Source organism: Leptodactylus fuscus, chromosome 6 (assembly GCF_031893055.1).
Source record: "Leptodactylus fuscus isolate aLepFus1 chromosome 6, aLepFus1.hap2, whole genome shotgun sequence".
In the NCBI taxonomy this organism is placed as follows: domain Eukaryota; kingdom Metazoa; phylum Chordata; class Amphibia; order Anura; family Leptodactylidae; genus Leptodactylus; species Leptodactylus fuscus.
Window position 1 is genome coordinate 14,341,706 of NC_134270.1, and position 144,179 is coordinate 14,485,884.

The 144,179-nt window shown below is 45.7% G+C and overlaps 4 protein-coding genes across 5 annotated transcripts; 2 read left to right on the forward strand and 2 right to left on the reverse strand.

Moving 5' to 3' along the window:
• Nucleotides 1-11,668: 11,668 nt before the first annotated feature.
• LOC142209073 (nicotinamide N-methyltransferase-like) lies at nucleotides 11,669-15,361 on the reverse strand. Its single transcript, XM_075278017.1, has 3 exons — nucleotides 15,214-15,361; nucleotides 12,483-12,690; nucleotides 11,669-12,104 (listed from the first exon to the last, which is right to left on the reverse strand). The coding sequence occupies exons 1-3, from the start codon at nucleotides 15,359-15,361 to the stop codon at nucleotides 11,669-11,671; spliced, it is 792 nt and encodes a 263-aa protein (XP_075134118.1).
• Nucleotides 15,362-20,254: 4,893 nt separating this feature from the next.
• Nucleotides 20,255-41,997, forward strand: CSNK1D (casein kinase 1 delta). 2 transcript variants are annotated; one of them, XM_075279385.1, is made up of 10 exons: nucleotides 20,255-20,600; nucleotides 22,997-23,107; nucleotides 23,210-23,358; nucleotides 27,240-27,468; nucleotides 28,760-28,930; nucleotides 31,520-31,668; nucleotides 34,023-34,194; nucleotides 35,356-35,495; nucleotides 37,757-37,825; nucleotides 41,868-41,997. In XM_075279385.1, the coding sequence occupies exons 1-9, from the start codon at nucleotides 20,525-20,527 to the stop codon at nucleotides 37,787-37,789; spliced, it is 1,230 nt and encodes a 409-aa protein (XP_075135486.1). In that variant the 5' UTR covers nucleotides 20,255-20,524; the 3' UTR covers nucleotides 37,790-37,825; nucleotides 41,868-41,997. The 2 variants fall into 2 exon arrangements, with proteins under 2 accessions (XP_075135486.1, XP_075135485.1); XM_075279384.1 differs by lacking the exon at nucleotides 37,757-37,825.
• An 8,357-nt stretch (nucleotides 41,998-50,354) lies between these two features.
• Nucleotides 50,355-73,502, reverse strand: SLC16A3 (solute carrier family 16 member 3). Its single transcript, XM_075279386.1, has 5 exons — nucleotides 73,385-73,502; nucleotides 60,438-60,679; nucleotides 55,613-55,756; nucleotides 52,671-53,438; nucleotides 50,355-50,768 (listed from the first exon to the last, which is right to left on the reverse strand). The coding sequence occupies exons 2-5, from the start codon at nucleotides 60,658-60,660 to the stop codon at nucleotides 50,479-50,481; spliced, it is 1,425 nt and encodes a 474-aa protein (XP_075135487.1). The 5' UTR covers nucleotides 60,661-60,679; nucleotides 73,385-73,502; the 3' UTR covers nucleotides 50,355-50,478.
• Nucleotides 73,503-96,533: 23,031 nt separating this feature from the next.
• On the forward strand, nucleotides 96,534-141,424 carry CCDC57 (coiled-coil domain containing 57). The gene is made up of 20 exons (XM_075278207.1): nucleotides 96,534-96,614; nucleotides 100,216-100,643; nucleotides 101,685-101,793; nucleotides 106,495-106,596; nucleotides 107,267-107,424; nucleotides 112,823-112,897; nucleotides 115,951-116,151; nucleotides 117,997-118,155; nucleotides 120,730-120,892; nucleotides 121,331-121,450; nucleotides 122,714-122,903; nucleotides 122,989-123,171; nucleotides 125,094-125,194; nucleotides 127,148-127,348; nucleotides 128,207-128,266; nucleotides 128,457-128,667; nucleotides 132,451-132,572; nucleotides 133,361-133,468; nucleotides 134,122-134,308; nucleotides 141,276-141,424. The coding sequence occupies exons 2-20, from the start codon at nucleotides 100,243-100,245 to the stop codon at nucleotides 141,422-141,424; spliced, it is 3,000 nt and encodes a 999-aa protein (XP_075134308.1). The 5' UTR covers nucleotides 96,534-96,614; nucleotides 100,216-100,242.
• Nucleotides 141,425-144,179: the final 2,755 nt, after the last annotated feature.

The following is a 144,179-nucleotide window of genomic DNA, read 5'->3' on the forward strand; positions in this document are numbered from 1 at the left end:
GGTAGCCCTAACCCCACTCCATCACATTTACATGTATTTCCACACCTTACACACTCACATAACCCCGCCAATTAAAATTAACCTGTATACAGTATAGCCAGTATATACAGCATGACCTGTATACAGTATGACCTGTATACAGTATGACCTGTATACAGCCCTGAGATTACATAGAAATGATCAACTTTAACTTATCCCCAGCATGGTCAGTATTAGCAGAGCTGGAGGCCTATACAGGGAGTATCAGTGCGGCCTCCATCACCCTCACCACACCGTACCAGGCTGTCCCTCTCTCACCACAGGACCTCCATTACATGTGTCCTCTCAGCTCCACCATAGACAGACCCTCAGTCCCCAGGAACAGTCTATTATATAGTAGTATATAGGAGATATCAGCCATGTCTGCAGTGTGAGGTAAATACATGAGAGGACTGACTGTATATAACCTGAGGTAATACTGCAGTACATATGATATATCAGCCATGCCTGCTTTGTGTGGTAAATACATGAGGGGACTCAGCCATGTCTGCAGTGTCTATGGCAAATACATGAGAGGACTCTGTGGCTGTATATATCCTGAGGTAATATTGCAGTAAATCCTACTAATATAATCACGCTAAAACGGCTGGACGGATTTCCCTAAAATTTTCCAGAAACATAGTTATTCCTTGCGATTTAAACCTAGGCTACTTTTCGTGCCGTTAAACAACATGGCTCCTTAGCAGGACAGTCCCAAAAGTAGGACTCCTAGCCCCCCACACACACTTCCTTGCATTTCCGGCCCCAAAATACCTCCTCACTGCATACTGTTGCCTCTACGGTAGCCCTAACCCCACTCCATCACATTTACATGCATTTCCACACTCACATAACCCCAAAAACAAAGGTCCCGCTCTGCCACCGCCATCTTCCCTCATCAGCCGCGTGCCACCGCCATCTTCTCTTATCAGCCGCGCGCCACCGCTTGGCCACTCACACCAACTGCACTCCACTGATTCACTGATGACGCCACACGCACAGTTCCCGTGCAGAGCCCTCACACAGTCTGGCTCGAACGGCACACATCAGACCGCAGAGCGCACACACAGTCTGGCCTGCACGGCACACATCAGACCGCACCGCACACTCAGCCCCGACCCGGCAACTTTCCTTCACTGTCTGCACACTCACCGGTAAGTTCGCAGTACACACATAAGCCATACTCTGTGGCTCAGCCACCAAACTCAGACAACTCTTTGCCATTTTAGTCAGCACTTGCGGACTCTCAAACCCTTTCCAACTGTGGAATACATATAAAGAGCTACTCTCAGAAGATATCATACATAGGCTTCAATCCACGCCTAACGAATACATCTTTAATGAAGCTCTAAAATTAATTGAAGACAAAATTCTTCAGTTATCTGGCAAAAACATGACCATTTTGGTTTGCCCACGCCACAACGCACTGCCGAAATGTCAAGTGAAGTTGGGCGAGAACTAAATTACGATACCATGGCCTTAAAAACTTTTGTCACTGACATGGCCCCACGTTTACTACCCGAGCAACGACATGTCTATGATTCAATCCTACTGCGCATACATAGTGGTGAGGGAGGACTGTACTTTCTTGATGCCCCGGGCGGTACTGGAAAAACTTTTGTACTCAACCTACTACTGGCCCACCTTCGCAAGGACCGTAACATTGCCCTAGCAGTGGCTTCCTCCGAAATTGCTGCTACCTTGCTCACCAGTGGACGAACTGCACATTCCACTTTCAAACTACCACTAAATCTTACCAGTGAAGAAACTCCAACATGCAACATCACCAAAAATAGCAGCCGCGGCGCTCTGTTGCAACAGTGTAAGCTAATAGTCTGGGATGAGTGCACTATGTCGCATAAACGCGCAATAGAGGCGTTGAACCGCACTCTACAAGATATCCGTTGCGACCAAGCTGTAATGGGAGGTGTTGTCGTTTTACTCGCTGGTGATTTCCGCCAGACACTGCCTGTCATTGAAAGAGGTACACCAGCGGATGAGATTAATGCCTGTCTAAAAGCATCGGCACTGTGGCCCAAGGTCCAAAAGCTCCACCTAACATGCAACATGCGTGTCCAACTTTACAATGATTTTCAAGCAGGTGCCTATGCCTCAAAGTTGCTGCAGATTGGAGAGGGACGACTCCCAACAGACTTAGGTGGGCTTATTGAATATTCACCGGATTTTTGCCATCCAGTCACCACAGAAGACCAACTAATATCACACTTCTTCCCACACTTACAAGACACTATCAACAACGAACAATGGTTATGCGAAAGAGCAGTGCCATCACCGAAAAATGACTGTCAATAAAATGAACCACAAGATATTACAACAGTTACTCGGTGACTCAAAAGTATACAAATCAATAGACACAGTCATGACCACTGACGAAAGCACAAATTACCCTGTCGAATTACTTAACACCTTGGAATTACCAGGCGTGCCTTCCCATACACTCGAGCTAAAGCTTGGCGTCCCAATTCTGCTCATGCGCAATCTTGATGCGCCCAGATTATGCAATGGCACAAGGCTACGTGTCACACAGCTGGGGAAAAAAATGTCATTGAAGCCACTATACTTACAGGAGCAGCTAAAGGTGAAAGCGTCTTGATCCCCCGAATACCAATTATACCAACTAATTTGCCATTTCAATTTAAAAGACTCCAATTTCCACTCAGGTTGGCATTTACAATGACTATTAATAAGTCCCAAGGACAAACACTAAAAGTGGCAGGAATACATTTAGCCACACCGTGCTTCTCTCATGGTCAGCTTTATGTCGCTTGCTCCCGCGTATCCAGCCCTGAAAACTTACATGTCTTGGCAGAAAATAACAAATCCTACAATGTGGTATATAGAAGTATATTAACTTGAAAATATACGCTCACAAATACAGTATGTACGTTTCAAGTTTACCATCTACCACCTGACCTAAAAATAAAAAATATCCACAAATACAAAGATTTCTATAGCAAGATTTCTCAAATGCTCTGACAGTTTCACACGTCTGTCTCCACCCAATTCTCCAAACACTGCTGACGAAGTCGCGGGTAAAAGCTAGTAAAATATAAGACCCTCCTCAGCATGCAATAAGTCAGCCATGCCTTGCTTCTCCTGAACGGCTTTCTAGACTCCTGCAAGTCACCTGATGCCCCCTGCAGGCAATGAAGGAACATGGACATTCTGCTACTTGCTGAAGCATTTCCAGAGAGGTGGAGAGCACAGCAAATAGGAAAGACTATTAGGGTAAATTCACACAGGGTTTTTTTTGACCGGAAAACTGAGGCCGCCTCAGGTTCCGGTCCAAAAAACGGGTAGCCGCGACTGAATGCCGGTGCACTGTACAAGCATTCAGTCGCGTGCTCCGGATTAGGCCCAATGAATGGGCCTAGTCGGACAGAGGGAGTGTCTTCAGGCCATATCGGCCTGAAGAACGAGCATGTCGCTTCTTTTTCCGGGAGCCGGAACAAACAGACTCCTAGAAGAAAAAAAAAAAAAAAAAAAAAAAAAAAAAAACACAGCTCACCGGCTCCCATTGATTTCAATGGGAGCCATCTTTTTGGTCAGGATTCTGAGGCAAATACGGCCCCAAAATCCTGACCAAAAATCCCTGTGTGAACTTACCCTTAATGTGTGTTCACATGGATTTTTTTTGGCAGCAGATTTTGACATGGAATCTGCCTCAAAATCTGCCGCCAAAAACGGCTCCCTTTGACTTCAATGGGAGCCGCTTGCTTCTTTTTTCCAGCAGCGAAAAAAAAAAAAAAAAAAAAAAAAAAAAAAAAAGCAGCGAGATGCCCTATCTTGCCACGGATTCCACGTCTGACTCAGTCACGGCATGAGACTCCCTCCTATTTAGGCCCATTCATTCGGGCCTAATCCAAAGTAGAATGCTGGTACACTCCACCAGCATGGAGTCGTGGCTACCTGCACGGTATGTTCACACCATGTGAACATACCCTAAGACTTCTCTAGCATTTTGTTTGGAAAAAACTGCTTTGCACCACAAGCTTCCTGTCTGATCCATGGAGGAGGCCCCATCTTGTAGTAATGGCAGTAATAGGTCATCCAAAATAATAAAGTCCCAGGAAACCCCTTTAGGTCAGGGCCCATGAGGCATAGCAGAGAAAACAACAAGTGTAACAATCCCAGTTTTCTGTGACTACATAAAGCCAGATATGCATCATAGTTCCTATAGTCTATCATAGCAATAAATATACTGACATTATATACTATCCCTAACTTGTATTCCTATGTAACACCAAAGGCATATACAGACTTATAAGCCCACATCTTACCCTACTGGCACCAACAAACTTCTCCCACCACACATCAAGCAGACTCCATCAGGGGTAACATCCCTCCATAGGCAATCCCTGGCCTTATATAATTCCCCCAATAGTCAGCAGCTGGAGCCAGGTATTAGCTGTGCCTGTGGAGCACCATTAGTATTACCAGTCCACAGCTGAGTAGGTATCTGCACCATGACGCAACAGGATACATAACGTTAGAATGTTCCATTATAAAGAGTCTCCATAAGATTATCATACGGGCCACCATAAGAGATTTGCACCAGGAGATCGGACAGCAAAGGGTTATATCCAATACACAACCATGTATAAGTGCCCCCTTTGTATTCAGGACATCAATAGGTAGCCAGATGGAATATGCATGAGAGAGAAAAAATTCAAGTTGTCAGTAAGAAATGACAGCTCACTGAGTGCTTGTCGTGTGCCCCACTGCCTTGGCGGAATTGGGTAAAAAATATATGGCTAGGCGAAGGAAGAGGGAATTTGGGTGGCTCCAGGTAAAAGCCATTGAGTTATAAGTGAGGATATCTGCCAATCACCTTATAAACCCCGAACATGGAATCCCATACTATACATGAACCTGGGGCAACACGGTGGCTCAGTGGTTAGCACTGCAGCATTGGAGTCCTGGGTTCGAATCCTACCAAGGACAACATCTCCAAGGAGTTTATATGTTCTCCCCATGTTTGTGTGGATATCCGCCCATATTCCAAAGACATACTGATAGGAAAAAATGTACAATGTGAGCTCTATGTGGGGGCGCACAATCTACGAAAAGAAAATACATAAACCTTAAATGCAACTACATATTAATTTTGCTAAATAATTGAGTCGGCACTTTGATGGCAGACAAAATTTGGCCAAAAAAATGGGGTCTTAACCAAAGGATAGCAGTAATGGGTCACCATGGGTCACCTTCCTAAGGGTCCAGGGTCCCACATTGCACATGAGGGTGAATGTCTGCAACTAGGACTTCGTAGGTTCATACTGTGAAATTTACACCGGCACCTGCCATGCAAAATCTGTTTTGGAAATTTTCTTTCCGGTGGCAGAAAAATTTCTTATTCCCAATCACCGCACTGGGAATCCGCCATCAGGGACTTATTTTTTTCTGCCAGCTGATTTTTTTTCCGGCTAGCAGTGAAATAAGCGCATTTAGGCTGAAGCTCCTGCGAAAACACAGCGATTTTACCACAGCAAAAAAACACCGCAACGTCTGGTTAATCCCAGTCACACATTGCAAATAAAAATACTTAGCGGAAAAGTTGTGTCTTTGAAAATCGCAGCATGAGACGCCGCTACACTCCATATAGGTATAATAGGGGCAGAAAGTCCACAGAGGAAAAGCCTGCAAAGATGCAAAGAAAAAGGCTGCAGAATAAAAGGTGATGTGTTTCTTCCCCAGTTTTTCCCACATAGGCTGCGTTTCTCTAGGTGGGGCCTTAGTTTTAAAGGGGTTGTCCCATTATTGACACTTATCCCCTATTCACGGGACAGGAGATAAATGTCTGATTGCTGGGGACTCAAATACTGTGACCTGAAGTCCCCCTAAGGCCCCCTTATGTATAGACTATAAAATCCATCAACGCCCACAGTCCCATAGAAGAGAATAGAGCAGGGGTAGGCAACCTTTTTTGTTCGGCATGCCGATTTAAATTAAAAAAATCAAAGATGAGGTCCTTGGAGTGCCGGGCAATAATTGTAAAGCCGACGACACCTACACTAAAGTCATATAGCATAGGGGTGCTGTCATACTGTGATCCAAGCCAGATGTGCTTACTACTATTTGCCTGGACACACATGTGCTTTTCCTTTAGAAGCAATGTAAGTACATGTGTAACCCACAATTAGTGGTAATCTATGTGACTGGAAACAGAGTGAGGTCATACCTGTAAAGAGCTGACACACAATGTACCTGTATGCTCCATCCAGTCCCCGGCCGTTAGTAACTTCAGTATTCTGTAAGGGAGCGTTCACACTACCGCCGGTGTCTGACAGCTAGTGTCCGCTGCTAATGTCCGCACAAGATTTTGAATGGACATTAGCAGTGTACACTAGCTGTTGGACACCGACGGTAGTGTGAACGCTCTCTAAGTGAAACGCAGATTAATTTCAGTCACTTTTAGTTCCTGGCGGTGCAGTAACAGCAAAACCCCAGCCAGGAATTAATCAGTGTCACCCTTACACCAAAGTGGCCGCACTGGTGCCCAGGAACTGGATTTGGCTATAATTGCATCTAGTTACAGTGTCACCACCCAATAGAATCACACTAAGGCTGAGGCCCCACATTATAAAAATGCAGCTTTTTTATTGCAGATTTAGCTGCGTTTTTTTTCCGTCAAAGCCAAGAATGGCTAGAAAAGGAACGGGAAATATATAGGAAGCTTCTTATATGCCTCCCTTCTGCTCAATCTACTCCTGGCTTCGGCTAAAAAACCCAGCAAAATCTGCAACGAAAAAAAGCTGTTTCTGCAACGTGGGGCTTTAGCCGAAGGCTGAGGCACAGGGAACACAGCTTTTTTTGTTACATATTTTGCTGAGTTTTTCTGAGCCTAAGCCAGGAGTGGATTGAGCGGAAGGGAGACGTATAAGAAGCTCCCTATATATTTCCCATTCCTTCTGTAGCCATTTTTAGCTTTGGTTGAAATAAACCGCATGAAAATCTGCAACAAAAACGCTGCGTTTCTGCAACGTGGGGCCTCAGCCTTAGGCCTCCTGCATACAAGTGGCACGCATGTGGTTTTCACTGACCTATATGTTAAAAATGAATTGACAGGGCTGCAAATGCAGACAGATATAGGGGATGTATAGGACACATATAGGGGATGTATAGGACAGATATAGGGGATGTATAGGACAGATATAGGGGATGTATAGGACAGATATAGGGGATGTATAGGACAGATATAGGGGATGTATAGGACAGATATAGGGGACGTATAGGACAGATATAGGACCGCCACCTGCTCCATAGTTTTCAGCTCTTCAATTTGGCCCAGATACACAGGCACAAAAAGAATGGCTGTATATATGGGTCCATAGAAATATATAGGTCTGTACTTTTATCCACAGTTGTAGATAAAGAGTCTGGTCATGTGCATTGCAGGTTACAACTCAATGTGCCTCATATTAATAGCAGTTAACCCCATCATGTCCCTCACATTAACCCCCTGTGTGCTTTACATAATTGACACTGATATGTGAGACATATGGAGGTAATAAGTGAACATCTTCACATGTAGCAGCAGGTCCAGGTAGCCCTTATCCTGTGCAGTGAGAGGCTCACCTCTGATTGGTGGCAGGGAGAGAAGGGGGCGTGTCCTACACCTCAGCTCTGCAGAGCACTGAAGGGACGCTCTCGCTCTCAATTTAGTGTATGAAAGTTGCAGGCTGGCTGCCATGCCAGCAAAATATGCCTCGCGTGCCAGGGGTTGCCGACCCCTGGAATAGAGCAACGGTCACACAAGTGCCCTGCACTCCATTCACAAGGAGGCCTAAGGTTAGGTTGTACATTTGGGGTTTCCGAATCCACAAGAAGGACTTTTGTCTCTGCTTTTTTCGTGCTACAACCTAGCAGGCCCCATTGTGGTCAATGCCAATTATAGGTGGAATGTAGGATAGAATCTAATATGGAGAGCCAAACGCTAGTGTGAGCCTAAAATTACACACACTGAGCGTCAGGAAGCTGCAGACTCCTCTCTGAGCAGTGCAGGACTCCTCTCTGTGCAGTGTAGGACTCCTCTCTGAGCAGTGTAGGACTCCTCTCTGTGCAGTGTAAGATTCCTCTCTGTGCAGTGCAGGACTCCTCTCTGTGAAGTGTAGGACTCCTCTCTGTGCAGTGCAGGACTCCTCTCTGTGCAGTGTAGGACTCCTCTCTGAGCAGTGTAGGACTCCTCTCTGAGCAGTGTAGGACTCCTCTCTGAGCAGTGTAGGACTCCTCTCTGAGCAGTGTAGGACTCCTCTCTGTGTAGTGTAGGACTCCTCTCTGTGCAGTGTAGGACTCCTCTCTGTGCAGTGCAGGACTCCTCTCTGTGCAGTGTAGGATTCCTCTCTGTGCAGTGTAGGACTCCTCTCTGTGCAGTGCAGGACTCCTCTCTGTGCAGTGTAGGACTCCTCTCTGAGCAGTGTAGGACTCCTCTCTGTGCAGTGTAGGACTCCTCTCTGTGCAGTATAGGACTCCTCTCTGTGCAGTGCAGGATTCCTCTCTGAGCAGTGTAGGACTCCTCTCTGTGCAGTGTAGGACTCCTCTCTGTACAGTGTAGGACTCCTCTCTGTGCAGTGTAGGACTCCTCTCTGTGCAGTGTAGGATTCCTCTCTGTGCAGTGTAGGACTCCTCTCTGTGCAGTGTAGGACTCCTCTCTGAACAGCGTACAGTCAGGGAAAGCTGTTTGTAAACATGCAAGGCATGTGAAGCAAGACCTGCCCCCAGGGGTGAACCATGGGTTTCTGCTGCCTGAGGCGGACGTCAGAAAGTCGCCCCCTCCCCCAAGGAGGGGGGCGTAGCGGGCGTGGCCGAGCAGAAAGGGGCGGGACCGAGTGGAGCGATCGTCTTTAGCAGGCAGAGAGCAGGCAAGGAGAGAACCTGCTCTCTGCCTGAGCGTGAGGGGCGGCCGCTGGAGCAGCGCTGCTCCAGCGGCCTCCCCAATCCACCGCTCAGTGACGGTGACCCTAAGCCAGTCCAGAACAGCTTGTCCTGGACTGGCTTAGGTTAGCAAAAATGCTGCCTTCCCCGGGGCCCTGGCATAGCGCCGCCTGAAGCGCTCGCTTCAGGTCGCCTCATGGGAGGTGCGGCGCTGCCTGCCCCTCTCCTTCTACTTAGTTTCTGTTTTAAGTCTGTGAGATCTTCCCTCATAACAGGCCTCACCCAGTTGAGAAATCAACACAAGCTCCTTCCCTGCTCATTTGGAGTTATGCTGTCATTTACGTCACATCCAAAGTGGCAAAAATAATACTGTAAGACGTATTCCCAGAAATGTCCTAAGAACAGATTAGGTCAGAATTCTGCTAGTAAACTGCTACTAGTTGCCCAACACCATTTTGGAGTGTGGAATCTGAGGCCTGGTTGACATCTGCGTTCGCTATTCCATTCTGGGACCCCCTGAACAGAATACCAAAGGCCTCTTCCCGCCGATGGCATTTTTTGATTTTCGTGATTCATTTTGGACTCCCCCCGCCCTTCCAAACCCCATAACATTTATTTCTCCGCTCTCAGAGCCATATGAGGTCTTAATGTTTGTGGGACAAATTTTTCTTCATGATATTACCATTAATTGTTCTGTACAATGTACTGGGAAGCAGGAAAAAAATTCAGAATGGGGTGGATTTGAAGAAAAAAGTGCATTTGTGCCGCGTTCTTACAGGCTTCATTTTTACAGCGTTCACTGTGCGGCCAAAGTGACACGTCACCTGTATTCTATGTTTCGGTACGGTTCCAGGGATACCAAATTTATATGGTTTTATTTACATTTTAATGCCTTAACAAAAATCCAAAACTGTTAAAATGTTTTTTTCTAAAAGTCGCCATAACTTTTTTATACTTCCGTGTACGGGAATTTATAAGGTGTCTTTTTTTGTGGTGTCCGGTGTGCTTTTCAGTTATACCATTTTGGGGAATGTTTATTGCTTTGATCGCTTTTTAATCAAATTTTTATCACAGGCAAAAAAGTTTGGGAAAAATATTTTTATAGATTTGTAGAGCGAGTGATTTCGGACACAGGGATACCTACATGTATGTGTTTCACAGTATTTAAGTACTTTTATATGTGTTCTAGGGGAAGGGGGGGGTGACTTGAACTTTTAATATTTTTTTACACTTTTTTTTTGCGTTTCTTAGACCCGTTGGGGGTCTGATCACTAATACAATGCATTGCAAAATCCCGGCTCTTCTATTGCAGGCTAGCGTAGCCTGCAATAGAATGACAGGCCAGGGAGCCTTGTAAATGCTCCTGGCTGTCATGGCAATGTGAAACCAGCCTCGGAGATTACTCTGGGAGCAGTGGCGTAACTACCGCCATTGCAGCAGAGGCAGCTGCCACAGGGCCCGGGACATTAGGGGCCCGGTGACAGCCACTACCATTATACTCGGGGGTCTTTTCGGACCCCCGAGTATAATGATTGGCGGACCGGGAGAGGTAAGAAACATAAAAAACACTGTTACTTACCTCTGCCAGGCCTCCTTCCTAGTTGTCTGACGTCACATGAACCCGGCCTGCGTCCTGGGTCGCGTGACGTCAGACGTCATTGAAAAAGGACAGCAGCAGAGGCCGACAGCGTAGGAGCCGGGGGACAGGTAAGAAACTGTAGTTTTTTTATTCCCCTGGGTCTCTGATTATTATACTCTGGGGTCTGAAAATACCCCAGAGTATAATAATTGTTTATGGGTGTCCACAGTGGGACATTATACTGTGTGAAGGGGCCACTATGGGGGATAATACTGTGTGCAGGGGCCACTATGGGGGATAATACTGTGTGCAGGGGCCACTATGGGGGATAATACTGTGTGCAGGGGCCACTATGGGGGATAATACTGTGTGCAGGGGCCACTATGGGGGATAATACTGTGTACAGGGGACACTATGGGGGATAATACTGTGTGCAGGGGCCACTATGGGGGATAATACTGTGTACAGGGGACACTATGGGGGATAATACTATGTGCAGGGGCCACTATGGGGCATAATACTGTGTGCAGGGACCACTAGGGACATAATAGAGCGCGCAGGAGGGGGTTGGTCGAGGTCTTCGGCGTCGGTCGAGAGGGGGGGGGGGGGGGGGCCCATGTCAAAAGTTCGCCACGGGGCCCCGCCCTTCCTAGTTACGCCACTGTCTGGGAGCCAGCGATCACACAAAAAATGGTAAGCACCGATCGTACACAGTAGCGCTGGGTGTCTACTGTATAAAACCCTTAAAGTTATAGACTGTTCATGTCTTTGTTAGTGGGAAAACTTACAAAAATCAGAAAGGGATCAATTACTTATCTCCTTCACTAAATTTTTTTTTTTTTTTTTTTTTCTTAAATCCTGGAGGCGGCAATAAACAGCAGCTAATATACTTCTTTTTATAAATAGATTTTTTATTGTTTTTACTTTATTAATACTGTATTGAAGTAATACACAAAGAACATCATCTCTATTTGGTCTAACGTCACCTGGGATAGGGTGAGATAATATTTCCTACAGGTCCTCGCACACACTTAAAAAAGTTTTCCGATAGGTTTCCCCATATAGGATTTATTAATGTCCAAAAGAGGCAAAGATAAGTTTGCTTCCCGCGCCCTCTCCGATACCAGGCAGTCTCCAATGACTCTGAACTCTCCGGCAAAGACGGGAAGGGACATCTTAGCTATTTATTTCCTTCCGAGCAACAACAACATAATAAGCAGTGAAATCTTGTTGTTCTCCCACAGAAGTTTCAGTCTTCTTGTAGAGCTGGAAATTTTCGATAACGTATCCAGCTCCAGTTATGGCTTCCCTGAGAAAGTCTTCATTGAGATCTAGGCTTGAGAACTTCACTTCGCCCACCGTGTAGAAAGAGCTTCCCATAATACCGCCAAGCACCAAGTAACCGCCCGGCTTTAGTAATGTGGTCATGTTCTTTACAGCAGTGACATATGCTTCATAGTCTTTACATGCTGCCTCCAGACACAGGCAACTAAGGACACAATCCGCCTGGGGAAGAGTAACCGGATCTAGCGGATTTGTTTTCTGGACGTCGCACTTCAGGACTTGTGTTATGGATTTTCTTAGTCGTTCTTCCTTTTCTTGGCAAGATATGCTGTAGAAGAAGGGTTATCTTTAAAAATTGTAGAGCTAAAGATACTGTGCTTAATAAGAAAAGATGCAAAAAAAAAAAAATCCAACGGATCTTATATTAGTCATCTAGCACCTCTACTGATCAGCTGTTTATGACAGCTTGTGCACAGTGAATGGAGCAGGAAGCAGACAGTGCTGTTCTCTGTGTAGAGGTGGAACAGAGTCATTACAGCTTAGCTCTCATTCAAGTGAATATAAACGGACCTGCAGTTCCTCTTCTGGCCACTACACAGAGCAGGAAGCAGTCAGCGCTGTTCTCTGCTTTGTATCCGCTGCCACCCACTGAGCCAGTTATATCTGATAGGGCAGATAGTTTGGTATGCTATCTTTCACACTGTACCTGTCTCCTTCCAGATGGCAGACATGTTTCACCACAGAGCTCCAGTCAAATGCTCCAGGCTGGTTCTTGAGCCATACATTAAACTCCTCTCTGTTTCTTTCTGTAAAGTCGGAGACAATGATGTTTTTGAAGACTTCACAAGCTGACAGGAGCTGGTATATGGTGGGCCCCGTCCCGATGTCGATCAGCGTATCGCCCTTCACTTTACCTGATATGAAAGACATTAACATTACAATTATGTATGACAGCCGTCTGCACCTACTGGTGTACTACTACTCCCAGCAGGCGCAGCTACCTGGTTACCTTTACTATACACCATGCAGTCCTTGCTCCTCCACACAGTTCTATTACTTATGGGACATTGTACACCTGCAATCCTTTCCCAGCCTATCCGTCAGTCTGAGTATCACTAGCCCCACCATGTGTGAGCAAAGGTTCCTAGTATGTGCCATAAGGTATTCTTGTTCCTCACCGACATCGCTGTATAAAACCTTGTTTCCTAGTTTATTACATTACAAACACTACTTGTCCTCTCATTGCTGACCTGTTCTGCTCTTGACAACTGAACCTTTGCCATGTAGTCTAAAAATCCTTATGTCTCTTATTAGGATTAATCTCTGCACAGTCTGATTTTTGGCCTGTACCTGAACATGCTGTTGGACAACTCTTCAGTGCAGTACACTGATGCCACCTCTGGACCTTTGCTAGACTTTACCTTTATGCTGTTGACAAACAATTATACACATCTTCCCGTGACATCACCCCTGCACTCATACAGAACACCAGTGACTGTCTTTCTGCTGTCTCTAATATCATGTCCTCGCTCTATCTGAAACTAAATCTCTCCAAGACTGAACTACTACTGTTTCCACCATCTAATAGATCTGTCCCTGATATATCCATTGCAGTCTCAGGCCTTACTATAACTCCTAGGTAGCAGGCCCACTGCCTCGGGGTTATGTTTGACTCAGACCTTTCCTTCACCCCTCATATTGAATCACTCATTCATGTCACTTCCACCTCAAAAACATCTCCAGAATACGCCCTTTCTTTACCAGAGTTACACTAAAGACACTTATTGTCTCTGATTCATTCTCGCCTTGACTACTGTAACTCCTTACTAATCGGTCTTCCCCTCACTAAACTCTCCCCTCTACAATCTATTCTGAATGCAGCGGCCAGGCTCATCTATCAGGCGAGACGCTACAGCGATGCCTCTGGTCTGTGCCAGTCACTACATTGGCTGCCTATTCATTATAGAATAAAATATAAAGTTATCACTCTCATCCACAAGGCTCTCCATAATGCCGCACCTCCATACATTTCCTCCCTCATCTCTGTCTACCGCCCAACCCGTGCTCTCCGCTCACTCAATGACCTAACACTTACATCCTCTATTATCAGAACCTCCCACGCTCGTATACAAGACTTCTCCCGAGCTGCACCACTTCTCTGGAATGCTCTACCCCGGACAATCAGATCAACTCCCAATGTAGTGCAAACTAAAGACACATCTTATGAGACATGTGCTAATGTAAACCCTTCCATTCCGTAATTATAATCTCCTCTGTTCACGCTCCCACATTACCCTACACGAAGTGATGCAGTTTCAGGCTAACTTTATATGTCCAGGCATTAGTGGGATAACTAGGAATGGCAGGGCCCCATGGCAAACTTTTGACATGGGCCCTCCCCCCGACTGACCCCAAAGGCCCAGACTGACCCCCCTCCCCTGCATTCCTGCACGCTCCATTATGCCCCATAGTGACCCCTGCACACACTATTATGAAAAGTCCCTGCACATACTATTAGGCTGAATTCACACGGAGTAAACTGGCGCGCAATCTGGCACGTATACGCGTGTCAGAGTTTGCGCGCTCAAAAAAAAAGACCCCATTGATTTCAATGGGGATTACGATCGTATAATGCGCGTTATTTTGCGCCCACAGAATTAAGGGCGCAAAATTACGCCCTGTATACGATCGTAACCCCCATTGAAATCAATGGGATCTTTTTTTGAGCACGCAAACTCTGACACGCGTATACGTGCCAGATTGCGCGCCAGTTTACTCCGTGTGAACTGCCCCTTCTAGTATAATAATCATAGACCGAGAGGGGATACAAACATAAAAAAAAAAAAAAACAAAAAAAAAAAAAAAAACACTGTTACTAACCTATCCCTGGCTCTGCTGCACTCGGTGGTGCCGGCCATATTCAATAACGCCCGGGACATTACATGACCTGGGACGCAGGCCCCGCTCATGTGATGTCACAGAAGTAGGCCTGAAGCCTGTCTGGAACCTGGAGAGGTAAGTAACACTGTTTTTATGTTACCTTACCTTGCCCGGGCCCGCGGCGTCACTTACCGATCCCAGCTCCTGCCAGGATCGGTAAGTATATAGGGCCCGTCACTGGCTGGAATATGTATTATTTTTATTATTTCCCCCAGGACCACTGTAAGGAGGTAGCATCCCGATTGCTTCTCTGCAGCGAAGACCAGATCTCAAATCCCAGTAAAAGCCTTTTTTTTTTATTGGCCCCTGATGCCCGAGGCTGTCTGTTTACAGGGAGACCGTTCTTTTGAACTGCCGCCATACAAAAGCAGCGGCTCAGAAGACTCAATGGCTGCCATAAACATTTCTTAATACAAAAAATAAATAAATGGCTCTATAATTCATATCTTATCGGTCAAATGAAATGTTTGGAAAAAGTGACCACCAGTAGGATGTACCTGATGTAAACGTGTCCACCAGTTCTTTGAGTACAAAGTATAAGTATTTATCTGCCCTAGACCCCGACCCCAGATGATAAAAGGACTCCAGATAGACCTTGGGGTTGAATAATTCCTGGTATTCCTCCTTCCCCGTGAAGTCAGACATAGCTTCTCTTGTTTCGATGCTTGTGGGGATGTCCTCAGGTCACCGATAGTCTTCAGTCTATAGTGTGCAAACAATATATTCAGCCAAGTTACTGTGGAACCAAGTCAAAGTTTATGACCTCAAGGTCCAAAGGTAAAAAAATTGCTCTGACCTTATAACATGCATGCGAAAAACAGAGTTTAACATAAACTTCACTTTCTATATGGGTCACAGAGCTTATAGGGTCTGGTTTTATAGGAAATGGGACTAAATAAAAACTAGACTTTTTGCACTTTTGGACTCTTCCACACGGTATAAAGGCCCCTTACTACCTCATGCATGATGCCACAGACCAGATGGCGGGAAAAGTGATGGTGGTAGCTGTGCCACTGGATTGGTTGAGGGCATTCTGCCCATCTCACCAGTTCAGCTCCTAGCTGCGACTGGATGCCGGTGCAGTGCACCAGCATCCAGTCGCACACTCCACTCCGGATTAGGCCCAAATTAATGGGCCTAGTCAGGAGGAGGGAGTGTCTTCAGGCGGATGTCACGAGGAGAATCCACCTGAAAGTATGAGCATGTCGCTTTTTTTCCGGGAGCCAGAACAAACGGTTCCTGGAAAAAAGAACTGACCGGCTCCCATTGACTTCAATGGGAGCCGGGTTTTTTTAGGTCAGGATTTTGAGGCAGATACAGCCTCAAAATCCTGACCAAAAAACCCTGTGTGAACTTACCCTTATTCATCTAGTGTCTTTTTGCCCGCTCCATAAGAACCTCCCAGCTTGGACTATAAGGGACTGTCAGTAATGCAAGAACCAACCATCCATATACTGAGTTATAAGCCCATGACTTACCCTACTGGCACCAACAAACTCCCACCACACATCAAGCAGTCTTCATCAGGGGTAACATCCCTCCATAGGGGACTCCTGTCCTTTTATAATTCTCCAATAGTCAGCAGCTGGAGCCAGGTATTAGCTGTGCCTGTGGAGCACCATTAGTATTTACCAGTCTACAGCAGCACATGCGCAGACATTCTGCTATATGATCACAAAAGTGTCTCCAATATCAAATGCGCATGCGCTGAGTAGGTATTTGTACCATGACGCAACACGATACATAAAGTAATAATGTGCGCGTGTTATCTATATGCCCTGATACTGGGTGTCAAAAAAGACCTACATCTTAGAAAGATGACCGATTACTGCTATCCCTGGGTACCTTCGTAAGGTAAAAATCATTTTAGGCTAATGCCCCACGTAGCAGGCTGCAGAAAAAAAGCTCTGGGGGAAAACGCACCCACAGCTGTCTGTGATCTGAATTAGACTGAGGCCCCACGGTGCGGAAATGCAGGGGTTTTTTTGCAGATTGTGTTGGGGGTTTTTGAGCCTAAGTCAAGAATGGCTACAAAAGGAATAGGAAATATTTAGGAAGTTCTTATACTTCTTCCTTCTACTCAATCCACTCCTGGCTTTGGCTCAAAAACTGCAACAAAATCTGCAACAAAAAAAAGCTGCCTTTGGGGCAACACGACGGTCAGTGGTCAGCCTTGCAGTGCTGGAGTCCTGAGTTAAAATCCCACCAGGAACAACATCTGCAAGGAGTTTGTATGTTCTCCCTGTGTTTGTGTGAATTTTCTCCCATTCTACAAAGACATACTGATAGGGGGAAAAAAATGCACATTGTGATCCCTATATGGGGTGCACAATCTACATTAAAGGGATCCTATCATTCAGATGGCTTTTTTTCTAAGTACCACGTCGGAATAGCCTTAAGAAAGGCTAGTCTTCTCCGTGCTGCCGTTCGCCTACAATCCCGGTTCTTGTCGGTATGTAAATTAACTCTCTCGCAGCACTCAGGTCGGGCCCCAACGCTCAGACAGCACTGCGGGCGTCCCCAATTCTGCGAGAGAACTCTATCCAGTGCTGCCTCCATCTTCGTCAGGAACAGACTCTTCATTCTCTTCTTCCGGCGGTGTCTTCTTACTTCTAGGCCTCGGGCAGAGCAGACTGCGCATGCCTACAGGCCCCGAGAAAATGGACGTTTACAATACTATGCAAGCGGCCATTTTCTCGTGGCTTATGGGCATGCGCAGCCTGTTCTGCCCAAGGCCGGAGGCCTTAGAAGTTACAAACCACCGCCGGAAGAAGAGGCTGAAGATGATGCTGCTGAAGAAGAGGAGGCGGCAATGGAGAAAGTTCTCTTGCAGCATTGGGGATGCCATACCTCCCAACCGTCCCGATTTCCGCGGGACAGTCACGATTTGGGTGACATGTCCCGCGGTCCCGGTTGGAGGGAGGTATGTCCCGATTTCAACTCAGATCTGCGTCCAGAGGACGCAGATCTGAGTTGAACACATATGCGGCTGAAGCAAGGAGCTGACACAGGTCAGCTCCTCGCTTCGCCGCTGCCCGCCTCTCTCCCTGACACATGCGGCTGAAGCTGCTCGCGTGCTCGCTTCGCCGCTGCGTCTCTCTCTCGCTGACACATGCGGCTGAAGCGAGGAGCTGACCTGTGTCAGCTCCTCGCTTCGCTGCTGCCGCCGGCTCCTGGCTTGTAGACGCGATGTACAAGCCAGGAGCCGGCGGCAGCGGCGAAGCGAGGAGCTGACACAGGTCAGCTCCTCGCTTCAGCCGCATGTGTCAGCGAGAGAGAGGCGAAGCGAGCACGCGAGCAGCTTCAGCCGCATGTGTCAGGGAGAGAGGCGGGCAGCGGCGAAGCGAGGAGCTGACCTGTGTCAGCTCCTTCCTTCAGCCGCATGTGTCAGTGAGAGAGGCGGGCAGAGAGCGGCGAGGGAGCGGAGGAGAAGGTAAGTTTAATGTGGAGGTGGAACGTGAATCTGGGGGCAGATGAAGGAGAGGACGGCATGATACTGGGGGCAGAGATGGAGAGGACGGCATGACACTGGGGGCAGAGATGGAGAGGACATGAATCTGGGGGCAGAGATGGGGGACATGAATCTGGGGCAGATATGGAGGGACATGAATCTGGGGGCAGAGATGGAGTGGACATGAAACTGGGGGCAGAGATGGGGGACATGAATCTGGGGGCAGAGATGGAGAGGACCTGAATCTGAGGGCAGAGATGGGGGACATGAATCTGGGGGCAGAGATGGGGGACATGAATCTGGGGGCAGAGATGGAGAGGACATGAATTTGGAGGCAGAGATGGAGGGACATGAATCTGGGGGCAGACATGGAGGGACATGAATCTGGGGGCAGAGATGTGGGACATGAATCTGGGGAAGAGATGTGGGGACATGAATCTGGGGGCAGAGATGGAGAGGACATGAATCTGAGGGCAGAGATGGGGGACATGAATCTGGGGGCAGAGATGGAGTGGACATGAAACTGGGGGCAGAGATGGGGGACATGAATCTGGGGGCAGAGATGGAGAGGACATGAATCTGAGGGCAGAGATGGGGGACATGAATCTGGGGGCAGAGATGGGGGACATGAATCTGGGGGCAGAGATGGAGGGACATGAATCTGAGGGCAGAGATGTGGGACATGAATCTGGGGGCAGAGATGTGGGGACATGAATCTGGGGGGCAGAGATGGAGGGACATGAATCTGGGGGCAGAGATGGAAGAGGGACATGAATCTGGGGGCAGATGAAGGGTGTATATGAAACTGGGGGAGAGATAGAGGGGGGGACATATAATTTACGGGTGACTGTAGGAGGATTATACTGTGTGTGGGCACATGAAAAATTAACGAGTGGGCGGAGTCAACACAAAAGTGGGCGGGGCTAAATTTGCCGCGGCGCGATACGCGCGCCGCACATTTTGTCCCTCTTTTGGTTCTTCAAAAGTTGGGAGGTATGGGATGCCCCCAGTGCTGTCTGAGCACTGGTGCCCGCCCCCAGTGCTGCGAGAGAGCTAATTTACATACCGACAAGAACCGGGATTGTAGGTGAACGGCGGCACGGAGAAGACAACAAAAGGTGGGAGAAGAAAAGCCTTTCTTAAGGCTGCCTTTCTGCAACATGGGGCTTTAGTCTTAGGCCGGGGCCCCACGGGCCATAAACACTGCGATTTGCCCCCGGTGGAAACGGTGGACCACATTATAATCTATGGGGTCTGTGGGTTTCTGCGGGTAACCCCTTTTTAAGTGGATTAGTTACTGTTCCTTGGGTCCCCAGGCACAGGTGTGAACCTAGAGTTATGGGTTAGGGTTGAGCGATCAGGATCCCGATTGGCGATCGAGCAAATTTCACGATCGCGATCAGCTGGAAAATGATCAAAAATCAGATTTTAAAAACGATCCTGAAATCTCAAGATCGGCTCAACCCTATTAGGGGGGCTTTTGGTCCTGATCACTCGGGAACCTGGCGGACGGCCACTACCCATCGCACACATCATAGGTAGAGATGAGCGAGTACTGTTCGGATCAGCCGATCCGAACAGCACGCACGCATTGAAATGAATGGACGTAGCCGGCACGCAGGGGGTTAAGCGGCCGGCCGGCGTCAAAGCGGAAGTACCAGGTGCTTCCATTTATTTCAATGCGTGCGTGCTGTTCGGATTGGCTGATCCGAACAGTACTTGCTCATCTCTAATCATAGGTATCTATAACAGGACAACCCCTTTAAATGAATGTCAACAATTTGACGGTGGATTCTGCCACAAATATTCCACCATGTGAGCCTATAAGCTAAACTATTGCCTATAGAAACCAATCACAGTGCAGCTCTTATTTCATACCCTGCTTTTGCTAAAGGAAGCTGCGCTGTGATTGGTTGCTCTATCGTCCATATTGTCACTGGCTCACTGACATTGCAGTACCACCCACGGACCGCCTGATGGCAGCAGCTGAATCCAGCGCCAGCCTACGTGATCGCTACTTTGTGATAAAAGTCATGTGACTCGCTAAGCACCGCCCACTGTTAAATCGTCGCTTGTTGCTAGGTGGGGTGACGTCACGGGCACGGAGTGACAGCCTCTCGCTGGGTTTCTTTTTCCGGAACGGGAACAGGGGGGTCCGTGTAATCCGCCGTAATCCACGGTCACCGGGCGGAGGGGCAGTACGTCAGCGACCGGGACACTCGGTGCACCCCTTGCCCTCTCACTACAGCTTGCTATTAGGCGTCTTCGTAGCCGATGGCCACCGGGAACCGATGGTGAAAAGTGAGCCGGAGGTCAGAGGCTGATTGCGGGGAGGAGGAGCGGGTCTGAGCCGTGTCATGGAGCTGAGAGTCGGGAACCGGTACCGGCTGGGCCGGAAGATCGGCAGCGGTTCTTTTGGAGACATTTATTTAGGTAAGAAACAAAATGGAGGAAGAAGAAATGGAGAAGGGGGGGGAGGGGGTGTCGGGGCGCCATTGTGACTAGTGGGGGCGCCATTGTGACTAGTGGGGGGTCTGAGAGCTTGTATATTAGTGTTTGTCAGGCCCAGACTGTATAACCGGGAGGGGAAGGGTCTCCACCCATCCCCCAGCCTAGGATAATGGAGCCCGGGGCCCCTCCTGTCACTTCAGGATGAAGCTCTAGTCCTTTATGCTGCCAATAGGACGGTGAGCAGTGGACATCCCCTTTAAATCTTTACCCGGGGCCCCCCTGTACCCCATAATTCTGCCTGGGGTTCACTACTTGGCCTCCTCTCCCTTTCATTGGGGTCTGTGACCCCGTAAATCTTATATTGGGGTGCGGCAGCCATGACCTATCGACGTCCGGATGTGACACCTCCATACAGGACGGGATGGGGCGCGCTGTCCTATCGTTTTGGAAACACGCCCTTTATGAGCCAACGGCTGACATGTCTCATCCGGTCGTCAGGGGTGAAGGGAGGCCCGAGAAGGATAAGGGACGGTGGTGGGAGTGGGTCGAGCCTGTGGGGTTGTAGTGGGGAATCGGTAGGGTGGTGGTGGTCTCCGTTCCAATAGGAAGGCGACTTCTGGATCCCAAACGCTTCTTCGGAAGAGTCACCCGGCAGGATACGGCCGAGCATCTCTGAGGAGAAGGTCAATATGGCGGCCATGGCGGAGTTGGGACGGGCCGGTGGTCCCCTATGTGTAAGACCCTCCACTGGCCCAACTGAAAATTTTTGAGTCCATCCAACATCCGTCTTTTGACCCTGAGGACGGTGCATCGAAATTCGGCAAGTCCGATCCCCTATCAGGAGGGGCAGACAAGCCAACTATCCAATAGGTATGGGGGCGGACAGAAATGTTCATCCACCAATTTTTCAGCCCCATGAATACAGTGGGGGCTGCATTTTTTTTTTTTTTACTATTGCCTCAAAATGGGGTGCAAAACAGCCCCGTCCTCTTGATTGGTGGGGCTGCGCAGTGGTCAGATGTAGGGGGGGGGGGGTAACTTATCGTGAAGGGGTTATTTGGGGTCCAATACATTCAGACTAGGCCATCAGTATCTTATTGTAGGGGTCCGACACCTGGACCCCGCACAGATTAGCAGACATGGATGGGAAGTGTAACACTGAAGTAAGCGCAGCTGTATCTCCGTATACTGGGGGTACTACAGCGCCCCCCTCCTATTACTTGAATAAGAGAGTCCACTACAGCTGCTTTGTCAGACCATATACTGTAGTTGTCATGGTTAGGGGCCCCCTTTATATTCTAGGTGCGCTCTAACCCCCATTCTGCGTACCTTGATGTTTGTCACTGTCCAGCGATGTCTCTCGATGGGTTACGGGGGGGGGGTTGTCACTTTCCAGGAAGCTGCAGAAATATTTTTGTTTTTGCACAAGCAACACCTTGTTCTGCGAGAACTTCCTTCAGGCAGACACTTGTGGTGTCGCAATGTACCAGGGAACTCCTTGTAATAACCCAATTCCAGGAGGAAGGAAGGGGAGGGCGGTGCGATGTCTCACCTGCGGGGGGTGTGGGTGAGGCCTCTCCACAACCGACCGAGGGTTAATCTGTCCACCCGACAATCGCCTTGTACGGTCAGGTTTAGGGTATGTCAGCATGGGGCACACTCTCCTGGATTGGTGGGCGAGATATCCACTGCACAGAAGCCAGTAAAGTAGGTGAGATTTTAAAGGGGGTGTCCAAGACCCCCCCCCCCATTTGTATTGGATGCTGATGACCTATCCGCCTGAAATCCCAAACAGGTCGGCTGGAGGCGGCTCTGCGTCTATTCTGTAGTTCCTGGCACCACCACTAGGGCTTATAGAGTTCTGTACACTGTATACAGCTTCAGCTGACCTGTGCAAGTAGATCAGCATACAATACATGGGAAATCTGGAGCAACATGTAACTCAATTTCATCTATACAACGCTCAAATTGACCCCTGGTTTGGGCCTAGTTGTCACCACCAATTTGCAGATGAAAGCAGCGATTAATTTGTGAATTTTCTCGATGCGTCTTCACCAAAATTTAGGCAAATCCACTGCAGCAGAAAATCCCCATCAGACCCTCCCGGTGTGGACGTTACTCTGATGGGTGCTGTCGGCCTAGTTCTGGTTCGGCCCGCTGTGGGTTAGAGGAGCGTTGCCCCTTGTACAGGAGGTAGAAGATCCATTTTAGGGGCCGATGTAAGAGCCGCTCTTGTAGTATTCCATCCCCCGCCCTCCTGGATTCACACTAGGACACAAGACCACTATGGGGGATGTGCGCGCACTATCTGGTCCTATCAGGACCCACTGGATGGAGGATGAGGTCGTGTTTGGCTAATAACGCCCTCTATGTTTCAGGCACTGACATTGCAGCCGCCGAGGAAGTTGCCATCAAATTGGAATGTGTGAAAACAAAGCACCCCCAGCTCCACATCGAGAGCAAGATCTATAAGATGATGCAAGGAGGAGGTGAGTGAGATGTGGAAGCAAACACAGGCCGCCTAATAGTGGGGGCAGCAGGCGTCCATCTAAGTGCGTACAGGAGTGTAATCCTCTCGTTTTGCTTTGCAGTGGGAATCCCGACTATCAAATGGTGCGGAGCGGAGGGCGACTACAATGTCATGGTCATGGAGTTGTTGGGGCCGAGCCTCGAAGACCTCTTTAACTTTTGTTCCAGGAAATTTAGCTTGAAAACTGTGCTGCTACTTGCTGACCAGATGGTAAGTCGGGGAGAGGCCAGATTAATAGGGGTTTTCACAGAACAGATCAGTAGCACCCCGGTCCCTGCACAGATCAGCTGTACCGGCAGCGTATAGAAACAAGTGCAGTGGACAGGGAGCGCATTCAGCACGGAGCTTATACAGTACACAGGGCTGCTATGTCCTATACTCCTATTACATGAATAGAAGCCGCTGTAAGAACTCCCTGTCCAGCTGATCTGTGCAGGGCCCAGGGGTTGGATTTCGCTAAATCACAGGTGACTTGTCTTGTGGATAGGATATCAATAGGAAAAATCCATCTTGGACTGAAGAACCCCTTTAAGAAGTTATCCGACGACAAGTATACATTTACCCTCTATTATGGCCATGGTGGGGGGCTAGTGGGACCCCTCAGTATATTGGGGGACCCAAGCCCTCCGCGTCATAGGCATTTAGATGTAATGGTGGTCAGATGTGTGCTGTGCTAGAGCCCTCTAGTCGTCTCTCGTCCATCCCATAGACTGTAGAGAGCGCATGCTTGCCGAAGAGGAGGTAGGGGGCAGTATTTCTGACAGTCACACCTCTGTGATGCACACTGTCCTCACTATAAGGGTACATTCACATATTTTGGATCTCATGAGTATTTTGTTCCCTATCTCTGTAGTTAGCAGACGGGTTTGTTCCCTGTGCAGTGTCTGTGCTGAGTTACCGCAGCTCCGGTCCCTCTCTGTCATGTCGGTGCTAAATTGCAGTAACTTAACACGGCCACTACATGGCGCAAACATCTCTCTGCTTCTGAGTCTGTTCACCTGCTGGTCCCAGCTCCCGCCCATCTGTCCTAAGGATATGTCCTCAATATCATTGGCCTACAATCCCTTTAATGGTGCTGACTTTCCTGTAGCTCCGCCCCCTACTCCATGTCCACAGCAGTCTTTCACAGTCACCACGGATCCTATTGCACATTTGCCTTAGACAAATCTCTGCCATGTGCCAATCCCTTCATTGTCCTGTGTTCTCCTGAGCGCACACTTAGAAGGGTCGGGCCCTCTGTGATCCTCCATATTCCAGATCGGTGCGTCCCGTCAGGGTTCCTCCGCCCCATCATGAGACTTGCAGACTCTGACATCTGTGCTATGACCTGTACGAGCGTACACTAGGTATACCGTATCAGGACCTGTAAGCATTAGCCAAAAAAAAAAAAAACCTCGCGATGTTCTGGGAGACGAAAAAAATTCATAAAACACGGTGATGGTAACCCTATACGTGAAGGGGTTAAACTTGGCCAGGGAATGGCCTAAAATAACAAGGGAGCTTCTACTTTCTGGTTATGTCGACTGCCGTTTTGGCGTTCACCATTTTTCTTTCTTTACCTGACCTCCCCGTGTACATACATGACGGCAGCCATCGCCATACTCTTGCCGTATCGCAGCGGTTACCTGGGTAGACGAGGACGTTGCTGTGACCAAATGAGCACTGACCAATGGGGAGCCATTATTATATTTACGTAAAGATGACCGTTCATTTCCTCGGAGATGTGCGATGGTGTTTTCCACTAGAATATAATACACACACGTAGTAGGCGCGCGGGTTCCGCAGATTTTTCCTGGCTATTAGGGTAAGTTCACATGGGGTTTTTTTGGTCAGGGTTTTGAGGCCGTATCCACCTCAAAAACCTGACCAAAAAGACGTCTCCCATTGAAATCAATGGGAGAAAAAGAAGCGATGTGCGCATTCTTTCCGGCGTATTCACCTCGCGATTCTGCCTGGAGACACACCCATCCACTTGGCCGAATCCGGAGCGGAGTGTGCGGCGGGATGCCATTGCAGTGCATCGGTTTTTGGAGGCCGCCATGTGAACTTACCCTTACAACTCAGCGTCTTCACTGGACTAGGTGGAATAGTACAAGGCTTTGGGAAGAGTACCAGAGTCCAGTGATGACGCTGAGCTGTAAGGCCTGCCTTTCTGAAGGGGGGGGGTATCTGCCGAAACGAACAGCACAGATGGGACGGGGTCCATCTGCCATTAAAAGGGGCCGCCACCTCTCCTGACTTGTAGGTTTAAGGCTGCATTGATATCACAGTCAGAAATCTGAGATCTCCTTGTCCGGCGAGGTCTGCGAAAAAAATAAGGCGCCCGACAGACCCCATTCTAGTCAGTGAGGGCTCTCGGGATCCGTTGTCGTCCATCGGTAGACCGGTTTTCCTTCTTTACAACTTTTCCTCCTAGAAACGCGTTAATGACTCCATTGCCGAGCGATATACAGTAATTCATCTGTGTCCCCGATTAGATGGCGTCAGTGTGTCCAAGTTTATCTATTCTTAAATTTCCAGGAGGAATAACAGAGGATCAGCTCAATACAGACTTATAAGAAAGTTTCTGCGGAATTGAGATATCCTGAGGAATACGTGTATTTTCTTGTTAGGCGAGGTCTCGTATAATTCCGGCCCCGCCGCCGCGCGCTTGTACTTTCACTTGCACACGATCGTTCACGCAACAGGAATTTAAGCCGAAAAAATAATAAATGACTTGTCCCGGAGGGCTAAAATGATGAGGACGGCTCAGTAGCACGGAGAGAATTTCTTCCGCATGCTGCACCCAAACAGCAGGATAGGACGACTGCCAAGAGTAGAGACAGCTGTGTCTGAACACGACGCTTGTGGTTTATAGCCTTAAAGGGAACCTGAACACAGATACCAATCAGGGGAAACTGTTATGATGGGGACGCGGGTAAGGCAGCCGATCGGCATAGGGTGTGGGGATGCCTGAGGGGTCATTGCCCTGAGGACCAAAGAATCGGGCGTGTCGAAATCGGACTGTTCCATCCTCATCAGATGTTGGGGGAGTCCATCCACATTAGATGGTCAGCTTAAAGGGATTGTCATGAGCAAAGTAATCTCTCGTTTAACCATTTCAGTGCCAGACCATTTTTCAGGGAGTTTTTTGGTACATGTGGAGGGGGCTATAACATCTTATATAAATTATGGGTTTATGTTTATCTTTTATTTTTGCGATTTTTTTTAAAAAAAAATTTTTTTTTTTTTTTTTTTAATTCTTTATTTTATTTTTATTGATTGTTTGGTTGTTTTTTTTATTATTTGGTTGTTTATTCTTTTAGTATTTTTATTGATTTTTTTTTGTTTGCTTGTTCGTTTTTTGTTTGGTTTTTATTTTTATTGATTTTTTTATTGTATTTTTGTTTGTTTTTTTTATTTGGTTATTTTTTATTCTTTATTTTTATTGATTTTTTATTTTTTTTTTTTATTTTTTTTTATTGCTTTTGTTTGGTTGTTTTTGTTCCCCTTCTCCCCTTTTGGGGATTTTTATTTTATTTTTATTTTTTTAACAAGTTTTCCTTCTAGTAACTTAGATGTCACATTCTTGTCACCAGGGACGGTAGCAGCGTTTGTTATTACTTTTCTATATTGTGCCCCCTATGAGGTCTTAATGGACATTTTAACGTTACCTTTCTTTTTTGTTGTTGTTTTTGCTGCTTTTCCCTGTAGCTGATACATTAGGGTTATCCCCGTTACAGGAGACCTACAGTCCCCAGAGATACTCTGGAGAGCACACGTGGGTCCTCTAGGACCCTAAAGCCCATACAGTTCCCCGACCCCAGAAGATCACATGACCGCCAGGCTAAAAGGGTAACCAACTTCGTGTCTTATTTACATAATAGCTGTGATCATTAATGTGCTGTAAGTGAGGTGACTGCTGCAAAAAAACATCTCCTACGGATAGCGGCTCTGCGCACAGGATTGGTCTAGATTTCGGGCCCCCCTACTGATCATATGGCCCAAGGGTAGGCCAATGGGGGGTGTAAACTAATGTGTATCCAAAAATGGAGAAATCCGAGAAACGGTTGACATGAATCTGACTTGTTCCCGCCATCTTGTTTCCCCAGATCAGTCGCATTGAATACATTCATTCCAAGAACTTCATCCATCGTGACGTGAAGCCCGATAATTTCCTCATGGGTCTTGGTAAAAAAGGAAACCTGGTCTACATCATTGACTTTGGACTGGCAAAGAAGTATCGAGATGCCAGAACTCACCAGCATATCCCGTACCGCGAAAACAAGAACCTGACCGGCACCGCCCGATACGCGTCCATAAACACCCACCTTGGCATAGGTATGGATTGCGAGCGGAAACGGGAAAGCAAATAATCCTAAGGCGTATTGGGAAAGAGTTCATCCACTGGCTACCCTTAAAGGACCAGATGTATATGGGGGGCTTTGGTGGGCCGCTGACCCTCTTAAAGGGGATGTGGACACTTATCCCCTGTCCTTTGGATGGGGGATGGGTGCTTGATGGCCCAGTCCCCCAGTAATCGGGAGGACAGGGGACTGAAAGTCCTTGTGAATGAGGAATCGCTACTCTCGGATGACTGGCACTCCTTCTATGAGGCTTCTGGAGCTGTAATCTCTTATCGGTGCCCGCAGCCCCATAGAAGTGAATCCAGCGTCGGTCACCCAAGCGTGCAGGTGCTCCATTCACAAGAAGGCCTTTGGGGGTCTTTCGGACCCCCAGCCTTTCATGCGGATAAGTCTCCATTTCAGGACAAATCTGCAAGCAAAATTGACCACATGTTGAAGCAACTTAGACACAGGATAGATGTTCAGTATCTGATCTGCAGAGGTCCAGTGTGCAAACCCCGCACAGATCTGCTGATCCGGCTGCCATAAGATACTGCAGTGCATAGGGAATGGAAGCGACCCCTATACAGGTAATGAGCGGAGCTCTGCGTCTTGGACTTGAACACGAGCAGAGATGCTTCTCTTCCCCCGTCCACTGCAGAAGCTTCCTGTCGCTGGGTCAGCAGATCTGGACAGGGTTCCTAGTGTCCAACCTCCTGAGAATAGGTACTCATGGCCTGTCCTATAGATTGACCAGTCCGTATCAAAAATGTATTCGGGACAGTATGTATGGTGCAGGGCAACAATGCTTCGTACTTGTCAGCATCCTCCATTACGTTCCCATCACCGCTCTGTATACAGAGCAACTAGTGTCATGTCAACAGGACTGCCACTATATGGTATAGGGACGAGAGCGATGATAGACTGCAGCCGTCCAGTTGATGTGATGTCACTGCTGCAGCATCATAGATGACTATACTACTAGGATTCCCGCTCGTGGTATGGAGGTCAAGCTGGTAAATCCGGCAAACACACGGACCTAGCCCAAAAAAAAAGAGAAATGTAGGATACATGTCCTATAATACTCCATGTGAAGACACACGGCCGCCTATCGTAAATTATGCGAAAGATTAAATGCACTTTACGTATCAAATTAGGAGTCAAATGTGAATGATTTTTGGGTGTCCAGCCCTATAGACACCCGGGTGAGGTTTTTATACAATACTATGAAGTTTTATCTGGCAGTCGTGCGGTTTTCTAGTCACACAAAACCTTTATCTCCACAGAGCAATCTCGCAGGGATGATCTGGAGTCGTTGGGTTACGTGCTGATGTATTTCAATCTGGGTTCACTCCCGTGGCAAGGACTAAAAGCCGCCACCAAACGACAAAAATACGAGCGCATCAGTGAAAAAAAGATGTCTACACCCATAGAGGTCCTATGTAAAAGCTATCCCTGTAAGTTACCGGGCCTGGTGCACTTCACTTCTCTCTTATTCTACTGTTGTGGGTTTGTTGTTCTGATCTGTCAGACGGATAGTCACCCATTTCCGTCATCCAGCGTAATATGGCGCATGTTGGATAGTTAAAGAGGACCTTTCACCATCTGGGGCACATGTAATACACCGCTATAAAGCTGACAGTTCATGAATTCAGTGCACTATCGGCTTTCCCGTTCTGTGCCCGGTGAAGAGCCATCGGTGCCAGTACTGTAGCTCTTCACCGTCAGAAGGGCGTTTCTGACAGTCATTCAGGAACGCCCCTCCTCACAGCAGTGCCTATAGCGCTGAGGAAGACCCCACCACCACCCATAGACGAATACTGTGGGGGCGTTCCTCACCGCTCAGCGTCATCACTGGGCGGTAAGTAATCCCCCTCACACAGGAAAGTACAGTTTTTTGGGATTTCTTATACATTAAATATAAATTTGCTATTGCTGCAATCACACCGACCTATAGAATACATACAACATTTTGGCTGCACAAATGAGCACCAATAAAACAATTCCCGTAAGAAAATCGCGCGCACACAATTTTTCTCCAATTTCACTCCATTCTGATTTTTTTTTTTTTTTTTTTCTAGTATCCCAGTACATCGTAGGGAATATGCAAATATTAAAGGGAATTTTCCCATCCCCTCTCAGTAGCTTTGCCTTTTGTCTCTTCTGCTCGCTTCCTGTATTCTTCCACAGTTTGGGTGGCAGTGGCTTTGACTGTTTGATGGACAGGACGTTAAGGAGCATCGCAATATAGACATTGCTTTTATCATGGGATTATTTATCGTTACTAGCTATCTAATCTAAGTACAGGTGAAGTCATATGCACAGTAAATGTATATTACATTACACGGGTTGTATAGGCTAAGTTCTCATGTGTGCTGGAATCTTGCATGGGGGGAGTGTTTCTCTCTGCAGTATAAAAATAGCAGAGACCCTGCGGACCTCCTTCTACCCAATAGGGTCCAGTGGTGTTCAGTGGCGCTCTCAGTCATTCAGAGAACCTGGTGCAGATGTGAACCTAGCCTTAGGCTACCACTGATGTATAATTTGATGGTTCATTTTGAGGAGAGGCCATGAGTCGGGAACCCATTAGGCCAGAGCTGGTCTATTATTGCTGCAGTTTTAGCCTTTGCAGTGGTTGACATAACATGAGTTCTCGGGTAGTGCCATCCCATCCATTGGTTACGTGACTCGGTCCTATTCAGTGAGTTGCAGTACCAAGTCCAGCCACTACACAAATACGGCGCTCTGCTTACTATTTATCATAGCACCTCACATTGTATGATAGATTCTAGTGCATCTCATTGGACATGTGACTTTGACAGAAACCTTGCGTTGTCAGGGTGCTGGCTGATTTTCATGGTTTGCACCCTGACCCGTTAAATACTTCCCCTGTTTATTATCTCATACCCTTTTATTGAGCTGTGAGCCCGGGGCAAAGTTCAGGCCGGGTCCTATACCAGTTTGTTTTGCGGTTTGTGCCCAGTGAAGGATATTACAGGGTGTGTGGAGGCGCGAACGACACGCAGTCATGTGCATGTAGCCTCCCGCACCGCTTGCTTGGTTTACTTTGCACCACAATCTTGCTTCAAATTTGGCGATGGATTAGTCACTTTATTGTACTAGACACTATAAAGCAGTTGGTGTGTATGCTGTGCATTGGGAGAAGTGGCCACTAGGTGGCTCCCTTCCCTATTTTTCCACCAAAAGGGGCTGGTCACATTTTTATTTTATTTTTTAATTTTTAGTAGATTTTTTTTTTTTTAAATGTATATTTCATTTTATAGTTATATATTTTATTTATATTATTATACATACAGTGTATGTATATACACACACACTAGCATTTCCTGCGACTTCGTCTGTGGCCCACCCCCTCACGCCCCGTCCCGTGAACAGTCCCGCCTCCCCCCCCGTGCTGTCCCTCGTCCTCTAGTCCCCCCACCCCTGTGCCCCCAACGCCATGCGGCCCCTACTTCCGCATGGCTCAGGCGACCCCCTCCCCTGCAGAGGCCGAACACTGCAGTTCCTCAGCATGCACACACAGCAGGCGCAGGCGAACCAGTTCTTGGAGCCCACACCACGGGCACGTAGTCTGGATGCTCCAGTACCACCGCCCACACAATCCCGTGGCCCTATTAGAAAGTGACTGAAGCAGAGTGGATTACGTCATCGCGGCTCTGTTAGTCTTGCGGTACGGCGAATTCGGGGCTAGCGGTCGCGAGGTGCGGGCTTGTACCTGCAGAATACGTAGCCTATGTTTCATTCCAGGTTCCAAGATATGTATGTGCCAAATCTGAGCAGAATCCATGCAGCCTTTTTGCGTGATTTAGGAACAAACATCCAAACACACAAACGTTCACATTTATAATATTAGTAGGATTTATTTTTTTTTAAGTTTACAAAAAATTTGTTCAGGTAACCTCTAATATTAATGCCCTTATAAGTCTGATTATTGGTGAAATAAGTTAGCACGTACGGTCTATCAGGACCGGGCCATGTTATTCTCGTATATTCTACACCTCTTTTCTTTCCGTTTTTACATCTAGCGGAGTTCGCCACCTACCTGAACTTCTGCCGGTCTCTTCGCTTTGACGACAAGCCGGACTACTCCTACTTAAGGCAGCTATTCAGGAATCTCTTCCACCGTCAGGGATTCTCCTACGATTACGTGTTCGATTGGAACATGCTAAAGTTTGTGAGTATAATGCAAGAAACTAAAGAGTCCTAACTGGCGATTTCTACCGTGGAGGGGGGGGGGGGGATCGAGAGAGAAGAAAGGAAAAGAGAGGGGGGGGGGGCCGGGTCCAGACCTCAAGATTGACCCATTAGGTCCCTGTACAGCTGGGAACCCTGGAACAGAATCCACGGGGTCCAGGCCCTCAAGAAGTCCTCATACTTGTCTCGAAGACGCCGTGAGATCCTCCATTGATTGGATGTCTTCCACCTTACGGAGCCAATGGCGCAGAGAAGGAGGGCTAGGAGATTTTCAAAGGGCCGGGATACAAGCTCTGGCAGCGTTAATCAAGTGGCGAATCGCCGAACGGCGGTAGGCCCGGCGGGGAATATTAGAGAGGTGTAGTAGCAAGCAGGCCGGAGTATTGGGAAGGGAAGTCTGGAAGATTTGGGAAGTCAAACGATGAACACCATCCCAAAAGTCCCTCAGGGCCAAACAACTCCAGAAGACATGTAGGAGGGTCCCCTCCTCCAAACCACAGTGCCAGCAAAGTGAAGAGGTAGCGGGGAAGAACTTATGCAGTAGGGACGGAACATGATACCATCTGGTGAGAATCTTGTAGCCCGCCTGCTGAAACTTACAGGCAACCGAACTTTTGTGGGCGAGCTCCAGAATCCTGACACAGTCCGCATCTGAAAAAGAGAGGCCAAGGTCAGACTCCCATTTAGCTAGAAAGGGGGGTCTGTGGCCAGGAGGAGGGGAGACCAATAACAGATAGAGCTCCGAAAGAGAGTGGCGTAGGAGACCTGAACCAGTACAGGCCTTCTCAAAGCCCGTGAGGGGCCTGTCAAAGGCCTCCGAACCAGTCAGAGAGGAAAGGAAATGGGAAAGCTGCATCTTCCTCCAGGGGCCAAGAGGTGGGAGGTCACGAGCAGTATGCACGTCCCCGAGAGAGCACCAGGAACCATCAGATCGGAAATGGAGGACCCTTTGCATACCCGCATCAAACCAGGAACGGACCGAGGGAGAGGCCCGCCGGGAAGGCCGGGTTGCCTAGGACAGGGAAGAGAGGAGAGGGAGAGAGGCAGTCTTTCCGAAAAAGCGACCTGCATATTCTAAGGGTGGGGCCAATAGTTGGATGTGTAGAGACAGAAGGAGGGGCAACCGAGTCCAACCAAGGGAGCAAGTGCAGCGGGAGACGCGAGAAAGAGCACTCCAGGGAGATCCATTGTTTGAAGGGGGAGTGGCGACACCAGTCTATTACTCTTTGTAAGAGGGAGGCCTCATAATAGCGGCGAGGCTCAGGAAGGCCCAGCCCCCCCCACACACACACACACACACTGTTTCGGAAGAGTCGAGAGGGAACGGGCCAACCTGGCTCGCTTACCCTGCCAGACAAAACGGACAAGGTCCGTGTAAAGTAACCTGAAAAAACTAGGAGGGATGTGAATTGGTAGAGTCTGTAGCAGGTAGAGGAGTCTAGGCATCACATTCATCTTATAAATGGCACAACGGCCAAACCAGGTGTAAGTACCTCTGGACCATCGTTTCAAATCTAGTCGGACAGTTGAGAAGAGGAAGGTAGTTCTTAGTGAAGAGGTCACTCAGATCACCAGGGATCCAAACCCCCAGGTAATTAATCGCCGAACAAGACCAGCGGAAGGGGAAAGTAAGAGCTAAAGAAGACCCTAGCCCCGGCGGTAGGGAAACGTCAAGCGCCTCAGATTTCTGGTAGTTGATTTTAAAGTTAGCTAGGCGGTGGAACTCGTCTAGTTCTGACAACAGGACAGGAAGGGAGGTGACCGGGTCTCATAAGAAAAACAAGAGGTCGTCTGCATAGGCCGCAATCTTAAGGTGATGTCTCCCCATTTCAAGACCCAGTAAAGCGGTGTTTGCCCTAAGCCTCCGGAGGAGAGGTTCGAGAGTGAGAACAAAGATTAAAAGGGAGAGGGGACATCCCTGACGCGTGCCATTACCTATTGGGAAGGGGGAGGACATGAAAATTATTCTATAGTCTTGTGGGGTAAGATTTGGTATAACTCGTCTCTGCTTATCCCGGCTTTAGGAGTCCTGGAGGCGGTCCGAATCAGTGATAGCTCGGAAGGAACGCCCACTGGACTCCTATCATTTACTTGGATAAATGGTACCTTATACTGAATCTCATCCCATAAAACTATATATGGGACGAGATTCAACCACGAGGCAGCTCATAGGAAATGTGTATAAAGCCCTCATGTTACCCATCCCTAGGTATAATGTGCACGTATAGAAGAATGTAGCGGCTTCTCTCTGCACCAGATTTAATAATACTGATAATATTACGTTCTGTATATTATTTAGCTTTAGTGACCTCGCCTATTTCTTCCCTCCGACAGGGTGCAAGTCGCGCTGCTGAAGACGCGGAGCGCGAGAGAAGAGAGCGAGAAGAGCGCCTGAGACACACAAGGAATCCCGCAGCCCGGGGCTTGCCCTCTACGGCTTCAGGGAGACTAAGAGGGACGCAGGAAGTAACGCCCCCCACTCCACTCACACCCACCTCCCACACAGGTGCGAGCACGCTACACGCCTCATGGGTGTAGTTTGGTGCACAAAATGTATTGAACGATTAGGGGCAACTCAGTGGTTAGCACTGTAGTCTTGCAGCGCTGGAGTCCTGGGTTCGAATCCTGCTAGGAACGACATCTGCAAGGAGTTTGTATGTTCTCCCTGTGTTTGCGTGGATTTCCTTCCATTCTACAAAGACAAACTGATAGGGAAATAAATGTACATTGTGAGACCTATATGGGGCTCATAATCTACCTAAAAAAAAATGTATTGAATGATCGGAAAGATTTATCTTTTACTATTATTCTTTTCTATTATCATACTGTCTTCCAGCTCTGTTCTCTATATAGCGGCTGCTGAGAGCAGCTGATCGGGGGGAGGGGCGTGAAGGATAGGTCATCAATGTCATTTGCCTGTAAAACCCCTTTAATAACATATATTCCCTAACCACCGGATAAGGGGGAAATGTCTGATAGCTGGTTGTCTGGCCTTTGTACTAGTCACTACTGTGGGGCTGCTGGGGATGGATGTCCCATCGAAGTAAATGAACAGTGGCTGAGCATGCCCACTATTCCTGTAGTCCCATGGGGCATAGGTCATCAATGTCATTTGCCTGTAAAACCCCTTTAATAACATATATTCCCTAACCACTGGATAGGGGGTAAATGTCTACTGGAGATGGCTGTCCCAGATGTCCCATTAAAGTAAATGAGCAGTGGCTGAGCATGCCCACTACTCCTCCAGTCACATGGGGCACTTGGGAGAGACACATTTGCAAACCCCCTTATAATCTAGCACAGAAGTCCCCAACCAGCGAGCCACAGACCAGTATGGGGCTGGTATTGGACTGTAGGCTGTTCTTTTAGGTGCTGGTATCAGTTCCCAGTACTGTGCCATTGCCCAGTGAGCGCTGCATGTGTGCGGGGGAGGCGCGCCCTAGCCAGGAATACACGAACCGGTGCTGCCCATAACTTTAGAGCCAAGCGCTGAGACTATGGTCCCAGACACCCTATACCCCTCCTCCACAGCCATCATCTCTAGCTCAGCGCTGTACCAGCTCTTTCGAACTACAATTGGCCGATACAGATCGTAGTTCCAAGCAAGACGATTTTCCCATGGGTACCCCCCGTGATAGGTCCTAATGTTTCCTCTTAACTTCAACAGCCAACACCTCCCCCAGACCCGTGTCCGGTATGGAACGTGAGCGGAAAGTGAGTATGAGACTGCATCGTGGTGCTCCTGTTAATGTCTCTTCATCTGACCTAACCGGTCGACAAGATACCTCTCGCATGTCAACTTCACAGGTATGAGTTAAACTGCTAAGGCTCATGGGTATAAAGAGTGGCTTTTGCTTCTGAGCTTGCTACCTGGCAGGGGTGCGATTCATACCTTCATCTCCGCAATGCTGTCTGTCTGAATTGCCAAGGGTTAAGGGAAATCTTAGCCCCCTTTTGGGCAGTTCCCCCTTAATCCGGCAGTGCTTGCATTCAGAGTTTATTTTGCTCCCATTGCTACAGCGATGTCCCTGCGGGTTCTGGAGAGCCGACGTTAGGATCCATCATCACATTTGGGACGCTCTCCCTAAATCCGCAGCGCCATCACCGTAGGACTGTCATGTCTGTGCCGCTCATCACATGTTGTGCATAATCCATCTGGTTGTGACGAAATATTAACACATCTAATGTAGTAATACCGACCGAGTGTGACTGTTCCTTCCTCCTTTTTCACAATTTACTGTCCTTTCCCATAGCGATTCCTTGTATCTAGCAGAGATGCTCACGATTACTTACATAGATTGTCAGTCAAATAGTAAAGAGAGTGAGGTCACCACTGGGGGGCGCCACTGATCACTACAACTGAGGCTCCCATGCCCTGTATTCCTCCTCGAGCTCGATGGGAGTAGCGGTCACGTATGCAGGCTGAGCACTTCGTAGACTCGGCCCTAGAGTCCAGCCACTGCGGACCTGTAATACAGATTTGTCACTGCAAACGTTACGATACGTATGGCTGAGGGTTTCAAAACCCCTTCCACGTGTCCCTGATGACTTATGTATGGAAACCAGAGTTTCTGCAGGTTCTCCGATCCACAACTTGATGCCGATTCCACTCTTGGTAATGCAAATGGTGAAATCCGCAACATAATACAGGGTCTGCCATGCTGATCTGTCGCAGACTTGTCATGTCTGGGCCAGACTAGCCTGGCGTGAGAGAATAGAAGCCGGATGGACGGGTCAGAAGAGTCATCGGAGTCTGTCGTTTTGGGGTTATCCAGGCAAAATAATTGATGACCTGTCCTTGGGGTAGGTCAACAATTAAAGATTGGTATGGTCCAGACACCCCGGGCCCCCAGCCAATCAATCTGTATTGAGAGTGCTAACTCGAATACTGTGGCCCCTTAAGTACTTGGCAAGCAGCCGCACAGCTCAGCGCATTCACTCGACTGGGACTGAGCCGTGAGCGGACCGTGTGACTGATAAACGTGACGTCCTGTGACGCGGTAGCAGCGCTCTCAGAGCTTTGTGACTGATCCATAAAGGTCCTGGCTGTCAAAACCTTTACGGATCGATTACTAAGCTGGTTATCAATTAAAAAGTCCCGTAAAAAACAATTATAGGGGTTGTCTTGACAGGGAAAAGGTTTTAGTAGAGGAATGGGTTAAAAAAAAAAAAGGAAGAGACAATGCACACCTTACTGTTCGAGGCTGCAGCAGGTCCTCCATTGGCCTTCACGGTCCCTCTCGACACACAGGAAGTCCTGGAATCTCTCAACCAATCACTGGCCCTCTTGTGCCTGCTTGTGATTGGCGGACTGGTCACTTCCTGTTTGTCCAGAGGGACCGGGGCGTAGTGACTAGTGAGCAACCTGGGATGGTTGGAACAGGAACGGTAGGCAATCTTTTCTTTTCAATTGAAACCAGTCCAAGCCCAACATGGACCACTGAATGAACCGGCCCAGAGTCGGATCACTTGTAGTCCCCGGACTAGCCCCTTTAACCCCAGTGTATGGATCCTGACACATTAGATGTTGAAGCTATTGACCGGATCGGTTCTGAAAACATTTTGTTTGACCATTGAACCCATGGGAAAGCTCCGCTCTTGTGCATGACTGATGTGATCACTATGGATGCACAAAAGGAAACCTCTAGACGTTCCAGCAGGTGGCTTTAAGACGATCATTGAGAAGATAGACTAGAACATGTGGCCCCTTCTATCCAGGGCCCGGATGTGTTTACGACACGCGTGCATCCCTAGTGACCGACGCACATAAGCAGATCGCAGGCTACAAACAGGTTTATTGGGGTGCAGGGCAGATGTGGGTCTCTTTAACCTCGCATGCATAAGCTGATCTGGGGCATTACTACAAATGAAGGGTCCGATGAGAAATCCCATTTACGGCAAGTACATGGGGTCCCTCCGATCCTCCCTTTCTCGGCCACTGCTTCTCACTTCCTTCTGGCTGGCGCTTTATGGGTGTACGCTTCAACACAAAGCAAATGTAGATGGTGAGCGCAGTGCGATGATGGGTTGTCGGACAGTGACCGGCCGCTGTCTTTTCCCCACCTCAGAATAGCATTCCATTCGAACATCACGGCAAGTAGCTGCTCGCCCCAGTCTCGGTTGAAGGCAACACTTGGGTGAGTGTTGTTTAGAAACAAATTGCAGCTATTCCACATGAGATACACATTCAGAGCTCAGCTACATACGGGGTAGTGTCTCCCTGGTGGGAAAGTGGGGGGTTGTATGTGTTAAAGGGAATGTATCATTGGGAAATGACCTGGTGCTTAAAGGGGTTGTTTGGGGCGTTAAATTAAACCTTATTAATAAATCCTCCTGGGATGTATTCAAGTTAGACCTGACTGTTCCAGATCCGTTTGGTGATCGGAACCAGCACCCCGCCCCCAGGTCGTCCACCTCCTCCCTCGTCTTCTGCTTTCACAATCAAAGATGACCCTTCCCTGCCATAGATCAAGTACTACCTGTGAACGCAGAAGAGGAATCGACCCAGGAGTTGGTTCTGATGACGTTGCGAATACAGAGTCGGCCCAGAACCCTCAGGTCCTGCTTGAATAAATCTCTGGAGACAGCTGGTTAACGTAAGCTCCCCTTTAAAGTGGTCCTCTCGTCACATGTCTGTTTTAGTAAATCCTCATTTTCTCAATTAACCCTAGAATTCTGAGGCTACTTCTCTTATAACCGTGTGGTAGTGTTGTTCCTCCTAGAAATTTATGCCTAAATTGACAGCTGGGAATGAGATTTTTGTGGACATGCTTTATGACTAGGGTTGAGCAATTGTGTTCGGAAAAGATTGGATTCCGATCGGTGATCGAGAAAATTTCGCGATCGGAATTCCGAACATGATCTTTTTAAGTGGGATCAATATCGGTTTCCCACAATGCTTTGCTACTGGCCAAGCATTGTGGGAAAAGCTAACAATGTTAGCCTTCACACTGTCTGTTAGTATGGCCTAGCTCTAATGCAAGGAATGAAGTTGAGCTGCAATACCAGACACTGCCTGTTCACAGGTGTGGCACTGTTTCACTTGGAAAGCGGCAACTTTTTTTTTCTACTGTAAATTCTGCCATTTTGCCTACATGCACAGAGACATACGGTGCCTTGTTTGAGTGAGTAGCACAAAGATGGCCATAAATTGGGAAAGACAAGAGCCCCAGTCACCAGGTGTGATAAGCCCAGTGACCTAGATCTTGTGATCGGTGCGGTCACCCTGAGCATTTTAGTGGTTTCTTTATCCAAAACTGCTCAGCTATTCCAAAGATATAAGGCCTTCTAGTGTTGATGCAAATTGGGGTCTACTAGTCAAGTGGGCGGTAACTCCATGGGGTGTCTGCTAGTGTTACCACCCACTTGGCTAGTAGATCCTAATTTGCATTAGCGGTAAAAGGGCTTATATCTTTGGAATGGCTCTTAGGAACTGGAGAACCCCTGGAACCGCCTGTGGGATTTAGAGTTTGCATGACCGTACACATAGGCCGACCCCGAGGTCACAGGGAGGAGTGGCTGGGCTCAGAACAGGTGGGGGTTTACGAAGGGCGGCATTTCCAGCGCCATTGTTGCCCGGACTCCACCCCCCACCCCCCTTACTAAGAGGCTCTGACATGTGCGGGGTCTGGCGGGAAGTTACCTGTCATCTACTCCTTTATAAGTTGTGTAGCGCCCCCTTGGGTCCTTCCTTAGATATAACTATTGGAGGATTGGCGTTTTCCCAAATGCTACAACTTTATTCTTTTCCTCTGGTTTTCTATAATGTTACAGGAGTTATATAGGGAACAAGCAGTAAATGGGTTTTAAAAAAAAACAATTTATTATTGTGTATACAGCTCCTATGCAGACCAATGTGTTTCCATGACTACAGACAAGTCCCGTAAAGTAGAGTGTGATTATAAAGGATGAGCGGTCGGCTCTCCTGACGTGTCCTAATATAATAACTTCGGGTTTTGGGGGAGGGGGGGGTTGTGGTGGTTTTTTGCATTGTGCTGTTCCTCTGTTACACTCCGTTCACAATGGTGTTTCGCTCTCCATCATTCAGATCCGCATGGGGACCCGAAAGATGGGAGAGCCTGTCCATTACCGTGGACCCTATAGACTATAATGGGGTCCTCCGGTTTTATACTGAAACCAGTGGAGAGAGACGTCCTCGGTGCAGGTCTGTTCTCTCCAGCGCAGATGTGACCCGAGCCTCTTACCTATAGAAGTTATTGATAAATTGACAACGGGTATTAACCATTGTGGGTGACGGCCTAGCACTAAATCAAGTCGTACCAGATTGTCGGGGCTAACCCTTTATTTGGCATGAAATGGTAACACCCACTTAAAGGGATCTTGTCAGGCGCAATTTTTTCTCGATAACACGTTGGAATAGCCTTAGGAAAGGCTATTCGTCTCCTACTTTTGGTCGTCTTCTCAGCGCTGCCGTTCACCTACAATTCTGGTTCTTGTCCGTATGCAAATTAGCTCTCCTGCAGCACTGGGGGCGGCCCCAATGCTGCGAGAGAACTCTCTCCAGCGCCGGCTCCATCTTCATCAGCAGCAGCCTCTTCTTCCGGCGGTGGCTTGTAACTTCTGGGCCTCGGGCCTTGGGCAGAGCAGACTGCGCATGCCCACAGGCTATGAGAAAATGGCCACTTGCACAGTATCGTAAGAAGAAGATGGAGGCGGCGCTGGAGAGAGTTCTCTCGCATTGGAACCGCCCCCATTGCTGTTTGAGCGCTGGGGCCCACCCCTAGTGCTGTGAGAGAGCTAATTTGCATACCGACAAGAACCGGGATTGTAGGTGAACAGCAGTGCTGAGAAAACAACGAAAGATAGGAGAAGAATAGCCTTTCTTAAGGCTATTCCAAGGTGTTATCGAGAAAAAATTGTGTCTGAGTGATAGGATCCCTTTAAATTACTTATAAATTTCACGGAGGAATAACAGAGTAACAGGACAACACAGCGATAGAAGAAAGTGTCAGGAGAGGTGACTGCTCCTCCTTAAAGGGGCCGTACCAAAAAAAGACTTCACACGTGGCCGGCAAATATGAATGTATGAACAGTTTGAGGGTTTTGTTTTTTCCCCAATATTTTTATTTATTTTTAATGTTGGTCTCTGACTATAGGATGAAAATCCATTTTGGTGGGTGCTAGAAATGGACCCATTGAATTGTCTGGTCCCTGTGATTGTCAAAATGGCCAAAAATGGGACATGTCCTTTTAAAATGGGCAGTCAAACAATGCATGTGTGATGGTTTTTCAAATGGCCATGGGACGGTCGTGTGAATTAGACCTCATAGCCGTCCACTAAATACAGCAGAAGTACCGTATATACTCGAGTATAAGCTGAATTTTTCATACTCGAGTCAGCAAAAAAAAAAAAGAAAAATACATTTTTTTTTTTTAAAGGGGGGGGGGGGGGGTGTCTATGACCAGCCGTAATATCAATGTATAGAGTCTCCCATAAAATAGTGAGGGGAAAAAAAGAAGCTTAAAAAAAAAGTTGTAAATCCCTCCTTTCCCTAGAATACATATACAAGTAGAAAATGACTGTGACACACAAACACATTAGGTCTCCCTGTGTCTACTGAATATAGATCTGCAGTGCTCCTGTTCTGTCTGGAAGGGGTTAATAGGAGCACTGCAGATACCCTATATTCAGCCAGGCTGAGTTCCAAGTGGGGGGAAAAAAAACAGGGCTCAGGGAAGGGGCAGACAGACACCAAAACACCCCCTCCCCTTCCCGAGCAACTACTGCACCCAAAAACGACGACCGTTTTAATTTTTGAAATTTTCCAGTAGCTGCTGCATTCCCCCCCCCCCCTCGGCTTATACTCGAATCAATAAGTTTTCCCAGTTTTTTGTGGTAATATTAGGGGCCTCGGCTTATATTCGGGTCGGCTTATACTCGAGTATATACGGTACCTGATCAGTGGGGCTGACTCCCGGGACCAACAAGAATGGGAGTCCTGAGTTTCCCTTTTTGAAGGGTTGCACATGAGCACAGCGCTCTGCTCGGTCTGGCAGTGGCCAGACCCCCGGCCATCAGACACGTACGCCCTATTTAGTGGGTGGGGTGTAGGTTGTCCTGATAAGCTCCCTTAAGCGGAGAAATCTTATAATGTCGTATCCATGACCCTCTCCTCCTTCATCCTCCTCCTCCTCTGACCTTCTCCTTCTCCTTTGCAGATTCCCAGTCGGGTGGCTTCCAGCGGTTTCCCTTCTACCGTACACCGATGAACACCTTCCCCCATGACGGGGCGGTTCAGTGCATGGCTAAATCTTATCAATGGTTTCACTAGCAAAAAAAAGTTAAAAATTTAAAATATGAAAAAAAAAAAAAAAAAAGGCACAACCACCGCAACAACAACAAAACTCAGAACCTAAAGCAACCAAATCCAAACGGAGCTTTACCTGCTTTTTTTTTTTTTTTCTTACCAAGATGGCGTCGTGAACAAAAAAAAAAAAAAAAAACAGGACCAGCTAGCGAAGCGGAGAGCTTTGGATAAAAACCGGATGTGATGCCCGTCTAGGACTCGCGACCACCACATGTAGACTTTTAAGCGCCAAATACAGAATTGCCATTTTATTTTACGTTTTTTTGGTTTGTTTGTTTTTTTCAGGGGCCCTTTTTATTCTCGTCTACATTGGTTTTTGTATCTGTTTTGTTATTTTTTTTTGTTAAATCCTCTCTACGCACGAATAAATGTGCCAGATCCGTCTCACGTCCACCATGACAGTGACGTAGGCCCCGACCAGCCCCGATTTTTTTACTGGTAAGAAGACGCATAACGGGCTTCGTGTACAAATTTTTTTTTTTTTTTTAAATAAAGTTTATTTAATTCTTTTTGTTTTTAGTTTTTCACGCTTTTCTGTTTTACGGGGGGGTTAATAAAGCATTCCTATGCAGACCTAGATCGAGGGGAGTTCTCGAAGCACTGGCGATCGCGCGTATTATGGAACCAGTTTTCTGTGTTTTTTTTTTTTTATTTTATTTCACCCCTCCCCCTCACCCACCCCTCTGTTGTTACTTTTAGGACATATCACCAATGCCTTTGACTTCATATCGAAAAAAATAAATAAATAACCGCCACACACACTTCCATTTTGTAGCATCGCCGTAGGCGCGTTTCCGTAGATCTCACCGTCTCGGCCTCCGGGTTGTCACTGTAGCAAGTAAGAGGTGAACGCCACTAAGTTGTACGTAGAGGTAACTCTGTTGATCTTCGTCTTTCTTCATCTATTAGGCGGCACAGGCCCCTTGTTGGAGGCGTCCATCCATAGGACCGGCTACCCATTGGGTCGTGCAATATTGACGAATGTCTAAAATTTTTGTGAGGGGTGGGCTAGGGGGGTGGGGCGGGTTTCCAATGTTTGATGTGGTCTTCAGCTGTGTTTTTAAAGGTTACATTTCCTCTTCATGGAGTAGGCGTCACACGACTTTTTAATGGTACAGGCCGCCGCAGTCTGTTAGATGGATATTTCCCATAGGTAAGGCTTTTTTGTGTTCTCGTAGTAAGAATGTTTTTCTCGCCGAGTATTTCCTAAAGTGTGAGGATTTGTCACGGAAGGAGTCGTCTGTGTATGCTAGTTACCCCGTACTATTTCCGCATGTCCCATGTGCTCTGTACAATTCTCCACCCCACCCCCACGTGCTTTTTCTCTGTAAATATCTGTGAATGTCCCGTTAAACTAACCCGACTTTTCTAACCACTGTACACAAGGTCTTTACATACTCCGAAGGTGTAGTAATAAATATACGACAGAGGGGAGCGCTCATTCCCTCGTTTGCCATAATGACCGAATGTTTTCCTGGGATCGTAAGAAATCCTGTACATTGATACTTATTGCCGAGAAAACAATTTGTATCACTACTGTATTTGTGTACTTTACAAAGTGTGTAAATAATAAATTCGTAACTTCTACAACTCTGAGGTTCGGCTATTTTTTTTGTTTGTGGTTTTTTTGGTGGGGGAGGGGGAGATTGGAAACAATTAGAGTTGAGCGATCGAGATCGGATTGCGATCGAGTAAATTTCACAATCCGATCTCGTCGAGATCGGAGGTGATCTCGTGCGGCTCAACCCTAAAAGTGACTTTTCCCATAGAGAAGCATTGACTAGGGTTGAGGGATTGGAAAAGATCGGTGATCGAGCAAGTGTCGGGATTGGGATCGGATTTTAAAATCGATCCTGAAATCTCAAGATCGGCTCAACCCTAGAGAGGACCTGTCAGGGCGTTCGGTGCTAGAAAACGGTTATCGTGTAACTGTAAGACGGGGTTTTTTGGTCTGGAACCTTCAGGTTCCAGTTCAAATTACGAGTAGCGGGTGCAGTATACCGGCATCCAGTCGCGCACTCCGCTCCAGGTTAGGCCCAAATGAATGGGCCTAGTTGGGAGGAGGGAGTGTCATAAGGCGGATTCACATGAAGAATGAGCATCTCGCTTCTTTTTTTTTTTTTTCCGGGAGCCGGAACAAACTGCTCCCTGAAAAAAGAACTGACCGGCTCCAATTGATTTCAATGGGAACCGTCTTTTTGGTCAGGTTGGATACGGCCTCAAAATCCTGACCAAAAAAACCCTGTGTGTACTCAGCCTAAGGCCTCATTTGCATCTGCATCGGGGAGTTCGTATGGGGACCCCCCTCCCAAACGGACTACCGAACACATTGGCAAGCAGTATGCAGTGAAAGCACACGGACCCCATAGACTATAATGGGGTCCATGTGCTTTCCTCACGGTCTCCGCACAAGTCATGCAAACAGGAAAGTAGATCATGTGATACTTTTTTTTGTCAGTATGTTCCGTGCGAACACCACACGGACCCGATTATAGTCTATGGGGTCCGTGTGCTTTCACGGCACACCGCTTGCCAGTGCGTTCGGTAGTCCGTTCGGGGGGCAGTACTCCTCCGAACGGATTAATGACGCAGATGTGAACGAGGCCTGACTTACTACCCCACAGTCCAGGTCCATGTCACTATTGTAGAACGAAAATGTTTGTTTTGGTACCGTGTTAGCCAGTGGTTATAAAATATAAAAAAACAAAAAAAACTTTGCAAGTCTTCAGTAGGTGATACCTTTTTTAATGGCGAACTCATAATGATGACAGAATATGACGTTTCGAAGCTTTCCTCTGAGCTTCTTCTTCAGATATAACTAAAAAACACTTTCTAGAGGCTGCATATTTATGTACAACAGGACACATAGGGATAGGATTACAGGAGGGAGGGGGGAAGAGGCTTATTACTATATACTTATAACAACAAACAATCAATTGCCAGATCCCCCAGTTCTTATCTTAATGGCGGTCTTAATGATTTGTATAAAAAGACATAAACCCACGTGAGATGTTCATCCCATTGTCCAACGTCTGGAATAGGGTCATGGCCTTGTACTCATAAATCAGTCGCTGTTTCCTTGATTTAAAGTTCCCTTTTAAGATCAAGATTTTCATGTCATTGATGATGTTGTGGTCTTCCTGGCAAAAATGATTTGGCACGGGAAGATCAGTTCTCTGTTGTTTGATTGTATGGCGATGTGAATTAATTCTCATTCTGAGTTTCTGACCAGTCTCTCCAACATACAGATTTTCAGTGGAACATTTGGTGCAAATGATCAAATACACCACATTAGGTGTGTTACAGGTGAACGTACCTGGGATTTGATATTCCCTGTTAGTTTGGTATCTCTATCTTGTCAGTAGTCAGTATGTGCGGGCAGGTTTTGCACCTCTTCTGTCCACATGGGAATGTTCCTTTGTTAGTTGGAGGTGACATTGAGCTGCTAATAACCATATTCCTGAGGTTTGGTGGCTGTCTGTAGCATAGGAAAGGGGGGTCAGAAAATATGGATTTTAGACGGTTGTCTTTTTGCAGTAGTGGATGTAATTTGCGTGTGATTCCTCTCAGCGTCTCCAGGTGGGGGTTGTATGTGACAACCAGGGGTACCCGAGTGTTCTCTTGTTTGGTATTGTATTTTAATAACTCCGATCTTGGTATTCTGGTGGCCCTGGTGATTTGGTTATCAACTGTTCTTGGATGGTAACCCTGCCTCAAGAATGTGTTTTTGAGGCCCCCAAGGTGTTCGTCCCTATCTGCAGGGTTTGAACATATGTGATGATATCTGATAGCCTGACTGTATACAATGGAGTTCTTTATGTGTTTAGGATGAAAACTATCCCATCTTAGGTACGTAGGGCGGTCAATTGGTTTCCGATACAGCGATGTCTCAATTTTGTTGTCCTGTATCTTGATGACTGCATCCAGGAAGTTTATTTCGGAGAAGGAGTGATTGAGCGTCAGGTTGATGGTGGGATGGAACTGGTTGAACTGTTCATGAGAATTAATTCACATCGCCATACAATCAAACAACAGAGAACTGATTTTCCCGTGCCAAATCATTTTTGCCAGGAACACCACAGTATCATCAATGACATGAAAATCTTGATCTTAAAAGGGAACTTTAAATCAAGGAAACAGCGACTGATTTATGAGTACAAGGCCATGACCCTATTCCAGACGTTGGACAATGGGATGAACATCTCACGTGGGTTTATGTCTTTTTATACACATCATTAAGACAGCCATTAAGATAAGAACTGGGGGATCTGGCCATTGATTGTTTGTTGTCATAAGTATATAGTAATAAGCCTCTTCCCCCCCTCCCTCCTGTAATCCTATCCCTATGTGTCCTGTTGTACATAAATATGCAGCCTCTAGAAAGTATCTATTGTAGAATGTGAGCTATGAAGCAGGATGTACTGACCTTGACTTTCCTGAGCTGTATCCACCTCAAAATCCTGACCGAAAATATGGCTGCCATTGAAATCAATGGGAGACGGTCAGTTATTTTTTTTTCCAGGAGCGGTTTGTTCCGGCTCCTGGAAAAAAGAATAGACATTCTCATTCTTCAGGCCGAGTCTCCTCACAAATCCGCCTGAAGACACTCCCTGCCGACTAGGCCCATTCATTTTGGCCTAATCCGGAGCGGAGTGCGCAGCTGGATGCTGGTGCGCAGCTACCCATATTTTGGACCGGAATCTGAAGGTTCCAGACCAGGGGTAGGAAACCTTTGGCTCTCCAGCTGCTGTGAAACTACAACTCCCAGCATGCTCCATTCACTTCCATGGGAGTTCCCAAAACAGCAGAGCCAGTATGCATTCTGGGAGTTGTAGTTTTGCAACAGCTGGAGAGCCGTACGTTCCCTATCCCTGTTCCAGACCAACAAACACCATGTGAACCCAGCCTAAAGATCCCTGAACTTCTGGGACATGTGGTCTGCAAAGCATATGTGTGGCCATATGACTGCCTGCTCACAAAACAGCTTTACGATTATAAGAAGAGTGAAAAATTTTAAGTAAACCAAACTTGGTAATCCCTTTAAATATTGTGGGACATCCCCTTTAAAGGGGACCTCTCACCACTTCTTTGCCTCATTGAATGGGCGCTGCTTCACTGATTTTGCTGCAATTGGAATTATCTCTGTAGCTCCAGCCATTCCTGAGTAATTGTTTCAGTACCTAATACTCAATAGGCTCTGTCTGGTGGGCGGTCTCTGACTACCTGCTCCAGCCTAGCACCGCCCACCAGAGAGTAAAGCATTTTGTATGCTGAACCATGCTGCACTGATTGCTTGGGAATGGTGGGGGTTAGAGAAAAGGTTCCAACTGCTCCAGAATCGGTAGAGTAGCGTCTATTGAAGGGTGCAACGAGGTGAAGGTGGTGGAAGGTCCCCTTTAAGAAAGAAAACAGGCTGCCTGTATATACACAGGATAATGGTCGGGAACAATAAGGCCATGTGAGAGAGTTTAGCGTATTTGTGTTGTATGTTTGGTATTTGCTTCCATTATTGCCTTTGGCAGAGGTTTGTTTTGTGTGCTCGTTGCAGTCAAGTTGTCCAAGTGTTTACATAAAATAAGGCGAGGAATATTGTTTGTAGATACAACGCTGGGATTGTCTTCTGTCTTGTCTGGAGCTGGACTAAGAGCCATAGGCTCAGTGGTCTGGAGCAGACACTATTGACTTGCATGTGACATCACCTATTGTATTGTGTCTTATCTATGTATATATGATATCAGTGTGCTGTAAATGAGGTCACTGCTGCAAAGACATAGCAGAAAACAGGCAATCTCAGCATATTATTTGGCTTGGTGGCAGAACTGCAAGATTTTTTTAGGATTTATATACATTATTACAGAGATTCATGCAGGGACTTTGCTTTGCCCTGTCATGCCGGACTGGCACTTGCCAAGTATCTATCATTTATTTTGGCCGGACTCTGGCTGTTATTTTGGATCCGGTATGCTGACATCGGTTTTAACCCCATCCTGCCGCAGCCATCTCAGTTTTTACTTTATAAGTGTTCTGTTCTCCGAGCCATATGAGAGCTTATTTATTGCAGGACACATTGTACTTCTAAGTGGTGCCATTTAATATTCCATTCAATGTACTTGGGAATTGCACAAAAATTCTGAATTGCCCAATGGTGAACCTATGACCTTAGAAGATATCTGTTCACTCCTACCTGCCTTCAAACCAAACTTCCTACACTCCCAACATCTGAAACACGGCCTGTCCGACTTCTGGAAAAGTAGTATCATACGCACCTGTCTAACCTATCTATCTGCAGGGTTGGGGTGATATACTGGTTCTGCTAACATTAACCTATCTATCTGCAGGGCTGGGGTGATATGCTGGGTCTGGTGACAGTAACCTATCTATCTGCAGGGCTGGGGTGATATACTGGTTCTGGTGACAGTAACCTATCTATCTGCAGGGCTGGGGTGATATACTGGTTCTGCTAACATTAACCTATCTATCTGCAGGGCTGGGGTGATATGCTGGTTCTGGTGACAGTAACCTATCTATCTGCAGGGCTGGGGGGATATGCTGGTTCTGGTGACTGTAACCTATCTATCTGCAGGGATGGGGTGATATGCTGGGTCTGGTGACTGTAACCTATATATCTGCAGGGCTGGGGTGATATGCTGGTTCTGGTGACACTAACCTATCTGCAGGGCTGGGGTGATATACTGGGTCTAGTGACACTAACCTATCTATCTGCAGGGCTGGGGTGATATGCTGGGTCTAGTGACACTAACCTATCTATCTGCAGGGCTGGGGTGATATGCTGGGTCTGGTGACTGTAACCTATATATCTGCAGGGCTGGGGTGATATGCTGGTTCTGGTGACACTAACCTATCTATCTGCAGGGCTGGGGTGATATGCTGGTTCTGGTGACACTAACCTATCTATCTGCAGGGCTGGGGTGATATGCTGGGTCTGGTGACACTAACCTATCTATCTGCAGGGCTGGGGTGATATGCTGGTTCTGGTGATAGTAACCTATCTATCTGCAGGGCTGGGGTGATATGCTGGGTCTGGTGACAGTAACCTATCTATCTGCAGGGCTGGGGTGATGTTCTGGTGACAGTAACCTATCTATCTGCAGACTGGGGTGATATGCTGGTTCTGGTAACAGTAACCTATCTATCTGCAGACTGGGGTGATATGCTGGTTCTGGTGACAGTAACCTATCTATCTGCAGGGCTGGGGTGATATGCTGGTTCTGGTGACAGTAACCTATCTATCTGCAGGACTGGGGTGATATGCTGGTTCTGGTGACACTAACCTATATATCTGCAGGACTGGGGTGATATGCTGGTTCTGATGACACTAACCTATCTATCTGCAGGGCTGGGGTGATATACTGGTTCTGGTGACACTAATCTAGATCGGCGATCACTCCGGTGTACCCATTTTAACACAGTGGTCCAATTTACACGTCAGTGTTTGTAAGCCAAAACTAGAAGCTGGTCTGAATAGGATTGTTCTGGAGTCTAGCATATAGATTTCTTCAAGTCACGTTGAGGTGGAATGTAACAGATTTTTAGTGAAGAAATTTCTGCCAAAAATCTTCTATATATAAACATACCCTTAAAGTGATCGCAACACTTTGAACTGAAGTACCATCTTTAAATCTTATAGTGTATCTTATTAAGGAAATCTGTTTCCTTCTCCTCCTTAACTTCACTCAGACTGTTTATATAAAGTCTGTCTCGGGATTCACCTCATACACAGAAGTCTATGGAGAGGGGAGGGAAGGCTGCTAACTGATTTATTGCCTCTTTCTGTCTTCTCTTGAAACACAGCAGCATTAAATGAGTTCCGTGTCACAATGTAGTACAGTTTATCCACTATTCTCCATAGACTTCTATGAAAAATTATCTCAAGCTGATAAGTGGAGAAGGAAACAGATTTCCTTAATAAGATCTCTTACAAAGTTTCTTCTATTCACCTGGGATGTGGTTTTATAATTGGGATTACAGTTTAAAGGGAAAGCGTCACCAGGAAATGACCAAACATCCCCTTTAAGAAACTGCAACCCCTCCCATTTGCTCCGAGCGGTAAGAAAAAAAGCAGACACAACTATGTTTACAAAAATTATATGTTTATATATATGTACATATAATTGACTCACTTCTCAAAGTTACCAAATACAACCAAAAATCGGATATCAAATAAAAGTTTATAAAGAAACACCATAAATAAAATATAAATAAATTTACAGTGGACACAAAAAAAAACGTTAAAAACCTGAACTGTGAGAACCCGGCCAAGGCTCGAGACGACGGCTTACAAGAATAGTAGCTAACATTGCAGACTCTTTCGGGTGACTTCTTCTTTTTGCTCTGGCTTCTGCATATGTGGTTTGGTTTCCTGAATACATCGGAGCGATCAATAATTGGCACAGCCCTAACACTAATCCTAGAATAAACTCGGCTGAACGTTCTGTCGTCCTTCACACGCAGGTCTCTGGATTGGTAACAACTTCGCCGTTTTTCTCCTTCTCGTCTTCTTTCAGGAACTGTTCGGCCTCGGCAGCTTCCGCCTTCTCCTCTCGGGGCGATTGGTCTTCCGGTTTTTTGATCTCCCCTATTTCGGCTACCTCCTCCGTACAGTGCGGCTCTTCGGGTTTTTTCTTAATGCAGAAGAAATTGCCAAAGGTTAATACTAAGGAGGAAATGACCACCTCCGTCCCGGCGATAATGAAGACGAACATGTATCTCCCAGTGGCATCCAAAATTTTGCCTGTGAAGGATAAGAATATAGGTCATCAATAATACTGAATCCTTTAGACCAGGGGTGCCCAATTTCTAGGAAAGTGGGACCTCTTTTCAGGTGAGACTTTGGTTTTGGACTAACTACTATATCACAGGGAAACAAAGTCTTCAATATTTGGCCTCTGTTATGCTTTCCAGTTGTATACGGCCTCTGTTCTTATTCTAACTTCACAACAAGCTTGTTACACACACTCAGCTCTGCTACGTCCATGTTCCTCCCCCCCACACAGCTCTGCAAACCTCACTTTCCCTACACACAGTTCTTATGTCTGTAAGTTCTCCACATCTGCAACCTCCATACTTTCCCTCTCCACACAACGCAGCTGACTCTGTTTTTCTCCCTGCACACACAGCTCTGCTACCTCTATACCTCCCCCATGTTCCCTCCATACACTTAGCTCTGATGCCTTCACATGCCACCACACACTCAGCTTTGATACATCCACATTTCTCCCCATACACTTAACCTTTTTCACATCCATTTTCCCTCCACGCACTCAGCTCTGTCACATCCACTTTTCCCTCCCACATGTAGCAATGCTATCTCCATGTTTTTCCCCACAAAGACATGGTGTCCAGGTTTCCCTGCGATCTCCCAGGGATGGAGAGGCCAAATGTAACTTTTTTTTTAATTTTATGTGCCTTTCCATCCCTGGGAGATCACAGGGGAAACTGGACACCATGTCTTTGTGGGGAAAAACATGGAGATACCGTAACATTGCTAAGTGTTGGAGGACATGTGGATGTGACAAAGCTGAGTGCGTGGAGGGAAAATGGATATGAAAAAGGTTAAGTGTATGGGGAGAAATGTGGATGTATCAAAGCTGAGTGTGTGGTGGCATCTGAAGGCATCAGAGCTAAGTGAATGGAGGGAACGTGAACACTGTTTGCAGGGAGAGGTATAGAGGTAGCAGAGCTGTACTATGGGCAATCCCATAGAGATTTTCACGGATGTTTATGCGCTTTACCTCCATGAAAGTGAGATGCGTTTTTCTGCAGTGTGTGAAGATAGAGGGTGGCAGATCCTCGTTAAGACTAAGGACCCACGTTGCGAAAAATGCAGCTTTTTTTGTTGCAGCTTTTGTTGCTTTTAGTCAAAAGTGGCTACATAAGGATAGGGAAATATATCGGAAATTCTTATACTTCTACCTTTTACTCAATCCACTCCTGGCTTTGGCTCAATAAAACGCAACAAAATAAGCTGCGTTTCCGCAACGTGAGTTTTAGTCTAAAGAAGGATCCCATATCGAGTTGACCTTCCCTTTTCCGATTGGAGCTGGTGCTGAGATCGGCAAAGCCCCTTACCTCACAGCGGGCATCAAACCATGAAATATATGGATGGGCCATGTCTGTAAGACAACAGTTGCCCTTGTTATCAGCTCTGAACAGTGGCCAATGTAGGGAGGCAGAATTATTGGGAGTCTGTAAAGGGGTTATGTGGGGGGGGAATTTTTTACTTACCATTTCCTTACCTTCAGCCTACGCTGCTGACTCTACAACTTGTTTATCGCTTGACCGACCCTGCTCTACTCCTACTGTTCAGAGTAGAGTTGGGTCGGTCACGTGATGAAGAGTCAGAGGACCAGCACAATAGACTGAAATACAGTAGATTTCTGGTCTTGTTGCAACAATGTAAAAAGTTTGATCTCTGCATGCTCGGGGGACTGACTTCTATATTCGTAAGCTAACCCTCCCGCAGAAAAATTTTCTCCATTTGGTATAAGCCAAATGTGGTGAAGCACAGCTACAAATGTATAGTACGAGACCGTCCTGTCTCAATGTATGGTCTGGATTTTCCGCACTGGATTGCCCCATGTACACAGAGCCTAAAGGGTCAACAACACCAAGGGTTGTCCATTCCTAGACTTACCAGCTGATGGTGGTCCAATAAGGACAGCCACCGCTTCTGCCAGAAGGACTAATCCAATCGCACTGGAGAACTTCTGTGTGCCCACAATTGCCATGAGGACCTCAAACTGTAAAGCACCAACCATCCCATAGGAAATTCCAAAGAAGATGCAGAAAACCACCAGGCCTCCGTAGGTGTCTGACATGGATCCCATCAGATCAGTGAACCCATTAAAAATCATGGCGAAGCCAAACAAATAGACGCAGCGCGGTCGAACCCACTGCAACCCAGCAATGACACCACAAGTAGGCCGTGCAAAGATATCGATAAATCCAAGGATGGTGAGGAGGAAAGCGGCTTTGGTATCTTGAACCCCAATGTCTTTGGCGTAGCTCACCACAAATACAGGAGGTACAAAGAGTCCTAAAACCATAATAGAAGCAGCCAAAGTGTAGATGACAAATCCACGGTCTTTGAACACGGAGAAGTCGAGAAGTTTTTTAGGCTTGGGCTTTTCTACTTCTTTGACTTCTTCTTGGTCTTTCTTTGGTGGCTCTAGCGGTCTCATGAGGGCACCGCATGCGCAGCAGTTAAGGAGAAGACCTCCTAAGATGAGAAAGCCCCCTCGCCAGCCAAACTCATGTTGGAGAACTTGGCCTAATGGAGACAGGCAACAAAGGAACACGGGACTTCCAGCCGCCGCCAATCCATTGGCCAGTGGACGGCGTTTGTCGAAGTATCGATTCAGCATAATGAGGGAAGGCTGGAAATTCAATGCCAGGCCCAGACCTGTGGAAGAAACGCAGCCACGTTAGCCAATAGAAAAGAAACTCAAAAATAGGCAAAGAAATTTTTGGTCTTTTGTAGGAAAAAATTTTTATCGATTGACCCCCATTCTGCAGGTTCTGATCTAGATTTATATTGGTTTTATTATGTTTTACTAAATAAAAAAACTAATTTTTTTATTCTATTTTATTCTTTTTTTTTCTTTTTGGTGGCTCTTTTTTTGCAGGACAAGTTGTAGTTTTTCTTAGTACCATTTTCTAGTATGAGCAAGTTTTTGCAAAAAAAATTTTAAATTGTTTTTTGGGGGGGGAAGATGACGTGCCCAAAACACATGAATTTCCACATTGTGTGTTCATTTTGACTGTCCCACAAGGCGACTTGAACCCCAGGATTGTTCGATCTCCTACAATACTTCCGTATTACAATATAGTGAGTTGTTGTTTTCGTGTATTAGGCCTGTATATCCCTTTAAACTCCAATTTCACTGGTGGCGAAGGGTTGAAAGAAGGAGCGCCCCCAACTCCTAACCCCTCGCAGATGCCGTAACCGCTATCAACCCAATAGTATGGGGCGGTATAGGAAGAGGTCAATGGGTGTTGGCCCATTCCACAACATTGGAGGTCACCTCCATTACCACTTAGTGGCCACATATGGTTACAGGTTGGGGCGCAATGATCTTTGTGTACTTTTTATGAGGACCTTCCACCAATTCTTGACCAATGCCCCCTCCCCAACTTGGTTTCTTCTCTTTGTTGTTACCTCCTCCACTTACAGTTCTCTCTTGAGGTTTACGGTTCTATTTCGGGACTGTGAACACAATCATTAGCTTTAGTTCCCTGGCAATACAGATGGCGCCATGTTTAATACATCTTCGTCCTTAGAGATACGTCTCCCTGGTGTCTGACAATAGATGCTCTTATGTATAAGCCTGTAACTAAGAATTGACTTCTAGGCTTATGTCTGTGCCCGATGACCTTCAACTCCACCAAAAAAAACCTCAAAGAATTGGCAACAGTTGACTAAGGCTGTGCCTGGTTTCCATTCGGGAATTCCGTTCCCCATTCTGCTTGAAACCGGGCAGACTCCATTATAGTCTATGGGGTCTGCGGGTTTACGCAGATAACCGCTTTTTCATCGGATTGGGTTTCCATTTTTTTGGGTTCCCAAATGGAACGGAAACTCGAACGCGGGTGTGAACCTAGTGTAACTTTGATGTTTTTGTACCTTTATTTTACATGTTTAATGACATAGTGTTCTTTATTGAAATTTATACATTTATCCATACAATATATCCCATAAATATAAGCTTATCTTCCTTTTTGGTCTGGGGCGCATTCTTCCTTCCTATTTATTCTTGGCTCACATTGGTGCTTGCTATTGCCTTGTGCTTGCTGGCTGTTACTCTTGATGATTTGTTACCTGTACTCCTATTATTGGCTTACCTTTGACTATTCTCTTGGATCTCGTTTCTGTACTGCGTTGCTCTACTTTTACCGAACCCTTGGCTTTCTGATCTCCCTTTGTTGTTGTTTGTTTTGTCTGCGCCATCACCTATATCGAGGTAGGGTTTTGTCGCCCAGTTGTCACCTGTCGCTTAGGACAGGATAGGTCTTGTTGTGCCCCTCCTCCCAGGGTTCACCAGCAGCTACTGGGGAATTGCTCCTGTAGCAATTCCCTTACAACCACTTCATTCAATGTCTATGACACTGTTTGGAGATAAGCGAGAGCGAGCACTGTGCCATTTGAACGTAACGTACCTGCCATCTCTCCTGGATCCAGGAGGTTCCCAAAAGTGGGATGACCTCCCGGACTCTCAGAAGAGTGAGCAAATTTCCTGGGTCTAGTAGAATGCTCCCGCATCCACCAGACTCTCTTTTATTTAATATGTTACGTGGGCACGTCATGACTCAAAAAAGGGTCGTGGCCAACACCTTTGTCTGCCCATGGCACAAAAACAAGCATGACCTTGCCCAGACACCGGGATTAGTTGAACTCAAATGTTGGCAAGTATGGAATGGAGTGGTGGTGAGCATGAGTAGTGGAGATCCCCGAGATCCTGTAGGTAGGCGAAACATGCTTTCCTTTAATACTCTGTCCTTTAGGAGACATTCCTTGTGTTTCCCATCTCATCACCACCATTACCCATAACTTTTTTTTTTAATGATGATGGTACCTACCTGTGAGGACTCCGGCAGTGAGGTAGATTGTAATGATGCTTGTGCAAAATGATGCACACACCATCCCAAGCGAGGCAAATAGACCACCAACCATCATTACCGGTCGGCAACCAAAGCGGTTCACACAGATACTACAGAGAGGACCTGCAACACAAGAGGTAGTAGTTAGTGGTCAGTATGATACGTGGTATTATGGATCAGTACATAGCGGAGACATCCACAGGATAGAAGTGAATGGAGAGCGCTACGGCCAACAGAACATTCATAGGAGTCATGGAACCCAGCAGGATCAAAAAGAGGTGACATTGGGTCTGTGTGCCGGGATGGCTACCCATGGCCATACACATTACACTACTGGTCAATGACATGGAAATTGGCCGTATAAGACTGGTTGGTATTCCCAAAGTGGAAAAAAAAGCCAATACATATAAATCCACTACTGATATCTGACCGAACCCTGCAGTAGAAATGTGATATCTGGTCAGGCGTCTGATGCGAGCTCGGCCACGCCCTGGCTAATGGATGTCTGCAAGGAATCCACATGAAGTATCCCTGTGTCATACCACACAGGCTAAGCTGTCACTAAATGATGGATTAAGTCTCATTAGTCAGGGGCGGGCGTGACAGGAGCAGATTTATCATCAGCTATCCACACCAGATTACACACTAGCGAGTATCCACCTGCACGTAGAGGAGCCGCCCCATGTAATCCGCTATACGTAACAACGCGGTCAATCTCTGGAGCATTCGAGAAATGGTATAATAGTGTTTGGAGAGAGCGATCAGATTGGATGAATTAAGAATAAAAAATAATCTCTACTCAAGTCAAGCTTGCAGTACCTTTCACGACCACTATACAGTGTAGGGTGCTGTGCTAGATCTATGCAGTGCGGCTCCTGCTGATCAGCAGGGTCTGACTAGGCAAGATAGGTCATCAATAGAGATGAGAGTGTAGTATTTGATAGATACCTCGCTCCCATAGGAATGCGTGTAAGCGTCCGAACACCAAGAGGTTAAGCGCAGTGAATATTGGATGTGCTTAACCCCTTGGTGTTCGGACGCTTACACGCATTCCTATGGGAGCGAGGTATTCGATCGAATACTACTCGCTCATCACTAGTCATCAATATTAAAAAAAATAATAAAAAAAATTAGTAAAAAAAAATAAATAAAAATAAATAAATAAATAAATAAATAAATAAATAAATAAATTAGAAAATAGAATCCACCCCCCTTTTATTCTCTGCGCTATATGGGCTCATGACAATCAAACAACCTCTGTTTATAGGATTATATCTGCATAGGCTTAGGCCAAAAATGTCATTATTATATCAGCCAGGAAACAAAAACAAGAGACGTCTGAAAAATGTGTGACCCCCTCCCCCCCCCCCCAGGTCGCGGGTCCAGCTGGACTATCAGTCTGTCTTCACTCAGCAGCCAGACACTACACTAGGCTGGATTACAGCGTCCTTATCCGGGTTTGGCTTATCCGGCTCTGTAAGAGAAATGACATACAGGCTTCTCCGGTGATCCTGGCAGAGGCACAACATGCCACGGAAAAACAATCCAAACAAAAAGAAGAGCTAAAAAAGTCATCTCAGTATAGGCACGAATCCCTTCCTGTATGAGTAGTCCGTAACAGGGCTTCTCCCTAGTCCTCAATGGGTTCTTTCAGGGAGGGGGTCTGCATATCCAGTGACCTCAATGTCCACCCTGACTGGCGCTGCAAGGTTGGTCCAAGGACTCCCGTACTCATCAGTCTTATATGGATCTGCAATAAGGCTCTCAGAGTCCGCAGTGGGCCCGCACAGGGACTCCAAGTGGCCACATGGTCTGTTCCATAACCTGAGTATTGCTCCACTAAGACCAGGTCCACACATTGCAAGTTTGCCGCCAGCTAGCCCAGCATGAGTTACAGAGCAGTGAAATGGATGGGATGTAATAAATTGCAGAAGAAACTGCAGCACAAAGTGTTTTGCATTGTGGATTGGGACCTGCAGCTTGTCAATAACCGCGGTGGATTCTGTGATGGCTTCCAACCTATGCAATGCAATGACTGAAAACCACTCTAGTCGTAGGAGTTACCAGGAAGGACCAACACGTGTGGCTGTAGTCTTAAGTGGAAAATGAATAGGACTTCTACTTTACAGCCAAAAAGTGATAGGATTGGTGCGGGTCCAATGCAGAAACTCCAAGAACTCATCAGAATGGAGGACCTCAATTGACTATGGGACTGACAGATAGCCGCTCTGTCCATAGTCTATAGGACTGTCAGATAGCCGCTCTGTCCATAGTCTATAGGACTGTCAGATAGCCGCTCTGTCCATAGTCTATAGGACTGTCAGATAGCCGCTCTGTCCATAGTCTATAGGACTGTCAGATAGCCGCTCTGTCCATAGTCTATAGGACTGACAGATAGCCGCTCTGTTCATAGTCTATAGGACTGACAGATAGCCGCTCTGTTCATAGTCTATAGGACTGACAGATAGCCACTCTGTCCATAGTCTATAGGACTGTCAGATAGCCGCTCTGTTCATAGTCTATAGGACTGACAGATAGCCGCTCTGTCCATAGTCTATAGGACTGTCAGATAGCCGCTCTGTCCATAGTCTATAGGACTGTCAGATAGCCGCTCTGTCCATAGTCTATAGGACTGACAGATAGCCGCTCTGTCCATAGTCTATAGGACTGTCAGATAGCCGCTCTGTCCATAGTCTATAGGACTGTCAGATAGCCGCTCTGTCCATAGTCTATAGGACTGTCAGATAGCCGCTCTGTCCATAGTCTATAGGACTGTCAGATAGCCGCTCTGTCCATAGTCTATAGGACTGTCAGATAGCCGCTCTGTCCATAGTCTATAGGACTGACAGATAGCCGCTCTGTTCATAGTCTATAGGACTGACAGATAGCCGCTCTGTTCATAGTCTATAGGACTGACAGATAGCCGCTCTGTTCATAGTCTATAGGACTGACAGATAGCCACTCTGTCCATAGTCTATAGGACTGTCAGATAGCCGCTCTGTCCATAGTCTATAGGACTGTCAGATAGCCGCTCTGTCCATAGTCTATAGGACTGTCAGATAGCCGCTCTGTCCATAGTCTATAGGACTGTCAGATAGCCGCTCTGTCCATAGTCTATAGGACTGTCAGATAGCCGCTCTGTCCATAGTCTATAGGACTGACAGATAACCGCTCTGTCCATAGTCTATAGGACTGTCAGATAGCCGCTCTGTCCATAGTCTATAGGACTGACAGATAGCCGCTCTGTCCATAGTCTATAGGACTGTCAGATAGCCGCTCTGTCCATAGTCTATAGGACTGTCAGATAGCCGCTCTGTCCATAGTCTATAGGACTGTCAGATAGCCGCTCTGTCCATAGTCTATAGAACTGTCAGATAGCCGCTCTGTCCATAGTCTATAGGACTGACAGATAGCCGCTCTGTTCATAGTCTATAGGACTGTCCGATAGCCGCTCTGTCCATAGTCTATAGGACTGTCAGATAGCCACTTGGTCCATAGTCTATAGGACTGTCAGATAGCCGCTCGGTCCATAGTCTATAGGACTGACAGATAGCCGCTCTGTCCATAGTCTATAGGACTGACAGATAGCCGCTCTGTCTATAGTCTATAGGACTGACAGATAGCCGCTCGGTCCATAGTCTATAGGACTGTCAGATAGCCGCTCTGTCCATAGTCTATAGGACTGTCAGATAGCCGCTCTGTCCATAGTCTATAGGACTGTCAGATAGCCGCTCTGTCCATAGTCTATAGGACTGTCAGATAGCCGCTCTGTCCATAGTCTATAGGACTGACAGATAGCCGCTCTGTTCATAGTCTATAGGACTGTCCGATAGCCGCTCTGTCCATAGTCTATAGGACTGTCAGATAGCCACTTGGTCCATAGTCTATAGGACTGTCAGATAGCCGCTCTGTCCATAGTCTATAGGACTGACAGATAGCCGCTCTGTCCATAGTCTATAGGACTGACAGATAGCCGCTCTGTCCATAGTCTATAGGACTGACAGATAGCCGCTCGGTCCATAGTCTATAGGACTGACAGATAGCCGCTCGGTCCATAGTCTATAGGACTGTCAGATAGCCGCTCTGTTTATAGTCTATAGGACGTACACATAGCCGCTCAGCGCTGTATCTCTGGTTTTTGCTGTGGTTTTCTTCCTCATTTCCAGGCTCCATTAAGCTCTGATCTTCACTTGCTGGGCAATGACACAAGGGAGTCACAAACCCAATGAATTCCTGGCAAATGAACATTCTGCAGATCATCCATCAATCCAACAGTCTCCGCTTCTGAACTCACCCCGGGAATCATCCCAATCGCTCACTTGGAGAGGATTATATAATTGTGTCATATTATATTCTTCATTTGCAGCTTAGCAAACCATCCATATCGAAAACGCAATAAAACTAATGGATGTGATGTCGATCATCCCATAACAGTTACGGCCTTAGTTACACTCACATCATGTTTTCCTCGAAAGTGCCATCCCATAGACACAGATCCACATCCGCAGATCGGTACTTAGTTCCTCAAGATGGCAACAACCTCCCTGCCCAGGATCTTCAAAAACTTTCTGCAAGTGCACCCTGAAGAATTGACGGAAGCCAAAGGCCAAAGGTCACACCAAATACGGATGGGATTTACATTTCTCTTGATAATCCATGAAAATAAACTATTAACCCTTCTATTTCTGGAAGCGGAATCCAAGATATTGACAATTTATACTCATTGATATAAGATCTCAGAGGTCTGACAACCGACTCCCGCACCGATCGGTGTTTAGAGCCAGAAGGAGACAGCGCCACTTACCTGTTCCATATAGCATAGCCAGTAGGATGGAGGATATCCATGCTGTGTCACTGTAACCAATGCCGAACTCTCTGATGAGCTCCTTGAAGAATACACTGACCGCTTTAGGGAAAGCGTAGGAGAATCCAGTGATGACAAAACAGCCAAAAAGAACAGCCCATCCCCATCCACCATCCGGCGCCTTCACTTTGGACGGATTATCATCCACAACCACCGCTCCCATGGTGCCCTGCTCTGTCCACCTGCAATAAAGAGAAGAAGGTTCAATGTCAAACCGCAAAGTGGTCATTGCCCTAAATTACCAGTCACCAGTGATAGTGCCCCTGAAGCGCACCGGCCCCTTGGCTTAAAAAGTTGCTCCCCCCAAACAAAACATAAAGCGCACAAATTTGACACTAGTAAACCAGTCCGACCATTCTAAGAACTTGTTAGGAAAAAAACACAAAAAGTTAGGCACAAATGACTCGGCGTCCTGGTAACTTGGCTCCTGTAAGTGAAATCAATTAAAGAAAAGCTTCTCGCTACTATCTGGTATCCGTCACTCAGACTGGAAGAGACCAGACAACAAACTGTAACGTTTTCCTCAGCACTGCCAAAACTTTTTATAGAACCCAGGACATTGCTGCCAAGCACATTCTATACAATGCCGTCCTGGGGAACCTTCACACAGAGGTTAAAGGGGTAATTGGGCTGATTAATTCATTTTTCACTAAGGAGAGTCTGTCACCAGAACCAGCATATCACCCCAGCCCTGCAGATAGATAGGTTAGTGTCACCAGAACCAGCATATCACCCCAGCCCTGCAGATAGATAGGTTACTGTCACCAGAACCAGCATATCACCCCAGCCCTGCAGATAGATAGGTTACTGTCACCAGAACCAGCATATCACCCCAGCCCTGCAGATAGATAGGTTACTGTCACCAGAACCAGCATATCACCCCAGCCCTGCAGATAGATAGGTTACTGTCACCAGAACCAGCATATCACCCCAGCCCTGCAGATAGATAGGTTACTGTCACCAGAACCAGCATATCACCCCAGCCCTGCAGATAGATAGGTTACTGTCACCAGAACCAGCATATCACCCCAGCCCTGCAGATAGATAGGTTACTGTCACCAGAACCAGCATATCACCCCAGCCCTGCAGATAGATAGGTTATTGTCACCAGGACCAGCATATCACCCCAGCCCTGCAGATAGATAGGTTATTGTCACCAGACCCAGCATATCACCCTAGTACTGCAGATAAATAGGTTACTGTCACCAGAACCAGCATATAACCCCAGTACTGCAGATAGATAGGTTACTGTCACCAGAACCAGAATATCACCCCAGCCCTGCAGATAGATAGGTTACTGTCACCAGATCCAGCATATCACCCCAGCCCTGCAGATAGATAGGTTAGTGTCACCAGAACCAGCATATAACCCCAGTACTGCAGATAGATAGGTTAGTGTCACCAGAACCAGCATATCACCCCAGCCCTGCAGATAGATAGGTTAGTGTCACCAGAACCAGCATATCACCCCAGCCCTGCAGATAGATAGGTTACTGTCACCAGAACCAGCATATCACCCCAGCCCTGCAGATAGATAGGTTACTGTCACCAGAACCAGCATATCACCCCAGCCCTGCAGATAGATAGGTTACTGTCACCAGACCCAGCATATCACCCCAGCCCTGCAGATAGATAGGTTACTGTCACCAGAACCAGCATATCACCCCAGCCCTGCAGATAGATAGGTTACTGTCACCAGAACCAGCATATCACCCCAGCCCTGCAGATAGATAGGTTATTGTCACCAGGACCAGCATATCACCCCAGCCCTGCAGATAGATAGGTTAGAGTCACCAGATCCAGCATATCACCCCAGCCCTGCAGATAGATAGGTTATTGTCACCAGACCCAGCATATCACCCTAGTACTGCAGATAAATAGGTTACTGTCACCAGAACCAGCATATCACCCCAGTACTGCAGATAGATAGGTTACTGTCACCAGAACCAGAATATCACCCCAGCCCTGCAGATAGATAGGTTAGTGTCACCAGAACCAGCATATAACCCCAGTACTGCAGATAGATAGGTTAGTGTCACCAGAACCAGCATATCACCCCAGCCCTACAGATAGATAGGTTACTGTCACCAGAACCAGCATATCACCCCAGTCCTGCAGATAGATAGGTTACTGTCACCAGAACCAGCATATCACCCCAGCCCTGCAGATAAATAGGTTACTGTCACCAGAACCAGAATATCACCCCAGTCCTGCAGATAGATAGGTTACTGCCACCAGAACCAGCATATCACCCCAGCCCTGCAGATAGATAGGTTACTGTCACCAGACCCAGTATATCACCCCAGCCCTGCAGATAGATAGGTTACTGTCACCAGAACCAGCATATCACCCCAGCCCTGCAGATAGATAGGTTACTGTCACCAGAACCAGCATATCACCCCAGCCCTGCAGATAGATAGGTTACTGTCACCAGTACCAGCATATCACCCCAGCCCTGCAGATAGATAGGTTACTGTCACCAGTACCAGCATATCACCCCAGCCCTGCAGATAGATAGGTTATGGTCACCAGAACCAGCATATCACCCCAGCCCTGCAGATAGATAGGTTACTGTCACCAGAACCAGCAAATCACCCCAGCCCTGCAGATAGATAGGTTACTGTCACCAGACCCAGCATATCACCCCAGCCCTGCAGATAGATAGGTTACTGTCACCAGACCCAGCATATCACCCCAGCCCTGCAGATAGATAGGTTACTGTCACCAGAACCAGCATATCACCCCAGCCTTGCAGATAGATAGGTTGGTGTCACCAGAACCAGTATATCACCCCAACCCTGCAGATAGATAGGTTACTGTCACCAGAACCAGAATATCACCCCAGCCCTGCAGATAGATAGGTTACTGCCACCAGAACCAGCATATCACCCCAGTCCTGCAGATAGATAGGTTACTGTCACCAGAACCAGCATATCACCCCAGCCCTGCAGATAGATAGGTTGGTGTCACCAGAACCAGTATATCACCCCAACCCTGCAGATAGATAGGTTACTGTCACCAGAACCAGAATATCACCCCAGCCCTGCAGATAGCCCCACCCCACCCCACCTCCCCATATAGCAGTCACCAACGAAGAGGAAGATGAGACTCCACGGATTGTTATACCCCAAACCACCCACACCACCCCCACCCCCCACCCACCCGAGTCCAACTCCCCCCCCCCCACACACTCTACTAGCTTTGGCAATGCCAAATATCTATTCGGACGTGCCAATAAAGCTTTTTTGATTTGATTTGATAGATAGGTTAGTGTCACCAGAACCAGCATATCATCCCAGCCCTACAGATAGATAGGTTAGTGTCACCAGAACCAGCATATCAACCCGGCCCTGCAGATAGATAGGTTACTGTCACCAGACCCAGCATATCACCCCAGCCCTGCAGATAGATAGGTTACTGTCACCAGACCCAGCATATCACCCCAGCCCTGCAGATAGATAGGTTACTGTCACCAGACCCAGCATATCACCCCAGCCCTGCAGATAGATAGGTTAGTGCCACCAGAACCAGCATATCACCCCAGCCCTGCAGATAGATAGGTTAGTGCCACCAGAACCAGCATATCACCCCAGCCCTGCAGATAGATAGGTTACTGTCACCAGACCCAGCATATCACCCCAGCCCTGCAGATAGATAGGTTACTGTCACCAGAACCAGCATATCACCCCAGCCCTGCAGATAGATAGGTTAGTGCCACCAGAACCAGCATATCACCCCAGCCCTGCAGATAGATAGGTTAGTGTCACCAGAACCAGCATATCACCCCAGCCCAGCAGATAGATAGGTTAGTGCCACCAGAACCAGCATATCACCCCAGCCCTGCAGATAAGTAGACCATATATGGTAACCACTGTGTAGACTATATACTGTATATGGTAACCCTATATAGTCATGCTGGGTATAACTTATATTGAACATATTAGATATAATGTGACACCAACATCTCCACTATGTGCAATGCAAAACCAGAATTAATGTGTTATATGCAGGAAATATACAGAAAGTTATATCATACTGGTGTGGTATACATTACACAATCCTATCACGAGCTGCACGTACAATGCATGGCCCTTGTTCAGTCTTGCCCAGTATTTAGTTTTGCAGACTACACAATGCCAACTCTAGAGCTCAATTGTCTAACCAGGGAATAAGAATGTTTGTTAGTCATAAGCTATCAATATTATAGATGAATACTACTACTTCCAAAGAGTAAGAAGGAATAGATGTCTCATGATCCAATACCGCCTTAACCATTGTAGACCCTTCAAAAGGAGTCTGTCAGCAGTACCCTGCATTTCACCTCAGCCCTGCAGATAGATAGGTTAGGGTCACCTGAATCAAACAATGTATCCCCCTTGTGAATCGCTGCCTCCATTCCTAAGAGATCACTGTTTTTGTTAATAAGCAAATAAGCTATTTGGAGCAACGAGGGCATTGTCAGAGCAAAGAACAATGATGGGAGAGACCAACCACCTGCCCACACGTAACCTCAGATCCTCCAATGACCTCCTACTCCGCTCTGCTCTCATCCGCTCCTCACACAACCGTCTCCAAGATTTCTCCCGTGCATCCCCCATACTCTGGAACTCCTTACCAAGACACATAAGACTGATCCCCACAATCACAGGATTCAAGAAGGCCCTGAAGACTCCCCTATTCAGGAAGGCCTACAACCTCCAATAACACTATCACCGCACTGCCATCTGTACAGTCTCCCCCTCTCCTTCTGTCTCTCCCCCTTCCCTCATAGATTGTAAGCCCTCGCGGGCAGGGCCCTCTACCCCACTGTGCCAGTCAGTCATTGTTAGTATTATATTTGTTTTGTTTTTGTGTATTGTATGTGAACCTTCAAATGTACAGCGCCATGGGATTAATATAATAATGTACAGCACTATGGAATTAATATAATAATGTACAGCGCCATGGGATTAATATGATAATGTACAGCACCATGGAATTAATATAATAATATACAGCACCATGGAATTAATATAATAATGTACAGCACTATGGAATTAATATGATAATGTACAGCACTATGGAATTAATATAATAATATACAGCACCATGGAATTAATATAATAATGTACAGCACTATGGAATTAATATAATAATGTACAGCGCCATGGGATTAATATGATAATGTACAGCATCATGGAATTAATATAATAATATACAGCACCATGGAATTAATATAATAATGTACAGCACTATGGAATTAATATAATAATATACAGCGCCATGGAATTAATATAATAACGTACAACATCATGGAATTAATATAATAATATACAGCACCATGGAATTAATATAATAATGTACAGCACTATGGGATTAATATAATAATGTACAGAACCATGGGATTAATATAATAATGTACAGAACCATGGAATCAATATAATAATGTACAACATCATGGAATTAATATAATAATGTACAGCACCATGGAATTAATATAATAATGTACAGCACCATGGAATTAATATAATAATGTACAGCACCATGGAATTAATATAATAATGTACAGAACCATGGAATCAATATAATAATGTACAGAACTATGTAATTAATATAATAATGTACAGCACCATGGAATTAATATAATAATGTTCAGCACCATGGAATTAATATAATAATGTTCAGCACCATGGGATTAATATAATAATGTACAGCACTATGTAATTAATATAATAATATACAGTACCATGGAATTAATATAATAATGTACAGCGTCATGGAATTAATATAATAATGTACAGCACCATGGAATTAATATAATAATGTTCAGCACCATGGGATTAATGGTGCTATATAAATTAATAATAATAACCATCTAATGTGTGACAGATGTCAGGGAAGATAAGGATTGGGTAGATGGATCTGAACATGCCTGATCCTTTGGTTAAACCACTACCAATTGTCTGGCAGCAGATTCCTCCCCATTCCCCTTCATTCAGAACAGGTCATGTTTGGCTGAGCCTGAGCTGACAGCTATCCTATGTGTTTGGTCAGTTATATAATGCTATATATTGTCCCCTATAGAAGTCAATAGAACATTTAAAAAGCTGCGGCAGGTGTGGCCGACATTCCTCTAATGTGAATGGCCACCTACAGTCACTAGTTCACTTTCCTGCATTGATTCTCTCTTTGTACACATCTGGTCTGCAGGATATACATAGCGGTATATATATAATTCATGATCTGGAATTCTCTAGCATCGAATACATCAATGTTCCAGACTTAGAACTTTTTGCAAAAGCCTGAACCACACTGAGTCTATTTGCACAGCTAAATGCCGCAGCCAGCGCCCCATTACATCACGTCATGGCGGTATTAATAATGCAGAGTGTTTGGTGCTGTGTCTATACCCGAGCGGCCATCATTAATCTCAGAAAACAACGAAACGTAACCGTCACTGGAAAAAGAGAACATTACTGACAAGACGAGGACGCTGCACAGGACTTCCTGGTAGAGGGTGACCGATGACATCACAGGTTTTACAGTAAGGAAACCAGACAGGAAGAAGTCACTCATCAGGACGCTCATCTTAAAGGGAGTGACTCACCAGAGAATGACTCAATTTATAAACCAAGTTTTTTGGAGATGTTTTGGAAATGGACTGCCTATATTTAAAAAAAAAAAATGATTTCATCCTGAAATTGTTACTCTGATGACTAAGCCTAATAATAGACAGACAATTGCCAAATCTGTAAGGGGTTATTTTCTGCAGTCTCCTTATTTACAGCACAGGATTAGACTAGAAAATAACACCTCTATAGATAACACCACTGAACCATCATTACATCACTACTGACTATAATGATGTCACATCTTATCTGCGGACCCCCTCCTTGCACAACCTTTAAGAAAAAAAAAAAATTGACTCTTTTCAGTAGGAGGACACTTCATCTTAAAGCAGTTTTCCAAAGTTACGGCTGCTGTAAGGCAGGAAATAAATAGAAAAAAAATTGGCGCAGATGAATGGGCTGGCAGCAGGTCTGTGTGAATTCAACCCAAGCATGCAGATGGTTTGCAAGGCTCTCGGTGTCAGTAATGTCACACATCTGGGACCGTTCACGATTGTGCAGACGCTCCATCAGTTCAGCATATGGCGCTCCATGTTAGGAGGCTGCCAAACCCACACACCCCACCGGCTATTCTTAACCCTCCTGTGAGCCGGCACTCTAGGAATGCTGGGGGTCCGCAGCCTGGGATGGTTCCCGGGTCAGGGGGGTGTCCTTTCAGTGACATTTACACCTCAGGAGGAACGATTCTCACACGGCCGCCAGAAATAACCTCCACCCTGGAACGCCAACACAGGCCCTATTTTTGGTCGCTTGCTCTTTAGCCTGGCTCTGGATAACACCTGAGCACGTTGTATTGTGGCCGAACAGGCGGTGGGATAAAATGGGGGGGGGGGGGAGACCTGGGATTAGATTTATGTGTATTAAGTAGCCCCTTCCCCTAATATAATACCAGTAGTCAATTCTGCAAACCCTTCAGATAGTTGTCAGACAGATGTATGTGATGTGTATGGCCAACGTACAGGGGATTCCAGGACTGGTATATTCATGTAGTGATATACTATTATATTATAATAATACTAACATATTAATGAATCAATATTGTATCAGAGGGGTCTAACAATCAAGGCTTGTGTACTGTTATATTATTATTATTATTATTATTATTATTATTATTATTATTATACTAACATATTATTTAATCAGTATTATTATATTCCATTATTATTTTATTGTATTATATTATATATACTAATATATTAATCAATATTATTATTAATAATAATGATAATAATAATGATAATAATAATAATAATGATAATAATAATATAATTAATCAATATTATATCGGCCAAGGGTATGACAATCAAAGCTTGTGTACTATTACACTATTATTATCAATATTATTATAGTATTATTATTATTATTATTATTATATTATATATACTAACATAGACATTAATTAATATTATTATTATTATAATATATACTAACATATGAATTAATTCATTAATATTATTATATTATAGTATTATTATTTGAAACAAAATAATATATTAATTAATCAATATTATATCTGTTCAGGGTCCGACAACCAGGACACTCACACATCAACCGATTGAAGCGTCTGCCTTACAAGTCATGTGACGTCACTTCCATTGCACAGATGGCCTATTTGCAGCTAAGTCCCATTCAAGCCATTGGGACTGAGCTGTGATACCAAGCACAGCCAGTATACCATATTGGGCTGCAATACCCAAACGAATGACGACTCTCATTAAGCAACTGATTGGTGGGATCACTGGATGTCGGACCCCCACTGATCTGATACCTATCCTAAGGAAAGGTCATCAGTAGAGATGAGCGAACAGTAAAATGTTCGAGGTTCGATATTCGTTTCGGTAGCCCCTCAATATTTGACTACTCGAATCGAATATCGAACCCTATTATAGTCTATGGGGGGAAAATGCTCGTTTCAGGGGTAGGCAACGTTCGATCAAATTATACTTACCAAGTCCACGAGTGAGGGTCGGGCTGGATCCTCCAAGAAGTCTTCTCCGTGCAACGTCCCCGCGGCATCTTCCAGCTCTGAATTCACTCTGCCAGGCATCGGGCCTGGGCAGAGCCAACTGCGCATGCCGCACTACAAGCACTACAAGCAGACATGCGAAGTCGGCTCTGCCCAGGCCCGATGCCTGGAAGAGTGAATGAAGAGCCGGAAGACGCCGCGGGGACACTGCGCAGGGAGAAGACTTCTAACGGTAGGAGAAGAACCAGCGTTGATTGGCCGACTGTATAGCATTCGGCCAATCAATGCTGGTTCTGCATCAAACTTTTCCATTCGAATAGCGAGTGGTACTCGATCGAGTACGAGTATTTCGAGTACCGTAGTATTCAATCGAATACCTACTCAATGGAGTACTACTTGCTCATCTCTAGTCATCAGTATTTTAGTGCCCCTTCTATCGCCAATGTTGTATCTATTTATTAAAACCAATTTATATTCTAATCTACAATTATTTACTTTTATTTTCTTTCATTCTATTTTCCGTACATGACTATGGGGGCGGCCATCTTGATTGAGTTTTTCCTCTGATGCATTAACAGCATTTAGTGATCTGCTTTACAGCACAGTTATAACCCTAGGCAGCAATAATCTGGAGCCAACTCATTGAGGTCTATGGGAGAGGTTTGTAGACAGGTGGGGGAGGAGATAAGCTGTGACATCATCTATTATCGGTGGTGATGTAATGATGACTCGCTATGGGTGTTATCTTCTATTGTAATCCTGTAATGTAAAAGAAAACCCCTACAGAATTTTCAAGTGCAGTCTATAATTAGGCTTAGTGGCCAGTGTGAAAATTGCATGATATGGATTTTTTTTTTTTTTTAAATAAAGATAGTGATGGAAGTACAAGGGCACATCCCCTTTAAGGTTGACACCTAACATTCCCATCGAATAGCAAGAATACACGGCAGAAATCAGGAATCTACAAGAGCTGAGTGACAAGGTTTGTGTATATTCAGACATGCAAGTTTTTGATGCAGTTTTTGAAGCCAAAATTAAGTGTGACTCATGACAGAAGTGTAAATGACAAATAGTACTTGTACACCTAAATTCACTCCTGGTTACAGCTTCAAAAACGTCATAAAAAAACAGACGAAAACCTGATCAAAACCTTCACGTGTGAACACACCCTTAGGGTAAGTAGTGAGACACATTGTGGTGACAACATGGAGACGGAAAACAGGTTTTCGAGTTGTTAAGGTTGGGTGTAAGGTTGGGTTAAAGTAGTTGGGTGCACTAACAGCTTCAATGTGGTTTTTGGGGCAGATTTTATGGCTGGATTCACAACAGGAGACTCCGCCGCAGATTCCGCCTAAAATCGGTGGAGAGACTAGTTTGCCGGTTTTATAGTCATTGGGGTTGAGCCAATCTTGAGATTTCAGGATCGATTTTAAAATCCGATTTCCGATCATGTAACAGCTGATCCCGATCGTGAAATTTGCTCGATCGCCGTTCGGGATCCGATCTTTTCCGATCCCGATCGCTCAACCCTAATTGTATATTATATATACAGTGGGGTTGAGCCGATCTTGAGATTTCAAAATCTGATTTTCGATCATTCTCCAGCCGATCCTGATCGTGAAATTTGCTCGATCGCCGGTCCTGATTGCTCAACCCTAATAGTGAGACAGGTGGACCCCTTTATATATATGGCGTCTGCTTTATGAGCAGACAGGGACCCGAATGACGGAGACCCAAATGCTAGTGTATAGTTAAGGCCTACGTTGTAGAAAAGTTGGGATTTTTTTTTCAGTTATTTGGGCCAAAGCCTAAGGAATACGCTTCACCTTTAAAATTATAAACTGCATGCGTGATTGACTGCACCCTTAATGACTGCACCCTTAATGACTGCACACTTCTAGTCATCACGACATGGCAAATTCACCATTCCTGTCTATAGGAAAGGTGGGTGGTGCGACTACATAATACGTGGATGCCCTCCACATAACAAGTGCTTTGGTTAAGGGCTCTATTTAATTATACGTAAACCCTTAAAGTGCCCGGCGAATATTAATCCTCCCCGCAGCCGCCAGTGAGAGCGCAAATACAGGGAAGATCAAGATAACAGGACAACAGATGTCTCTGCCATGGCAGCGGCTAATAAGTTTTATGCAAATGGTGAACAGCAGCCACCTGTTTAGCAGGGAGGGAGGAAAAGATGGACACTTCATCTCTAGGCTGTGTTTACACCTTCAGGACAATAGTCCTTGTAATGGACTCCATGGCCTGCATTCACACAGTGCAGTTTTTAATTTTACATATTAAATAAGTATACAGTTTTTTCCAATGCAGTTTTGATGCACTGTGTGTATGCACCCCTATAATACTGGGGTAAAGAAGAAGCCAGTGGTTGCAGTTTGGTGCATTTGCCACAGGGGGCAGCAGATATGAATTGTAAACACCTTGTATGGCGCCACCTGTGGATACATCATGGAGGAATTGTAAAGGGCCAAAATACCCCACCATGACTATAGACCTGGCACGCTAAGCCAATGGGTTACCCAATATCTACGTGGCCAAGGTTGACAGCCACAGCAGTAATTGACAGGACGTTGCGATTATTCCAGTGTACCCCCATTTTTAGTGTATGGACACACTGTGGCAATGTCTATATCGCCTATTAGCCAGGGTTTTAATGTTCATCGAACCCTTAGGACTAGGGTTGAGCGATCGGGATCGGAAAAGATCGGATCCCGATCGGCGATCGAGAACATTTCACGAAAAATGACCGAAAATCGGATTTTAAAATCACAAGATCGACTCAACCCTACTGTATATATAATATACAATTAGGGGTGAGCGATCGGGATCGGCTGGAAAATGATCGGATTTTAAAATCGATCCTGAAATTTCAAGATCAGCTCAACCCTACTTAGGATCAGTTAACCCCGCCGCTTAAGGCACTGTCCACGTGTGACTATAACCCAAACCTGCAAATCCTGGTGCAGCCCTAAAGTTAGTGGAAAACTGCAAGTCCCACCACTTGTGCAGAGTCTGTACAGTATCAGAGGAAAAAGTCCTGCAAGCCCAACTCTCCCAAGTCTAGCGATGTCAGCAAGAAGACAATGGATACCCAACAGACCCCATTAAAGTCAATGGAGTCCCTCAGGATCCATCGTTGTCCATCATAGACCGGATCTGTCTTTATTGTCTTATCTGTTCTGATCCTATCACGGACCATAAGGTTGGATTACACATGTGAATGGACCCCAATAGAATCTTAAGGATTTATTATGTAGTTTTTGGTGGATTAAATAATAATAATAATTAAATATTACTAATAATATTAATGATAATAATAACAATAACACAAATTAATAACAGCGATGATAATCTTAATGATAACATTAACATGAAAAATAATGATCCTAATAATAATAATACCAACATTAACAATAACAACAATAATAACGCAAAAAATAGCCATAATAATAATAAGAATAATAATAGCAACAATAATAATCTCAATGATAGCAGCAACACTAATAATAATACTAATAATAAATATAATAACAATAATTATAACAATAAATACAATAATAATAAATATAATAATAATAATATAAATATTATAATAATAAATATAAATATAATAATAAATATAATAATAATATAAATATTATAATAATAATAATACTAAATACAACAACAACAATAATAATAATAATAATAATATAAATAATAATAATATAAAAATAATAAAAATAATAATAATAAATACAACAACAACAATAATAATAATAATATAATAAATAATAATAAGACTATTTTCTGTCCTTTATACAGTCCTGGATAAAAAAAAAAAAAAAAAAAATGCATCAAAAAATCAACAAGTGTGCCTAGACCTTTGGAATAGTTACAATGTAGCGGCTGATTGATTAGAAATCTATACTGCCACCATTATTCCCATAAGACCCCTACACACCCCCTCCCCCATTATATCCACACTCCATACCAACCATTAACTCCTTATTGACAAGGCTAAAGTAATACAATGTAACACTAAAAATAAAGTCATGGAGTAAAAGAACAGAAATGACAATAATATAATAGAATAAAAGACACAACCAAGACCCAGAGCCCCCTCCACTGACACGGACACGGTGCAGGCACATCCCCGGTGTATAATACGGAGGATAGCACACGGATTGCCATGAAATTACTGAGTGAAACGACACCAGCCATAGACAACATGGATAGAAGAGTGAGTATACAGGAGAAGTCCAGGTATCGGGAGCAGAGAGCGCCCCCAGCCCACCCCCGTCCCCGGGCACCTGTAGTCGGTGCAGCCGCTCTCTCCTCTCCTCGCCTCTGCCTCTCTCGCGGCTATAACTCTGCACGTCCTCCCGTGACGTCACCGATCCGCCGCCGCCGCCTGTCACCTACACGGGAGCCTGAAGGTCACTGGTGATGGAGCATCCTCCGGCCGGTGGGATATAGAGCATCCCCCTAGTGTGGGGGAGGGGAGGGCACAGCACACCAGCCCCCACCCTGACACTGTGCCTGATGGGGACCATGCACTGGTAGTATACAGGATACAGGGCTGTGCGGGGGGACACAGCTACAGATGGGATGTGCATGCTCATAAATACAGAGCGTCACTGCTATAGGGGAAATATTCTTATACAACAGAAACAAATAAACCGAGATGTATTGTAGGTCTCACATGCTGCAGAAATGTGTGCAACTGAACATCAGCTCCATATATCTGTATGATATACACAGTGATGTCACAGTACAGAGATAATACACACAGTGATGTCACAGTACAGAGATAATACACACAGTGATGTCACAGTACAGAGATAATACACACAGTGATGTCACAGTACAGAGATAATACATACAGTGATGTCACAGTACAGAGATAATACACACAGTGATGTCACAGTACAGAGATAATACACACAGTGATGTCACAGTACAGGGATAATACACACAGTGATGTCACAGTACAGGGATAATACACACAGTGATGTCACAGTACAGGATAATACACACAGTGATGTCACAGTACAGAGATAATACACACAGTGATGTCACAGTACAGAGATAATACACACAGTGATGTCACAGTACAGAGATAATACACACAGTGATGTCACAGTACAGGGATAATACACACAGTGATGTCACAGTACTGGGATAATACACACAGTGATGTCACAGTACAGAGATAATACACACAGTGATGTCACAGTACAGAGATAATACACACAGTGATGTCACAGTACAGGATAATACACACAGTGATGTCACAGTACAGGATACTACACACAGTGATGTCACAGTACAGAGATAATACACACAGTGATGTCACAGTACAGGATACTACACACAGTGATGTCACAGTACAGAGATAATACACACAGTGATGTCACAGTACAGAGATAATACACACAGTGATGTCACAATACAGGATACTACACACAGTGATGTCACAGTACAGGATAATACACACAGTGATGTCACAGTACAGGATAATACACACAGTGATGTCACAGTACAGGGATAATACACACAGTGATGTCACAGTACAGGATAATACACACAGTGATGTCACAGTACAGGATAATACACACAGTGATGTCACAGTACAGGATAATACACACAGTGATGTCACAGTACAGAGATAATACACACAGTGATGTCACAGTACAGAGATAATACACATAGTGATGTCACAGTACAGGGATAATACACACAGTGATGTCACAGTACAGGATAATACACACAGTGATGTCACAGTACAGGGATAATACACACAGTGATGTCACAGTACAGAGATAATACACACAGTGATGTCACAGTACAGAGATAATACACACAGTGATGTCACAGTACAGAGATAATACACACAGTGATGTCACAGTACAGGATAATACACACAGTGATGTCACAGTACAGAAAAAATACACACAGTGATGTCACAGTACAGGATAATACACACAGTGATGTCACAGTACAGAGATAATACACACAGTGATGTCACAGTACAGAGATAATACACACAGTGATGTCACAGTACAGAGATAATACACACAGTGATGTCACAGTACAGAGATAATACACACAGTGATGTCACAGTACAGGGATAATACACACAGTGATGTCACAGTACAGAGATAATACACACAGTGATGTCACAGTACAGAGATAATACACACAGTGATGTCACAGTACAGGGATAATACACACAGTGATGTCACAGTACAGAGATAATACACACAGTGATGTCACAGTACAGGGATAATACACACAGTGATGTCACAGTACAGAGATAATACACACAGTGATGTCACAGTACAGAGATAATACACACAGTGATGTCACAGTACAGAGATAATACACACAGTGATGTCACAGTACAGGGATAATACACACAGTGATGTCACAGTACAGGATAATACACACAGTGATGTCACAGTACAGAGATAATACACACAGTGATGTCACAGTACAAGATACTACACACAGTGATGTCACAGTACAGGATAATACACACAGTGATGTCACAGTACAGAGATAATACACACAGTGATGTCACAGTACAGGATAATACACACAGTGATGTCACAGTACAGAGATAATACACACAGTGATGTCACAGTACAGAGATAATACACACAGTGATGTCACAGTACAGGATAATACACACAGTGATGTCACAGTACAGGATAATACACACAGTGATGTCACAGTACAGGGATAATACACACTGTGATGTCACAGTACAGGGATAATACACACAGTGATGTCACAGTACAGAGATAATACACACAGTGATGTCACAGTACAGGGATAATACACACAGTGATGTCACAGTACAGGGATAATACACACAGTGATGTCACAGTACAGAGATAATACACACAGTGATGTCACAGTACAGGATAATACACACAGTGATGTCACAGTACAGGGATAATACGCACAGTGATGTCACAGTACAGGATAATACACACAGTGATGTCACAGTACAGGGATAATACACACAGTGATGTCACAGTACAGGATAATACACACAGTGATGTCACAGTACAGGGATAATACACACAGTGATGTCACAGTACAGAGATAATACACACAGTGATGTCACAGTACAGAGATAATACACACAGTGATGTCACAGTACAGAGATAATACACACAGTGATGTCACAGTACAGAGATAATACACACAGTGATGTCACAGTACAGGGATAATACACACAGTGATGTCACAGTACAGAGATAATACACACAGTGATGTCACAGTACAGAGATAATACACACAGTGATGTCACAGTACAGAGGTAATACACACAGTGATGTCACAGTACAGAGATTATACACTCACAAAAAGATCATAGTGTACAATATGACATCACAGCATGTGAAGAAATATATATCGATATATATATATATATATATATATATATATATATATATACATCAATTGTATGTCCAAATTTTATTATACACAAGCCTCTTCCCGTGACTTCGTCTGCGTGTTGTTGGAGTGGATGATCCGCCCATATTCAGCAAATTGCTGCCGTCGATGGTTCGCCTGCTCTGGCATTTCAGCAGCTCTCAAGCTGGCCTGCCGCTGAATTTGTTCCTAGCACTGTGCCTGTAATTGTTCTAGCATCTCAGCAGCTTGCTGGGACGCCATATAATGAGTGCGTTGTTGGCGTCGATGATCCCCCTCAGCTCCACTTGAGGAGACCTCTGTGACTTCTGGTTACCCTCATAGCTCTCGTTGTTTTAGAATTTTGCGACAAATTAGATTTTCTCTTCCCCGGCCTGTTTAAAATTGGCAAGCTGCCAATTTGGATTAAAGATGTTTTTCAATCCACTATGTCAGCACTGCCTGGCACAGATCAGATAATATGCAGATATTTGTACACAATGGACAATGGAGTGTTATCTATGTGTTTACATAGAGAGATAACAAACCTGGCTTTATCAGAACCTGAGATAAGCTGCTGCCAAGAGCAGTGTAATATAGTATGTGAACATAAATTCATAACAGTCGTGAGGCCATGTCATTTACCGGGATAAAAAGTAGCCTTTGTGTTAATCGAGGTTACAATTTATCTATGTGGCAAATTTCATCCCAATCCATTCAGCCGTTTTTGCGTGAAAGAGTAACAAACATCCAAACACACAAACTTTCCCATTTATAAAATCAGTAGGATTATGTATTTGGTATTTGTTGTTATTTTTGGGGATGACTACCCAGGAAGTGATGTCATCGCTAAGTGAAATTTTTGTATTTATAGATGTATTTCCTGTGGTTGCTTTATGTTTATCAGCCTGATGAGAACGACTGAGTATATTCACATGTTATTCCTATGACGGACAGAAAAAAAGCATTTCATTATAAAACTTGTAGATTTGTCCAATTTGTCCAATCGGCTCTTCTAGTAATAAGATTGGTGCTGCGGTTCCTCAGACCCAGAGCTATACAGTGGACAGGACTGCTGCATGGGTGAATGTCTTCACTGAATACCAAGCACAGTGCCGTATATTGTATAGTGGCTGTGCTTGGTATTGCAGCTCTGCCCTATTCACTTGAAAGGGACTCAGCTGCAAACAGGACACTTGATGAATGAATGTGACGTCACTGGTCTGTTAAGTGGAGGCAGCATTCATTCGTTTTGTGTTTGAGCAGCAGATCTTTTAGGGTCTCGGGTATCTAGGGTCTCAGGTACCTACTGTCAGGGCCCAAGGTGTAACTTGAGTGGGTAGTGGTGTGATTAGGAATGGTGGGGCCCTGTGGAGAACTTTTGATATGCCCCACAGTGGCCCCTGCATACAGTGTTATGCTCCATAATCGTCCCAGCATACAGTATTATGCCCCATAGTGGCCCCTACACACAGTATTATGCCCCATAGTGGCCCCTGTACACAGTATTATGTCCCATAGTGGCCCCTGCACACAGTATTATGCCCCATAGTGGCCCCTACACACAGTATTATGCCCCATAGTGGCCCCTACACACAGTATTATGCCCCATAGTGGCCCCTGCACACAGTATTATCCCCCATAGTGGCCCCTGCACACAGTATTATGCCCCATAGTGGCCCCTGTACACAGTATTATGCCCCATAGTGGCCCCTGCACACAGTATTATGCTCCATAGTGGCCCCTGCACACAGTATTATGTCCCATAGTGGCCCCTGTACAAACAGTATTATACCCCATAGTGGCCCCTGCACACAGTATTATGTCCCATAGTGGCCCCTGAATACAGTATTATGTCCCATAGTGGCCCCTGCACGCAGTATTATGTCCCATAGTGGCCCCTGCACACAGTATTATGTCCCATAGTGGCCCCTGTACACAGTATTATACCCCACAGTGGCCCCTGCACACAGTATTATCCCCCATAGTGGCCCCTACACACAGTATTATACCCCACAGTGGCCCCTGCACACAGTATTATGTCCCATAGTGGCCCCTGCACGCAGTATTATGTCCCTGTCACGGAGCAAAGGTATACGTCTTCCTCCGGATGGTCTTTTGAATCAACACGGACGCAAGAGGTCGGGAGACAACAGCAATTTATTGTAATCCACAAAGTTAGTAGCCGGCAGCGGTCACATCAACCGTAATAACAATAAGTCCACAGAAGTCACAATCCAATGATAGCTTTGGTTCCTTGGTCCTGTAACTATATCCTGGCTCTCTGCAGAGCTGTGCACAGGCCGGCTAACACATACTAACTCCAGCTACAACTATATACTAAGACTGTTACACCTATACCTGGGGGTGGGAAGGGCTGAGTCACAGATCCTTCCCCCCTCACCTATACCAAGGAGAGCAGACTCCCTGTCTACTATGGACAATGCACCGTCCAACATCTTCTTGGAGACACTGATCAGATTATCTCCACCCATTGTCCTCACTGGTCCTCACTAGTTAGAGGGATTTGCATACAATGTGCTAACACACTAGACCCCAATCAGCCAACTACACATTGATGTATATAACAGGTTAGAGAATACATTCCACATGAAATATATATTACACATTGCCTATAGTATGGACTCTAACCATCCCGTGACAGTCCCATAGTGGCCCCTGTACACAGTATTATACCCCACAGTGGCCCCTGCACACAGTATTATACCCCACAGTGGCCCCTGCACACAATATTATCCCCCATATTGGCCCCTGCACACAGTATTATACCCCACAGTGGCCCCTGCACACAGTATTATGTCCCATAGTGGCCTCTGCATGCAGTATTATGTCCCATAGTGGCCCCTGCACACAGTATTATGCCCCATAGTGGGCCCTGCACACAGTATTATGCCCCATAGTGGCCCCTGCACACAGTATTATACCTCACAGTGGCCCCTGCACACAGTATTATCCCCCATAGTGGCCCCTGCACACAGTATTATACCCCACAGTGGCCCCTGCACACAGTATTATCCCCCATAGTGGCCCTGCATACACAGTATTATCCCCCATAGTGGCCCCTGCACACAGTATTATGTCCCATAGTGGCCCCTGCATACAGTATTATGTCCCATAGTGGCCCCTGCACGCAGTATTATGTCCCATAGTGGCCCCTGTACACAGTATTATCCCCCATAGTGGCCCCTGCACACACAGTATTATCCCCCATAGTGACCCCTGCACACAGTATTATGTCCCATAGTGGCCCCTGTACACAGTATTATACCCCACAGTGGCCCTGCACACAGTATTATGTCCCATAGTGGCCCCTGCACACAGTATTATGTCCCATAGTGGCCCCTGTACACAGTATTATACCCCACAGTGGCCCCTGCACACAGTATTATCACCTACTGTGGACACCCATGAATCAAAGACTCGGGGGGATACCAACATAAAAACCACTGTCACTTACCTATCTCCGGCTCCGCTTGCTGCAGTCCCTAGTGGTGTCGGCCATCTTTAATGTCGTACGGGACGTCACATGAACGGGACGCAGGTTCTGGTCATGTGACATCAGGGACATCACATAACTAGGCCCAAAGCCTGTATGGAGCGTGTAAAGGTAAGTAGCACAGTTTTTTATGTTCCCTTACCTCTCCCTGGCCTCCAATCATTATACCCAGGGGTCTAAAAAGACCCCCGAGTATAATAATAGTGTTGGTGGGGCCCGTGGTGTCACATACCGATCCCGGGCCCCTGCCAGGATCGGTAAGTAAATAGGGCCTGTTACCGGTAACGGCCTATTAAGAAAAAAAAACGCAGCGGTAGCGGCTGTCGCCGGCCCCCTAATGTCCCGGGCCCTGTGGGAGCTGCTACCACGGTAGTTACGCCCCTGTGAGTGGGTGCAGAAGGTGCAGTCGCACTAGGGCCCAGGAGCCTTAGGGGGCCCATAAGCACTGGCATCAGTATTGAGATTGCAGCTTCCATCTGGTCCATAAGCCAAGGAGACCACAGATTCCCCTAACCACACTAAAGTGGATTAAACTCCTTAGCACCCGTAACCATCACTATCAAGAATTCACTGTAGGGATGAGGTAGGGGGCCCCGGACAACAGATTACATCGGGGCCACAAGACTTTAGTTACCCCACTGCCTACTGCCTTATATTGACTTGGTTATTGGTAAGGTTCTGGTCACTTTATGTTTCGCACCTCCACATACCTCTATGTATTATTGAGGTTGCCTTACGCAGTCCTTGGGGGTCTTCTGGTGACGGGCATGTCACTCTGTATTATCTTTGTCTCTTTTATTTCTATATTTTGTAAGAAGTCTCTTTTCGCTGAGTTAGGACACGCGAAAGGAAAGTTTGTCAATAACATCTTTAAGGAACAACCGATGGGGCGTAAGCACGTTGTGAAATCTCCGAGAAGTTACAGACATCAGTGATGCAAAATATGCAATGATGCAGAAGATTTCATGGTACAGATATATTTGTGCCCTGACCAATATGTAGAATTCGGTGGATGACGGCGCCGACCACTACAATTACATCTTTGCATTTCCCAACTTAGAACATTCTCATCGGATTGTTAATAGTGACAGCTCTGGGGATAGCAATTACTAAGATAATGAGTCATCAGACGTATCAGCGCGGTGCAGGAGGCTGCAGCTGCCGCCCGAGGCGTGGAGCAAGGGAAATCTACAAGCAATTGTACGGATGTCTCCCCACAATGCAGTCATTAGATTGGGTTCTATGTGCTGAGATGGTTGTAGAAGTTCTCTGAGCTAATTGTGTCTCTCCACTGTTTTCATGACCAAGCAGTCTGTTCATGAAGTCCGTTGAGTCCAGTGATTTGGTGGCCCAGTCTCTCGTGTCCTGTGGTTTGGTGACTCATCTCTCTTTTTCAGTGGTTTGGTGGTCTAGTCTCTCTTGTCTGGTGGTTTAGTGGCCCATTGTGTCCATTGGTTTGGTAATGCAGTCTCTCATGTCCAGTGGTTTGGTGACCTTGTTCCTCATATTTAGTGGCCTGGTGACCCAGTCTTCATGTCTGTTGAAACAGTCTTCCTCCTGTCTGGTGTTTGGGGACCCAGTCTCTCATGACTGATGGGTGGTAACCCAGTATTTCATGTCCAATGAGTTGATGGCCTAATTTCTTATGTGCAAATGTTTTCAGTAATTTGGTGACCAAGTCTCTCAAGTCTGGCAATTTGATGACCCTGTGTTTCATGTTTAGTGATTTGGAGACTAAGGACCTCATGTCCAATGGTTTCCTGACCTAGTCTCTCACGCCTGGCGGTTTGGCAACCTAGTCTCTTACATCCGGTGGTTTGGCAACTTAGTCTCTCACATCCGGTGGTATGTTGATCCAGTCTCTCATGTCTGGCAATTTGTTGTACATTGGTTTAGTCACCCAGTCTCTCATGTCTGATGGTTTGGCGACGTAGTCTCACACATCCAATGGTTTGGTGACCCAGTCTCACATGCCTATATGTTGATGAACCAGTCTCTCATATCTGGCAGTTTGGTGATCCAGTCTCTTGAGTACATTGGTTTGGTCACCCAGTCTCTCATGTCTAGAAGTTTGGTGACCTAATCTTTTATGTACACTTTTTTTATGTACTTTTTTTGGGAGACCTTCTAGTAACCCACTCTAATATTTTGAGAGGTTTGTGACCTCAGATTATCATGCTAAGGATTTTGGTGCCCTGACCTCTTGTGCCTATGGTTTTGGGGACCCATTCTATCATGCGCATTGTTTTGTGGACCCTGTTTAATATATTGCGCTACCAAGGCTTCCATGTTCGGTCATTTTGTGACCCAGGCTCTCATGTCCAGTGGTTTTTATGTATCTACAGTAACACAGTGACCTACTGTGTTTACCTCTTACGCTGGGTTCACACCTGCGTCTGGGGTCTCCGTTCTATGGTTTCCGTCTTCTGCATGCCAGAAGACGGAAACCATAGACCGGGTCCGGCCGTGCGCGGCGGTGAGCGTTTTGCGCTCTCCGCCGCGAAACCGGATTTTTTTATCCGGACACAGAGTACTGCATGTCCGACTCTGTGTCCGGATTATAAAACCCGGTTTTGCGGCGGAGAGCGCAAAACGCTCACCGCCGCGCACGACCGGACAGCTTTCTCACCCATTCAAATGAATGGGTGAGAGAGAATCCTGCAGGTTTCCGTCTCCTGCCTGTGTTTTAGGCAGGAAATGGAAACCTAAGTACGGAGCACGGCCGCAGATGTGAACGAGCCCTTAGCTGATCCCCATACTTATTTGCTCCACTTCTCATACTTGACCCCACACAGTAGAATTTCCTTCTGCCTACAAGATGGTCAGTTGTTTTGAATACATTTTTAGGCAGAGTTCATCTCTTTTCCCTGCATTGAGTGTGTATAGTAGCAGAGTCAGCACAATGTGACCTGCCCATGTCGATTCTTGCTGTGGGTTTTATCACTGGTTCTAACCTTTGTAAAGCCGCAGGACACCCAAGGGCGATCCCTGGAGGTGTGTCGCCATCCACCTTGGTGGTTTTTGCAGAGGCGGCTTTTAGGAAATATGTTTTTGAAAACACAACACTGAATTCTCCAGACTGATAGCATGTCCACCATGTCTAACCCAAGGCTCAGGGTGGCTGCACACAGTGTATTTTTGGAAAAATCCTACTGCAGTTTGTAATAATGTCCAAAGAGCCATAGTGGGCATCCCACAGCAGACCCGGCCATACCAAAAACCCCATGAGATCATCTGTTCTTCACCACATCTTTCAGCCACAATTCCCATGAGGCTGCACCAGAACCTGTAGCAACAAGTCACATGGTGCAGGTTCAAAACCCGCAGCATGGGACACTTTGCTTTATGGGTTTTACAGAGTGTGGATGGGATTTTTTTTTTTTTCATGCACTACATTTGTACTGTACATCGCTGCGGGTTTTCTGTCTCGGACTAGCATTCTGTGTCCTTCACGTCTCATACCAAACACCCGGAAAAAGTACCAAATATGTTTTTTTGGGTAGAATGTCGCTTTTCCAGCTGCACCAGATATTTTTAAGACTAATAATGGTAACTATTAGAAAATGTCAGCTGGTAGGTTTGTTTAGCGTAAGGGAAGGGCTCGTGTTTCTGTGTCTGTTTTTGTAAGCCGCCTTTTGTATGGTTTTCAGTGCATTGCATCAGCAGTGTAATTCACAGACATGTGGTAAGTGTACGGCATGTAATATGATCAGATCCAGGGCTGATAATCTTACTAAGCCCCTTACCCAGAGTCGTAGACAGGCCAGGAGGAGTACTGTACCCAGCATGTCCATTCCACCATTACATTACAGCCAAGGTATTTTACTACGCAATACATTCTTTCATGGTGTCGTATTATCCCTTCCCCATAGTGTTACTACTGTACATGTATTAGCATTGTATATTAGCACAAAGGTTATGCCATTCACCATTGTATGTCTACACGTTGCCACTAAGACCTAATGGTCTATCCTTAGGACAGGTCAGTATCAGATCAGTGACGGTTCTGACACCCGATTCTCCACCGATCAGCTGTTTTTAGCACAGAGTACAGAGTCAAAACCAGATAGCTCAGTGCACTGTGTAGTTCTATTGCATATCAGCTTCCATTCACTTGGAATGTCGGTGGGTTGTTGCGACAGCTGGAAGCCAAACAATGGCCTTTAAGTTGTCATTGACGGATGTCTATTAGAGCAGCCTGGCATCTGCTCATGTACATGGGTCTAATAGGCCCAGGCACCGGCTAAAAAGTACAATATACTAGTGATGAGACAGATGTGTGCACCACAAAGAAGTACCAGGTTGCACCTGCCATGAGGCGACCCGAGGCTGTTGCCTCAGACGGTGACTCCTGGCAGAAACTGATGGGTAGCATTTTATTTTATCGGATTCTTCCAACAGGTAGAGGCCAATATTTTATTCATCTCCAGACCGATCCAGGCCAGCCACCAGGACCTGTTGCCTATTATGTCCCAACACTGAAGGATGCCAGGACGTAACAGTACGATAGTAATCTGTAAACTCAGGGGAGTGTATATCTTTTAATAGTTCACTTTAGGCAGCAGATAGGCTAAGTTGGTAGCTGCTATGGGGCCCAAGAGATTAGGGAACCCAGGCCTCATGATTTTCCTTCTAATAAACCGTTACCCATTGAATTACTCCAGCAGGTAACAACCCATAGTCACTTCCCCATCCTCATGCCCACGACCATCTCCGCATCAGCCTAATGTCACTCTGTGGGGGGACAGTAAAGGGGACACATGTCAAAATCCGCATCAAAATCTGCATGTACATGTATGAAAATCCACACCAAAATCCATACCAGTTAGTACGGATTTCCCACGTGGATTTCTATGCGTATATATGTGGATTTTATGCAAGTGAACCCTGGTTGTGCGCACATGCCATAGGACATTCCCATCAACTGGGCTGTTTGCTTCTCAGGAGTCTGATAAAGATGAGTATCAGCGCCCCATAATTGTTCCATAGGAGGACACCAGGACGTGTTTACTATCACAAGTGGAGGGCTCCGCGCTTACAAAAACAGCCCCTGAGTGATCGCCCAGACAATGGTTGTTTCCTCGTAGGAAGTGGATCACGTTTCAAGCATTATGTTCCTATATCGCTTTCATCTGAATTGTATGGACCTGGTGCCCATATTGTCTGCGGCTCGAGAACATTGTACTTTGATGTGCTGCTTGTGGGGGGCGCAGGGAAAAGAAGTGACTATACAAAGAGTAAACACAATAAATCCGCTCAAAACCCCCAGCTTTAGATAAAGGAATGATCATACCACATTTTGTAGGCTGCTCAGAAATTCCACAACTGAAGAGGAAGACGTTTAGACAAGTTCCGTAATAAAAAAATTCCAGCGCCAAAAAATAGATAAAACTTGACTTTTACTGAATCATATTAAAAAATGTTTACAAAAATAGATCCATATTGCAAATACAAACACTGCTTACGCGTTTCGGGACAATAAAATATGTCCCTTACTCATAGCTTATCATAGTCATCATTTTTTGTTAGCTATTAAAAAAGGTATCAACTACTGAGAACTCTCAATCTTTACAATGGAGACATAGTAAGAATGGCATTATACAGTGGGGGACCGTATTAAGGGAGGCATTTCACAGTGGGGATACATTAAGGGAGCATTATGCAGTTGGGATATATCAAGGAGGACTTTATACAGTAGAGACATTTAAAAAACATATTCCACAGCAAAAAATCCTCCCCTAATACACTCAGTGGCCAAAAGTCACGGGAAGGTGTCCCAGTGCCGGTTCTGTTGGATATGACGCTCAAACAGTGGGACGCGATGCGGCATATGGCGCTAGTGTCGCCAGGATATCTGAGCAGTCTGATGCAGACAGGTGTCTCGTGAACATGGCAGCACATTGCAAGTTAAGTTACTTTAAATGTGGGACGATAATTGGTGCAAGACACATGGGGTTTAGCATTTTGGAGATTACCCGGGAATTTAGGTTTCTGAGGTCAATAGTGTCTCGGATGGACCTGCAACATCGCAGAGACAACGCTGGCAGCCGCGTAAACCAGCACACCGGTTGACCATGAGTGTTCGATGAACGGACGTCACGTCACCTTGAATTTGGGGCACCAGGACCCCATTTCCACCAGGACTGTATGCCGAGAACTGCACCGCATAGGCTTCAAAAGTCAACGTCCCTTTGCTGACGCCATAACACAGATCTCGAAGACTGGAATGGGCCCACGACCATCGTCATTGGACCATGGAACAATGGCGACATGTGGCTTGGTCTGATGAATCACAGTTCCAGTTGTACAGAGCCGATGGGTTTGTGAGAGTGTGGCGTATGCCCCATGAAGCCATGGATCCTGGATACCAACAGGGACGTGTCCAGGTGGAAGATGGCTCCGCTATGGTCTGGGCCGTGTTCACATGGTCGCAATTGGGCCCCGTTGTCCAAGTGCAGGGATCAATGACTAGTGCTCGATACGTGCAACTTATGGGGATCTGTGTACCAACAGGACAATGCAACATGTCATCGCTCGTCAGTGGCACAGGACTGCCTTAATGAACACACCAGTGACCTCACGACCCTCGATTGGCCTGCCCGCTCGCCCGACCTCAACCCTATAGAGCATTTATGGGATGATGTGGATACCAGTGTCTTCTCCACGGACCCAGCGCCAACTACACAGGACCAAGTGTGGGCTGCAAAAAAGGAACACTCATTGCCCCATTGATCCTATTCTAGAAGTTAGTATATTCCATGATATACTTCTTTTTTTACAATGGGAGCCTCTGGGCAATGGGTGGCATTCCTACGTCAGAAAATCCTCCCAAAAAATTCACATTGTGGAAGATATTCTAGAAAACGATCAACTAGTGCACGTATGTCTTACACTAAGGTGTCATCTGCTGAGATCTAGACTAATTGTGTCACTGACCGTTCTCACATTTCTCCCAAGTGATAAATTAGAAAAAGTTGGCCAGTCTTCACTAGAGGCGGCCGAAAAAAGGAATGGGCTTGGCTGTGTGCCACTCACAGATCTAGACCCTCAATGTCACCCAGGAGTGACAACTGATACAGAAGCAGACAGGCCAAGATAGGAAAAGAACTCCAATTAGATTCTAGTAGATCTAGACTATCAGCCCCCAAAAATTTCAAAACTTGGCGAGACAAAAATGTTTCAGATTCTTAAAAACGATTTGGATGAGTATAGGCCAAGTGGGTGCATTTGAGATGCCGCAAGAAGAGTCAACTTTGGTGATGGGTATAAACAATTTGGGGACAACAATCTGATCTGGCCAATAGTTGGGGTACACATAGCGTGCATACAGTCCTTGAATGGTCCCAGCAAGTTACCCCCTATCCATAGGGTAGGGTCTAACATGATGAAGTGTAGGGGTCTAACTGTTGGGACCCCCACCGTTCACTCCTCTCTCCTGCTGTGACCTTTCCAGATGATCTGGATCATCACATACACAAGGGCACTTCATTGGTAGGAAGGAGAACCCCTTTAACTCTTTCTTCTGGTGATGCCAGATTGCTCCCATAGCTGTCCACACGTCCTTGAGAATCCTCTACCCTTGAAGCAGTCTGAGCTTTCTTACATAGGTTTTGTCCACTGAGCTAAATTTAGTTTTACAAGGCAATTCATTATTCAGGCCTTGTCGTCCAACTAAACACCACAGTGGCTACGCCGTATACCTGAGTGCAGGGCGGGTTTTACATTATGGCATATCTCCTAAGTGCACATAGAATATTGAATTAGTATTTCTTATTATTGTTATGACAATGTATTATATTTTTTTGGAAAACACACAGAAAGTAAGATGAGGAGCTTCTATATTATATAATTGCATCACGGTGGTTTGAGGAGTCTGCTGCTTCTTAAAGGAGACATGTTAGAAGGTCCTCTAATCCAATCTAATCTACTTTGTTTGTATAGAGGGCAATAAAGCCCACTGGCAGGCGGCCACATTTACTGCAGACATAAAGGGAAATGGCTGTACGGCAGATTGTCTAACTACATAGTAGTCATGTGCTTAAATGGCGACTAACCAGCTGCACCGTAGTAAATGGAGGCCAGAGGGGGTGCGGGATCGGCAGCATTGCTTAACAACCAATGACATACTTATACTCAGAGGTGCAGAGGTAGCAATCCCAACTGGGCCCCGATACCTGAGAGGTGCCCAAAGGCCTTTCTACACAATTATTATAGATAGCACATGGTAAATGGGGGTCCCAATAAAAATTTTACACTGGAGCCCAGTATGCTCAGATTATGCCTCAGCAAGTATGTCACTGGTCACAAAGGGGATACTGTCAGGGCTCCTAGGAACCTATCTATAAAACATAGTGTATAACACTGTCAGGGCTCCTAGGAAACTATCTATAAAACATAGTGTATAACACTGTCAGGGCTCCTAGGAACCTATCTATAAAACATAGTGTAGAATACTGTCAGGGCTCCTAGGAACCTATCTATAAAACATAGTGTAGTACACTGTCAGGGCTCCTAGGAACCTATCTATAAAACATAGTGTAGTACACTGTCAGGGCTCCTAGGAACCTATCTATAAAACATAGTGTATAACACTGTCAGGGCTCCTAGGAACCTATCTATAAAACATAGTGTATGACACTATCAGGGCTCCTAGGAATCTATCTATAAAACATAGTGTAGAACACTGTCAGGGCTCCTAGGAACCTATCTATAAAACATAGTGTAGAACACTGTCAGGGCTCCTAGGAACCTATCTATAAAACATAGTGTATGACACTATCAGGGCTCCTAGGAATCTATCTATAAAACATAGTGTATGACACTTTCAGGGCTCCTAGGAACCTATCTATAAAACATAGTGTAGAACACTGTCAGGGCTCCTAGGAACCTATCTATAAAACATAGTGTAGAACACTGTCAGGGCTCCTAGGTACCTATCTATAAAACATAGTGTAGTACACTGTCAGGGCTCCTAGGAACCTATCTATAAAACATAGTGTATAACACTGTCAGGGCTCCTAGGAACCTATCTATAAAACATAGTGTATGACACTATCAGGGCTCCTAGGAATCTATCTATAAAACATAGTGTAGAACACTGTCAGGGCTCCTAGGAACCTATCTATAAAACATAGTGTAGAACACTGTCAGGGCTCCTAGGTACCTATCTATAAAACATAGTGTAGAACACTGTCAGGGCTCCTAGGAACCTATCTATAAAACATAGTGTAGAACACTGTCAGGGCTCCTAGGTACCTATCTATAAAACATAGTGTAGAACACTGTCAGGGCTCCTAGGTACCTATCTATAAAACATAGTGTAGAACACTGTCAGGGCTCCTAGGAACCTATCTATAAAACATAGTGTAGAACACTGTCAGGGCTCCTAGGAACCTATCTATAAAACATAGTGTAGAACACTGTCAGGGCTCCTAGGAACCTATCTATAAAACATAGTGTAGAACACTGTCAGGGCTCCTAGGAACCTATCTATAAAACATAGTGTATAATACTGTCAGGGCTCCTAGGAACCTATCTATAAAACATAGTGTAGAACACTGTCAGGGCTCCTAGGAACCTATCTATAAAACATAGTGTATGACACTGTCAGGGCTCCTAGGAACCTATCTATAATACATAGTGTAGAACACTGTCAGGGCTCCTAGGAACCTATCTATAAAACATAGTGTAGAATACTGTCAGGGCTCCTAGGAACCAATGCTTCTAAAGCCATTTTGTGTACAGGATGGGTGATGGAAGTGGCTCAGTACAGCTGATCGGTCCGCGAGTAGTGTGTTGTCCACTACCAATTAGGTACTCATGGCCTATCTAATAATAATAATCCATAAAAAAAAATAATCCCAGACAAACTCTTTAACATTCCCCCTTAATACCCCATACACTTTAATATGCCACCCCACCGGATATTAACGACCATCAATGAACCCATCACTAGTCCCCATACAGTATGGAGGACCAGTGCAGTGGCCATACAAAAATGAGGCCCAAACAACCCCATTAAATAGGTTGCCCATTAATTGGTGTGTCCCCTATGGCAGCTGGGGGGTTTAAAATTGTCTTCCGTTGTCTACCTTCTGCAATTAATTGGTCTCAGCGGTCACATGAGGTGCAGGACTCTAAATACGACACATAGGCCATTCAGGCATTGCTAATGTCATATTAAACTATCCCCCCCCCCCCGTTTTAAAATAATACCCTAAAAAAGAATATGATAATCATACCGTATCTTGCATTATTTTAAAATGGGGGGTAGTTTAATATAACATTAGCAATGCCTGAATGGCCTTTTTAAAGGCACGCAAATGTGGGGCTCTATCAGCATAGTTTTGCTGATAAAGCCCCTTTTATGGACATTGGCAGCAGACAACATAGTGCGGGGAACAGGTGAGCATACTTTTTTTTTTCACATCTTCCTCCCACCATATGGATTGCTCCATTGCTTTCTAAAATTAATGGCCTGTTCTTAGGATAGACCATTAATATTACATCTGCGGCTAGGGGTTCGACTGCCAGGGCCTGTGCAGATTAGTTTTTCCAGGACAGTGCGACTACAGGTAATGGTAACAATTCCAGAAGCCATGCTGCTCACTTGCCATACAGGGTGTAGCGGTGGGTTTAAGTAGTGCAGTGGTGCACATTGTACAGTGAGTGAGCCGCATGGCTTTCAACTTGTTATAACCTGTAGCCATGCTGTCTTGGTACAGCTGATCTACAGTAGTCCTGGCTGTGGGCACTGGGCCCCTAGAAAAAATGTCACTGTTGGGCCCTGGAATCCCAGACCGCCACTGGGCAGTAAACTAATCCCCCTAATTCTTAGCTCTATTCCATGGCTTCACATGTACATGCCTCACATTATACTGTATAACAGTTCCTACCCCCTAAATTTAGAAGCCCTGCTTCATCTCAGTACTGGACATGGCAGAATCCATAAATGTGCAGTAAGGAAATTGTATGGCTCCCTTTTACAGATAATCTATCTTTTATGGAAGGTAATCCCCCACCACTTTATCAGTTGCTGTGACGTCACGACTTTGATCTTCTGACGGATGTTTTGGATTCCCACGGCCAAGGGCTGCCCTACCAAGCAGCCTGTGAAAAATTCCCATCCTTAGATAGACCACAGTTTACATATTTGTAGATTCACAGTTTTATATCCCAAATTCTGAACCATCTGTCAACATCCTCCCTAGATCATAAACTGGAACTCTTTTTTAAATGGATACGCCATTGATGGAGATCGGACTCCCAGCACCCCAGCAGATAAGCTGACTGTAGAGACCGCAGGGATCCAGCGAACATTGGTATTGCTTTGTTGCTCATCGGCCACAGCGCCATATTATTTGTTGTGGCAACATCTGGTATTTCAGCTCTGATTTAAAGTGAACCTCCAATAGTACAGCAACTTTGCATAAATGGATAGAACAGGGAATATAAGAAATTATGTAATACATCTTATTAAACTAATCTCCATTTATCAGGCTGAGTTACTTTTTACATAGAAGTTTATGGAGAAGGAAGGGGAAGGAGGATGCTGGAAAAGTTCCCGTCCACAGCAGTTCACCATACTGGCCATCCATGGTCTTGGAGAAGACCACCCCCAGGTTGACCATTTTTCAGTGTAATTTTGGTTGGTCATCTCAATGTTGTCTCAGCAGACATGACTGATGTAGGTGCTGGGACCGGTGTCGTACATCAGCTGCCGCCATTGCGTCTTGATTTAACATTGACCTTTCTGTACTCTGTAAAAACAGATATTTTAACAGAAGCAGCAGCCACCGGCAGGATGGATCAATTAAGACAGACCTCAATCCTATTTTCAAACATGACCTCAAACACAAGATGGAAGGATTGCAAGGACAGAGCCAACAAATCATTACTTGTCTTACCTCATCTCTTCTGTTTATCGCTCACCGCCAATGGCATTTTTGTCCTGAAGATGGATGAGATCAATGGAGGAGGACGCGCTGTCTGCCTTCTAATGAAATGGCAATTTCGCACCGGGCCTGAATCTCCATGCCAAAATGGAGAGGCCTATTCAACAGTCATGTCCGCAGCGATGTAATGCAAATGGATAAGGGCAGATGTGATCTTTCTGATTTGCTGACTGCTCTTGCTGGGTACGGACAGGGTTTAGTGTGTGAACAACATGTATCATGTTGCAGCCCCCCTATGCAGACCACCATGAAAACTTGTACCCAACATGTCTGTGCACACAAACTTTTCATCGCTCCCATTCCCTATCGGTGCCCCCTACAATGTGATTGTGCCTCCTCTTGTGCCATAGTCACCCCACAGAACCCTTTATTGACTATACGCCGCAGACTAATTGCTATTTTTGACATTAAAAGGTTAATTTGCTCTTTTTTGTATCATAAATCTTCTTCCCTTGTCTGTTTCTGTGCACCAGAAGGCAGGGAGAACAGATTTATATTGCACAGACTGAAATACATCAAATGAGAAAGAGGATCAATAACCTTTAATCAGCCTTTGAATATCAGGATAACGTGCACCCCTCCTCCGCGGTTTATGTAACCCCTGTGATCATATAGATCAGACGTGAATAGCTAAGTCTTTCATTTTATTTAACTATCCAGTCTGAGATTCAGGACAGCGATAGTCATGGAAGCGTCTTCTTCCGATTCAGGCATTCTGGCTGACCTTATTTATGAATGGTAAAATTGCTCTCAGAGGCTAATTTTGGGTAGTGTACCTCTGGCTGAAAAATTATTGACTTCTAAACATACCTCTACGACACATCTGTTGATATTTTGCCCAGTTGACGGACTTTGAGAGGGCGCATCAGAAAACATGGCTGATTATTTTGACAAATTGCCAACAACATAGGCCATTACGACCTAGGTGTTAGGAGATATTGGGGCAGAGGTTATATGGCGTTATATGACAGGCGTTGGATGGCCCAGACAGGTCACCAGTAGAAAGGACGGTTTCTAGCTCCCAGTTTCCTTGTCCACCCTCCAGACGCAACTTTTCCAGCCCCATTTCGAGACATATACCTCCATATCCTGCCGTATCTCATCTCATATCCAGGTTAGAGACGCCCAAGAGCCTTCACCCAATTGCCCAGTTTTCCCCAATCACCTTCTCCTTTGACTGTAATTTTGTGATTACTTCTATAGACCAGGCTGTATAATCTACATCAGACCAAACGAAGAGCTCTCCGCACAGAGAACTAATGATTATGAGGATGACCATGAGGTCTTCCTCTTTCTCTTCTGTTTTTCCTTAGCTGCCATGGACTCCTAGTATATCTTCTCTTCTCAGCTTATCTGTGTCTACGTCTGTAACATATTACTCTGTATTATCCTGTATCTGTATTACTATGCTGCTGTAACACGCTGAAATTTCCCCAAGGTGGGACTATTAAAGGATTATCTTATCTTATCTTATAGATCATCATTCACTCTGGGAACCAATTCATGGTGCGGGATTGTTTTTGTCAATGAGTGTATAACATACAGGCTACTACTATCTCCACCGAGTCCCTGGTACATCCTGAACATAACCAAGAATACATACATAGGGCGTCACATTGACTCCAAAAGAGTAAACAGAGTTATTGATATCTACCATTCCTCTCCAGAAGTGGGATTGTTCGGGACATGTACACGTCATGTGGAGCATCTACTGCACACTGGGGGGGATTCACAAAGACCAATACTATATAGGACGATGGGTGTTTTATGTGCCCTTTGAAGCAAGTAAACATAAGACGAGTGATGGGCCTCACTAAGAAGCAGTAGGGGTGTTCAGGCAATAATATCCTGCCATTGTTTGTCCTCTGGAGGGTCCTAATCCCCCTTCCACTTTACATTGAGAGGAAACATAGTGTTCTTTACTCAACAGCCTGTGATATAGTACAGAGATAAATCCCGCTGAGTACTCCGAGGGTCCCACAACAGGTAATATGTGGTTCTGATTCTCATGCCTTAATGGAACATGCTCATGAAAATAGAGGTTATTGTCAGGCAAACTCCGACTGAAGTTCAGAGAACTGCTTCATGGTGTTCCCCATATATACCTGAGAAACAAACCAAATACCCTTGAATCTTCCACCTACCAAAACCCTCCAGGCTTGCCAGTTCCAGCAGCCCGGGGTTATCCCATATTGGCGAGACCTGAGTGTACACCATAATCCCCATTAAATCTCAGACAGTCCACCATACACTGCATCACATATAATCTCGCCAGTGTTCTAGTATAGCTTGGGACTTCCAGGACTGGGCATTGTAGGCTGCCTTCACACGGAGTAACGCCGGGCTTGTAAAAATCCTCATTCACAGCTGTACACGCGAAAACCGGTGTTACGAGCGTTCCCATTGAAGTGAATGGGAAGTGTTCGGGAGCCTTCCGCAGCGCTCGCGTGTACAGCTGTGAATGAGGATTTTTACAAGCCTGGCGTTACTCCGTGTGAAGGCAGCCTTACTCTGATTACAATTAGTGGCGATTATGTTAAACATACTCCTTTTATAGTATTATTAAAGGGGTTCTCCAGCTTCCAAAAATTATCTGCAAATACTTGGACAACAACAACAGTGCTAAATCCTCATTTTTCCCTTGTGCACCCTTTGCTTGGCTATATTTTACTTGCTGCTCCTTGTATCACTGTTAATTACATGCAGTAAATCTGTGGACAAACTACATTTCGCATGATTCATCTGCCTGCTCTCTCTGTATACTCCTTCCTTCTCTACTCTCCCCTGCAATGAAATCACAGGTAATAAATCACTCCCACATCCGAGGACCCCAAGGTATAATAAATTGGGCGACAAGGGAGGTGAGGAGGCTCTGGCAAAACTCTATGTTTTCTTTAGTGCTTCTGGCTGACGTCAGGGACCGCTGATTGGGCTTCATCATCACATGGCATCGTAAGGCATAGGCGCAAGCATCGCCAGAATTGCCAATGACAGCAGTGAGATGTACAGGAGAGGCGAGTAGCAATCTTTTTTATGTTTGTGCATAAATCTGGTTTGTGCATTCCGTCGGGTTTCTATCTTCAGCCCCAGCGAAACTGAACAGGGGATGGAAACTGGGTGGTCAGTTTTAAAACCCATTCACTTGAATGGGTTTGCAAAGGTGACCGCCCGTGTCCTGTCTGCAGGGAAACCTTTTTTTTTTTTTAGCTGGACACAAAGTCCTGCATGTCCGACTTTTATGTCTGGTTAAAAAAAACGGGTTCAACGCAGATAGGCTGCAGGCGGACATGGGCGGCCAAATGAATGGATTTTAAAGCTGATCGTCGGTTTTCAGTCCCCTGTCCAGTTTTAATAAGGCTGAAGACGGAAACCCGGCGGAATGCACACACCGGACACCGGGCGCAAGTGTGAAAGCTCCCTTATCCTGGTTGATGTTCAGTTTTGGTTATTTTTCAATTAATCGACCTGGGCATTAACTTGCCCTTAGGATAGGTCATCAATTGAAGATCTGTAGGGGACCCCTGACACCCAGAACCCCTGTCGATCAGCTGTTTGAAGCGGACCTGCAGAACAAAAGACAACACAATGAACACCATGAAAACAAAAACTAAAAAGTGGTGCAACTGTATTACTCCCAATCCCACCCCATTAATAATTATTTTCCAGCGTCCCACGATTAAAAAATAAAAGTAAGTTTTTTCCAGCAAAAAAAACCACAAGTCCCCATTCCGATACGTGACCTGAAAAAAAAAATACGACTTTTGGAAAATGCAAAACACAAAATGGTTTCAAGGGGGGCTAAGGGGCCTGGTTTGCAGACTCTATGGGGGATTAGGGAGGCCTGTTTTCATTGATGTGAAGGTGTTAAATAATATCTGTTAGCTACATAGACTATGCCTTTATACCGCTGCGTCCAAAAGATAATTCCAGCAAACAATCCCGTACTTAAAACTTAGCCTTTATTGTAAAGTCATCCGGAATATGGTACAGGCAATCAATAAAAAATGTTCATGACGGCAATGTCAAAAGAGAGCGTCTGGCTGACGTGTTTCGGAGCTTATAATAGCCCCTTACTCATAGCCTGGTGCTTAGAACACAGAACCACTGACTGTACCATATTCCGGATGACTTTACAATAAAGGCTACATTTTAAGTACGGGATTGTTTGCTGGAATGATCTTTTGGATGCAGTGGATTGCTCGCCTCAGGCTGAGAGGATGTTTTTTCTGTGCAAACTCCTTCTCTACTAGTAACTGCAAAACCAAGATTACGTTTATGCCTCTTCAGGACATGTGAGTGAGCTGACACACAATTGCAATTTTTATGCCTTTATACCACCATAATGGCATGTAATTCCCAGCTCTGTCTATGGGATCACAGCAGGTTACATGACATAGGGTCAGCTTTAGGGGCTGGTGCCTAACCCTCCTGGGAGTCACACAGAACACCAGTTTATTGCCCCCGGTCAGGAAGTGCCCAGGAACTCAAGCAGTGTTTCCACTCGGGGAAGGTTTTTACGGCGCACCTTCCTAGAATACGCTTGTTACTATAGTAATGGTGCCGCTTGGTGGCGGTACCGGAAGTGATACGTCCTAGACTTGTACGGACTTCAAGGATCGGACTACCCGGAATCTGAGCGAGGAGGTGAGGAGACGTAATCAACGCGTATACAATGTGAATAGCGTCCGAGAAACGTATGCTTCACACACATGCTTACTGGCCGGCCTGGCTATGATTTAAGGACACTCTGTGTAGTCACTGGCTATGGAGCCACACTAGCCATCACCATAGGGGCGTGGTCAGAAAATGTGTCAGGGTGGGGCTTAGACATTAGGGCTGCAGTCACACTGTATGCGGTTTTTGATATAGCAGGTGAGACGCATTTATTTAACACGATTCACTTGTACATTAAAAAACTGCACCAAAAACTGCAATGTGTGAATGTACCCAAATGTAAGTAATAAAGAAATTGATGATTCAGGTTATGGGGTGATGTGGTAGAAGGGGCACACAAGGTGGGTGGGTAAGTATATGAGCCATAAACATGTCATCCATCCTACAGACAGTCCCGCTCCTCATTCCTCCCCCTGTTTGTCTGCACATATACATCTTATATACTGCACACGGCTTCATTCACAAGGTGGAATTAGAACTAAATGCATTTTTTTTTTGGTGAAGATCCTTCAGATTCTCTACATTTACTCCCCACCATGTTTTATTTGTGATGAACCCCAGGTTTCCAGGCTGGTTCTAACCCTGGGTCATGTCATCATGGGTGACCGGACCCCGTGTCACTGCCGACCCCTTCCTCTCCCGTCATCACTGGCTGCCATTGACTAACTCATTATAATGCAGTGAACACTAGATAGGGGGTGAAGTTCTGGTTCTGATCATGTGACCCAGTGTCAGAACAAGCCCGGAATCCTGAGGTTTGCCACAAAAAAGTAATTGTTTAAACCCTACCTGGAGAACACCTTTAATTTTTGGGCACATTTACGGTATATGATGCAGTTAATTCTGCATCAAAACCGCCTCAGAAATAAGTGAATAATTCAGTTTTCTTGTTGCTTTCATTTGTGCAGTTTTTTATTTTACAGGTGAAATATTTTAAAATAAATCTGTTTCACTTGTAAAATTGAGACTGCACCAAAAACTATATGGTAGGTCACCGCCAGACAATGCGGCAATGTCAGCTGAAGCCCCACTGTGCCCGGTGGCGAGTTATACCAAAGTGTTACCTGCAGAATCATAGGAGCAGTGGGCACCATGGGGGGTTGGGTTTGGCGATGTATAGCCATGCCCTAAAACAGGGGCGCTCAATCTGTTATAGTACAGATCCATGACCTGAAGGTCTGAACTGGACACATCCAGTATTTACATATGTTAAGTTGTGTCACTAACCCTGTCCTTACCCACTTTGACTCAACCCGATCCTTTTGTGCCCCAATACTGTAATAGTAATGTCTACTTAGTGTCTTCCACACAATAATGCCCAGTTAGTGACCTCCATACAGTATAATCCACCTTTAGTGACCTCCACATGGTATAATGCCCATTTAGTGACATTCACACGGTATAATGCCGCCTGGTATAATGCCCCATTTGTGTCCCCACACAATATAATGTCGCCTTAATACCTTCACACAGTATAGTGCTCCCATAATGCCCTGCACATAGTATAATACCACATTAGTTCCTGTACAGTATAATGCCTCCATACAGTACAATATCCTCTTAGTACCCCCTCTGCAGCCATGTGTTCACAGGGGAGGTGACATAATGACAGTGGTCAGGAGAAAAACTGATATCCCGACCACTGTCCCTCTTGTAGCGATGGATCACAGTAGTGGCCGTAGGGATCGGCACTTGTCCCTGTTGTCTATATAGAAGTTCACATATAGGAATTTGGACATGCCGCTGTATAGGCAGCTGCTGCTGTGATCCATCACTTCAAGAAGGACAGCAGGGGTCCGGATTCAGACCACAGCTTGAATCCCTAAAAGATGCAGTCATCTGACCAACATGGACCCGATCAGAAGCACAGTAAGGCTGGGTTCACATTTCACACGTTTTGTTGCTTTTTTTTTTTTTTTTTTCATTCAAAGGATCTTAAAGGGGTTTTCCAGCCCTCTCCCCCTGTCACCTTTGATACTGGTGACCTATCTACAAGATAGATCACCTGTATCCAATCGATGCTGGGTCCGACAACTAGACCCCACAACAATCAGATGATGTGGGTGCTTCTAGGTATCAGAAATGGAGACAGAAGCAGCTGTGCCCCTATTCAAGTGAAAGGCCTGTATAGCGCCAGTAAATGCAGTTTCCATAGAGGTTGTCAGTCAGGCTTCTACATAACATGTATATACAGTTAGGTCCAAAAATATTTGGACAATGATAAGTTTTGGCATTTTAGATTTTTACCAACTCATATTGAAGATACCGTTATATAATCAACCTGGGCTTATAGTGCAGACTCTCAGCTTTTATTCACGTCCTCATCAGAGGAAGGGTTTTGGAATTACATCTCTGTAATATGTCGCTGCTTCTTTTTTTAGGGACCAAATGTAAATGAACAATTATCTCACAAGCTATTACTAGGCCCGCTATTCCCTGGTTATCCCTTCATCAATTAAAGGGATCCTATCATTGGATTCCCTTTTTTTCTCCCTAACACGTAGGAATAGCCTTAAGAAAGTCTATCCTTCTCCTACCTTTCATTGTCTTCTCTGCACCGCCTTTTAGTAGAAATCCCGGTTCTCTTTGGTATGCAAATGAGTTCTCTCGCAGCACTGGGGGCATCCCCAGTGCTGCGAGACAAATCTCCAGTGCCGCCTCCATCTTCCTCTGAAACGACCTCTCCCTGTGTCTTCTTCCGTCCTGGGTTTCAATCTTCTAAGCCTCGGGCAGAGCCGACTGCACTTGCCCTGGCCACAAGAAAATGGCTGCTTACACCAGCTTACTGTGTAAGCGGTCACTTTCTTGTGGCCACGGGCATGCGCAGTCGGCTCTCCCCGAGGCTTAGAAGATTGAAAAACCAGGACGGAAAAAGACGCAGGGAGAGAGCGTTCCTGAAGAAGATGGAGGCGGCGCTGGAGATTTTTCTTGCAGCATTGGTGACGCCCCCAGTGCTGCGAGAGAACTCATTTGCATACCGAAGAAAACCATGATTTCTACCGAACGGCGGCGCAGAGAAGTCATCTAAAGGTAGGAGAAGAATAGCTTGTCTTAAGGCTATTCCGACGTGTAAGGAGTAGTTCACACGGAGTAACGCGCCGCACATTCAGGCACGTATACACGTGTCAGAGCGCGGTGCATCAAAACATCCCATTCATTTCAATGTGTGCCGGCATCTGCGCGATACACATTGAGTTACAAAGTCTCCCATTGATTTCAATGTGTATCGCGCGTATGCTGGCACACATTGAAATGAATGGGATCTGTTTTGAAGCGCCGCGCTCCGTGTGAACTGCCCCTTAGGGAGCAAAAAAGAATCCCTTTAATAGGATCCCTTTAAACTTGAAGGTCTGCACTTCTATTGTATATCAGTTGTCTCATTTCACATCTAATATGGTGGCTGCAGATCCAAAAATCATGAAGATGACGTCACTGTCCAAATATTTCTAGACCTAACTGTATATGCAGGAAAGAAGATAAATTGTCACCCAGCTTTCTTATAATCCTGATTAAATATAGAATTAGGAAAGTGACTTTTCCATTTTGCAGTGACTATATTGTGTATTTGCAGGCGGTGCGTGTACATGTACGTGGCGGGATGTTATCAGAAGACGCCGATATAAGTGATCTACTGGCAAAGAAAGAGCAAGAATGGAAAGATCTCCAGCAGCGTCAGATCCTCTCCCTCCAGCGGAACCTTAAAGACGCCCTGAAGAACCTCCAGGAGCAGAAAGATAAGTTTATCAGACTGAAGAAGGATTTCACCCACAACCTCAAAGTCCTGGCCGAGCGGGATCGGGAGCTGGAACAATATGGCGTCGTGTTCAACCGGCTGAAGGTGGTGGAGAATGCCAAGCAACGTGAAATAAGCGACTTGAAGGTGCAGGTGGAGAAACTTCAGCGAGAGATCCAGCGGGAGAAGAAGAAGTATGATGACTTACAGGGCCATTGTCAGCGCAGGGTTAAGGAGCACCAGCTGGATCTAGAGCGAGTGAACAGGTATGGCGCACTATGACTAGACCTTATCCTATAGACCCCGTTCACACTGACATTGTGGCATTTACTCCCAATGCTGTTCTTTCTCTGGGGTCTCCTGAGACTGCTGACAAAGGCGACAAACTGAGCCTGTGTTGGCAGTGTGAACAGATCCTAAATGTTGAGCTCAGAGCGGGATTGACACTGTGCTGACAGCCGAGAAGGTGATGGCAGCTTGGCAGCAGTTGTGCCATGTCATGGCCCCCTGTCTCAGGCCGTGGCGTTCATCAGATGACATTTACATACCTCCCAAATCTCAGAGAGGGGGGAGAGTAATGTGCGCTGCTTCAACCTTTGTCCACATCCTAATAGCCATATAGTATCTGTATATGTGAATATATCGCCATAGTGCTGTCCGGTTCCTGATAAATAGCACACCCATTGCTTAGAAAGTGTCATACAGCAACCTTGTCCTGCACACGCTACGCTGTCACGTTACGGCCAATTACTAGCCATATATAGACACAGTCCTATAGTGCCCAAGGTACCAAACAGTGCCATAGTTTGTTCCGACAAAGATCTATTGCTTACATGTCCTACGTATACACTTAGCTAATACCATCCATGTTGGCGGTGAAGCGGTATTTTGTGATTTTTAGTATCAGAATCTGACAGTGGTGCAGGCTCCTATACTAGTAAGTGCAGGGTCCAGGTGTCCGACCCCAACACCTCACATACTGATGACCTATCCTGTGTGCCATATGTAAAATGTGCCGCCATCACTTGACCTTTCCACACTTTGTATCTTGGCGACACTGGATGTAGCCGGAATGTTCTATGTTTGTCCTGCTGTAATGAGTTCTGTTCTTTCATCTGCCATTTCCACTTTGTCCTGTTGAATTACAGCTCACCCTCTGCCCTGCCTGGCACTCGGGTACAAAACATGGCACGTGACATAGCGGGTGAGGACAGAGCAGACGTGGCGGTGTAAATCCAATGTTGTTGATTTTAAGTATTTCTGTGCCATTGTTTTATTGTTCGTTGTGTTTTCTCTGTATGTCATAGTTCTAAAAATGGCGACATCGATCGTCTCCGTGAAGAGTATGAGAAGGTGAAGCGTCAGCTGGAAAGGAAAATCGAAGAAGTGCAAGGAGACCTGAGCCTACAGAGACAGGTGAGAGAGGGGTATTGTGTACTAAGGACCTGCTAGTCATGTGACCGCAATAACCATCAGTGCTGGCCTATACTGATGTGTGCACATGTCTGAGCTGATAACCAATCTAGTCACATGATTAATGAGGATAACCAATGTGGTCACATGAAGAGGTCATCAGTGTGTGATCTGTGGGGGTCAGACACCCTGACTGGGCACAGATCAGCTGTTGCAGCAGCCTCCAGACACCAGAAGCTGCTAGTGGGTGGACAGTGCATTCAGCACAAGTAATAGGAGTGGTGCTGCAATTCCCCTGAACCACCACATTGATGGGGGTGTAGCACCACTTTTACCTGAATAGGAGCATGTGCTGTCTGTCCACTAGCTGCCTCCAACACCTGCAGACTGCTGCAATAGCTGATCTGTGCAGGGCCCGACCGTCAGACAAGACAAGGCGGTATCCTGTACAATGGGGCAGTTACTTCCCTACAGGCTCCGTGGACGGTTCTTTTCTGAGCGGCTTGGTCATATGTCATCTCGCGAGATCTCGCTTGCAAGATGGGTCTGGGGCTCAGTGATGCTTCTGGAAACAAGCGCTATAGACCTGTCTCGTGAGATGACACTTGGCCAAGCCGCGCTGACGTTGCTGCGAGATGATGGGGCAGCGTCAGGGCTCAGAAAAGAAGCGTCCACAGAGCCTGCGGGGAGGTAACCGCCATGTTGTACAGGTTACCGCATCAATGACGAACATGCCGGAGGTGAAATTACTGAGGCGATTTATGGGGTCTTGGGGAAAGGGGGGTGCAGAAACAAAATAAAAAAAACCTGCATGATCTGTATGTAGCACATATTCTGCATATATGCTAAAATCTGCTTTCCCGAAGTGATTGGGGACGTTGAATCCGTCACAATCCTCTGTATCAGCGGTGCAGGGGAGAAAGTTGAACTAAATCAAATGTTTTTTTCTTCCACCTTACCATCTGAACATACCGTAAGTAATAGTAGATTTCTATCTTTGGCTGACAACTATCTCTCCCAACCCCCATAGACATGCACACTTGGCTAAAGCTTGGCCTAGAGACTGACAGCTATCTCCCCCATACACTTGCACAATCCTTTCGGTGCAGCTATATTTGGATAGGGGAGTAAGGTGCTGTCCATGTTGCAATCCAGCTGTGGGAACCGTCTTTTATACTGTTGTTGGGGGCCAGTTTCAGCTGGTTCCACAGTCGTCTACTATGTAAGGCCAGGTTTAGTGTATAGGTTATACCTACTGGGTTGTATATTAGGGGCATCCTCATAGAGGGGCGAGCTGCGCTGTGTCTGTTTTTACAGCCTGTTGATCTCCGTTCACACATCACACAGCGCTTACTGCTCTTGGACGGGCGGTCGTGCCCGTGTCAGGCAGATCTGGGCAGCTGCCGTCCTCCATCTGGCAGCCTGACTAAAGATACCAGCCGGCGTAGTAAGTGCAGATGTACAAGAATGCAGGGGGATAAGGGGGGGTCGGATCCGAGAGCCGGGGCCCTGCAACCTTGAGAAAGGTCACATTTAATAGGGGTATTTTTGGGCAGGACCTTTGCCTTGGCCCTCTGTGTTGTTCTAACATTCATAGTTACCCTGACGTGACTTTTGTCAAATAAGGTGCAAATAGCAGCGCTCCAGAGGAATTCGGAAAGGTCACTGAGCAATAGAAGGCTTGTCTGGTACAGGTGGGTAGGGGGGTGACCAAATCCTTGTCCTCTCTCCGAATCCCGCTCCCTCTCCAACATAGTATATATGTATTTAGTATCTTCTTAGATCACTGCTTTAATCGATACCTCCGTTGTTCCTCCTGGAAATGTCTGAATAATGTCTGATCAGTGCTGACTGTGTCAGTGTGTAGGAACACACCCTATAGATGTAGGAATTCAGTACATTTCCAGGAGGAACAACACAAAGCAGGATTATTTATTACAATATGGGGGATTTATTAAGACCGGCGTTCTCAATCAAATCCCTGGCTGGTGTGAAACACACCTGAATTATTGCATTTTACGCCCCTGCCCCATCTTGCTCTATTGCAAGGGAACACTATGGCATGTCGTCGGAACAAGAGAAGTCCGAGTGACAAAGATGCGCCACGTTTACAGCCGTGTGTGCCAGAAAAACGGGCGTATTTGAGATAGTAATTTCTGCCCATTGTGTCTGCCCATATAGCTAGCCTTGGCGAAAAAGCACTACAGGAAAAACCGCGGCACAAACGCATCAGGTTTCCATTATATGTATAGGGAAACCACTGGCGTTTCTGTAGGTATAATTGACATGCTGCGACTTCCAAAACCACAACGGTTTACAGTTCTCCTATCCTGATGGAACGACAAGCCAGGTATGCACACTGTTGCTCTATTAATTTTCTAAGTGAGCATCGCCTTGACCAACCGCCCCATCGTTCTGATCAGTGGGGTCTGAGTGGACCCCAATGATCTTTTGTGGTAGAAACCCTTTAAAGGGATTCTATCATTAAAATGACATTTTTCTCAATCACATGTAGGAATATCCTTAAGAAATGCTATTCTTCTCCTACCTTTAGATTCTTCTCTGCGCCGCTGTTCGGTAGAAATTCAGATTTTTGTCTGTATGCAAATGAGTTCTCTCACAGCACTGGGGGCGGGCCTCAGCACTCAAACAGCACTGGGGGCGTCCCCAATGCTGCAAGAGAACTCTGTATCGTCTTCAGGAATGGCCTCTCTGCGCATCTTCTTCCGGAGCTGGGTTAAAACTAGGCTTCAGGTGGAGCTGACTGCGCATGCCCACAGGCCACAAGAAAATGGCTGCTTACACAGCTTACTGTATAAGCAGCCATTTTCTTGTGACCGTGGGCATGCGCAGTCAGCTCTGCCCGAGGCCTAGAAGATTGAACCAGCTCCAGAAGAAGATGCGTGAAGAGGCCATTCCTGAAGAAGATGGAGGCGGCGCTGGAGAGTTCACTCGCAGCATTGGGGACGCCCCCTGTACTGTTTGAGCGCTGTGTACTGCTGCGAGTGCTGCAAGAGAACTCATTTGCATACAGACAAAAAACGGGATTTCTACCGAATGGTGGCTCGGAGAAGACAACGAAAGGTAAGAGAAGCAATTTGTAGAAAATGAAGAAATGTGGGTGGGCACTCACCAATCAGTAGAAGGCATCTTTCTTCCTTTATGTAAAATAATACCTTTATTAGAGTACAATAAAATAAGTCCTCAGGGAGGGAGAGATGACATAAATGGCAGAAAAAACAGGCAACAGCCGTTTCGCGTTGTCAAACGCTTTTTCAACAATTATTGCATATTAGGCTTGAAAAAGCGTTTGACAACGCGAAACGGCTGTTGCCTGTTTTTTCTGCCATTTATGTCATCTCTCCCTCCCTGAGGACTTATTTTATTGTACTCTAATAAAGGTATTATTTTACATAAAGGAAGAAAGATGCCTTCTACTGATTGGTGAGTGCCCACCCACATTTCTTCATTTTCTACAAATTGCTACTTTTTTCTTAAGGGTTGTGAGCACCAATATCCATCAGATTTTGTTTCCGATCCATAAGGACTTATTTAAAACAGTGTCATAACATTTTTGCCGATATTATTTGAGTGGGCAGTGCCGTCTACCTTTGCTCTCTGCTTCTGGTCAAAGGTAAGAGAAGAATTGCATTTCTTAAGACTATTCCTACGTGTTAGGGACAAAAAAAAAAATGCTTCTTAATGATAGGATCCCTTTAATGCAGATATTCTGACTACCCTCTGCAGTATGGGTCTATATAGGTAAGTACAAGAACCTGGTGTATTAATATCCTGATATTTCTTGGAGATTACTTCCTCACAATGAGCCATCATCACAGAATTCCCGGTAACTCCTGGCCTGACCTCTGTAACCCAAGCCCTGCACTGGCCCGATGTCAATGGAGACCGTGTCAGAAATGTGTGACATTATTGGCTCCACATCGAGGCAACCACAGCGAAAACAGCCGTCCCCCCTGCTGCAGAGCTCTTGTGACCCCCCCAGCACTGCAGCCCCCTACTCTCTGGACACTGTGCAGCCTGCGGATGGACGTCCTGGATCTTTGTGGGGGTATAATGTATATCTTCCTTTTATTAGGTTGCACCCCTGTAGAGGACCCGGGGCATATAAAAAAGCAACATGAAGCCTCTTTGCAGTCGGTATTGAGTAACCCATTAATGACCAGGCCTGAATGTAATGGATGCTGATGGCTTATCCACAATATCCGATCAGTGGGGATCCGACACTCAGACTACTGTTTCGAAGGGGTATACAGCCCTAATCCTATTCAAGGGAATGGAGGTTCATTTCCCCAGTGTCACCATTACAGTATACAGAGCCAGAAGCTGTAAACAACATGGTGGTCTGTACACTGTAGCAGTGGTCCCGGTGACCTGCAGATAGGAGCAGAGCTACTTCCCCTTGGTCGGATGTCAGACTCCAACCAATCTGATACTGATCCTAACCTGTGAATAAGTCATCAGCATCCATTACCTGCAGATCCTGGACAATCCCAATCCCAATAATGGGTGGTGGAGTTGTTGGATGTGGTGACGTCTGGGTTGGCATGGAGTACCCACGTTATATTATACACCCAGCATAGACCTCCATACTCTCAGTGCCAGTTCATAGACATGGAGTACATATGGTGAACCGACTATGTGACGGATTATACCCAGGTTTCTTTTTTTGTCTTTTCTATGTAGGAATTATCTTTGGAATTTGACTGTGAAATGAAGAAGCGCGAGCACGAGTTCCGTCTACGCCTCGATGAGATGAGCACCATAGTCCTTTCCCACGAACTCAAGGTATAAAGTACAATGTACACATAAGGATTGCTAGAAGTGGAGAGGGATTGACTTGTTATGGTTGAATTTAACCATAATTCCTAAAATAGGGATTTAACCTTATTTCATTTCTTATGTACCCTTCTGGGGTGAAGGGAACTTTTGAGCCAGGTAGATAAAGGACATGTAACATGGTAACATGTGGTAACAGTTCTCACATGTTTCATCCAATGAGAATAATGCCTATAGGGCGTCGCTTCCAATCAGAACTTGTATTAACATAACATGGAGCTGGCTGCAGACAAAGACCCTTGTACAAGAATGTAACAGGGACCAGGAAACCTCTAATATCTTGTACATTGATGGCCATTTACCATAAAATAGAATTTCTTTGTAACCCTTTATGAACCGAGCAGATAACTATTACATTGGGGTGAGGCTTTGCGGAATTATAGCTTTTTTTGTTGCAGATTTTGCCTCGGTTTTTTGAGTAGAAGGTAGAAGTACAAGAACTTCCTTTACATTTCCCATTCCTTTTGTAGCCCTTCCTGGCATTGCCAAAATCTGCAACAATAAAAGCCACATTTCCACAACGTGGGTAATAGATGCGCGTTATACGAATCTGTTCTTCACTATACACAAGCTTCTTCAGCGGGGCCAGCATTGGAATTGTATGTTTTTTTGTTTTAAGGTGAAGTTACTGACAAAAGAGTTGGAAGTTACAAGGGAAATGGAGCTGAAAGGAGCCGAGGCTGTTCAAGAATCGGAGTCCTCCATCCAGAAACTGCAGGAAGCCCTAAAACTGAAGGGGTTGGAGATGGAGGAGGAGTCAGCGGTCAAAGATGCACGGTAAGTCCGAAGAGAAAGTTAGGGTAAATATGGGGCAACACGGTGTCTCAGTGGTTAGCACTGCAGCCTTGCAGTGCTGGAGTCCTGGGTTCGGATCCCGCCAGGAACAACATCTGCAAGGAGTTTGTATGTTCTCCCTGTTTTTGCGTGGATTCCCTCCCATTCTACAAAGACATACTGATAGGGAAAAAATGTACATTGTGATCCCTATATGGGGCTCACAATTTACGTTAAAAAAAAAAAAAAAATTAGGGTAAATATATCTCTGCTGTTGTCAGACGGTGACTCTATTATAGGGGCTCTGCCTCCAGATTTTACCCTGTAAACCTATATACTGTCATATAGACACAACAACACACTGGGAGGGAAGTTATCCATCTGTTCACGGCAGTTTTCTGGAGTAAAAAAAAAAAAGACAATTTTTTGGCACAAAAATTGTGCCATTTTTCTCCATACCATTTTGTAAAAAAAATTGAGTGGTGTAGGCCATTTACTATTACTTACTCTTCATTTTCTGTTACTTCTCTCTGGTGTGAATAATGCTTATATTGTACACCAGCTCCAAAATGTTCTTGTGTTTTTTTTTTGTTTTTATGTAGATTGTGAGCCCCATATAGGGATCACATTGCACATTTTTCCCTATCAGTATGTCTTTGTACAATGGGAGGAAATCCATGAAAACACGGGGAGAACATACAAACTCCCTGCAGATGTTGTTCGTGGCAGGATTCGAACCCAGGACTCCAATGCTGCAGTGCTAACCACTGAGCCACTGTGTTGCACCCACCAGCCACGAAATGTTGAAGAATTCAGTTTCTCACGCATAGGACACCCCTATGGTGCGCAAGAATTATATGAGACATATGAAACTCTGTCTAGTACTTGCACCCTAAAATGCAACTTCCAGGACCTTACACTGTGAGGATGATATCACCAAAGGTCCTGCAAGCTTTACTTTAGTGGGAAAGGTAATGGAGGCATGGCGACCTAACTGTAAGGGAGGGGGTAACTATAGGCAGTATGACCGAGGGAGCAGAGGAGGAGCAGGGTGGCTTTTTGGCACAAGAGGTAGGGCAGAAGAATGGGGCCTTGATGAATCTCAGGTCACATGATCGTTCTTTATAGTATCTCCAAGGTAGCAGAGAGAGACCTCCTGTCTGTACAGCAACCCATGCTAGAAAAAACAGATCACGCTTTGATCCTGTGACCCATAGAGGTAGGTGAAAAGCATGATAAGGAAAAACACTGAAGAGAAAACGTTACTATTAAAGGGATCCTATCATTGGATTTCCTTTTTTTCTGACTAACACGTATTAATAGTCTTATGAAAGACTATTCTTCTCCTACCTTTAGATGTCTTCTCCGTGCCGCCGTTCGGTAGAAATCCAGGTTTTCTTTGGTATGCAAATGAGTTCTCTCGCAGCACTGGGGGCGGGCCCCAATGCTGCGAGAGAACTCTCCAGCGACGCCTCTTCTTCTGGAACGGCCTCTCTCTATGTCTTCTTCCGTACTGGGTTTCAATCTTCTAGGCCTCGGGCAGAGCTGACTGCGCATGCCCGGGTCACAAGAAAATGGCTGCTTACTTTTTAATCGGCCACAAGAAAATGGCTGCTTACACCAGCTTACTGTGTAAGCAGCCATTTTTCTTGTGGCCCGGACATGCACAGTTGGCTCTGCCTGAGGCCTAGAAGATTGAAACCCAGGACGGAAGAAGACACAGGGAGAGGGAGGTCCAGAAGAAGAAGAGGCGTCGCTGGAGAGTTCACTGGCAGCATTGGGGACGCCCCAGTGCTGTTTGAGCTCTGGGGACCGCCCCTAGTGCTGTGAGAGAACTCATTTGCATACAGACAAAAACTGAGATCTCTACCGAATGGCGGCGCGGAGAAGACATCTAAAGGTAGACGAAGAATAGCCTTTCTTAAGGCTATTCCTACATGTGATCGAGAAAAAAAGAGTATCCAATGATAGGATCCCTTTAATTAAATGGGCTTTCAGGCAAATAATGAATGAAAAAATCACCGGAGTGCCCCTTTAAGTATATTGCAATATACAGAACAAACAAATAGGTTCTGTTATCATTTTTAGAACTGGACCTTGGTTATTCTTCCATTCGCAGGGGCTCCATATTCAGCAGGATCTTCTTGTGCCGCCTCATTAATGTGTGATATCCTGACCCCGCAGCTGTCACTTACGGGTGCTGCACAATTGCCAACATTTCGCAGGACGGGAACCTTCTAGGTTTGGACGTGTAATCCTATTTTACACCGCGCTGTGCAGATACTGACAGCCAGCTCCGATATCTTCCGAAACCTCTTCAGATCCGATCTCACTTACTTTAGGATAAATTGTGCTGTATGTAATAAGGAAAAGATATCCGATATTATCTATACTGGTGGGAAACGTATTATATATTTGCATTATTGAGAATTTCGTATGGCTTCTTGGCTAAAAATACTCCTCAGAAGTGATAAGAGAAGTGTTTTTACTCTGCCGGAGCCGTACGCATCGGCCTGATGTCAGGGGAGTGAGGTCGGGAATGGCGGATTTTAGCACAAAGATAAGCTGCGGCCAGATGGATGTGCGGTATCGGCTTAGTCTCCTCTCCCCGTACACAACATATGTAAGTATATATAAGCAAGTGATAGAACAGATGTGTAGCAGATAGTATAAGATATGTATACTAATGTAATAAAGTCCCCAGCCATGGTGTATACAGGGCTGCCTCTCTGTGGTCCCCTGTATTCACTACACTATACATATATACACCTGTTGCCTGCTCATATATATGTGTTATATAATAGGGATGTGTTGATCAGGCCGATCATCGCCTCATCATGGAGTATCATTGCTCCCTCTATAAAGCATCCTATAGTGTTGTGCAAAAGTTTTAGGCAGCTGTGGAAAAAAATTCTGCGCAGTAAGAATGCTTTCACCAATAGAAAGGTTAATATTTTTGTCAATTACCAAAATTAAGCGACGGAAGAGAAATGTAAATCCCGTCAATATTTGGTGTGACCTTTGTCCTTTGGAGGAGGAGTCCTGGTAGGGATGATATGGCCCCCAAGGATCTAGCCCTGATCTCAGCACCATCTAGTCTGTCTAGGAAGACATGAAGAGATAGACAGATTGGAGCAAAACTACATCCATAGAAGATCTGGGCTTAGTTTTCCAAAATGGCAGCAGGAACAACCTCCTGCCGAGTTCTGCCAAAAACTGTCTGTACTTAGAAGAAGGCAAAGGGTAAAGGTCACACCAAATATCGATTTACATCTTCTCTTCATTTTTACCGTGCAGCATGTTTTCCAAACATGTTTTAGGCAGTAACTGCCTAAAACTTTTGCACAAGACTTTATACTGGCCTAAAACTTTTGCACAAGACTATACTATCCTATAGAGGGATTGGTGGGGGTTTCAGGTGTCGGACCTCCTCTGAGCTGAGATTGATGACCTGTCCTGAGGATAAGTCATCGGTACGGTTTATCCAGAACACCCCTTTAGACATACCTCATGTACTTACCTGTTGCCCCCTGCTCTACTACTTCACTTACTCTGGTTCCCTGTTTGTTCCCTGATAAAATGGCCGCTGACTTCCTCTGGAGCAGTGTCTGTAAGTCACATTGCTTTATGATGGATATGACTGGTGGACTCGGGAGGGGGCTCTGTGACTTACAGACAACACTCCAGAGGAAACCAGCGGCCATTTTATCAGAGAGCAGACAGATCAACAGCAGCAAGGAGAGACCAGATAAGTGCACTATATATATACTAGCCTCTGCCCGTGACTTCGTCTGCGTGTTGTTGGCGTCAATGATCCGCCTATATTCAGCAAATTGCTGTCGTCAATGGTTTGCCTGCTCCTGTGTTTCAGCAGCTCTTAAGCTGTCCTGCCGCTGAACTCGTCCCTAGCGCTGTGCCTGTGATTGTTCCGGCATCTGAGCAGCTCGCTGGGACGCCATTTAATGAGAGTGTTTTTGGCGCCGATGATCCCCGTCATCTCCGCTTGAGGAGAACTCTGTGACTTCTGGCTCCTTCATAGCTCTCGTTGTAGAATTTTGCAACAAATTAGATTTTCTCTTTCCTGACATGTTTAAAAGTAGCAAACTGACAATTTGGATTAAAGGGGTTTTCCCATCAGGTGTGTCATCACTGCCTGGAGCAGATCAGATAATATGCAGACGCTTGTACACAATGGACTGAGGGTTAGTTGTGTGGTTACACAGAGCGATAACAGACCTGGTTGTATCAGAACCTGAGGTAAGAGCAGTGTAATATAGTATGTGAACATAAATTCATAACAGTCGTGAAGCCATGTCATTTACCGGGATAAAAAGTAGCCGATGTATTAATCGAGGTTACAATCTATCTATGTGCCAAATGTTTTTGTGTGATTGAGGAACAAATATCCAAACGTTCACATTTATAATATTAGTAGGAAGGACAGATAATATGCAGATACTTGTACATAATGGACTGAGGGTTAGCTGTGTGGTTACACAGAGCGATAACAGACCTGGTTTTATCTGAACCTGAGATAAGAGCAGTGTAATATAGTATGTGAACATAAATTCATAACAGTTGTGAAGCCATGTCATTTACCGGGATAAAAAGTAGCGGATGTGTTAATCGAGGTTACAAACTATCTATGTGCCAAATTTCATCCAAATCCGTTCAGCCGTTTTTGTGTGATTGAGGAACAAACATCCAGATGTTCATATTTAAATAATATAATATTAGTAGGATTAGTAGGATAGGAAGTAGGATAGGATAGGACAGATAATATGCAGATGCTTGTACACAATGGACTGAGGGTTAGCTGTGTGGTTACACAGAGCGATAACAGACCTGGTTTTATCAGAACCTGAGATAAGAGCAGTGTAATATAGAATGTGAACATAAATTCATAACAGTTACATAGGGTTTTTCTTAGCAGAGTGGAGGATCCCTTTAACGAGAACCCATCATGTCATCCCTGCCTCCAGCCTCCATTGTCAAGGTGCTGGTGCGTTTCTCAGTATGTAAGTGAACTCTTTGGCTCAATGAGGGGGTTGCTCCAAATAGGTAAGCGACAACGCCCTCATTGCTCCATAGAGCTTATTTACATCGATATATGGTCAAGAGGCAGCGATTCACAAGAGGAGACCCCATCTCAGTCAGGTGACCCTAACCTATGTATCTGCAGGGCTGGGTTACTCCATAAGGCCCTTTGGGTCTCAGATTGCCCTGATATAGTAGACAGAGTCTGTTTTCCACGTTTGCCATCTTTCTTCCCTCGAGGATCTGGTGTTTCTTGCGCTCACACTGACATTTCATCCTTGCGGTGCGGCTGTAACATGCCGCCACACTGTTATATGGCAGATCTATATTTCCATCTCATTTGTCCACCTTGTATGTCTTATAGAATAAAAGATCTGGAAGAGAAACTACAATCAGTGCAGCATCAGATGAAGAAACAGGAGGAGACGTTTCAGAGAAAGTAAGTCATGTTAGAGATACCCCCGGCAGGGTGAGGGTATGTGTTGCTGGTGCCATATTGTGCTAAGCATTGATGTGAATTTATCCATCCTTGCCTAGTATATACACTGTCTACCAATGAGTATATGGACCCCTGTGGTATTATAGAAACACAACATGTCATCCTATCCAATAGTTGGTAGACCCCAGCAGACGCTTCCTTATGGATGGGATTGATGGACACAAATACTAATGACAAAAATACTATGACAATCCAGGTCACAATGGACGTATCATCTCAATACAGCTATAGCGCAGCCGAATTTGGCAGTAGAAAATGAAGAAGAATTTGTGAACCTAACCTTAGAGTGAAACACAATATGGCACCGGCTGCGCACCGATCTGTGGCGCTGGAGTTTTCCCCTACCCAGTTAAACATTTCTTGACTGTTCCCTGTTATTATCTTATCTTATCTTATTAGCCAGTAAGAATTAGCAATGAATGTGTAATACTGTGTCTCCTCTCCCTGATCATTTCTATGGGTTTCCTTACAGAGTAATTATTAATGAGATTTCTTATAGCAGATGCTTTCGGCATAATTCACTAGACGGGGGAGGGGAGAGAAGGCGGACGTCAGATGAGACACTAATTCATCATTACATGGACAGAGGGGGATGGAGGCCGCGCTCGTAGTACTTGTAGTACTTGGTGCCAAGCCAAAGAGTTTATGTACCTTACACACATATGACATAGTGAGGAGGAGATTATTAATAGAGCTAGATGATGTCCTACGTGTACAGGCTATTTATATCACCGAAGATAAGACACTTCCGCCTTGTAGTTTCCCTAAAATGACATTGCAGAACGTTAAAGATGGAGACAAAAGGTTTATATGATAGAGGAGAGAAGCTGAGCTCTGTGATATATAGGGTTATAGGATAGAGGAGAGAAGCTGAGCTCTGGGATATATAGGGTTATAGGATAGAGGAGAGAAGCTGAGCTCTGTGATATATAGGGTTATATGATAGAGGGAGAGAAGCTGAGCTCTGATATATAGGGTTATATGATAGAGGAGAGATGCTGAGCTCTGTGATATATAGGGTTATATGATAGAGGAGAGAAGCTGAGCTCTGTGATATATAGGGTTATATGATAGAGGAGAGAAGCTGAGCTCTGTGATATATGGGGGTATATGATAGAGGAGAGAAGCTGAGCTCTGTGATATATAGGGTTATATGATAGAGGGAGAGAAGCTGAGCTCTGATATATAGGGTTATATGATAGAGGAGAGATGCTGAGCTCTGTGATATATAGGGTTATATGATAGAGGAGAGAAGCTGAGCTCTGTGATATATAGGGTTATATGATAGAGGAGAGAAGCTGAGCTCTGTGATATATGGGGGTATATGATAGAGGAGAGAAGCTGAGCTCTGTGATATATAGGGTTATATGATAGAGGGAGAGAAGCTGAGCTCTGATATATAGGGTTATATGATAGAGGAGAGAAGCTGAGCTCTGTGATATATAGGGTTATATGATAGAGGAGAGAAGCTGAGCTCTGTGATATATAGGGTTATATGATAGAGGAGAGAAGCTGAGCTCTGTGATATATAGGGTTATATGATAGAGGGAGAGAAGCTGAGCTCTGATATATAGGGTTATATGATAGAGGAGAGAAGCTGAGCTCTGTGATATATAGGGTTATAGGATAGAGGAGAGAAGCTGAGCTCTGTGATATATAGGGTTACAAGATAGAGGAGAGAAGCTGAGCTCTGTGATATATAGGGTTATATGATAGAGGAGAGAAGCTGAGCTGTGTGATATATAGGGTTATAGGATAGAGGAGAGAAGCTGAGCTCTGTGATATATAGGGTTATAGGATAGAGGAGAGAAGCTGAGCTCTGTGATATATAGGGTTACAAGATAGAGGAGAGAAGCTGAGCTCTGTGATATATAGGGTTATATGATAGAGGAGAGAAGCTGAGCTCTGTGATATATAGGGTTATATGATAGAGGAGAGAAGCTGAGCTCTGTGATATATAGGGTTATATGATAGAGGAGAGATGCTGAGCTCTGTGATATATAGGGTTATATGATAGAGGAGAGAAGCTGAGCTCTGTGATATATAGGGTTATATGATAGAGGAGAGAAGCTGAGCTCTGTGATATATAGGGTTATATGATAGAGGAGAGAAGCTGAGCTCTTTGATATATAGGGTTATATGATAGAGGAGAGATGCTGAGCTCTGTGATATATAAGGTTATATGATAGAGGAGAGAAGCTGAGCTCTGTGATATATAGGGTTATATGACAGAGGAGAGAAGCTGAGCTCTGTGATATATAGGTTATATGATAGAGGAGAGAAGCTGAGCTCTGTGATATATAGGGTTATATGATAGAGGAGAGATGCTGAGCTCTGTGATATATAAGGTTATATGATAGAGGAGAGAAGCTGAGCTCTGTGATATATAGGGTTATAGGATAGAGGAGAGAAGCTGAGCTCTGTGATATACAGGGTTATATGATAGAGGAGAGAAGCTGAACTCTGTGATATATAGGGTTATATGACAGAGGAGAGAAGCTGTGCTCTGTGATATATAAGGTTATATGATAGAGGAGAGAAGCTGAGCTCTGTGATATATAGGGTTATATGATAGAGGAGAGAAGCTGAGCTCAGTGATATATAGGGTTATATGATAGAGGAGAGAAGCTGAGCTCTGTGATATATAGGGTTATATGCTAGAAGAGAGAAGCTGAGTTCTGTGATATATAGGGATATAACAATTTGGAGCTGTATTTCTTTCAGGACTCCTCGGAGAGACATTGAGTCCTGATGTTCGCGCACACACAGTGGGTTCATTGTACGATCTGATACTATGTACGCTGTCAGTAATCCTGTATGGACGGAGTCATCAGGACTCATTACTGTCCCTCCAAGGAGTCCTCCAAGGATTTAGTTTTTACTTTTCTTATTATCCATTGTGACGTTCCTCTGTTATTCCTCCTGGTAATGTCTGAGTAGATTCCGTGTACTATCGGGATATGAGCGTGTACTGAGCAGCGTTTACATTGCAGACATGTACAGTTAGACCGACTCGCCCGTGAGAAGGAATCGGCGCTGGGATCTATGAAGGACGCTCACACTGAGCACGTGCAACAGCTGGAGCAGAAGATCAGAGAGCTGGAGATGTGTATAGAGACCGTGCAGGTGGAGCAGAATAGAGTGCAGCGCAGCCAGCAGGCCATAGTGGCAGAGAAGGACTGCGCCATCCAGAAGTGAGTACACACGTATACAGGTGATACACCGATGTGGTGCTAAGGTGAATTTTCTGTTCTGGAACATTTTTGGGCATAGACCACACTATCAGAGGGAACCAAGAGAAAGAGGCGGTGCAGGAGTGCTGTTATCCATATGACCGGGCTGCTGCTTTTTGTCACTGACCCCCCTCTTCTCTGGCTTCAGGTCCATAGAGTAGAGCAGAGTTGGTCATGTGACCAATAGTTTGTAGTGACTGCAGGGGAGACCTCCTGGCTGCGCTCTGTGAGGGTAATAGTTGGGGCTTTATTTCTCCCTGTTAACCCCTTCAGAACTGCCTCGTCTTATTTACCCTGCCTTAGACAATGTAAATGTTTCCAAATACCTTTAACTCCTTGCGGACCGCCCGATCACTATATGTCTTGGGTGGTCCACACTACCTGTACATCCTTGAAGAATTAAGAAGCTGCGTGAAACAAAAAGGTAAAAAAAAACAAAAAAAACATGCAAAAATAAAAACATAAAACTAAAGCCTTACTTATCAACAGAGAAAGGTGCAAGAATTATTTCAATAACCCAAAGGAAAAAGCTGTGTAAGAGAAAAACCAAAAATGTGTAGCAGGGAAAATGACCTGGTCGTGAAGAGTGTAAAACTCCTGCTCAGTTCTATAGTGAACCACAACAAAATGGCACTCGCTCAACGGCCATTTTGTTGTAGTTTGCTGGAGAACTGAGCATACTGCTCGGTTCTATAGGCAACTACACCAAAATGGCGCTCGGACATGTGCAGTACCGCTCTGATCTGGGCGTGCCTGAGATTTCAACTGCAGGAGCAGATCTGAGCGGCCAAACATCCAGGGAGGTGGAGGAGAGACGGAGCACAAGCAGTGGACACATGGGGGGTGCTCGGAGGCCCTGGGTGCTCCGTGGGGTTGATTAGCCCAAACTTCTGTATTCTTTCCTTGTACAGGGGTGTACAGGCTCTTGTATGTAAGGAGGCTGAGGTTTTTTTTTGTTTTTTTTTTTTTTGGGGGGGGGGTCACAGTAATTTTGGTGTTATATGAAGCATCCTCATCTTTCATAGGACACCAGGATCACAGTTCTAGCTGTAGAGGAATCGCCAGTTGCAAACAGTCAAGATTAAAGGGATCCTATCAGTCAGACACAATTTTTTGTATGTACCACGTCGGAATAGCCTTAAGAAAGGGTATTCGTCTCCTACCTTTTGTCGTCTTCTCCGCGCCGCCGTTCGCCTACAAGCCCGTTTTTGGGGGGGATGTAAATTAGCTCTCTCGCAGCACTGGGGGCGTCCCCAGTGCTGCGAAAGAACTCTCTCCATCGCCGCCTCCTCTTCTTCAGCAGCTTCCAACGTGGTACCTACAAAAAATTGTGTCTGACTGATAGGATCCCTTTAATATATTTATGTGTAGTTGCTCTCCGGGCTGTATTTTCAGCTACTCATTGTTCCAGAAAAAAAACATTTATCACATATCCAAAGGTTATTATCAGTGGGCTCTCACCCCCTAGGCCTCTTGGGGGTCTCTGAGTGTCCTTTCTGAATTGAGCAGTAATTGAGTATTCCATTCACTTCTATGGGACGGAGGGGTTATAGCACTCACTTAGCGCTCTCCGTCCTATAGAAGTTAGTGGTGTAGCGGTCATGGGTGTTCTCTCTCGCTCTGACCCCATTCTCTTCATTGGTTGGGGTCCCAGTGGTCAGACCCTCGCAGTCATACGACAGGGGAGTGGAGAGAGGATCCTCAGTTATTATACCTGTCAATTATATCCTTACAAAAATTTAACCCCATCCTCATCTGCTTTAAGAAAATGTGATCCCTAAATCTACAGTCGCTACATTTTTACAGGTTAAAAGATGACGTAGCGACTCTGAAGACCGGCTGGGACTCTTACGTCACGCAAGTATCTAAAGATACCGTTCAGAAAGACCTCCGGATCCAGGCCCTGCAGGAGGAGGAGCGGAAGACAAGAGCCGAGACCGCCAAATATCAGAAAGACATAGAAAGGTAATGCATGCTGTAAAATAATATGTTTGATTGTAGGTAGCCATGGGGGTAGTCATGCTAGCCATTCCAGTAATTCAGCATTGTCTTACCCTTCATTCAGAACTGTGTTCGGGGGAGTCCGCATGGGGAATACCGAACGCAATTGCAAGCGCTGTGCAGTGAAAGCACACGGACCCCATAGACTATAATGGGATCTGTGTGCTTTCCGCACGGTGTCCGCACGAATCATGCGGACAGGAAAGTAGATTGTGAAGTACTTTCCTGTCCGCATGATCCCTGCAGAGATCTGGCGGCAAGAACTCAGACCCCATTATAGATATAGCCCCAACATCTGTAGTCAGGGGAGTCCAGCGGACCCCATACACATTACAGGTAGTCCTCGGGTTACGACGGTCGCGGGTTACGACGTTTCGTGGTTACGACAGCTCCCTTGTAACAGAAAACTGCCAGCACTCCCAGCTAGCAAGGACTAGCCTGCGGAAAATCAATGCTGGCAGCTTGCTGTTACAAGTGAGCTTGTAAAATAAAACCCTGAAACAGAATGTGAAACTTACCGTACGGTGCAGGGTGGGCGGGCGGGCATTCAGGCCTCCTCTTCCTCCGATGTCCTGACCACTTCCTCCGGCGCTCGCGAACTGTTAATGGCCAGGGCACATGCGCAGTATCATGATGCTTCTATTACGGCTACTGCGCATGCGCCCAGGCCATTATCAGCTTGCGAGCGCCGGAGGAGGACGGAACATCGGAGGAAGAGGAGGCCTGAATGCCCGCCCGCCCACCCTGCACCGTACGGTAAGTTTCACATTCTGTTTCAGGGTTTTATTTTAAAGGGGGGGGGGTTGATCCGTTCCTACGCGGCGTCGGTATGGTAGGTTTCCGACTTACGTCGAAATCCGGTTTACGACGCCGCGCAAGAACGGATCAACGTCGTAAGTCGAGGACTACCTGTATATGGCTGGCCGATCCTTCTTAAACTGGACGGTTTGCCAACGTACATGTAATGTGTATGAGCAGGTTTAGGCTCATGGAAACCGCAACGATCCCTTAACGCCGCTATGCTTGTTGGGGATCAGGTGCAGGGTTATCCCAGGAATGGCACTGGCATCAATTCTGCTACGGATCCCCGACAGTCAGACACAAAGGAGTTAAATATTGATGAACTCTCCTTAGGATAGGCCATAAATATTTGATCGCTGGGGGTTTGACAAATGGCTGCCCTACCAAGCACAGTCACTATATAATGTACTTCGCTATTCAGAGAAAAGACGGCAGCGCTCATTGTAACACTGCGGCCTCTTCAGCCCTCGGACCTGAGGAGTCCCAGAAAGTATCTTTACGGCTAAGACCCCACGTAGAGGCCGCAGCAAAAAGCACTGCGGGAAAAACCACGCCAGAAACGGTTTTTCACAGAAAATGTGCAGTTTTCCTCTGCAGACCTGCTGCTTCCATTATACCTATAGGGGAATCTGCCAGCGTTTCCATGGTATAATTGACATGCTGCGATTTCCAAAAAGCAATGGTTATGGAAATCGCAGCATTTCCACTGTGGGTTGTTTTTTTCTGCAATGTGTGGATGTGATTTGCTAGAATCCCATCTACTTTGCTGGGACTGTAACACACCGCAGTTTTGCGCCATGTGGGACCCTGGTCTAAGGGAGGATTTCCAGTTCTTCCAAACATGGCTAAGGCTCTGTTCCCACGGAGTAAGGCGCCGCTCATTCTGACACGTAAACACGTTTCGGAGTGAGCGCTGTAAAACAGAATCCAATTGATTTCAATGGGTGTCGGCTTACGAATGCTACACAATGAAATCAATGGGTTAAAAAGCCTCCCATTGATTTCAATGTGTAGCGTGCGTAAGAGCGGAACCCATTGAAGTCAATGGGATTCTGTTTTACAGCGCTCACTCCGACACGTGTTTACGTGTCAGAATGAGCGGTGCGTTACTCCGTGGGAACGGAGCCACAGATGGGAATGCTCAGCCCTTTTCCCCAACCACTAGGTCAAGAGTTAAGGAAACAGCTGAATTGTCTATTCTACGGCATTAAACAGGAGTTACTGGAACAGCCTAGTGGGCTGTGCTACACTGTTTCCGTAACACCTATTTAACTCTATGGGAACCCTATAGAACCGCCACATTCAGCTGCTCCTACCTCCACCATTAAAATCTGAGCAAATCAACTGTCTGCAATAATAATAAGATCTTTGTGCAACTGAGGCCAAACTGAAAAATGATTCTCAAATTCAGTAAATCTTGTTCATTTCTACTACTCTAGTCTTCAATAGATGAAATCCTGGGTCCATTTCCATTGGTGTCCACTAGGTGTCACTGTCGCCTTTTTACTACAGGGATTGTGTATTACCCTGCTGACAGTCTTATCTTCTCTCCAGTGTAATACAAAAACACCAGAGGGAAGCCAAACCAATCCTGTATTTACCTGTGGCGTCAGTTTTGGGTCCCGCTCCTTCAGTCTGGTCAGCAGATGGCTCCCATAGCAATAAGGGAGTTTCTGGGCTTCTTAAAGGGGTTGGTGAATTTTTTTTTTTTACTCTTATTCTATTTTTTCCCATCAGGTACCAGCAACAACTAGCGTGTTCATTGGAGCGGGAGAGAATTCTAGAGCAGGCCAGGGTGCAGGCGGAATTGGACTGGCAGAAACGTTGCGAACAGGCAGAGAAAGCGCAGTATCAGAAATCTGAGGAACTCATAGAAAGTCTTACGAAAGCCAAGGATCAGGTAAGTGATTAGGACAAGTGAAGCACAGACAGGAGACAGAGGCAATGCACAGGGACCCCGAAACCAGCAGCAAGTCCTTATGTGACCGTAGTCCTGTCTGTGGCTCGGTTCTGAAGTTTAGGGTATGTTCACACGGAGCGGATTTTGACGCGGAATCCACCTGAAAATCCGGCTCCAAAAACGTCTCCCATTGACTTCAGTGGGAACCGCTCGCTTCTTTTTTTCTGCTAGCTAGCCGCGCGGAAGTGTTCACACATGGAATGCAAATTTCGCCGTATGAACATACCCTTAATGTGCCAGAAATGAGTCCATTATAGTCTACAGTGTCCGCGGGTAACTGCTGTCCCCCGGTGGACCCGAACCTAAAGACGCATAAGGCAGCAAAGAAGCTGTAGGCGCAAACGAGATCCGAAAAGTAAAATTCTAAGACGTTTACAGCTGGAGGCCGACGCCAAGGAAAAGGATCGGAGAGCGAATGAGCTGCAGCTGCTGGTGAAGACGCTGACCTGGGAAAGGGACCAAGCCCTCAAGATGTCAAGTAAATACCCAGGAGAGCAGGTGGGAATTTACCCTCATGTCATTCCAGTGGGACTAATAATAACTTCAGGGGCTACAACTTTAGCTCAGACGTGTTAAAGGGGTTGTCCAGGATTAGGAAAACATGGCTCTTCCTTCAGTAACAGCTCCACACTCGTCCATGGTATTGCCGCTCGGCTGTATTGAAGTGAACGGGGCTGTGCTGCAATACCACACACAACCTGTGGACAGGTGTGGCACTGTTAATGGAAGAAATTAGCCATATGTTTGCAACCCTGGACAACTCTCTTTCATGTTTCATTTTATCTATAGAGAATTCCAATGTGCAATTCTCAAAGCCACTGCTATGGATTGTGAGGAATCGCCAAGATTGGGTGCCATATCCTTGAAGAAAGCAGGGGATGCTGTTATAGCGAGGTTAGATACACACTGACAATGCTAGGGGCGGCCATCACTGCTTTGTTTTAAAGGGGTTGTCGTGAATTAGAAAAACATTGCTATTTCATTTCAAAAGCAGCACCACATCTGTCCACAGGTTGTATCTGGTATTGCAGTTCAGACCCATTCACTGGGAGGGGCGTCTCTTTTTTTAGGATGTCCTTGGGGTATCCGATCAGGGGGGAAGCCAACAGCCGCTGTGCATCCAGTATGTGTACCGTACAGTGTACAGAGCCAGCAGAAGACGACTGTGTGTCCTGTAGTGGCTGGGCGCTAGTATCGCAGCTCAACACCTATAGAAGTCAATGGGAGCCCAGCTGTCGTACCAGCCCCCGGCTACTATAAAGCGCACAGTCATCTTCTGCTGGCTCTGTACACTGCATAGACCGGACGTACCTCAGATCACCTGATCTATTTGGCGCCGGCTGTCACCCAATGGCGTAAAAATATCACGGACAACACCTTTAGAACTAGCGTGCGATAGGCCAATCTTTATAAATTCCCTCCAATGTTTTTAAGCTACATGGAAACCGTCAGCAAGCTGTTGTTGATGGGTTTAATTTTTTACTGACTTATGTCAGGAAGGGTTTAGCGTACACACTTTCAATAAAAATAACCATAAGGTGACCAGTTACCCTGCTTGTTGACGGTTTCCAGGTTGCAACATGTTTTTTTTTGCATCCTGCACAGAGCTGCACAAAAAGCTCCATTAGATAATAGTATGAGGACCTGCGAGACATTATGTGTAATGATGACTATTAGCCAACGGCCCGCCTATTTTATTGTAATTCATGGCTAAGACTAATTACACGTAATCCAAGTCATTAACCGTTTGCGTTCTCACAGATTCCGGGAATCGCGCCAGACTTCGCTTCAAGGGAAATTCAGAAGCTGCAAGAACAGAATTCAGAGCTGCGGGAAGTGATCGGCCAAATGAGGAAGGAGATGGAGTCCGTATGTGAGCAGATGTCTCCTCCACGCCCTGACGGAGCCGGACCGCCATCTAGTCAGACGGCAGAGAATGTGGTCACCGCCGGTAAGACGCCAACAAGGGCTATCATAGCTTTTCTTCGCATGCTTCTCCTAGGGTTTCTTGGTTGTAATTCTGGCATTATGTGCAGATTATGTCCGGTCACTGGAAGAGGAAATCAGAGATCTAAAGCAGAAGAAGCGACTTACCGAGGAGAAGCTCCAGGAGGCGCTGTCAGCCAAGGACAATCCGGAGCCACTTTCTGCAGCAAAACCGGTTTCTCCAGACAATGTCTACATCCAGAACCACATCAGTAGCTTGAATGAAACCATTGGTAAGAAGAAAATAATCATGACAGTGACTGCAATGGTTCTCCTTATAGGGACAGAATAGGGTCCTCACCTGGTGCTATGTCAGAGGTATTCTCCCTTAAAGAGGACCTTCCAGCTCCTGCTCATTGTATCCTTTAATAGACGTCCCTCCACTGATTCTGGCGCCATTCCTGAGCAATCAGTTCTGTAAGTTTTGGTGCCCAATATGATAAATAGACTCTTTAAAGTAATCCGGCGCTGGGGGTCAGACTTCTAGGGCTCGGGCAGAGCCAACTGTGCATGCCCGCGGCCACAAGAAAAATGGCCGCTTACACAGTAGGCAAGCGGCTATTTTATTGTGGCCTGTGGGCGTGTGCAGTCGGCGCTGCCCGAAGCCTAGAAGTCTGACCCCCAGAACCTGAGATTAATATAGTGTTAGATATACTCAAGTCGCTATACAGACCGCTATACTGGGCCTGTGGCCACAGGGAAAAAGTAATTGATCAAGCACATTTTGTCAACTGTGTCATCAAACTAGGGCACCCAAACTCATTGGGCTTAAGGAGAGAGCTCCTTCACAGGTGTATGGAGACTTACAAAGCCATTTTCGTTCCACTGTGGGATGATGGGAAAAATATGCAAGATGTAAATAGCAAAACAGTGCCTCTGTTTGCTGCCCTCTAGGGGTAGCCGTCTTAAACATCATGCGTGACTTTTTCAACAAGCCTATTGCTATGATGCGAGGATTTGCCAAACCAATAAATCTATTCTAAAAGGAACAGGATCCTAGCTGTGGATAGCACTGTTTGGTTCTGGTTGGATCTCTTCAGCACAGCGTAGAGAAAACTGGTTTGACAAAGATGAGAGACTTCTAGACTAGATTCTGCGGATAATATCACTCCTTAAGGAGAGATCGCCTTCACAGGCGTTTAGAGACTTACAAAGCCATTTTCGCTCCACTAGGGGGATTATGGGAAAAATATACAAATCTGTTTTCCAAGATGTAAATAGGATAGTAAATCGGCACACGGCCAGACAATCCAGTCACTGACTATGCACTTAGACTGAAGCTGAATAGAAGCTTTCTATCACAACCAAAGCACGACTCACATCAGCACAAGTCACTACTTCTCTGTATATGTCCTGCACAATACTGGGGCTGTTTGTGAATGAGAGATGCAGTTACAGAGCAGGTTCTCCTTTACTCACTGAGTGCAGTGTATGACATCTAGTCTGTAGCCTCCAGCTCAGGGAGAACTGCAAACTAGAGACAGATCCTGCACAGGGAGAATCTACTAAAAACGGCAGAATAAAGGTCACATAATGCCCAGAACGGTTGTTAATCCTCATGTACTTTGGGACTGGATAGTCTGCTGTGCTCAACTCTTCAAAGCTAAAGTGAAGATAAGAATCGGGCTATTGGTTTTCTGGTTGTCACTTACCTATTGATAAATCATACATGGTGTAGCACTCAGCAGAGGGCGACAGTGAGCACCGAAATCTCCCAGTGTAAGAAGAATGTGAGCGATGTGTCCACCCCGGGGCAGGGCTGCCATACAATGTGAGAATAGTATTCAGCAGAACCTGTTTCTAAGACTTTCAGAGGGTGCGCTCCGACTCACTGACTGGGTCTATAGGTGTCACACAGCAGCTGCAAAATAGGCCGCCCCCTATATGGCACCTGCTGGGTCTATAGGGGTCACTTTATTATTTTTTGCTGTATGCATATTCTGCACAGTTTGTAGAACCTGGGAACCTATGGATGATGTATAGGCATGAGAACCCATAGAGGAGGTATAGGCATGAGAGCCTATGGATAATGTATGTGGCTGGGCTTTATAAGCAACATTTGGCCTTACATTCATTGCCCCAGTGTGTCCATAATCATACAGTATAACCGTAATGTGAACAGGGCCTTACTACAATATATTCTGCTTTATTTCAGCCGCGCTCAGAGCTGACAAAGTTGTTTCGACTGCAGCTTATAAGAAAGTGGAGGCCAGAGCGGCTCACCTGGAGGCCATGCTGACAGAGCTGGCACATAAGGTATAGTCTGACACATATTCTCAGCGCTGGTACGCGAGGCTGACACTCAGATCTCTGCTATGGATGTGCTGATGATTTCTACAAGGATTCTCTCCAGTGACATTCTCAAGAATCCATGCAGAAATTTTCTTTGTGGAAACCCCATTCACAGACACGATGTACATGACATGAAGGTTGTAATTAAAGTTTACATGAATTTCAGTAAAGTCTGTGTCAAATCCAACACATATGAACAGGGCCCACAATGGACATTTTATGAGGAGTGTATTATGTGACATGCATGCTGCAGGGCGGGACAGAAGGATGCTCGCTATTAGACCCCATGTCATGCTCTGCACCAAGCACTAGGTATAGCACAACGCCGAAAATTACTAAACACGTTATGCCAGATTTCTTGCACAAAAGATGCACAAAAAAATACACCACTTTCTGACCTGATCAGCACTTTTGAGAGGTGGGTGGAGCAGCGTGGGGATAGAGATGGCCGGGGCAGTGTGGGGATAGAGGTGGTCAGGGCAGCTTGGGGATAGAGGTGGTCAGGGCAGCTTGGGGATAGAGGTGGGCGGGGCAGCGTGGGGATATAGGTGGGCGGGGCAGCCTGGGGAGAGAGATGAGCTGGGCAGCCTGGGGATAGAGATGGGCGGGGCAGCGTGGGGATAGAGATGGGCGGGGCAGCGTGGGGATAGAGGTGGGCGGGGCAGCGTGGGGATAGAGATGGGCGGGGCAGCGTGGGGATAGAGGTGGGCGGGGCAGCGTGGGGATAGAGGTGGGCGGGGCAGCGTGGGGATAGAGGTGGGCGGGGCAGCGTGGGGATAGAGATGGGCGGGGCAGCATGGGTATAGAGATGGGGGGCAGCGTCGGGATGGAGATGGCGGGGCAGCGTGGTGATAGAGATGGGCAGGGCAGCGTCGGGATGGAGATGGCGGGGCAGCGTGGGGATAGAGGTGGGCAGGGCAAGTGGGGATAGAGGTGGACGGGGCAGCGTGGGTATAGAGATGGGCAGGGCAGCGTGGGGATATAGATGGGCGGGGCAGCGTGGGGATATAGATGGGCGGGGCAGCGTGGGGATAGAGGTGGACGGGGCAGCGTGGGGATAGAGATGGGCGGGGTACGGGCAGCGTGGGGATAGAGGTGGGCAGGTCAAGTGGGGATAGAGGTGGACGGGGCAGCGTGGGGATAGAGATGGGCGGGGCAGCGTGGGGATAGAGATGGGAGGGGCAGCGTGGGGATAGAGATGGGTGGGGCAGCGTGGGGATAGAGATGAGCGGGGCAGCGTGGGTATAGAGATGAGCGGGGCAGTGTGGGGATAGAGGTGGGAGGAGCAGGGCAGGGGATTAAGGCAGGCCAGACTGAGACTCCTTCTCCCAACAGATTTGCTATAACCCATCCCAGAGTTCTTTGTAGATTTCGGTTCTGGTGCACGAGACCTTCCACGCAGCTCCAGAAGACGTTGGAGTTTCTTAGTCATTCTGGAGCCGGAACCCACAATATTAAGACCAGCACATGAGTCACCAGTCTTAGTCTGAGGCCCCACATTGCGTAATTGTGAATTTTTTCTTGCAAATTTTTGCTGCCGTTTTGAGCCAAACGTAATAGGAAATACCTAGGAAGTTCTTATACTTCTCCCTACTGTTCAATCCACGCAAAATCTGCAGCAAAAAAAGCAACTTTTCCACAATGTGGGACTTTGGCCTAAATGGGTTTTCTGGCCACCATGTTTTCCTTTTATACTGATGATCTCAATTATCTCCCCAGCGCCAGAAGCTACTGCTTTGGATGGGGCTGGAAGCGGCTCTGCTCCTATTCATGTAATAAGCTGATCGGTGTGTGGCCTGGGTGTCAGACCCCCACTAATATGAAGGCGTCCTCACCTGCGGGCCGGAAACCCCTTCAAGTGTAACTGTGATGGAAGCGATGCCGCAGTGGTGACACATTGTCTGTTTTATCCTCTAGATCCAGCAGAAGCAAGCCGAGATCAGTCAGCTGCAGTTCCAGCGGAGCAGTGAGACTCGCCACAACCAGGCCACCATCGCCAGCCTGCGGCAGCGGCAGGGCGAGCTCGAGGCGCAGCTTACTGAGGCCCGCACGGAGGCAGAGGAGTTCTTTAAAGGAAACCTAAAGCAAAACCTGGAGACAGTGGAACTAGGAAATGAGGTTAATAAATCGTAGCAGATCCGTATGTTACTAGTGGATTGTGTTAGGATATAGAACGCTGATTTATAATCTTATAGGGTTCTCCATGTTATAAATATTGATACATTGGACCTTCAATGTCCGTGTCCCAATATTGTCCACATAGTGTAACAATGAAATAGCGGCAGTACCCTAGTGTGTGCAGTAGATGGCAGTGATGTACGTTTCCCGATTACCGTTTCCATTTCGTTCCTGCGGTTCGCACCATTCTATATGAATGAGACCCCTTGTTTAGTGACCACCATGTTATGTCCTTGGTATTTCTATAGAGAATTTGCATTGGTTTTAACCCTTACAGCAGATAACTTCTCTATAGCTGCCGCTGGCACGTTCCCACGTTCCCACTCGTTCAAGTGACGGTTTTACAGCTTAGAACGTGAACTTTTATGTGAACGCATGTTATATATGGAAAAAGCAAAGACGTCAGATTCAGCATTGCGGCCCAAGATCTTGAGCAGAAAGACCGAGGCTGCTTAAGACAGTGCTAGGACTTTCATCTTAAGGGAGTCTGTGGTGAAACAGACAGAACCTGTAGATTGTATTATACATAGTGCAGGGCTTTACTTTGGTGGTCATGCCCTTTTCAAGCCCTGCACTATGCGTAGCTCATGGGGGGCGGGGGGATTTATTAAGCTATCTAGGCCAGTTTTCTGTTTCTTGCACCATAGATGGGCCACATTTTGTGCCAAAGGTTTCTTCTAGTCCCCTGCACTATTCATTTATATCAAGTGGTTATAGAATCGGAGGTGCCCTTTAAGTGGCTGTTTGGTTTTTTTTATAATGGCGTCCACATTTCTGATGTGTCCCTCTCACATGTAGGTTTCTGCACTGAAGCTGGAGCTGGCCAGTCAGCGGGGGCCGCCGGTACTCCTCAGTGAGGTGAGTACTTATGTTGTACACAGGAGGCCGCTTGTTTTTTGGCGGCGCTGCCAGGTCACAGGTGTATTGGTTATTTATGAAATCCTCCGGGCTCTGGGGATCCGTATCAACAAGACAAAGATCTCTGCGGCTTTAACCCTATCCTGACCTTGCATTTGTATTAGTTAACCCGTTATTTCTCACCTCCTAGACCGCAACAGTGAAGGAACTTCGGGAAGAGATCCTGACTCTCCGCCAGCAGCTGGCGGCCATGACGTGCTCGGGGGGTGGTCCGGCAAACCCTCATATACTAAGAAACAAACTGAAGGAAGCCGTGAAGAAAATCTCGCAGTTGAGTTCAGAGAAACAGCAACTTATTGACATGGGGAACAGGCTGCGAGCGGAACTGGCTGCGGCAGAGGGTAAGTAAAGAGTATACCATACATTGCCATAGTACAGGCAGAGGTAAGAAACTGTACTTAAAGGGGTCTATATTAAAGGGGTTAATAACACTGGAAGCAGCAGTGTCAGTATGCCTCATTGCAGCTGCTCCCTCCTCCTCCTCCATAGACTTCTGTGGCCATCAACTGTAATCTGATCTCTTAGTGAAACTGACAATCCGTCTTCATCTCTGCTCTAACAAGACAGATTTTGGCAGTGAATTGAAAGTGAGTGATCCATGTAGGAGGCAGGGGGGAGAGCATCTGGCAGGTACAGTGTTGGCCAAAAGTATTGGCCCCCCTGCAATTCTGTCAGATAATACTCGTGTTCTTCCAGAAAATGATTACAAGCACAAACTCTTTGGTAATATCTTCATTTATTTCGCTTGCAATGAAAAAGCACAAAAGAGAATGAAAAAAAAGTCAAATCATTGATCATTTTACACAAAACTCCAAAACTGGTGCGGACAGAAGTATTGGCGCCCTCAGCCTAATACTTGGTAGCACAACCTTTAGACACAATAACTGCGCACAACCGCTTCCGGTAACCAGCAATGAGTTTCTTACAAGGCTCTGCTGGAATCTTAGACCATTCTTCTTTGGCTCCTGCTCGCGGTCCCCCCTGAGATGTGAAGGGGCCTTCTCCAAACTGCCACCAAGAGATCTCTCCCCCTCCCCCACAGGTGTTCTATGGGATTCAGGGCTGGACTCATTGCTGCCACTTTACAAGTCTCCAGGGCTTTCTCTCACCACCATTTTCTAGTGCTGACCTGAAGTGTGTTTTGGGTCCTTGTCCTGCTGGAAGAGCCCTGACCTCTGAGGGAGACCCAGCTTTCTCACACTGGGCCCTACATGATGCTGCACAATGTGTTGGTCGTCTTCAGACTTCATAATGCCATGCACACGGTCAAGCAGTCCAGTGCCAGAGGCAGCAAAGCAACCCCAAAACATCAGGGACCTCCGCCATGTCTGACTGTAGGGGGCGTCTTCTTCTCTTTGAAGGCCTCTTTTTTTTCCTGTAATCTCTATGTTGAGGTCTTTTCCTACTTTTGTCTCATCTGACCAGAGAACATTCTTCCAGAACGTTTTTGGCTTTCTCAGGTAAGTTTTGGCAAACTCCAGCCTGGCTTATGTCTCTGGGTAAGAAGTGGGGTCTTCCTGGGTCTCCTACCATACAGTCCCTTCTCATTCAGACGCTGACGCTGGATAGTACGGGGTGACACTGTTGTACCCTCGGACTGCAGGGCAGCTTGGACTTGTTTGGATGTTAGTCGAGGTTCTTTATCCACCATCCGCACAATCTTGCGTTGAAATCTCTCGTCAATTTTTCTTTTGCGTCCACATCTAGGGAGGTTAGCCACAGGGCCATGGGCTTTAAAGTTCTTGATGACACTGCGCATGGTAGACACAGGAACATTCAGGTCTTTGGAGATGGACTTGTAGCCTTGAGATTGCTCATGCTTCCTCACAATTTTGCTTTTCAAGTCCTCAGACAGTTCTTTGGTCTTCTTTCTTTTCTGCATGCTTAATGTGGTCACACAAGGACACAGGACAGAGGTGAAGTCAACTTTAATCCATTTCAACTGGCTGCAAGTGTGATTTAGTTATTGCCACCACCTGTTATGTGCCTCAGGTAAGTAACAGGTGCTGTTATTTACACAAACTAGAGAAGCATCACATGTGCCAGTACTTTTGTCCACCCCCTTTTTATGTTTGCTGTGAAATTATATCCAATTTGGCTTTTTGACAATTCTTTTTGTGGTTTTCCATTGAAGACAAATTAAATGAAGATAATAATACCAAAGAATTTGTAATTGCAATCATTTTCTGGAAGAAACCGAGTATTATCTGACAGAATTGCAGGGGTGCCAATACTTTTGGCCAACACTAGCTGAAGAAAGAGCCATTATTCTGTATTAGGCCAGGGCCCCACGGGAAGGAAATGCCTTGATTTGCCAGCAGTGTTTTACAGTAAGTGCAAAGTGGATGGGATTCTTGCAAATCCTATGCCCATTTTGTGGTAAAAACTGTGCATGCAGCGATCTCCAACACCGGTGCGGTTTTTGAAATCACAGCATGTCAATTACGTCTACGGAAACGCCGGTGGTTTCCCCATAGATATAATTGTAACAGAAAGTCTGCGGAGGAAGAACCGCGATGTGTTTCTGCCATGATTTTCCTGCATTTTAGCCCGCGCGATCCCGTGGGGCTTTAGCCTTAAAGGGTTTTTCCAGAGAGAGAGAGGGCTAGGGAAGGGGTAAAAGGAAAAAAAGGAGGAATACTCACCTATTCCCAGTTCCCCTTCCATCATTTGCCCGCACTGGCCCGCTCAGATGACCAATGTGGCCGTTTACTGCCCTCAGTAGATCAGCGATTATTTGCAATGACCGTTTCCAACAGCCATTCCTGTGCCCACCCTGGCTGGTCTGTAAGTAAGGGGGGTCTTCTGGAACTGTACGTCATGGGTCGCATGGGGATGTATGGAGCGAGCTCACACGCTGAGCTCGCTCCATACAGGGCAGATGCCGGCCGTATCATACAGCCAGGACCTGCCACTAACAGCAGCGGTCGGTGCCCGAGCCGATCGCTGCTGTTAACCCTTTACACACTGCGGTCAAACGTGACCGCAGTGTGTAAACGGCGCCGGCGACACGGGCGCCGCCATGTTTCGCCGATCGCCGCCCTCCTGAACGTCACATGAGGGCGGTGATCGGTTGTTATGACAGCCGGAAGCCTATTGAAGGCTTCCAGGCTTGTCTCTGCACGAGATCTATTAGACGATGCCAGAAGCAGCCTCTAATAGAAGTGCTGGGATTTTCCTATTCACTGCAATACTGTAGTATTGCAGTGAATAGTATGAGCGATCAGACCCCCTAGGTTTCAAGGTACCTAATGGGTCTGATCATAAATGTATAACATTTCCCTAGATCAGCTATAAAAGTAATTAAAGAACATTAAACATAAACCTATTAGGTATCCCCGCGCTCCAAAATGCCTGAACTATTAGAATATTAAAACATTTATCCCGTACTGCGAACGGCGTAGCGGCAAAAAAAATAAAAATAGCCAAATAGCATTTTTTTCAACACTTTGCCTCCTATAAAAAAATTTAATAAAAAGTGATCAAACCATCAGATCTTTCCCCAAATGGTATCAATAGAAACATCATCTTGTCCCGCATAAAAAGACACCGCTCCCAGCTCCATACATGGAAATATGAAAAAGTTACAGGTGTCAGAACATGACGACACAAATTTTTTTTTCTATTTTGCAAAGTTTATCATTTTTTTAAAAGTATCAAAACATTTCAAATACTATATAAATTTGGTATCACCGTGTTCGTACTGACACGTAGAACACAGGTAACATGTCATTTGTACCAAACAGTGAACGCTGTAAAAATTAAACCCATAAGAAAATGGCGCAAATGCATTTTTTCTCCAATTGCACCTCATTCTGAATTTTTTTCCAGCTTCCCAGTATATTGCACAGCATATTGAATGGTGCCATTACAAAGTACAATTTGTCCCGCAAACAATAAGCCATCGTGTGACTCTGTGAACTGAAAAATGAAACAGTTATGGCTCTTGAAATGTGAGGAGGGAAAAACGAAAATGCGAAACCAAAAAATGGCCTGGTCCTTAAGGGGTTAATCATCGAGTCACCAGTATGTGATCAGTGGAGGTCCATCACCTGGGACCCCACAGATCAGCTGGTTGAAAAGGCATTAGGATGATTGCAGCAGTCTTTTCACTGTTTTTGCAGGAACTACATGTAAGGCTTCGGTTCCTCTGGTTGTGAAGACTCCTCCATCAACACTTCAGACTCCAGAAACGCAGAACCGTCTTTCAGCGTTGGAGGGTCTGCAGTACAAGCTCACCACTCAGGTCGGCCATTCCATGTTGTCTATATATTAGTGTCCTCCGGTATTTATCTATAGAATATGGAATGATCATATAATATGTCTATAAGGGTTGTCCAGGCTTTATCAATTGATGACCTATTCTTAGGATAGGTCGGCAATTGGACGGCTGCAGGAGTCCACCACCTCCGTGGATCAGCTATTTGAAGCGGTGGCCACGTCTTCTCAGGCCATGTGATGTCACATTCATCAGTCACATGGTGTGCTTGCAGCTCAGTCTTATTCAAGTGAATGGACTGAGCTGCAGTACCAAGTACAGCCACTATACAATATATGGCGCTGTGTCAGCCCTCACCCAAGCTGCAGCCTCCTCATGCAAATACAAATGAGCTTTATTAACATTACCAAAGAATAAGACATTTGGTGTTGCCAAAGCAAAAAGGAGGTTGGGGGTGGTTACGGGGTCCGTGGGCTGGGGGTTTGAGTGTCCTTAGGGTCTCGTCGTTCTTGTTTGGGGCGTGTGGGTTTGAGGCATATGGGAATGGTCCGCATGTAATAACAGCCCCCTCCCGTGTACCCAGGCAGTAGTTGACACCCCTATCCCTATAGCAGATCTCTGATGTATAAGTGCAGCTCTTTACTCAGTTTAGTTCATGAACCAGGAGGATCAGGAAGAGCAGATGCGTCCTTGTGTTCCTAGTCACCTTCGGTCTTTGTGAATGTTGCTCTATAGTGACTGTGACTATACCATCTTACACGTCATGATGAGAAATTCCCTCCCATGTCTCACTAGACTTATTTTACCTTCTTAAGGAGTTGCAGTACGCCCGCTACCAGAAATCTCCCAATCCTTCTGCCAAGGATCAGAACACTACGGCTGCCAAAAACGGAAGGCACCATGAGCGCTCTGCTGCAATGCAGGTAAATGAGTAATGTGCAGGGGGTGGGGGAGAGGGGTCCTATATTTGTAGTTCACATTTCTCCATATGTACCTGGATTAATGCTAGACAACTTTATGTTCTTGGTATTGATCCTTCATTTTGGGGAATGTGCACCTAGGATCAACCTTACCCCAATGCTCACACTTTGACTCGTAAATCTTTATTGTTCCTGTCTTAGTCCCGGCTACATTCACTTCCTTTGTGGTTGTACCGGGTCATATATGATCAGGCCAAGAAGTTCATACAGTGTTGTGTGTATTACTGATTATGGGCCCTGACGTAACTATAGGGGGGCCACAGCTGCAACCAGGGACAGGTTTTTGCATAAGAGGGGACACAACTACTGTGTGGGGGACACCGACGGGATGGGGATGAATGGAGGTTTGTGTGCACAGACATGTTGTGATCAAGTCATCATGGCAGCCTGGGCCGGATAGAGAAGGAAAGAGAGATGTAAATGCTGAACAGATCTATAGATGAGACATGGCGGATGGTTGTAGAGGGGGGACCAAGCTGAGATTTTGCACTGGGACCGTGAGTCTATAGTGACACCCCTGGGAGTATTGTCCTGAATTCTTTATATTACTGATATTACTGGGGTGGAGAGTAAGATCTGCTCTTTATATGACACAGCCATCTACCCCTGAGGAGCCCAAATCTACCTGGAAAGAGAACATGTCTCCATCACCACAGGCACGTCCCATAAACAGCTCCAGGTCCGTTTCTATAGAAGGAGAGTCATCCATACAGGAGGTCTGGAAGATCCTGGATATGGGGTCAAGTCCATCACTGATAAGCTCCCAAGATGAAGCTCCACCAGGTGAGGAGGAAACATTAGAAAACCTAAAGTTCTGCTTCGGCCTGGAAGTCATCCTTTATTTATTATTATTATTTATTTCTAGCATTATATTATTATTGTTATTATTGTATTTAGTATTGTTATTGTTATTATTATTATTTTTATATTATTATTATTATTATTATTATATATTCCTTATGGTTATTCATGGATTATTATTTTATGAATAACCATAAGGAATATATAATAATAATAATAATATAAATGATATTAATACAATTAAAAAATTATGATTATTAATAATAATAATAATAATAATAAATATAATGATAGAAACAAATAATAAATAAAATAATAATCCATTAATAACCATAAGGAATATTATATTATAATAATTTTATTTATTTTATTAATATTATTATTATTATTATTTATTTCTACTATTTGTTTATGTTGCATAAAGGTTTTTTTTGTGGGAAAGCTGGGTACATGGCTGGGTACATACCATGGCTACATTCATCCTGTCCGCGGTCAGTCTGCATGTAGGAATGGCTTCCATTCACTTTACTTTCATCTGTCTTCGGCACTCCTGTTGAAATGAATGGGCGCACCATCCAACACCCGCCACACCTACATTCAGTGCAATGGGGAAAAGACCCCCTGTTCTCAGGATCCGTGGGAGTCTTACCATTCAGACCCCACAGATCAGGTATTTATTTTCTGCCCTGTGGAGAAAGGATAAATACTTTTAGTGAACTCCCATAGAAGTGAATGGAAAGAGCTTGACATGCACAACCAGCGCTGGCCATGGCACCAGACTAGGTGAGGAGGGCAGGGGGCCCCATTTGGGACATAGGTGTCTTTCTTCCCTTATCAGGCTGTTTTCCTGTTGCACTTCTCTTGGCTAAGATCACTTTTACTCTTTATCCATCTCAAGACGGACTGCAGGTCACATGACCAGTCTTAGACTAATGCTGGAGCTAAATAAAAGCAACCAAAGCGCTTTCCTCACATCAGTACAGGTTAGTACTTCTCTGTATATATCCTGCATAATCCTGGGGCTACTTCTGAGCGAGAGACAGTTATAGAGCAGATTCTCCTCTACTCACTGTGTGCAGTATATGGCAGCTATTCACATAGCCTTATGACGTCCAATAGATGTGATATTACGGGGTTAAAAAAGAGGAGGTGAAGCCAAATATCCTAGTCCTGGACAATCCCTCTAACCTATTCTTAGACTCCTCTTTAGTCTAGTCAGTCGCAGCGGTCATTGCAGTAGACGGTATTCTGGCTCCGCAGTATAAGATACTTACGTTACAGGATTTACATATTTGGAAGCTTCCCCGATACTGCAGGATGGAGAAGATACAGCTTATTATCACATGGAAGAGGAAATCCTGAGCGCGTGTATGTGATGATTTAACCGCTTATTGACTGCATTCGCCCATATCAGTAGGAGAATCCCTTTAAATATACTCCATCAATACGAAAAACCAGGAGAACCCCCTTTAAGTGGTTATTGAATACAATACATATTGCACATGTATATATGTATGTACACGTGCTCACAGCTGTCGGAGGACTCTTTATATGTACAGTATATACTGCAGCCTCAGCAGGTTTTCCCTGTGTGTACTCAGTGGCGGTTTTCCTGCAGCCGGCGCTGATGTTACTGCCGGTCATTACCTTTCGTTCACGTGCTGTGTTTGTTGTATGGAGTGTGGTGCGTATTACACAACTGCTCTTGTGTTATCTGTGTGTCTGACGTAACGTCCTGCCCGGTGGATGAAATGCCAAGAGCCTTGTCCTCACAACCGTCCCTGTATACTACGCAATATGGAAGCCTGTGAGCAGCACACAATGTACTCGTTCTGTACAGTAAATCTGCCGCTAATAGCAGTACATGCACCTATGCAAAGCTATGCGTCTGCATGGTAACAGACAATGACCCTGCCGTCCTATGTCCCTCCATCTGTTCTCAGCTTCATGGTAACCTGCTGAATATATGTTAGTGTAAAGTAAGGGTTTGTTTACTGTCTGTTACCGTGAAGACGCATTGCCTTGCATAGGAGCTGTATAAACAATAAAGGGAGTCTACCATCAACCCAATGGTTCTGGAGCTGCCATGCTGTTGTGGGGGCAGTTAGTGACATCGTGACCGTACCCAAGTGCACACTTGCAGCTGAGAATATCAGCTATTAATCCATATGCAAATGAGTAGTTTAGTGCACTGAAGGCGGGGCTTCAACTGCCAGAGCACCAGCTCTCACCCTGGTCACCATACATTGGGACTTATCACGGTGGTCTTGATAATCTCTGCCACATTGGAGTTTGCACTTTATTTATGCGTCATAATAGTGGTCCATATGTGCCGACTCCATGCTGACGGACATTACTGGCGTCATTTAGTACAGTCACTGCACTACACTGTATACAGCTGAGAGGGGTGTTCGGCTGTCGTGGTCTCATCCATATATACAGCTGAGAGGGGTGTTCGGCTGTCGTGGTCTCATCCATATATACAGCTGAGAGGGGTGTTCGGCTGTCGTGGTCTCATCCATATATACAGCTGAGAGGGGTGTTCGGCTGTCGTGGTCTCATCCATATATACAACTAAGAGGGGTGTTCGGCTGTCATGGTCTCATCCATATATACAACTAAGAGGGGTGTTCGGCTGTCATGGTCTCATCCATATATACAACTAAGAGGGGTGTTCGGCTGTCGTGGTCTCATCCATATATACAACTAAGAGGGATGTTCGGCTGTCATGGTCCCATCCATATATACAGCTGAGAGGGGTGTTCGGCTGTCTTGGTCTCATCCATATATACAGCTGAGAGGGGTGTTCGGCTTTCTTGGTCTCATCCATATATACAGCTGAGAGGGGTGTTCGGCTGTCGTGGTCCCATCCATATATACAGCTGAGAGGGGTGTTCGGCTGTCTTGGTCCCATCCATATATACAGCTGAGAGGGGTGTTCGGCTGTCGTGGTCTCATCCATATATACAGCTGAGAGGGGTGTTTGGCTGTCGTGGTCTCATCCATATATACAACTAAGAGGGGTGTTCGACTGTCTTGGTCTCATCCATATATACAGCTGAGAGGGGTGTTCGGCTGTCGTGGTCCCATCCATATATACAGCTGAGAGGGGTGTTCGGCTGTCGTGGTCCCATCCATATATACAGCTGAGAGGGGTGTTTGGCTGTCGTGGTCTCATCCATATATACAGCTGAGAGGGGTGTTCGGCTGTCTTGGTCCCATCCATATATACAGCTGAGAGGGGTGTTCGGCTGTCGTGGTCTCATCCATATATACAGCTGAGAGGGGTGTTCGGCTGTCGTGGTCCCATCCATATATACAGCTGAGAGGGGTGTTCGGCTGTCGTGGTCCCATCCATATATACAGCTGAGAGGGGTGTTCGGCTGTCGTGGTCCCATCCATATATACAGCTGAGAGGGGTGTTCGGCTGTCGTGGTCCCATCCATATATACAGCTGAGAGTGGTGTTCGGCTGTCATGGTCTCATCCATATGACGTGACTGTATACAAAGTGGCGACTGTGACTGCCAGCCCAGCTCGGGATTGCAGGGGAGGATGCAGGTAAGTATGGATGTATTTTTATTTTCTCGCCCTCCCCACCTAGTACGTGTTACGGTGTAATCCTCACTGCTGGCGGTACAGTATGACATCACATTGAGTAATATGACATAACATACTATATTGTGGCATTAATGACGTAAAGACATATAAACAGGGTAATAACCAGATGGTATCACCACAACAACAACGAGACAACATAGGAGTTCTATACTGAAAAGTTGTGTCCCTTAAAGGGATGTTTCAGGACTAAACTATTGAGGACCTATCCCAAAATATATCATTCTGGGGTTTTGACATACGGGATCCTTGCCAAACAGCAATTTGAAGTACCCACGATGCTCACAGGTCTATTTTCTGCGCCGATGTTCATTGGTCACATGGTACAACAGCAGCTCAGTCCCATTCAAGTGAATAAGGCTGAGCTGCAATACCAAACACAACCTCTATGCAATATACGGCACTGTGCTTGGACAGTGTAGATATACAAGACCTGCATACAGGTATATGGCCTGACATATTGGGACGTCACCTATGACACAGCTCCACATTCTGTATTTGATCTGCCCCTTATGGGGTGTTTTGTAACAATGGAGCAGCATCATTGCCTCACAGAGCGCTGAGCTGTCAGCGGGTTATCGGGTTATCGCAACGTCCCCATCAGACACAATGTCAACAGTGTTCACATCAGCCTATTGGGCTATTATGAACTGTCCGTCTGGGTGAAATGCCGCACATTGCAGAGGGTTAGTAAATCATTCACCAGCCTGTGGAGATAACAGGCGGCTGCCATATGTAGCAGAGCTCCTGGGCAACAAGGGGTTAATCCTTATCACCGTGTAAAAGGTAAAACCGGAAACCAGACAGAAGCCCTAAAACCTATAGATACAGTAATGTAACACGCAGGGCCCATGGGAGCGCTGACTTCAGGTTTATTAGTCTCAGTAGTGCAGCCTTAGACAGTAGTATGTAATAGATTACAGGGCTGATCAGAGAGCTGATCTCATGTTTATTAGTCTCAGTAGTGCAGCCTCTGACAGTAGTGTATAATATATTATAGGGCTGATCAGAGAGCTGATCTCATGTTTATTAGTCTCAGTAGTGCAGCCTCTGACAGTAGTGTATAATATATTATAGGGCTGATCAGAGAGCTGATCTCATGTTTATTAGCCTCAGTAGTGCAGCCTCTGACAGTAGTGTATAATATATTATAGGGCTGATCAGAGAGCTGATCTCATGTTTATTAGCCTCAGTAGTGCAGCCTCTGACAGTAGTGTATAATATATTATAGGGCTGATCAGAGAGCTGATCTCATGTTTATTAGTCTCAGTAGTGCAGCCTCTGACAGTAGTGTATAATATATTATAGGGCTGATCAGAGAGCTGATCTCATGTTTATTAGCCTCAGTAGTGCAGCCTCTGACAATAGTGTATAATATATTATAGGGCTGATCAGAGAGCTGATCTCATGTTTATTAGCCTCAGTAGTGCAGCCTCTGACAGTAGTGTATAATATATTATAGGGCTGATCAGAGAGCTGACCTCATGTTTATTAGCCTCAGTAGTGCAGCCTCAAACAATAGTGTATAATATATTATAGGGCTGATCAGAGAGCTGACCTCATGTTTATTAGCCTCAGTAGTGCAGCCTCAAACAATAGTGTATAATATATTATAGGGCTGATCAGAGAGCTGATCTCATGTTTATTAGCCTCAGTAGTGCAGCCTCTGACAATAGTGTATAATATATTATAGGGCTGATCAGAGAGCTGATCTCATGTTTATTAGCCTCAGTAGTGCAGCCTCTGACAGTAGTGTATAATATATTATAGGGCTGATCAGAGAGCTGATCTCATGTTTATTAGTCTCAGTAGTGCAGCCTCTGACAGTAGTGTATAATATATTATAGGGCTGATCAGAGAGCTGATCTCATGTTTATTAGTCTCAGTAGTGCAGCCTCTGACAATAGTGTATAATATATTATAGGGCTGATCAGAGAGCTGATCTCATGTTTATTAGCCTCAGTAGTGCAGCCTCTGACAATAGTGTATAATATATTATAGGGCTGATCAGAGAGCTGATCTCATGTTTATTAGCCTCAGTAGTGCAGCCTCTGACAGTAGTGTATAATATATTATAGGGCTGATCAGAGAGCTGACCTCATGTTTATTAGCCTCAGTAGTGCAGCCTCAAACAATAGTGTATAATATATTATAGGGCTGATCAGAGAGCTGATCTCATGTTTATTAGCCTCAGTAGTGCAGCCTCTGACAGTAGTGTATAATATATTATAGGGCTGATCAGAGAGCTGATCTCATGTTTATTAGTCTCAGTAGTGCAGCCTCTGACAGTAGTGTATAATATATTATAGGGCTGATCAGAGAGCTGATCTCATGTTTATTAGTCTCAGTAGTGCAGCCTCTGACAGTAGTGTATAATATATTATAGGGCTGATCAGAGAGCTGATCTCATGTTTATTAGCCTCAGTAGTGCAGCCTCTGACAGTAGTGTATAATATATTATAGGGCTGATCAGAGAGCTGATCTCATGTTTATTAGCCTCAGTAGTGCAGCCTCTGACAGTAGTGTATAATATATTATAGGGCTGATCAGAGAGCTGATCTCATGTTTATTAGCCTCAGTAGTGCAGCCTCTGACAATAGTGTATAATATATTATAGGGCTGATCAGAGAGCTGATCTCATGTTTATTAGTCTCAGTAGTGCAGCCTCTGACAGTAGTGTATAATGTATTACAGGCCTGATTAGAGAGCTGACCTCATGTTTATTAGCCTCAGTAGTGCAGCCTCTGACAGTAGTGTATAATATATTATAGGGCTGATCAGAGAGCTGATCTCATGTTTATTAGTCTCAGTAGTGCAGCCTCAAACAATAGTGTATAATATATTACAGGCCTGATCAGAGCAAAGACCTCTTGTTTATTAGAGAGTCCCAGTAGTGCAGCCTCAGAGAGTGGTATATAATATATTACAGGCCTGATCAGAGAGCTGACCTCATGTTTATTAGAGTCTCAGTAGTGCAGCCTCACATAGTATTGTATAGTATATTATATACGGTTGATTGAAGCACTAACCTCATGTTTTTTAGAGTCTCAGTGGTGCAGCCTCAGACAGTAGTGTATAATATATCACAGGTCTGATAGGAGCGCTGACCTCACGTTTACTAGAGTCTCGGTAGTATTATTACAGGACCATGTATGGAGCCGTGAGCCCGGGGGACAAGACTCAGGACAGGTCCTATCACTGTCCATATTGTAGCCTGGGGTGACTGAAGGATGTCAGTGGGTCCGTGCAGGCCGGGGTGACACATGGATATCATCGTTGTGTGTATATAGCCTTGTATATACGGTACTAATGAGTGTCTGTCCTCCATCTAGTGACCGCCACAAGAAGCCGCCAGCCAGGACCACGGGATCCGAATACTAAGCCGACCGCCTGGAGGAAAGTCTCCGAGAATACCAGACAGACCAGGGGCAGAGGAGCCCTAAACACCGCGAAAATACGGAACTATAACATACGAGACTGATGAAGTACAAGGGAGCGACTGTTATGTCCTCATAGATATCAGGAATTGTTTATATTTACACAGTCCAGGAAAACGTGAAAATAGCAGCGCTCTTAAAGGGGACCTCTCACCTCCAACTCTTTACATTTATCAATAGTTGCTGCTCCATTGATTCTGGCACAGCTGGAATTTTTTCTCTAGCCCCCACCATTCCTGAGTAATTGTTGCAGTTAGTTTCAGCACTCTGAGCTCTCTACTATCAGGTGGGCGGTCCCAGACTACCTGACTCCATCCTAGGACTGCCCACCTGATACTAGAGAGTCTAGTGCCCATATTGGGTGATTGCTCAGGAACGGTGGGGGCTAGAGAAAAAATTCCAACTGTGCTGGAATCAGTGGAGGGCCGTCTACGGAAGAATCCAAAGAGATGGAGGTGATGGAAATTGGTGAGAGGTCCTCTTTAAAGGGGGTGTGCTCAAATGTTTGTGGAATGTTATTGGAGAGATCCTGAGTGACCTCCAATATATTTAGACAGTGAAACATAGGACCCCCGTTCTAATGGAGCTGACCCCCGTTCTAATGGTTTAATGGAGCTGACCCCCGTTCGTATAATTAGTGGGGCTGACCCCCGTTCTTATGATCAGTTGCCCAACCCCCACAATTAAATCAGATGCTTATTCCCTGTTGTGTAGATAGGGGGCGCATTTAATTTGTGGTACAATCCCTTTACAGGATTTTTCTTCATTCCTATCTGTAGATACAGGATTTTTATATTTTATAATATTCATTGAAGTTTATTTATTATTAAAACATTTTTGTTTTCTTGTTTTTTAAAGGTTTTTTATCATCACATTTTTGTATTCATATTTTTATTCCATAGGGGGGGTATTTTTAATTTTGATCACTATCATTTAACTTTTAATGCCAGTATTAACCCCGTGTGCTAGTAGTCAGGGATTATCTGAGTCTGACATGACTATGGGGGCGGCCATCTTGCCTGAGCTTGCCCTCTGCTCTGTTAACAGCATTTAGTGATCTGCTTTACAGCACATCATGACCAGAGACAATAATAGTCTGGAGCTGACACATTGTAAGAGAATTTTCTAGACATGCTCAGTACGTAGAGGGGGAGGAGCTAAGCTGTGACATCATTTGTTGTCAGTAGTGGATATAATGATGGGTCAGTGGTGTTATCTATAGAGGTGTTAACTTCTATTGTAATCTTGCCTGTGATGTAAACGACATGACTGCTGCAAAGAATTGGCAAGTGTCGTCATTCTATTATTGAGCTTGGCGATCAGAGTAGAAATTTAGGATACAGTACATGGAATTTTTTCTTAAAAACTTGCATTTGTGGTGATACATTCCCTATAAACGAGTCGGCAAACTGAACTCTCGCCATGCGTTGTGTTACTTATACAGGTCAGCCTAATTCACTCAATTGGTTCTGAACTGCAATACCAGACCAGACCTCAGACCAAAGTGGCGCTGTTTTTTGGGGTAGATTTCTTTTCTACTCATGCAACCTCTTACATATAGAGACTGAAATTGCGCAGTCCACGATCGCAGTACAAGAATGAACATTGCATGGATCCGAATCTCGCATCTCTAAGTAACCTCATTATTCCTTTGGCTGAGCTGAGTCGTCTCTTCCCACATGACTGTTCCACTGGTAATGACCTCCAGTCATCGAGCCCGTATAGCAAGCTACTATATTCGGTGTAACCCTCATGAAAGAGAGACTTGTAACGCGAGGGTAGCCGCGTCTGAGAACGAGAGCGCAGAGATGGCCCCCTGGTTGGCATCAGTGGACAAGTCATTCTGGGAACCCTGCCAAGGTTATTCTGTGTTCCCATGGTCTGGAATCTCCAGTCTGAATGGGGGTCTTCTATAGCTGTGTTTGTCTGCTCGGGTTAGGTTGGGGCATCTTGGGTCTGGCTACGCTGCCTGGTAAAGTAAAATATTCCAGGTTGGTGCCAGGGTGACCCTCGTATGCCCAACTCCTGCATGTTAGGATATGTGTATTAGGTATTTATCATCACATTGGGGCACATTTGTGAAAATTTATCAGGATGACTCACAACATACTGGAGGCCCTTCTCTACTCTACATCACTTCCGGCCTATAATATTTACCTTAAATAGGACCTTTCGCCAACTTGACCTCTTTTCATCTTTTAATAGCCGCCGCTTCACTGATTCCAGTGCAGTTGGAATTTTTTCTCTAGCCCCGACCGTTCCTGAGCAATCCGTGCAGTTAGTTTTGATGTCAACTAGACTCCCTAATGTCAAGTGGGTGGTGATAGGCAGAAGCAGGCAAAGGGGTGTGACTCAGAGCTCTTACACTCTCTACCTCTGATAGTGTAAGAGCTCTGAGTGTAGGAGAGTGTAAGAAACTGCTCCTGCCTGACATCACCCTCTTGACATTAGGGAGTCTAGTTAGCATATCAGGCACCAAGACTGACAGCACTGATTGCTCAGGAATGGCGGGGGCTAGAAGAAAAATTCCAATTGCGCTGGAATCAGTTGGATAACGCCTATTAAAGGATACAAAGTAATGGGGCCGGTGGAGTTGGGGAAAGGTTATCTTTTAACCACTTCCGGACCGCCCATAGACTATTTAGGTCCGGAAAGTGGTTGCCTTGTTCTGACAGGACGTACCGGTACGAGATCGTGCAGCTGCTGATACTGGGAGCCGGCTGTAACTTCAGACAAAGCTACCAGAGAGATGGCAGGGAAGGTTTATTACCTTCCCTGCTTTCTCGATCGCTGTGTATA

What these genes read in the sequence shown, in the direction of transcription:
- CCDC57 (XM_075278207.1), top strand. Translation starts at nt 100,243, where the DNA reads ATGTTATCAGAAGACGCCGATATAAGTGATCTACTGGCAAAGAAAGAG. An exon ending in ACCTGAGCCTACAGAGACAG is followed by an intron (nt 101,794 to 106,494) that starts GTGAGAGAGGGG and finishes TTTTCTATGTAG; the next exon opens with GAATTATCTTTGGAATTTGA. An exon ending in AAGGACTGCGCCATCCAGAA is followed by an intron (nt 116,152 to 117,996) that starts GTGAGTACACAC and finishes ACATTTTTACAG; the next exon opens with GTTAAAAGATGACGTAGCGA.
- CSNK1D (XM_075279384.1), top strand. Translation starts at nt 20,525, where the DNA reads ATGGAGCTGAGAGTCGGGAACCGGTACCGGCTGGGCCGGAAGATCGGC. An exon ending in TAAGATGATGCAAGGAGGAG is followed by an intron (nt 23,108 to 23,209) that starts GTGAGTGAGATG and finishes TTTGCTTTGCAG; the next exon opens with TGGGAATCCCGACTATCAAA. An exon ending in CCTATGTAAAAGCTATCCCT is followed by an intron (nt 28,931 to 31,519) that starts GTAAGTTACCGG and finishes TTTTACATCTAG; the next exon opens with CGGAGTTCGCCACCTACCTG.
- LOC142209073 (XM_075278017.1), bottom strand. Translation starts at nt 15,361, where the DNA reads ATGTCTGACTTCACGGGGAAGGAGGAATACCAGGAATTATTCAACCCC. An exon ending in GGTGGACACGTTTACATCAG is followed by an intron (nt 12,691 to 15,213) that starts GTACATCCTACT and finishes CTTTCATATCAG; the next exon opens with GTAAAGTGAAGGGCGATACG. An exon ending in TGCCATCTGGAAGGAGACAG is followed by an intron (nt 12,105 to 12,482) that starts GTACAGTGTGAA and finishes CTTCTTCTACAG; the next exon opens with CATATCTTGCCAAGAAAAGG.
- SLC16A3 (XM_075279386.1), bottom strand. Translation starts at nt 60,660, where the DNA reads ATGGGAGCGGTGGTTGTGGATGATAATCCGTCCAAAGTGAAGGCGCCG. An exon ending in CACTGCCGGAGTCCTCACAG is followed by an intron (nt 53,439 to 55,612) that starts GTAGGTACCATC and finishes TTTCTTCCACAG; the next exon opens with GTCTGGGCCTGGCATTGAAT. An exon ending in TATTGGACCACCATCAGCTG is followed by an intron (nt 50,769 to 52,670) that starts GTAAGTCTAGGA and finishes TATCCTTCACAG; the next exon opens with GCAAAATTTTGGATGCCACT.